We start from the raw sequence: 144,179 nt of genomic DNA on the forward strand, positions 1-144,179 counted from the left end.
GATCTGTGCAGTGAGGCTGTTTCACAGGGTTATTATAAATGTAGACATCATCATGCTCACTGGAAACTCCAACTCTTAAACGTGTTGTTCAGCATGACACAGTTCAGCAAGGATCACCCAGATACCCATAATCCTCTTCCTCCTCCTCCTCTTTTTCTTCTTTTGGTGCAGTATTGAGATTAAAGTAAGGATCTTGCACTCTGGTTAGCTATTTGGCTTAAGGCTGATACGCTATCACTTAAGCCACATCTCCACTGCTGCTTTTTGCCAGTACATGGAGACAAGAGTCTCTTGGATTTGTGTGCCTAGGCTGGATTCAACTGGAGATCTTTACATATCAGCCTCCTGAGTAGATAGGATTTAAATATCAATCTTCATTCTTTAACTCCTTACCACATAATGCTTTTGTGCCTTTTAACTACTTCTGTATTGAAGGCATACTCATGATTCTATACTGTGATTCAATTATAAAAGGAAGGGTGGCTTCAGGACAAATTATGACTGAAAGCGGTTATTGACAAAGGAACAATTGTAGTATTAGGGCATAGCATAATCTGCCAAAGAAAGTCAACTAGCAAAAGAAAAAACAAAGCCAGATCCAGGTGGCTTGCATCTGGAATCCTAGCTACACAGAAGGCTGAGATTTGAGGATCATGGTTTGAAGCCAGCCTGGGCCAAAAAGTCTGTGAGACTCTTCTCTCCAATTAATCCCTAAAACCTAGAATTGAGCTATGGCTCAAGTAGTAGAGCACTAGTCTTGGGCAAAATTGCTCAGTGTTAGTGCCCAGACCCTGAGTTCAAGCCCTAGGACCAGCACCAAAACAAACCAAGAAAACAAAAAAGCAAAATCATAAGGTTCACAGAATTCAATGGTTGTTTTTTTTTTTAAGAAATGAATGCTAGCCACCTGTTTCCACATTTTAAAGAGGGAAAAACAATAGATCAATGCAAGGGTGATTGTTAAGAATGAGTAGCCTGATGATACTAAGAAATAATAATAATAAAAAACCCCCTCTAACCTGGAGACACTTTGTACCTCTCACCAGAGCAACAAGAATCCAACGCTGGAATTGCCACCAGCCTAACCAAAGCAGGTTTTAGAGAAGCTGTGTTACATAGTGGGCTGTCCCCAGGCCTCTCTTTCAGCACAGTACTGTCTTGGAATCAGCTAAGTGACAACTGGCATGCTCATCTGGAACACAATGTCCACTACAAGTCTTCAGACTCTGGGATTTTGATGGATTTCTTGCGTAGGGATTCCAAGGAAAAGGCGGTTGGGGAAACAGGTCTTGATTCTGGAATATGCTCCATTCTGTACTTTTCAATGTATGGTTCAGCCACTTCCCAAACCTGGAGAGCAAGGATAGAACAGAGTTGAGAGGGCCACAACCTTGTTTTCCTGTCCTATCAAACATGGACTTCACCCTAAGCGAAAACATCCTCTTCATCTGATTAAACACATAGTGACAGTTTGCTTGTACTTATTGGAAGCTACTTGACACATGATGTGTGTCAATTAGTTTCTGGGTGCATTAAAGGCTTTTTAAAAATACAAAGTTCACGGAGGTGGGGATGTGGTACAGTGGCAGAGCACTTGTGTAGAACTCACAAGCTTTAGGATCAATCTCAAAAAAAAATAGTGTGGAAGCTGGGGTGGTAGTGCATGGATATAATCCCTGCTATTGGGTAGGTTTAAGGCAGAAGGATTGTAACTTTGAGGCCTGCCTGGACAACTCAGTGAGACTCTGTCTCAGAATAAATATTTTCCAATAGGATAAGGATGCTGTGGTACAGTGTTTGCCGACTGCCACAGTCCAAATCTGTTCTAAGGTATTGTTTTCCCTTTCAAAGCAAAAGAAGCAAATGCACAAGAAACAGAACCTAGAAGATTCGGTATGCACAGAGTTAAGGATGCTTGGTTCAAGGGTCTGATATGATGGTGTGCTTTCTAAAGCAAGCCTTGAATGATAAAGGGCAACATGCTGGATTTCCCCAGGGCTTGATTTCCATGCCATAAGCGCTCTGTACTTATGAATGCTTGCCTCTTGCTGCTGAAGCGTGACCTGTGGTCTAGCCCTGTAAATCCTGCCTGGGATGAATCACAATCTCAGCATCCTTCCCCCCCGCAGCCATTTACCCTATCCCAGATCTACCGAATCCAAAGCTGCATTCTCTCAAGGTGGCCAGGAGAGTTACAAACACATTACACCTGAGGAACGTGCCCTGGACTCCTGGTTTTGTTTTGCTTTTGTATTTTCCCCACCTCTACCCATCAATCTCTTTTATTGAAGGCTTAATAAAAAAATAATAGTAAAATCCTCTCAAATTAAGTTTTTAGGATTAAAGTTGCTTTTTTTTTCTGTTGGCCCCTGCCACCCAGGGAGATCTTTCTTTCTCTCGGGACTTACCTCCGAGACTGTATGTTTTGACCAGCTAGCTCCTCCCACACCTTTCTATTAGCCCCAGAGTTGGCAGCAGATAAGTACCTTTTCTTCAACTGAGAGGTTAAGATCAAAGAGAAAATTGTTTCCCTTGAGCAGAGCAACATTCCTCAGAAGGCTGAGATCTGAGGATCATGGGTCAAAGTCAGCCCGGGCAGGAGAGTCTGTGAGACTTTTATCTCCAGTTAATGAGCAAAAATGTGGGAAGTAGAGCTGTTGCTCAAGTAATAGAGCACTAGCCCTGAGCAAAAAAGCTCAGGGCCAGTGCCAGGGGTGGGGAGGGGGGAATCAAGTGATTCTAGACAACATGATATAAATTATTTGAAAGGTTTAAGGTGCATGTGTGCGCATGTGTGCATGCACACACACAATACAAAAGATATTTTATCTTTTCATAGCATATAATATGCACTGTATATATAATGAACCGGCATACTAAGCACTCGTATCATTCAGTTAACTCTATGCTCATAAAATCAGAAGAAAGCCCATACCTCCCCCAGCCATATAGGGGACAGGCTACAGCAGAATATTAGGTGGACTCAAGGTCCTTTGGAGTAAAAATGCCTGGTAATTCCTTGTCCCCAGGTCTATGCAGGCATACACTTTGTGGTGGTACTGTGCTAATGTCACTAGGAGAAAGTACTTGTGAAAGAATGAGGCCATCTTGCAGAGAAGGAATCTGAGAAGCTTTCATTCATTTTCTCTCCAGGAATGCCTATTCCTAAATTCCAGCTACAACTCACTTCAACTTCCAACCCCTATCTAGGCAGTTAGACTTCTTAGTCACGTTGCTTTTGTACCTTTGTGTTTACTTCCAAGGACCCAGAAGGCAATAGACTATGGCAGCATTTCTTCACCCGATTCCCACTTTGATTTCCTATAATAACCCCAATCTAAGAATTAAGCAAGTAGCCATCTTGCCTTCTGCTCAAGTAGCAGCCTGTGTGCCGCCTCAATGTCCGGGGCCATGAAGCGATCTTTAATCCAGGGCCTACGAAGAAAGTATATCAATCATTCAGGTGAACACTGAGCTCTGTCAAGGTTCTTGGTTCTGATATGGTGTGACACCCAGGGACCTGTTGACTTTACCTTACAACAGAGCGCACCAGGTCGTAGACCTTCTCCAGTGGAGTGGTTGTTTTCAGGGGGCGTAGAAACTCTATGCCCTGGCAGGCTGCGAGAAGCTCGATGGCCAGCACTAAAACAAAAATGACAAGGCAGTAGTTGATTGAAGTCTGACTTCATGCTTGAGGAACAGAAAGCACACAAAGTTGCAGCTCTCGTTCACCAACCAACGGATCGCTAGTTCTCTATTGGTAGAAGAAAGACGCCTTGGTATCCTGGCGGCTCTTTGGATCTGTCTTTAATGGTAAGAAAGAGAAAATGGAGACATTTACCCTGGAAAGAATAACAAGCTCCCTAACCATCCTAGGAAGCTGTTCTTTAGGCTACCCTAGCAAAATCTTCCAGTTCCTCCCATTCAGATCCTCCAATCAAAGTTTGTTGGCAGGTTTGTAAATATGAGTAAGGAAGGAAGTCAGCTCAGTTCTGAAGCCCCAGCCCTCTTAACTAAGGTACTTTCTTGCTCATAATTTCCAACTCTGTGTACATGAAGTGAGGGCATTCCAGATCCACAATGGATTCTTCATCCTCTCCTCCTGTGACTTTCTATACTCACCAGAATTCATAATGTGCTTCACAGATTGAAAGACAAGACATCAAATAATTTTACACTTGATTTGAGTTCACCATGTATGTGGTTTAATCAACTTTAAGCTTCTAAAGTATTTCCTTGGAAGCTGGGTGCTGGCGGCTCACTCCTGTAATTCTAGCTACTCATGAGGCTGAGATCTGAGGACTGTGATTCAAAGCCAGCCAGGGCAGGAGTCCGTGAAACTCATATCTCCAATAAACTACCAGAAAACTTGAAGTGGCGTTGTAGCTCAAGTGGTAGAGTGCTAGCCTTGAGCTGAAGAGCTGAGAGCACTCAGGCCCAGAGTTCAAGCCCCATGACACCCCTCTTCCCCCCCCCCCACAAATTTCCTTGGCAAATAATGGAATCCAGAGTGGTTCAATCTTATCTTAAAAATTCTTTTTTTTATAATCTTAAAAATTCTTAATTGCTTAGTATCAAATGTAGAGAAATGTCCATTTTAATAGTCAAGTATATTGCAAGGTATGGTACATTTAATAAAAGTTTTTTTTTAAAGCAAAGGAAGACTATCTAGGTTGCTCTATGGGGAAACAACAGTTGACAAGGTACTAAGTTCTAGAATTTCAGTTCTAGTGGATTTAATGACATGAAATGGTCATTACAGAATTAGTTCCATGGTAATCAGACATCCTTGCTCATTCATTGGCTCATTCCAACTTTAAATGAGGGCAGGTCTCTCAAGCCAAAGGGAATATCAGGTCTAAAAACAACTCACAATTTACATAAAGGTAGAAATAGGAAACAGTTACTTACCTAAAACTAAAGTTGGGCAGGAGTTTGTAAGGGAGAAAAGATTTTTTTTTCACCTACAGCCACTTAGATGATTGTAGTAAATCATAATAAATTGGCAGATTAACTACCTCATTGGCCAACTTCAGGGGCACTATCATATCTGACTCAAATCACACTCTTAAGTTACAGAAATTACATTCTGAGACAGCTGGGACAGGGGCACATAGAAAACGGTCCTGTACATGGAGTTGTAATGAGGCATAAGATGGGGACAGGGGTGGGGTGGGGTGGAGAGACTTGAACCCATTACCTGGGATTAAACCCCAGCACTGGTATTAAAGCTTTCTGGTACATTACATTACAGGAACCTGTGCTTTGGGTATCTGATCTACAAAATGGAACAACAGTCCATACATTCTGGGGTAATGGTGCAGATTAAAGGAGTTATAAGGTTGCCCACAGAGAATTCTCAATGTGTTAGTAATATGTTGCAACCTCAAAAGAGGGCAATCTGACAGATTATGCCAGAGACAGAAAAGACTGAGAGGTAAATATCTACAAGAGAAATATTAAATCCCCAGGTTACCACATCTGTGACCGTTTGCTCTCCATAGCCAGCAGTTTCCCCTAAACTCCCTAAACTCATTTACTGGGACTCAAAAACTGCACACTTCATTATTATGAATACAAAGTGTGCACTGCATTTTTATTTAGCTGGATGCTTTTTCTGTGGCTTTTATTTTGAACTAAGCTGATACCTTGTGGCCTAATAGCCACTTCAACCATCCAAGATTTTTGTTTTGTTTTGTTTTTGTTTTGCTTTTTGGTGGTAATGGGGCTTGAACTCAGGGCCCTTACACTTGCAGTGCAGGTGCTCTACCACTTAAGCCAAGCTCCCAGTCTCTAAGATATTTTTTAATGCATTGAAAATATCCAAAGAATCATGGAAACATCTTCCCCCCTTACATAATTAATTCTTTTCATCTTAACAGCGTAACTCACACGAAATAACCATGCTGAACAAATAAATAACGTTACAACGTAGATATAGTGCAAATATATGTTTGACTCAGATACACTGCAAATATATTCCCAAGTTCTAAAATTTGGATTCTACTTATTTTTATCTTCTTAGGGGGCTAATTTATACCTGTGTTTCTCCCGAGCTTTTGGGTATCTGTTGTTGGATGTCCTCTTGTGAGGATCTTCAACTCAATTTATTTTGTGCCACTGTCTTCCTTTTCCTTGCAAAATTAGTACTCTGTGTGGCGTGTGTGTGTGTGTGTGTGTGTGTGTGTGTGTGTGTGTGTGTGTGTGTGTGTGTGTTGTTCAAGCCTTTACCTAAGACTTCCCTTTGGAAATGCCTTTCTGGTCCCTCCATACTAGATCTGACTTAGTTATATTCTCTTCTACTTCATTCCTTAAAATTTTATCAAGTGCTATAGAGTTACCAAGTTGTCATACAACCTCTGCTTCTCTGTCTAGACTTTAGTGTCCATGAAAACAGAAGCCAAGCACCTCTGATCTCATTCCCTGTTCAATCCACTGGGATCAAATGGTAGATGCCCTTCTGCCCCAGCTTGGTGGATTAAGTCTCATGAAGCTCCCATATTCATTACCAATACTATAAACAATCACTAGTTGCTAGGATAAACAGGTTCTTCATCTTATACTTTATAGCTACTGGATTCCAAGATTTAAATATCTGTAACCAAAGCAAAAGTGGGTAATGAATATGGCAATTGTTTTTAATCGTTTGTTGCCAACTGCACTCTCCTGATATAAATGAAGAGAACAACACGTCATGAATCAGATCTATCTATCATCTTGATGTACAAACATTTGTCACACAAACATTTGATCAACAAGTTTGTGCCAGGTCCTGTTCATATGTTTCAGGCCCATTGAAAGTTGTGATTAAGACAGATAAGATCCCTGACTTTATGTTGGGGCATCTGTGGCTCTCATCTATAATCTGAACTACACGGGAGGCTGAGATCTAATGATAACTGTTGAAAACCAGCTTGGGCAGAAAAGTCTGTGAAACTCTTATCTCCAATAAACTGCCCAAAAGCCAAATGTGGAGCTGTGGCTCAAGTGGTAGAGCACTAACCTTGAGTATAAAAGCTCAGTATCTAGGCCCTGAATTCACACCCTAGACCAGTAAAACTTCTAGGTCAGCAAAGCTCAGGAGCTTCCCGGGGAAAGGAGTGGGAAGACCTTGTAGTTACATAGAGAAGATACATGCTATACCGAGAGCAGGTGGCTCACGCCTGTAATCTTAATTACTCAGGAGGCTGAGCTCTGAGGATTGTGGCTCAAAGCCTTCCCAGGCAGGAAACTCCATGAGACTCCAATCTCCAATTAACCACCAGGAAACAAAAGTGGTGCTGTGGCTCAAAGTGGTAGAGTGCTAACCTTGAGTAAAAAAGCTCAGGAAGAGTTTCCAGGCCTTGAGTTCTAAATTGATTGTGGTGATCATAACATAATTCTGTGAACATATGAAAATCACCAGACTATACAATTTAAATGAATGTTAGCCTCATATGATGGTGCATGCTTGTAATTTCAGTATTTGAGAGGTGGAGGCAGGAGGACTGAGAATTCAGTTAGAGCCAGGGCTGCAAAACAAGTCCTCATCTCAAAACAAATAAACAAAAAACAACCAAGTGAATTGTATCTTGAAATAGCTGCTTCAAAGCAAAGAAATGACATATTTCTCTTAAAATGGTGATATTCTTCATTCCGCAATATTTATGCATTGTTCTTAGACATACTCAGAAACCCAGAGGACCATGTTTAAAGGAAGTCAAGTTCTCTTTCCTTCAAGACAAAAACAAAACAAAAAAACAAACAAACAAAAAAAACACAAGCAACAAAGAAGTCAAAGGGAAAGGGAATTAGTGCAACTCTCTTCGAAAAAAAAATGCTTTTGTCAAACAGTTGAATCTACATCTTATCAAGTCCATCGTCCATTTCAATCTATGAGAAATACTCAGAACAAAATATAAATTAAAAGTGACACAAGAAAGGCAGATGCTGATGGCTCAAGCCTGTAATCCTAGCTAATCAATTGAGGTTCTCAGGAATGGTAGTTTGAAGCTAATCCAGGAAGAAAAATGTGAGACTCCGTCTCCAAAAAAAAGTAGCAAAAAGCATAGCTGGAGGTATGGTAGTAGAGCACTTGTTGAGCAAATAAAGGAGCAAGCTGATCAGGGGAAAAAAAAGAAGTGACAGGAAGAACTTATTATTCCAGAATGTCAGTTTGCTTATAAAACCAAAAAAAAAAACTTTGATTTTCAACTAGTCAAATAGTTTCAGTTTGAACCTTGCTGACTTTCTTTTTGGCTGGGGAGAAGAAACTTGGCCATTTACGTCCTTGCTCCTTAGGAGTGTAGAACTCCTAGGACTTGGGTCAACAATATGGCATTACCTGGGGGGGAGAGGGAGGAAAAAAAGTCTGGGACTGTTCTAAATGAAAAGCATCATTATAATCAAAGCATCATTATAATCAAATTTTGAAAAGAGGCTTCAAGATGGGTGCTTATGGCTCATAGATTCTTAGCTGCTCAGGATTCTGAGATCTGAGGATCCCAATTCAAAGCCAGCCTGAGCAAAAAAGTCTCTGAGACTTTTATCTTCAATTAACTAGCAAAAATCTGGAAGTGGAGATGTGATTCAAGTGTAAAAGCCAAGAAAGAGCTGGAGGCTCAGATTTCAAGTTGTGGAAATAATGCACTCAGGCACATGTGTGTGTCACACACACACACACACACACACACACACACACACACACACACAGTTAAGTTTGAATCCTGATTTGACCCAACCCACTGCAAAGGACTCAATGTGGAATTTTGTTGGGTGTAGTAATGGAGCCCTGTTAAAAAAGAAAACACAAGTATTGAAGACAGAAAAGTAGGTAGGGGCTATTGGGAATTTGATTCAAATAATTTGGAGGGAATAAAAGGTGAATTAGGATGAGGTGTAGGAGGTTGCTGGTACCCTCCTCCCCAATTCTCAGTGTGTTTTGAAAAAACAATTTTCATTAAAAAAGTAAAAGGGCGGGGGGAAGCCAGCCAAGTGTGCCAGTTTAGCTTTTCATAATCCCCAATTCTTAGTCCTCAGCAAGCATCCGAAAGGCCTGGCAGACTTGCTCTGCTCCCCTCCCTAAGGTTTCTAGCTCAGACTTGGGAGGAGGCCCAAGAACCTGTCTTTTGAATGAGAATCCCAGAAATGGGGTGAGACAGGAAGGTCCTCCATCCCTGCCTCACTGGCTTTACCTTGTTCCGCGTGCTCCACCACTCTGAGGGCCTTCCTGGCTGCCCATCCTCCCATGGAGACGTGGTCCTCGGTGGCAGCGCTGGTGGAGAGCGAGTCCACGGACGAGGGGTGGCACAGAGCCTTGCTCTCTGAAACTACAGGAGACCATAGCAAGTTAGGGAGCCCTGGGGGCTGGATGAGCATTTCTAGCTTCTTTCTGTCCAGGAGCTCTGGACTGGACCCAAGCCCCTTTTCCTTTGGGGAAAAGGAAGCAGGTTGATCTCCTTCCCTCTCTGTCCCCTAAGTAAGAAGGGCTGCAACGTTCTATGAGCTCTGACATCAACCAGGGCTGAGGATCTGAAGTCTTCTGATTACACACGGGAGACATTAGACACATTCAGCATGCTGGGGGAGATTGGGAAAGAGAAGCCATCCTGGATGTGCAGCCGGTAGTCAGGAACAACTTGCTTACGTAGGCGAAATGGTGGGATTTGAATTCAGGTGTGACATTGGAGGACTGAGGCCAGAGCTAGAGTCAGCAAGATTTAGCAATTCACACTGTCCAGCACAAGTAGGCGTTTCATGTTTAAGCAAGGGCTTGTGATCATGACCAGAGATCTTACACCGAGACCTCTCGGATTTGACTATGTATATCAATGTCTCAGACATCTTCTTATACTGCCTTACTGATCTTGAGGTGGGGCCTGAGAGCCCATCCTTCTAATTAGCACTCAGGTGATATCATATTGTTGGTTGAAGACTTTAAGTAGCAAGGACTCTAGAATGACAAGTTCTTTCTCCTCTGCTTCAGAAGACTGCAAGGTTCACACTCAAAAGTCTTTTCTCCTCTTCCATCGACCTTGGGTTCAGTTTGGTACTTTTCTGTGCCATCCAGGACTCAGGTTGAAACTAGGGTGATCAGGTGGTTGTGGGTAGTCCAGTATTTGATAAATTCTGGCATTATAAGTCCCAAGTTCTGTGGTCCTAAGCTGAGGGTTATAATAACCAGCACCCTGTAGAGTAAGATGGCTCTTTCTCTGTTGAAGAAACATCTTAATAAATAAACAACTGGGCAAGCAGAATATACTGGACCAGAAAAGAAAGTGAATATCAAGTGGTTCTCTGGTAATTCTTTGAGTTGGGGGTCTAGTGAGATGTTAAGGTGAGAAAAGGTATAAGAATAATATTATTAATAATAATCAGTACCTATTGAGTGCTCATGATGTACTAGGCACAGTTCCAAAGGATGTATTGATTTTATTTAATCCCCCAAATAGCCCCAGTAGATAAATTTACCATCATCATTTTACACAGGGGTTAACTGAGCATCAATAGGATTAAGAAACTTCATATGGAAATGTCAAAATGAAACTCCTTAATTTGTTCAATTAATATACGCTAAGTGAAAAACAAGCAGGGACCTGATGTGATAGTGTTAGTCAATAGCAGAACTGGATTCAAATCCAGCCCGATGCTTTCAATTAACCACCTGCCATGCTGTCCTGCCTTTTGAGGAAGGATCGTTGAAGAAAATGTAGGATGCCTAGATGAATTTGGATTTCTGAGAGAAAAAAAAATCTACCTAAGTCATTTTCTAGTAATTTTTATTGTCCCAGATAATTCAAATGTAACTGGCTTCCTGTATTTTTCCTTATTAAGCTTGGCAACACTGTTATAAGACCAAGTACTGATTATAGTGAGCGCCTCAGTCACTGACGTGAGAGTATAGGTTTGGGAGCCAAATTGTCTGAGTTTGAATTCAGTTCTACATCTGACTGGTTGTGCAATATTAAGTAAATCAATGGCTTTCACAGGTCAAGTATTCTTCTGTAAGTCAAGATAGAATAGCACCTCTCTCCTGGTATCTGTTGTCATGATTAGGTGAGTAAGCACAAGCCATACTCTTTCTTTGTGTCTGACACTGTTCTGATCCTTACTTATGTATCCCTGGAAACTCTGATTCAGAAATCAGCTATGGTGAACTGCATATTGCTATTTATTGACTCATATTGGGGTTTGAACTTGTGAGGTAAGTTATCATTTGAGCCACATCCCTAACCCTTTTTCCTTTCGTTATTTAATTTTCTTCACACAGTCTCATGTTTTGTGCTCAGATTTTCCTACTTACACTTCTTGGGATTACAAATGTGTACCAAGCCCAGATTGTTCTGTAAGACAGATCTTGCTAACTCCCACTCTAACCCCTGAGCGTTGAATAATTCCCTTATCTCTACTTTCTATGCATGACCAGCCACACCTGGTTAGCATATTGCTTCTCATAAACATTTTTCATATGTTGCAATAACATCTTTTTTTTTTTTACTTATAGGTATATTTATCAGAATGTCTTCAAAGTTTAATTGTTCAGGCTGGTTCATAAGCATTTTTGTTTTTTCCCTTTTAATAACTTTCACATTGAGTTAATTGAGTTAGGAAAACAAACTATAAAGATGAAGTCCACACACAGCTGGGTGGTCTGTGTGTGTAATCCAGCCTGGGCAGGAAAGTCCGTGAAGCCTCATCTCCAATTAATCAGAGAAATGCTTAACTGGAGGGATGGCCCAAGCAGTAAAGTGTCAGAGACAGGAACAAGAATGCTAAGTGAATGCTTTGAGTTCAGGCTCTAGTACTGGCACAAAAAAGAAAGAAAGAAAGAAAGAGAGAGAGAGAGAGAGAGAGAAGGAAAAGAAAGGATGAAGTCCCTATACATCGTTAAATTGCTTTCCAAAGAACCATTGTCCATTTACAACCTCATAATTGTATTGTAATTTTTCACTATTGTTGAGGGTTTTTTTCCTCCCCCCTGAAACATGTTAAAAGGGTCATCCTGCTCCATTAGTACTGACGGAGGTAAGAGGGTAAAAATAAAAGTGGAGATCTCATTCAAAGTCAAAACCAGACCGGCCTTTAGCTAGACAGCCTTGTGTTGTGGGAGGAGGGAGAGGCTCTTACCGAGGGCCGCTGCTGTGCAGTGGGCTATCATAAACCCAGAGTTGAGGCCGCCTTCAGCCACCAGGAAGGCTGGCAGCTCACTGAGGGAAGGATTACAGAGCCTTTCGATTCTTCTCTCACTAATTGCAGCTAGCTCATGGACACCAATGGCCAAGTAGTCCAGGGCCTGAAAGAATGCTTCAGTTTAGTTGGCCTATCTTGGATTATGCATTCAGGACCAAGCACATTTTTGAAAAGCTTACTTTGGCTGGGTATTCACCATGGAAGTTTCCTCCAGAAATAGTTTCTCCTCTACTGGCGAAGACCATCTTTCAAAACAGGTTAAGGCTTACTGGCCACTTCAAGTGTTGGCCCTGCCCCACCTGCTTGTTTTGCATAGTGAAGTGGCATTCCTTGTACAGACATGGGGAGGGAAAGGGATGGGTCTTTCCCTAAGTAGTCGTCGGCATAAAGAAGCCCAAAGTAAAAAACAAAATTAAAAATTAAAGGTAAATATATACACCCAAATGGAGACTGATGGAGCACGGAACATGAATTACTGTTTACTCTTCAGATTAGTGATCCCCAAGTACCTTAACTATACTAACCTGGTGATTAGCACCGGAACTCCCAAGTACCGGAACATCTGTTTGAAGGCAAGTTTTGTTGCTTCATTGGGCACTCTGAGTTTGTGCTCCAAAGAAGAATTTGTCAAATAGAAGATGGTGTCTGGTGAATAGCCATTATAATGTCAGGGAATAAGCAATGCTGGGAACATTTTCAGAGTCTGCTCAGTGATCCTGTACAGCATTCAAGGATAGATGAGGGCTGGGAAGGTGGCTCAGTGGTAGAGCGCTTGCCTTGCATGCCTGAGGCCCTGGGTTTGATTCCTCAGCACCACATAAGCAAAAAGAAAAAAGCCGGAAGTGGTGCTGTGGCTCAAGTGGTAGAGTGCTAGCCTTGAGCTGAAGAGCTGAGGGACAGCGCCCAGGCCCAGAGTTCAGGCCCCACGAACAGACCCCCCCCACAAAAAAAAAGGATAAATGAAAGTCACCAAGTTCTCACAAGTTCATTTAAGTAGGAGGCAAATTTAGACTCACTGAGATAATTTTAGACTCAATGATAATCCTCGTCTATCTTAACCTTTACTTAAACCAGCAGGCACCCAGGCAAAGGCAGTAACGGAACCTTCTTCCTGGTTCCAAAAAAATGCTAGTTTTAATTTATTGGTCTAAAGAAGAATTGACTTTCTATAGCCATGGATTTTACATTCATGGCTTCAACCAATGTGAGTTTGAAAACATTCAAGAAAAAAATGTGTCTGTACTGGACATTAAATTCCTTAAGTAATATAGTATAATAACTACTTCCATAGCATTTGTAATATATTAGGTATGACAAGCAATCTAGAGATGACTTAAAGTGTATGGGAAGAAGTGCACAGATTACCTGCAAATACTATAGCATTAAGGAATCAAATTCTCCATCCTTATGAAATGGAAGCATTCATGCTATGCTTTGTACAAATAGGGAAATGCTGACTGGAGTCGAGTTCATGTCAGAAATAAAACTTTGGATGAGGAAGATCTCTCTAAACACTTTTGTAAGCATTGGAATGTTGCAGGGAGGCTGCATAAATAGAGGCCAACCCACCAGGCTTCCTTCAGTCCCATTTGTGACTCTACTGCCAACCTTAGCAGTGGGTCAGTGTCTTCTTGAATCTCTTCAACCAATTCGGGAGATGCCTCTTTTAATCTTCCATGGGTCACTTTTGAAAACATAACATACTGGATTCAGAACCACAGAGCTGGTTCACAGGTCTGCTTATCAAGAGAGTTACTTAGCCTAGGCTTCAAAGACTAATTCATGGAAAAACAGAACTGAGATGCTAAGAAAAAAAAAAAAGATTACCTTGCCAAATCCTAATGTGACCAGCTAGAATTGCATCACTGCAAGTGAGTAGACATTCAAAGGATACAGGATTATCTGTTGCACTGTTCAGTTCTGTGGTAATGATGTCCTTCACAAATGCTATTGTGTCATTCACCACCCCATGGACCTAAAACACAGCCCAAACAAAGATATATGACTAATTGAGTCTGGTAAAGATGACAACATTCTTAGCAGATAACATCTTCAGTCTTTCTCCAGAAATTGCTTTGCAATTAGGACCACAAAGAGTATATTTAACTCATTTAAGAATACAAAGATAATTTCAATGAATTTCCTAGATTCTCATTAACACAAATTTGAATAAATTCATTATAATCTGAATTAGATTGGAATTAGATTAGAACAGGACTTGCTATTTTAGATAGATAGATAGATACGTGGGTGGATAGATATGTAGATAGAAAGAAGCATAGACAGATATAATATATCCTCTCCAATTTTCTGTCATACTCTAGGTTAGAAGCTGGCGTACGTTGATACTTTGTTCCTTGGGATACCTTTTGGGAAGGGTGTGATACTGCACTTGATCTTAGGACCTTGTGCTCTCATTTATCTTTCTTACTCACTGTTGTTTTACCACTTAAGCCATACCTCCACCCAGCTTTTTGCTGGCTAAATGGAGATAAAGTCTTTCCAATTTTTCTGCCCAGCTGACTTTGAATGTTGATCCTCATATTTCGGCTCCCTGAGTAGCTAGGATTCCATGCACAAACTATACCAGTACCTGGCCTTGGGATAGCTTTTAATCTTTCCATCAGTCCACATAATCAAATAGTATACAAAATGGATGCCGAACATCAATTCAGCTTGCCTACATTTTAAAAAAAATTTTGGGTGTTGGTCCTGGGGCTTGAACTTAGGGCCTGGACACTATCTCTGAGTATTTTTTGCTTAAGGCTACTCTCTCCCACTTGAGCCACAGCTCCACTTCTAGCTTTTTGGTGGTTAATTGGAGATGACCATTTCATGGGTTTTCCTGCCTGGGCTTGCTTCAAACTATGATTCTCAGATTTCAGCCTCTTGAGTAGCTAGGATCATAGGCATGACCCACCAGCATCCAGCTTACCTGCATTTTTATATGAATTAAGCCTCACAGGTTAGCTGATAGTAATTTATATCTGATAAAAGTGCAGGCATAGATAGACACCAGAATTTTGAAAGATAGAATGAGACTGTCCTGGAATATCCCTGATGGCTGGCTCTGTTTTATCAATAGGGATAACTAGCAGGACTCTCAACCCTAGCCTTTGCAATAAACCAACATAGAGAGTTGTCTGTGGGACCCTATAGGAGGTTAAGCAAACCAATTCAAAAGAAAAGAAATAATTTGGCATATAGAGTAGAAAGTTTTTAATAACTGAAGGAGTAGAGGTACCTAATTTTAATACAGGCATGAAAGAAAACTGGATTATAATTGGCCATATCATGATTTTCTAACACTTTCCATATATATATATATATATATATATATATATGTACATACACACATGTATATGTATATATGAGGAAAGTGTTAAAATATATATGTGTATATATGTTAAAATATATATGTTTCCCCTCTGAACTTGGCAAAGAACTGCTGTTGTTGGTTTTCTTATTCCCTGTTTTTACCTGGGGACAGCAGCGTAAGGTGTACGCATCCTGAACACGATCGCAGAACCTGTGGCTCTCTGTGGAACAGTGGGAAGATAACATGGAACAAATTACCAACCTTCCCACAGAACACAGAACCAAATGAATTCACTCATATAAACATGGTCAGACCTGCAATTTCTGATGGGTGATGATCTGAGTCCAAGAGCGACCGGAACCGAAAAGCAACTTCAATCTGCCCACGCTGAGGGCGGACGGCATGAATGTCTAGCATTGAGGGAAGAAAGGTCTCAGAAATCCTGATATTAAGGTGAACTACTGTTAGAAGACCAGCCAAGATTCTGACACAGGCTTCAAAAGTCTCAGGGGCCCCTAATCCACCACTCAGAATTGAAACATAATTCCTTCTTGACTATATTCTTTCTACTTCAATTAGCTGAGTGCATACTGTGTGTTTCATACACTAGGACTTGAACTTGAGACATCAAACTTACCCTTGAAGGAACTGGACTGAGGCTAGCTCAGATAGTGACCTAATTAAATTCATTTTTGAAATAGCTTTCTACCCTACTTCTTACAGTACTGGGTCTTAATAAGCTACCTCTATAGTTTCCTTCCCCCCCCCCCCTTTCCTAATCAGGACAATTCTAATCTTACTCTAGGTACCAAGTCCTGCAAAGAGACTTCTAAAACAGTACTGTACTTGACAGGACCAGATTGAGAAGTGATCTGTAGCAGGTCATCCGCTTCTCAAGGTCAGTGGATGTCTGTCATATGGTTGTTGGCAGAATAAAGTGTGGCAGAACTTGATAGATGTAGCTGTACTGGTACTGGGCAAGCCATGGATTCCCAGGTTGTCTCTTTCTTCTCCACCACCTACCCCCGCCACCACCACTCCTGTGCCTAAGGATCTCAATCGACTGCTCACCAACTCTGGATGAATGGACAAATGCACAGAAGCCCCGTGCTGACCTGTATCGAAGGCTTTGGTGGTGCCCTTCAGCACCTCAAGGGTCAGGGCTGCCACAATGTCAGCCTGCCGGGCAATGGCACTGGCTCTCTCCACAGCTTCACAGCCCAAAGAGGTGATCATCTGTGTCCCATTGATTAGTGCCAGGCCCTTTGGGAAGAGAGAGAAAAGTTGTCTACCGTATTTATTGTAATTAACCTACCTACAAGTGGATTTCATGCCTTTTGCTTTTGTAAGAGAAAAAGCAGCCATTCAGCGGAACTAGGGCTAGCCTGTTTTCTCAAGTACAGGGAAGTGGGCGCACGTGAGGAGCAATGCTCTGATAATGGAGTTACTAATACAGATCTGGAAAATGCATGTCTTGAAGAATGTCTCTGTTCTCAGGGCAGCCATGTAACTGGAGAGCAGCTTACACAGGCAATCTTTAATTACTCCACTTCCTTTCTTCTTTATTTTCTCCCCACTATACACAAGACATTCTAAAACAATCTGGTCAATACTTTGTGGTGTGGGGCTTTTTATTTTTATTTTATTGCTGGTACTGGACTTAAACTCTGCCTGGGCACTGTCCCTTAGCATTTTTTACTCAATGCTGATGCTCTACCACTTGAGCCATGGCTCTACTTCTGTCTTTCTGCTCGCTAATTGGAGATGAAAATCTCACAGACTTTTCTGTCCAAACTGGCTTCAAGCCACAGTCCTCAGATCTCAGCCTTTTGAATAGCTTGGATTATAGACATGAACCACCAGCTGACTGGAACATCTTAGTGGCCCTCGGCGGAGAATAGCTTGCTGCGCTCCTCAGAGAACTGGATTTGAAGGTTCAGTTCCTAAGAGAGCCTCCAAGCATTTGTGCCATGAAGAATCTTTGAAATGCTCATGGAAAGGGCCTTTGTTCAGTGAGCAACTTTCTATAAACATTTAAGTCACTTTTGTGTCAAGAATGTAGTAAGACTGTTAAGAATGAAAATAGTACATGAATAAAGACTTCAAAATGTACCAAAATTTTCTTGAATTTCTTTACCTCTTTTGGTTTTAAAACAACTGGTTTCAACCCATGAGCTTCTAGGACCTGTAGAATGATTTTTTAAACAAAATATAAAAATTAGTATCAAATGTTATACTAACCCATTTCTGATTCCTGTGTCATTTAATTAAAGATTTTCTAAGCCAAATGGCCATCTTATAAAAGATTAGAACCACATACATTGATTCTGATCATTTTCTAAAGTCAGAAAGCATATTTAGTTTTCAAATAATGCTTGGGCTTAATCCAGGGCTCGTCTTCTACAGAATCAATCTCAGTTTTGAGTTCCTTTACATTCAGTTTCCACTTTCGTGACTCACCTCTCTGATTGCTAGTTCTTGACACACCTGTGGCTAGATTAAGGCTAGGTTCCTAGCTGACTCTAGAGCTTGACTTAGAAAAGTCATCCACCCTGGTATCTGCTTTTTCTATCACTGGCAGAACTGTGGACCAAGGCTTTCAGGGCAAATGGGCACACCAACAAAAAGGGTAGGGGCTACAGAAACCCCTCAACTGGGTTGAGTGAGAATCCTGAGGGGAAAGAGGCAGTAGAGTCTTCTTCTGAAACAAAAGAGGTTTAAATGAAAAAGAGACTCTATATTAAGGTTCCTCTAGCAAAGAAGGAAAGAGGAGTTACAGTAAGAGAAAGACAGAACGAGTCCCTCTTCACTATGTCCATTTCTCAGGGGGATTTAAGTAACTATCACTTACCAGTTTGTCTTTGGGGTGTTAGGGTGAGGCTGAGGGTGGGAGGAAGGGAGACAGAGGAATCCTATGTTGCAAGACTGAGGGTGAAGGAGGTGTGTTGGGCACAAATAGGAAAATAATCACATAAGCTGCTCAGAGATCGTGAAGGGATTTGGGGGGAGGACAGGGTCAGGAAAAGGCCCAAAGGAGCAAGCAGCACAACTAGAGGACTTTTCAGAAGGAAAGAAAAGCAAGGCAAGAAGAATGTGCTCACTCTGGGCTCTCTGCCCAGCCATCAGCAACCCCCAGATTCTATACTGGAGAGCTGTGGACAGGCAAAGACAACTCTTCGCCACATTAAGTCTGCACTTCATGCTGAGGACAATGGGAAACATTTCAGAACACGCCTGGATTTGCCATTGACTCAGGTCAGGCTGAATGCTGTGTGAAGGTGGTTGGGAAAACACTGTCGATAGAGAAATGATCAAAATCAGGCTGCAGGACAGAAAGATGATCAGGGAGGCTGTCCCTCTAGAAGATGACCTAGTCCTTGAACTTTTTCTCCTCCTTGGCCCTCTGCCTCTTTCACTTCCATTAGGGGTCCTCTAGCACGTAATTCTGATACTTTATGTGATGCTTTGGGACCGGGAATTTGGAGGTTAAAGAAAAACATTAAAACTTTATCACAACATTTCTGATTAGCTACCAGGGAAGAGCATGAAGAAGCTGCTTTTCAGAGAAGACAGAGAGAATGCTAGGAACCACAGCTCTGCACAGGTTAAGACCAGTTCCTAAATCCAATTTGGACAGTGTGAAACCCCTCCCCCAACATGCCCACTGGCAGTTGATAGGTGCCAGATCAATTCCTGGGATTCACACTCCCAGTCGTACCTTTGCACTGAGGTGATACAAAAATCCTGGAGGTTGGTAGTCAAGTATATGCAAGATGATCACCTTGCCTAGTTTGACTTCCAAGCTCCAGTTGTCTCATTTCTAGCTTAAGGATAGGAGTGGCTCCCTCATTGGGATGTTATAACTATTCAGAGACATAACGCATGCACTAATATGTGGGGCCCAGCCTAGGAACGTCACCATCATCTGATCAAGTGGTTATGAAAGTCTTACATATTTCGCATCAGCCCAGCCACTCTTTGGGGACCACATCTTCCCTTCTCCAATTAACCCAAGCGCAAGATGAGCGAGCGGGGCAAGGTCTCCACTGGCACCAACAGTTCCTTTCTCTGGAACGTACGACAGGCAGGAGGCTACGGGAGAAGTAGAAGTAGGTACCAATTACCTCTAGACTACTTATGTCAGTGTGGTTACTTGCTTTGAGTATGAACACTTTCTCCCTCTCCCTCCCTCCTACCAGCAATAGCACCATTCTGTGCTGTAAATACCCGAGGCAGGACAATTCCTAAAGCACATTATTGTTTAAAAGTTCCAGCTGAGCTCCATGGGTAGAAAGAGAGAGGAATGGATGGAGAAGGGGAAAGAGGAAGGAAGGAAGGAAGGAGGGAAGGAAGGAAGGAAGGAAGGAAGGAAGGAAGGAAGGAAGAAAGAAAGGAAGGAAGGAAGAAAGAAAGGAAGGAAGGAAAGAAGCAAGCAACCAAACAAGCAGGAAGAATAAGGAAAGGAAAGAAAGGAGAGAGGGAGGAAAGAAGGATGGAAGTGAGGGAAGGAGAGAGGAAAGGAAGAATGGAAAGGAGGGTGAGAGGGACAAAGGTATGAAACAAGCAAGCAAGTATGGAAGGAAGGAATGGAAGGATGGAGGGAAGGAAGGAGGAACAAATTAAGAAAAAAGGAGGACCTCTCCCTCCAAGTAGCAAAGACTGTAATCTGATCAATACTTCCATTTCTAGAAATTCTAGCTATGTACTTCAAAGCCATAATCAGGACCCAGCTGATGCTCATTACAGCCTTGTTTAGAAGAACATACAGTTAGAAATTATCTAGATATGGAATTAAGGGTCATTTGTGCAACCAAATCATATGATTTTGTCATTAGCAAATGTCTGAAAACAGGTAAATATTGACCATTTAAAAGTAACGTGAGATGGGCTGGGAGGGTGGCTCAGTGGTACAGTGTTTGCCTCACACCCATGAGGCCCTGGGTTTGATTCCTCAGCACCACATAAGCAGAAAAAGCTGGAAGTGGAGCTGCGGCTCAAGTGGTAGAGCGCTCGCCTTGAGCTGAAGAGCTGAGGGACAGCGCCCAGGCCCAGAGTTCAAGCCCCACGACTGACCAAAATAATAATAATAATAATGTGAAATACTTGAGAAGAACATGGCGCACTGAAGTGTTAACACCAGTTCTCTGGGGGTGGTGAGTTCATAGGCAATTTGGTCTCACTATTATTGTTTGTTTGTTTGCCTGTCATTCAGTTAGTCACTTATCACCACTTTTAAGTGACTATGAACTGTTTTATTGAATTTCCCCTGAAAAGTTACCAAAAAAATGTTTCTAAAATGAAATCAGACTCCTGATAGTGATGTTTTTCCCAACTGTTAAGTAGTGTTAATAGATTGGGCATGGTGGTGCACACCTTGTAAGAACCAGCTCTTGGAAGGTGGACAGGAAGACTGAAAGTTTGAGGCCAGTCTGGGGTATATAGTAAGACCCTATCAATAATAGTAATAGTAGTAGTAGTAGTAGTAGTAGTGATGATGTTGATGATGATGATGATGATGATGGTTTGAGTAGTATAAAGCAGCTTCATCTATGCACAGGCCAGCTTCCAGACCACAGTTTACTTTGGGGTATTCTCAGCATAATAGGGAATATAGACTCACCATCAAAGCACAGGGGAGTTCAAGGTTGGAGTTGTACTGTCTGGGATTTAAGGCTTATAGAAGGACAGACTGGGTTGGATGTGCAGCACAGCTCTATCAAGACTGTAGGCTTATATTCAAACTTCACTGGTTGGCCAATCACATGTATGAGTCACGTATGTGCCTATAGCATCTGGAGTGTGTGTGTGTGTGTGAGTGCGAGTGCACATGTGCATGTGTGTTACCAGTCATGGGACTTGAACTCAGGGCCTGGTTGCTGTCCCTGAGTTTTTCAGCTCAAGGCTAGCCCTCTACCACTTTGGACCACAGCACCACTTTTAGTTTTCTGGTGGTTAATTGGAGATAAGGGTCTCACTGAGTTTCCTGTCTGGGCTGGCTTCAAACCACAATCCTCAGAGCTCAGCCTCTTGAGTAGCTAGGATTACAGGCATGAGCCACTGGTGCTCAGTATAATGTGTGTCTTGTCTATGCTGCTGCAAGGCCCTGCTTCTCTTCCCACTCCTTTACCCATGAAGCTCCTGAGCTAGAAGTTTTATCCTTATCTTTGAGAAACAAACAGTGCTTCCCAACCCTTGTCAATCTCTCCTCTTCTAAGAAGAAAGCTCCAGAGTTGAGTTGTATAATGTCCCACCACAAGAATGATTTTATAATTAAGCAAATAATTAACCTCATTATACATTCCACTTTTGTAAGAATTTGGATTTCAGGGTGTGAGTCTAGCTGGTCTATCAGCTAGCAGGCAGCCAGACATACAAAACTAGGCTTCAATATAGATGCCACCCAGCAATCCTTTCATTCTCTACCTACTATGGGGCAATTTCCCTAATCATTTATGGATATCACTGAATGGAAGGTTGTCGAGGCCTGAATTTAAGAGCAGGCTTAAGAAGGGCTCAGTCTAATTTTCCTTTCTACTGTTTTATTTTTTATTTTTTTTGTCCACGTGGTGCTGGTATTTGAAATCAGAGCCTCATGCTTGTTTGTTATGCCACATACTCAGGCCTTTTTTGCTTTAGTTATTTTTCCAGATAGGACCTCAGTTCCAGATATCCTACTACTAACCTCCAATGCCAGCCCCAACTATGATCTTCTAACTATGCCTCCCACTTAGCTGAGACCACACAAGTATACCACCACACTCATCATTTTTGGTGATCTAAAATCTCACTAACATTTTGCTCAGGCCTGCCTCAAACTTTGAACCTCATGATCTCTGCCTCTTGGTTATCTGGAATTACAAGTGTGTACTCATTCTACTCTTAGAGATGCCAAATGTTAAAGTGAGGGTACTATAGGCTAGGCTAACATTCCAAGAAATACTATCTCTGCCTCTCACACCCTCAAACCTTCTTCTAGCTTGTCCTCGCCAAGCCCATTTTCCACTCATCTCAATTAATCTGTCTTCATATCTCAGCTGATATCTTAACATCCACAATGTCACTCAAGTCTACCTTGTAGAATGTACCCAGGCTCCAGGAAAAGTCAGCCTAGGAATCCATTGTCTTACCATTAAATACATCAATGACTTGTTTGAGGGTCTCCAGCGAAATGCCACTGTAACCTTTGGCTAAGACATTGATCCTTAAAGCCAAGAGCATCCGGCACCTCTCAGGGCTGAGTGGTTTTCCAACACCTACAAAACACAATTCATATTTTTTTCTCCAAGAAAACCAAGTATTTTACTACCTTTTGGCTTTGTCCACCCCTCAACTCTTCTCCCAGTACAGCCCAATCTCTAAGTGGCTTTCTACAGTTGCTTCGATCACTCTCCCTGCTACTTGTCTTGCTTCTCCAAAGGCTTGTCCAGACAAAGGTAAGGCCCAGGATTCCCTTCTCCATGCCCCGTCCCTTGAATTCTTCAGTGAACCCCCTACCTTCCAGAAAACCTTTATAATAGTGAAGAGACTCCTCTGGGTTTAATGGGGCCTGCACCTTGACAGATTTTCCCACTCATCTGGCTAACCCTCAATAATTCTCCCCATACTTTCTTCTCTGAATGCGCCACTATCTCTACAGGATGGGATACATGCTTCTATGCCAACCTCACCCCTCCACCTGGAAAGGTGGTCCCGCCTGATGCCATCTGCTGCCTTTTGGCCCCAGCACTCAGTTTCTGGAATGCACTTGGCACAATGACTCATTGTAATATGCTTTTTCATGCAATCAAACAAAATCTGTTGAATCAGTTACCTGAAGAATGGGAACGAACTAGGTTGACCTGAAGCTCCCTGGAAGAAAAAGATACACATCTTACTTAGTAACCTCTGGTTAAAAAAAAAAATCCCCTAGCTCGGGAGAGGAGAAGCATAATTAAATCTTTGGGCAGCCAGCCAATCTGTTTTCATTTCCAATTCAGATATAAGTGAACCCAAGCCTTGCCCTAGTTATCTGTTCACTGGGCACAGGCCAATGACTTGCCTTGTTGAATAAAATCTCAAAGATAGAGAGCTCTGGGACTTGAGTGTATGTGTGTTTGAAACTTACTGTAGCTTATTGACAGGAATTACGGTTCTGGCAAATTTCCCAAAACCTGTAGTAATACCATATACAACTAGAATAAAACAAACAGATATTCCATAATTAGATGTGGCAGATTGCATTTGTCTATAAAAGAATTAGATGGCACCAAGAGTACAAGATACCTGTCTGTTCTTTGATGATGCTATTTATGACTTCTCTGGACTGCTGTACCTTCTTTTCAGCAGTTGAAGTGAGCTGGGAAAATGGTCATCAGAAGTGAGCACATGAAAGACTTCCATATCGGGTGAAAAATGGCCACAGGGCATCCTTCCTTCCCTCTCTCTCCCAATACCTTTATTTTGTAGTGTCCCTTTCCCAAGTTGACCAGGTCTGTGGTGGTCAAACTGTCCCCATCTAAGGCGATAAACTGCACAAGAGGAGAGAATCCCAGTGAGTATGGGGGGCTTCACTGCTCTACTTAATCCAGAAGAATCAAAGTTGACACTTGATTTTACTATGGTTGTAAAATAATACTGTGCTAACAAAAACAGACAGCTTGCTGAAGAGACTATACAAGGAAAAGTTAGAGATGTAGACACTCCATGCCTTTCCCAGCTCCTTTCTCTATGACCCAGGACGAGGCCCTGTCCTAGAGGATAGAGTTTACTCTGAGTGTTGCTGGCTTTCCTCCTCCACTTCCTCCTTAAATGAGAAATGTGACTTTGTTTTCCCCACAAAAAGGAAATGATTTGCTACGTACCTTTTCCGGCTCTTTATATTTGCTGTATCTGATGTCAGGTAAAGGAAAATTCTGGAAGTGTGGGAAAGCCCCAGTCTTAGCCCCGCAAAGGTGGGTAGAACCCTTGGAACTGACCAAAAAGACAGCAGGAAAGGATACAGATAAACTCCTTCTGGTTGTGAGGGAATGAAGTCAGGGGACATTGCATCTCCTTCTATGACTGAAACAAGAAGGCAGGAGACAGCTCTTAGAAATCACAACGTAGAGCTCCACATGTGGATTGTGCTGCTAGATCATCTATCCATTGCCCTTGAATTGTATGGAAATGGCTGCTTCATAATGACTTCCTGTGCTTCCCCATGCCTCAGCATCTTCACACTGGACTCTCAGGCAGAGATGTAGCCAGGCGCTGGTGATTCATACCTGTAATCCTAGCTACTCAAGAGGCTGAGATTTGAGATTACAGTTTGAAGGTAGGAAAGTCTGTGAAAGTCTTATTTCCAATTAACCACCCTCCCCCAAAAAAGCCACGAGTGGACCTATGGCAAAAGTGCTAGAGTGTTTGAGTGCCAGCCTTGAGTGAAAAAGCTAAGTAAGGGGCAATGCCCAGACCCTGAGTTCAAGTCCCAGTACTGGTACTCGTGTGCACACATACACACCACACACACACACACACACACACGCTCGCATGCGTGCACACACGCACACACACACGGAACCATAGACATGAGTTTAACTGGAAGCTTAAGACCTAGTCCCCACCTGCACCTCCACCTCCACTTTGCAATGTTGTCTTTTAAGTCTGAATTCCTGACACCTCTGGGCTGCTGGAAGGATACATTTTTCTTCACAGTGCCTGGGTGATAGCAAAGGGATCCAAACCTGCAATCATGGGTTTCAGTTTGGACCTTGTCACCTACAGCTGCCTGGCTTTGGGAAGTCACCACCTCTGGGTCGGTTGCTCCCTTTGGTGTGAGGACTTGGTCGCTGAGGCTTGACCCAAGGCAAGCACACCTAGCCTCATCTTTTCTCCTGAAACGAGGGTGACCTGCCCAACTCCCTCCAGGCCTGACGGACAAATCTGCGCCACCCCACCCCAGTTTGCCCCCACTTCCTGGCAGCCACTCACCCACTTCCACGAACTCATTGTCCTCCAGCGCTACCTCCAGCAGATCCTCGTTGTCCAGCAAGCCTAGACCTTTGCACCTGCGCACGAGGAAGCGCACGGCGTCCACCGACTTGAAGCCACCGTTGTCCGGCTTGTTCTTCATGTAGCGCCGCACGGCCTCGCGGCCCAGCCAGCCCACTGTGAGCTGGGCATCCTGGCAGGGCACAGCCAGCCATTCTCCGCGCACGTGCACTGTGTACCTGGGCATGGCTCTTCTGTAGGCGACCCCGCTGTCAACCAGGTGCCTGCACCTCCCAGAACACAGTCCCAGGAAGGAAGAGTTTTTATCCAGAGGTGACTTTTCTGGGTGTGTGTGTGAGGGGCGGGGAGGGGGGAAGAGGTTAGGAGCACGAGGATGGACTTTTCAAAACACACCCCTTCTGTCTCCTTTACTCATTCATGCGCTGGACAAATATTTATGGAGGTTTCATGGGGGTGGGGGTGGGGATGTCCTTTTGGCTTTTTCCAGTTGGGCTAGAAGAGGCACACACACACACACACACACACACACACACACACACACACACACACACACACACACACAGAGGTGAGTCACCTGTTTACCTGCAATGCAGTCCTACCTGGAGTCTCACATCTGCAAGGCTCAGCCCTTGCTGGTATCTGCGGTTAGCCCCCTCTGGCTAGGGCCCCCTGCCCCTATTCTCCTCCATGGAAGGCAGCTTTATAAACACTCTGTCCCGGTGACTTTATTGAGAATTACTCAATTGTAAAATACACCCTGGCTAGCCAACTGTGACACCCAGGAGTGGGAGTTTGGCAATTTTCATTCATTTGTTTATTTCACAACCATGTATTGAGCAACTGTTCCCTGCCACCCCAGAAGTGCTGTTAAAGCTCTTGATCCACAAAGGAAGACTGCAAAGGCCAGAGATCATTTTTCCCAACTCAAGGTCATCTGGACCAATGAACTACCAGGGCTTAAAGGATCATTCTTTATTGTTCTTGAGTAAGAAGAGTTATTCGCTTGTTTCTGCATTCAAAGGTGAATGGGATAGCCAACCACTTCAGTAATTTGTAGACAGCCCCTGATACTGGTCCTATGATTTACCAGCTGTTTGACCTTTGGGAAAATTAGTTGACTTTTTTTGGGGGGGTGGGTAGTAGTGGGGCCTGAACTCTGGGCCTGGGCGCTGTCCCTCAGCTCTTCAGCTCAAGGCTAGTGCTCTACCACTTGAGCCACAGTGCCACTTCCAGAATTTTTCTTTTTGCTTATGTGGTGTTAAGGAATCAAACCCAGGGCCTCATGCATGCAAGGCAAGCACTCTACCACTGAGCTACCTTCCCACCCCTAGTTGACTTTTCTAGGCCTCAGTTTCCTCATTGGTAAAACGGAGCTAATGATAACAGCTATTGCAAAGCGCTTCAGGGAGGACAAAATGAATTCACATATGGGAAGCCTTGGCTTCCCCAGCAAGTTGGAAATGCTCTGGAAGTATTTGGGATCGATATCATCAGGACTTTAACACTTTATCACCTCTGGTTTGTGCATATTCTTTCATCATGGTACCTGGATATCCCTAATGCAATTATTCTTTTCCACCACAGATAGCTTCCTGAACCCAATTCATTGCCCGTAGCATGAAGGAACTCTGCGTAGTATGGGAGAAGTTCTCAAAGAAATGCATGTACTCTTTTCACTAAGCACTTTAGCATTAAGCTAGTTTTTAGAAATTGGATTATTACAATAGAAAATCCTGAAAAGTCTCTATTACACCAGACCTCATTAGAAATAGAGACAGACAGTCACCCCACATCCACACCCAGAGGCTCTGTCTACTTCATGCAATCTAATTGAAATTTGCAACCCTAGACATATGCCTACGTGTGTAGGGAAACACACAACCTGGGTCCTCATAAGAAGCTGCAATTTCTGTTTCCTTGAACAGAAGTCTACTGCAGAAAGTCCAGTGATCCATGCATGTCTCCACCCTTTGACCTCAGTGAGTCTCCACACCTCTCCTCAATACACACCCATCCATTTTTTTTTTTTTTGGTCAATTGTAGGGCTTGAACTATTGGCCTGGGTGCTGTCCCTGAGCTCTTCAGCTCAAGGCTAGCGCTCTACTACTTGAGCCACAGTACCACTTCCGGTTTTCTGAGTGGTTTATTGGAGATAAGAGTCTCATGGACTTTCCTTTTCGAGCTGGCTTTGAACCATGATCCTCAGATCTCAGCCTCCTGAGTAGCTAGGTACAGGCGTGAGCTGCCGGCACCCGGCATACACCCCATCCAAGTTTGAGGTAAGCCTATCTCCCACATCTCTGGAAAACTGAAGCCCTCAGATGTGAACTACCTTCACTCCGCCATCCTCCATCTATTCATTCAACAAATCACTATGGGATGATTACCTGTTATGTGCCAAACTCCATCTGAGGCGCCAGCGATGAAGTTAAGACAGTCTCTGCCTTTATGATGCTTCCTGTGTAGCACGATGGATACAGACTTAAAAGACTACAATGTCCAACTACCCCCTAGGCCAGGAAGGGACCTCAAACCACAAGATGACCCAGCTGACAAACCTCAGCTGAGCCCTGTTAAACTGTGAAGTTGAATTTAAGTGATCGAACTCACCTAATGCTATTTGAGGACTCTACACGCAGGCCCTAGACATTGTGGAGATTTACTAATACGATTCTTTCGGTCATATAGTTCCCAACTTCCTTTTCTTGGCTAGATAATTCTTGTTCTTGAAATCTCAATTTGTGTCTTTTCCAAACAGCAGTCCCTAAACCTTTCAGTTGACAGCTTTAGTAAGCCTCACCCTTCTTTTAGAATTATCTACAAATTGCTTATCTTTGTTTGGTAATCATGCGTTCAGCTTTAGCTGACAGTCAGATACTCACTGTATGCTTATTAGCTGAACAGTAAACTCTTCGGCACCCGCCCTAGGTAAACCTAGACAGGATGTTGGTCTCTAGCGCCCTCTACTCTCAATAGTGCCCTCCTACATGACTCAGTACCACCTATTAAATGGCATTAGTTTGTCCTATAAGCTCACAGGGCAGAAGCTTTAAATAACATTATTTTGGTATGTGGATTTGCACTAGTCACGTAGGACATCCTTCTATGTACCAGGGTTTGTTGAACTCTTATCCTGGTAATCTTGGGAAAGAAGGCAAATGAAACCCGAGCCTTGAAAAACAGAATCACATTGCAACACAATGTCCAAAAGAATAGAGCTGCAAGGAGAGAGGGAGCAAGAAGACTCAGGATTCCAGGAATAGGGAGGAGTTGGTTCCTCTGATATCTACCGTATCTCTGGCTGTTCACATCTATCTAAAACAGGAACTATATGAATGACTATATTGATAATGATACCACCCACCCAGACTTCAATTCCCACAAAACTCCTGTTTGTTCATTTGGCAAAGGTGTAACCAATCTGGGTCTGAGTCTCACCTGAGAACTGCCAGGTAGAGATGGAGGGTGTGCAGGCTGGACACGGACTAGAGACACAGAGGACACAAGAGCTGGCGGCTCGGTAGCCCACTTCTGTCAAGTCCACACTTTCTTCTGAGATCCCCACCTCCCCCAGTCCTTATATTCTTTAAATAATCTTCCTCTTCTCTTGTTGTTTTGGGCTACACTGGTTCCCAAACTGTGGGCCGAAGCTTCCTGGGGCATCACACTGCATGCACCCGAGTGCTTTGTTGTACTTGTCTTTTATTTGGTGTTTTTATATGCTATGTGCTCCTTGTGTGTGAAAAGGAGGCGATGAGGCAGACTTGCTGAGGAACTGATGAAAGGCACTGAGGTTCAGTGTGGCCATCTAAACCATGAAGAACAAACCAGGGCAAATCCAGCCGATCAGCAGGCTCCACCCAGGACTGCAGAGCAGAAGGCTCCCGCTTGTGTGGGCATGTTGTAGGGCTTGAACTCAGGGCCTGGGCGCTGTCCCCGAGGTTTTATACTCAAGGCTAGTGCTCTACCACTTTGAGTCACAGGGCAATTTTGGGTTTTGGGTGATTGATTGAAGATTAAAAGTCTTATGGACTTTCCTGCCTGGTCTGGCTTTGAACTGCAATACTCAGATCTCAGCCTCCTAAGTAAATAGGATTACAGGTGTGAGCAACCAGTGCCCGATAGTGTAGGTACTTTGGAAGGGAGTCCGTCCCATTCAGTAGGTGGATAGTAAAGCCAACTAAGTGTTCATTTAGAAGGTTACTTTGAAAGCAAAATGCTAATCATACTAAAATTTTGATTTGCAGCAGATCTGGATAAATTTCAATAAAACATAAGGGAAATAATATGTTTATATTCTTTGTGAACATACTGAGAGACAATTAAGTTAATTGAAACATTTAAACTGGGCTTGATGGCATATGCCTGTAATTCAAGTACTCAGAAGGCTAAGGTAAATTTGCAAATTTGCAGGGAATGTGGGCTCATAGTTAGACTCTATCTCCAAAAAAAAAAAGTTTTTAGATATGCAGATCAAGATTTTTAAAGTTTACTACAATTTACTTAACAAAGAATATACCACTATTTGAAAAGGTAGACAAATATCATAAAAAGCCAAAACTAAAGATACTTTTAATTATAATGTAAGGCAAAGTTTCATATTTCTTCATGACTTTATTTAAAAATAAAAAAACAATGAAGTTTCTGAAGCCATCAACAGATAGGTTCTTAATCGACATTTAAGTCTCTCCCCACCAGCATCGCAGTCACGGGATGCATACTGGCTTTGTGCTCTTGGTAGGTACGAATAGCTTGATCGTGGGATTTGTCAAAGGCAGCAAGATCCCTGCCAATGGGAGGAAAAGAAGAAAAGAAGAAGGAAAGAAGGAAAAGAGAAACAGAAAGGGGGAGAGAGAGATGGAAGGGATTGGAGAACAAGAACATAAGTCAATACTTGAGATCAAATTTAAAATAACAGCATAGGAGATAGCTAAGTATCAGACAAAGCATATATCCCAGCCAATCAGGTGCTCTGTATCAATCTCTGTATGAGCCCTTCAACTAGTGTGTCACAGATATTTTAGGCACTGCAGCACCACTTCTGGCTTTTTTCTTTTCTTTTCTTTTTTTTTTTTTTTTGCCAGTCGTGGACCTGAACTCTGGGCCTAGGCGCTGTCCCTCAGCTCTTCAGCTCAAGGCGAGCACTAGACCGCTTGAGCCCACAGTGCCACTTCCGGCTTTTTCTGTTTATGTGGTGCTGAGGAATTGAACCCAGGGCCTCATGCATGCAAGGCAAACACTCTACCACTGAGCCACCTTCCCAACCCTGGCTTTTTTCTGTTTATGTGATACATGGAAGAATTGAACCCAGGGCTTCATGCATGCTAGGCAAGCACTGTACCACTAAGCCATACTCCCAGTCCCATTGTAAAGTACCTTAACAGCAAATATGTGTAAGAGGTATCTTCCCATTTTTTTTGTATAAGTAAGAAGATTTGTCTTACTTGAATAAGGGTCGTGTGAACTTCATTCTTCCTTGTTCAGTTGCCATTTTGAGAGCCAAAGGAATCGCTTCCTCCCACTTCGATTGAATGCAGAGTCGTAACCATCTGAAAGGAGAATTTTAGGAGGTGTGGAAGAAAACCAAGAGAAAGGAAATGAGTATCACTATCAAGATGAAAAAATCCATTGTGGTGGTTTTGTACTTTACTATGAGAATTTTGAATGTGGACATATACAGTTTAACAACTGGAGAAGAGAAGGAAGAGGAGTTTTGTTCTTGAAAAAGATCATACTAAAAGATCATATTAAGTTTTAAAAGTTTGGGATTATGGAGGTGCTCATGGGCCTTATGAATTTATGCAATTTCAGAAACTAAACTTTGGTTCAAACCTTAAGCTACCAATTTGAAGTAAGAAAAATTAAGATATAACAGAAGCAAAAGTTTCTAACTGTTCTCATTTCAGATTCGATATGTCTGGTTGTGAAAAGGCCTATTTACAATTGTATCCTTCATTCTAATTTTTTTTTTTTCAGTCAAGAAAGCTTAAACCCAAACTAACAAAAGATCAATATTACCATCTTACGGACAATGCAAGTATTCACTAAACAGACTTCGATGATTTATGTAAACGTAGTAAACTTGACAAGGGTTTCTCACACTCTGCTTTCCCTTTCTCCACCTTTTAAGCTATCGTTCTGCTTTCTTCCACAGAGACAAGTTAAAATGATGTACCTGAATCGTATTTCAGAATTGTTAATGGCATTGAAGTTGTACACCTCTTGCATTCGCTTTATGTGCCCCAATGGAAGAGGTGCCTAAGAGCAAAATAAAGAAGTATAATGTATCATTTCAACAGGATTCCTTGGAAGAAAGGAGCTGGAGAGAAATTCTTAGCCAAATTAAAATCCTATGTATTTTATAATATAGAAATGTAAGATAAAATAAACAAATGTATTCTAAAGTAAGTCTTTTGCAAACGTATTCTGGATAAAGATGTTCTATTGGGAACAGTAATTACCTTTTAAGGTACTACAAAAGAATTAAAGGAGAATTGCTCTCCTCACATGTTTTCGATACTACCTTCCAGACACTTTGCAGAGTATTTCAAGTTCTGCCTACACCTTCTATATAGCTTAAATGTATCCCAGTTTCAGATTAAATCACTGTTCCTCAATGTCATCAATGATTGTCCCTGGCTTTATCATTGTACATTTCCTCTGAAATCTCTTATAGGACCCTTTGAAGCCTGATGAATAATATGAACTTTCTCCAGGGGGCAAACTGCATTTACAATATTAATACAAACTTCTGTGTACCATTTGAGGGGGCTCATGATCCTCCTGTGTTCATGTCAGCCCACACTACAGGGAGGAACAGGCATGGATGAAGGAAGGAAAGGAGAGGAGTTCAGTTTGGACAGGTAGAGTTTGAGATGTCTGCAGAGATTCCACCAGGGAGACGGTACCTCTCCTCTCCAGCCACAGGCTCCTTACCTTACAGGACTCTCACTCCGTGCGTGTAACCATCTCTGCTCTCACTAGCTGCTAGTGTACACTCAACATTATTGAGTGTATCTGCTCTGGGGAGGACTCATTCACATCCAAGTCCACTATAGCAGGCCAACTGGTTACCTGGCTTTCTCCAGGCGTTGACATACCTAAGCCCCAGTCATCCCTTTAGATCTTCTCTCTTCCTAAATCCAGAAATTTAGGAACTTGTAGACTGATGCCTTCTTACTAAAATGAGGTCCCCATTGCCGCAAAATCCTATGCTTTATTTTGGCATTAATTCCAAAGGAATTTCCAAAGGAAATTCTGCTTAAAATCTTCTCTATCCCCCCTTGAGGTCTTTAAGCTGAAGAGTGTTCCCTTTACTGTAAAACTTAAAGAGCCAGTCATTATTTCCCTCCCGTGCTGTCTTGTGCATTCTCTTATTACTGCATTTGAACTTAAAATCTGTCTGGACTTTTTCCTGTTCAGCCCCAAACACGGTCAACTACAAAGCCCTATGCTTTCACTCTGTGCAAACTTGCTCATCAGGCCTAGGCTTGCCTTCCTCTCCTGTGCACTCCCTCACCACCCTCCTCCCACCCCCAACTGAAGCCATCACATCACCTGTAGTTTGAATGAGCCATGACCCACAGATTCATCAGATGATTCCCTTCTTTCTAACCAGAAAAAGATCTAAACTTCTTGCATAGCATTCAAGGTGAATCATGGCTGGGACTCACAGTCTTTCTAGCGATCCCGTCATTGTTCTCCGACACAGCCTGGCTGTGCACTCAAGGCTGGCTCATTCCATGCCCACCACTTCCTCAACTTACTCCTGATAATAGCAATCCGGCCTCAGCAATGCAGCCTTACTCTTCCATCCCCGCCCTAAGGACTCCAGTTGGGAGGAAGTTCTTTTATTAAGTAGTTTTCCAAATGATACCTAAAGTACAATCCCTTTATTGATAAATTTCACATATTATTTCCTAGTAGATTATGGGCTTTTTGAGAATAAAATTCATTCTTTATAATCCAACATAATGCTAAATATAATAGGTACTGATTAAAAAATTTTTAAAAGAATGAACTGTCTAAATTACTTTTTCCATGAGTTCCTACACTAAGATTTTCCTAAAGTTGGGTACCAGACACATACTGTGATATTGTGCCAGAGTTCATTTCCATTGGGTTGAGCTAGTACTTACTCTCTGGAGCATTTGCGCTAAAAACTCGTTTAACTGATGAGAGGAGAGATCTTTCAGATCTGCAGCATTGAATGAACTTAAATCTTCTTCTTTGGCCTGAAATAAACATTACCTAGTTATTTCTGTTCATGTACCAGTTAATAGCTAATATGACATAAAAGCAAAAATGAAGAAGATGACAGAAATACATGCATGAATAACATCATTATATAAAATAAACTTGGGCTGGGAAGGTGGTTCAGTGGTAGAGTGCTTGCTTTGCATGCATGAGGCCCTGGGTTCGATTCCTCAGCACCACTCAAGCAGTAAAAGTCAGAAATGGTGTTGTGGCTTAATTGGTAGAGCACTAGCCTTCAGCTGAAGAGCTAAGGGACATCACCCAGGCCCAGAGTTCAGCCTCCATGACCAACAAAATAAATAAATAAATAAAAAATAAACTTAAGGATGAGGTAGTTTATGTAATTTGAGATTACTATTATCTAAAAAGCTGCTGACTGCTAAAATAAAGCTATGTTACTAAGAAAAAGATGATTAATAGCACAAATGAAGGAACTGCCACTTTTACTTTTTTCACATAATTTGTAGCATTCAAAGTATAGTGATTCCCAAAGCAAAGAAACACAAAAGCATGGCTAACTTTATGAGATAATTAAAAAAATACATAAAGCCACATTTTTAATAGACTAAACGAGAGGAGGGAGACAATCCCATATGTTTTCTATGTACATATTCTTCTGCATTTTGTTACTATTTAAGAAAACTAATTGAGAACTAATGTAAGAAGAGGAATGCACAACATTGCATGTTCCCTCTGACACTGAGCTAATCATCTACTTTAGCTGCTGGGCCCAAAGGAACATCTGAGCCAAAGAAGGTAGCTTTACCTAGTACCAGGCAAGGGGGAATATATTGTTTAAACTAAACAGAGGGTTATAACAGATTCATGTTGTTAAAAGACTCTATTTCTTCTTTTTTTTTAATGTCATTTATTGTATGTATCTTTTCATCTTTTTTTTTTGGGGGGGGCGGGGGGGGGGGTCTGGTCGTGGGGCCTGAACTCTGGGCCTGGGCACTGTCCCTCAGCTCTTCAGCTCAAGGCTAGTGCTCTACCACTTGAGCCACAGCGCCACTTCCGGCTTTTTTCTTTTTGCTTATGTGGTGCTGAGGAATCAAACCCAGGGCCTCATGCATGCAAGGCAAGCACTCTACCACTGAGCCACCTTCCCAGCCCCAAGACTCTATTTTTGATAGACAAATCACATACTTTTCCCCTTGATACACTTGTAAACTACACAAACAACATTCAAGATGCAGGTAGAAGAGCAAGGCATTATCTGTGGTAAACTAGGTTACCAGGTTTCTGTTCATGGATAGGAATAATTAAGTCTAAGTTAGTTAGAAGAGCACACAATTAAATCCCAATTCTTCATAGGGTGGGTATGAGGCAGCTGACCTCTTTCTACTTCATTTGCATCATTCTCATGCTTCTCATTACCTACTGCTCCTATTAAGGCTACTTATTATGTCTGCTTTCTTAATTACACTATAGACAATCCAAAGGTTAGGCCATTTCTGTGCTATTCATTGTGGGAGGCAGATCATTTTGTATGCAGAACTATGCCAAGAAATATTGCATATTTCAAAGAGCAGCATCAAAATTTGCTGTAATAATTGAAGTAAAATTATTGCGATTTTTGTTCTCACTTTCCATTAAAGAATCACTCAGAGCTGGGTACTGGTGGCTCATACATATAATCCTAGCTACTTGGGAGGCTGAGATCTGAGGATCAAGGTTCAAAGCCAGCCCATGCAGGAAAAGTCCATGAGACTCTTGTCTTCAATTAACCACCAGAAAACCAGAAGTGGAGCTGTGACATAAAGTGGTAGAGTGCTAGCCTTGAGCAAAAAGGACTCAGGGACAGTGCCAGTGCCCAGGCCAGAGTTTGAGCCCCATAACTGACAACAACAAAAAGAATTATCCAGGGTATATATCTTCAGTCTGCTTCCTTTAAGGAAGTCTTGTAGAAATGAACAAAGCTAGCAATAAGCAAGTCCTAGGGCTTTCTATCCTTAATAGCTGTCATTAGCACTCACCCAAGATTTAGATTCATCTGGTTTGGTTTTAATAAACACCAAATCACTGCTATATTTGATTGCATATTGTACATATACAAATATTATATTGTACAAGTAATGAGGAAAAGAAAACAGGTAGAAAGAAAATATTTTCTCTACTTTTTTTTTCTTTCTTATTGGTCATGGAGCTTGAACTCTGGGCCTGGGCACTGTCCCTGAGCTCTTCAGCTCAAGGTGAGCACTCTATCACTTGAGCCACAGTACCACTTTGGGTTTTCTGGTGGTTAATTGGAGATAAGAGTTTCATGGATGTTCCCGCCCAGGCTGCCTTTGAACCACAGTCTTCAGATCTCAGCCTCCTGAGTAGCTAGGATTACAGTGTGAGCCACTGGAACCTGGCTTATCCCTACTTTTTATTTAAGAGTTGAAAAAAAACAAAAACAAAAACAAGAAAAGGCAGAATTAATGCCATCAGCATCTATTTTTCCCCTCCTCATAAAACTTGATTTTATATACTGAGGGTGAAGACAGTATCACATTGGACACACTTAACTTGTAGACAGCCTTTTCGGATAAAATTGTTTATGACATAAAGACACCCCATGAGTGGAGTCGTATGGGCCTAATTCACTAAGGAATCAAATATCGCACATTACTACTCACAGTAATCCATCTTTGGCTTAAGGCAATACAGGCATTTGTCAGAGTCATGTCATAACTGCAAAGATGAAAGAAATTAAAAATCAAAGTCTATAAATAAGCACATGTTTTCATATAAGTACAATAGGTAAAGCTATCGAATGTACTTGCATTTCAAAATGTCTTTTAAATAAAGAGCTTCTGAAGAAATAGATATAGGAAACCTTTTACCTGACTTCAATATTGTGGCCTCATTTAAAAACTCACAAGTCCAAGGATAGCCATGAGAACAAACCCAGGCCGTCCTTCAGAGGTGCCAACCACTCACCACAAGGTGATCCCAATGTTCAGCGAACAGATGACAAAGGGAACAGGACCTGAGCACACTGAGTGTTCATTTTCTGGCAGGAACAGCTCTCTGAACCTAGGGCAAGACACCTGAGCTAACTAACCCTAATTTGCCTCTTCTGAAGACAGGAATCGTAACACTTTTGGGATGACTAATATAACACTTATAAATGAAAAGTACAGCAGCCTGGACATGACAATATCATCTAGTGCAGAAAGTTAAAAATTACTTGTAATAGATTAACTAATTCATTACAAGTATGTTTATAAAGGAACATCTAAGAATGCTGCTCTCATGGCTATCTAGTAACAGCTTAAGGAAGGAATAAAATCCATCCAGATATTTTGAAGGTTAGGATTTAGGAATGAGAGAGTGAATGAGTGGCCAGTAAGTACTTACTTGGGTTTGACAGGAGGCAGGCCAGGAGAATAGAGCCAGGCATTCCAATCAACTTGGTTAAGAACATCGACCTGAAAACAGGAACAACACCCAAAAGGTGAATGATCTTGCAAACTTGTAAGAGTCCTCAAGCCTACAATTCTGTCTACTCTATTAAGTCAAGGTAATTTCTAATGCTTTTTTTTTCTTTTGTGGTAGTAGTAAGGCTTACACTTTTCTGGATAGGCTGGCTTTAAACCATAATCCTCCAGATCTCAGCCTTCTAAGTAGCTAGAGTATAGATATGAGCCACAAGTGCTCAGCTTTTCTGTTTTTATTATTATTTTTTAACTGACAAACATTATTATTGAATTTATGGGGCACAATGTGATATTTTGTTATATGTATATAACATGGAGTGAGTAAACATAGCTAATTAACATCTCTCTCTCTCTCTCTCTATATATATATATATCACAACACCTAAGTCTCTTCTAAAATAAATTTATACTCATTACTAGTGTTCTGTTAGGTAATATAGAAAAATTAAGACCTAAAGCAAAAAATCCTGAATAAATACTTCCATTAAGTCAAGTTAGCCTAACAGCCAATAAATAAAGATATTTTGAGCATTACAAATAAGAAAATGTTTAAAATCCAACCTTATCTTTAAAGTGGGAATATAGGAAATTCTTCCAGTCATCAGTGGTTATGCTCTTGTAGGAAAATTTCTCAACATAAGCCTTTAAGAATCCTAGGAAAACCTCTACGAGAGAAAATTTTAAAAGAAAGAAGAAAAAGAAATCAATTCACAGAAAGGTAATTATTTGACCTTTAGTTGTGGTTCATATCGGACTATTAGCTATAGAGAATAAAGAACAATCCAAAGAACAAGGAAACCAATGATGAGGGCTTTGGAAGAATGTTCAAGAAAGGAAGATAGACTAAAGCTGAACTTTAAAGAGTGTATGTAATTTGGAGGAAGAGAGATGAGAAATCCTATTTACAGGTGAGGAGATGACACAATGAAGATACAGAAGAAGAACACACAATGTAAATTCGACAAGACATTACCTCATAGAACTAGAAAGGAAGAAAATGAGATCAGACAGGCAGAATGGATCCAAGGGAAGGAAGGCCTTCAAAGTCAACAAACGAGAGCACTTCCATGCCATAAGTAAGAGAAAGTCATGACGACATAAAGTGAGATGGTATGAAGGCATTAAAAAGTATGACACACACTTCAGACTGGAGGTATGGCTGGAGGTAGTGCACTAGTTATGAACAAGAAAGCCCACCAGAGCATGAGGCTCTGAGTTCAAACCCCAGTACTGAAAAGAAACAAAAGATACTAAAGTGAAACTATTGTGGTTTCTTTCTGAAGCTTGTAATTGTTAAAAAAAATAAAATAAAATAAGGTGTGGACTGGATTTATGTGTACTGACCTAGAAATGTGAATATTCAGTGAAAACACAAACAACAACAAACAAAACCGGATGCAGAACAAATATATTATACTGTAATAGTATCCTCTTAAGCGTGCGAGGGAGATTCCAAGACTCTTAAAGGATGCCGAAACCAGACTGCACTGAACTCTAAGTGGACTACATATTTATCTACATATAATACTTATGATAAAATTTAAGTCATGAAATTAGCAATGGCAAGGACTAACACCTAAAAAACAACATAGAGCAACCATTACACTATAGTAAAAGTTTTGAGAATGTGATATTTCTCTGCCTCAGCATTCTGAGAGTATTTCTCAGTAGCCATACTGCTTATCAAATCAACTGTGGTATTATCACAGTGTTTCTGTTCAAGTAATTCTTGCTTTACATATTCATGGCCCCAAAACAGAAGCAAAATGAGGCTGGTAATTCAGATATGCCAAAGAGGAGCCGTAAATGAAAGGATGGAAGTACTTGACTTAACAAAGGAAGAAAAAAAAACTGTAGGCTGAGATTGTTAAGATCTTCAGTGAGAGTGAATCTTCTACCTGTGAAATTTTAAGAAAGGGAAAAGAAACCTGTACCAGTTATTCTGTGTGCTGACAGCTGGAACTCAAATTGAGGAAAGCGGATAAGAGCAGATGACTAGACATACACTTGTGTTCATCTCCACTTAGAAAACATACGTAACAATACTTGTTAGCCCTGGGGAATTGACCAGGGACTGACAGCCTCTCATATATTACTCTTGTGAACTGCTAAAACCTCGAAATGGTTTCAATGAGTATGTATTATTTCCTGATTATTAAAACACTAATGAGATTTTTCTTTTCACAAAGTCAAACAGCATTATACCTCTCAAGAATTATTTTAAGAGCAGAAGTAAAATTAGCAAACAAGAGATTTCTCTGGCAGAATGAATTAGAAGGATAAAATGAGCAAAGCAACAATTTAGAATTCATCTCTATTCTTCCTATTACCCTCAAAAAGAAAACAAAATTAGAAAATGCAAAGTACTTACCTGGGCCTCCAAGGAGTTGTTCGAGGTAAAAAAGCAAAGCAAAGCCCTTCTCATAGGGAACTGAAGAATAGGCTACATCAGGATCCACATCCTTCAGATCAACCACAAGTTTGGTGAAAGGATGTGTCTCCCCAAATGTTTTTATCTACAAGACACAAAGTAAGATATATGCTCACAAATGAAGATGGGTACCACCATGCCAGGAATCTAGTAAGAAGTATTACTTCAGTCAGGGGCATGACTTTGGAAGAATCCAGAATGGCTAACTCTCACCCAATAATTAGGCTTTATTCTTATCAAGGAATCATGAGAACTGATCAACTGCATCATTAGAAAAATGATTCAAAACTTGTTCAGCAATTTCAGTTGTTGTCAGGAGAGCCTTTGAAAATTGCTATGTATACTAAATAAAATTCAACCAAATAACCACATGTATTAATAGCAAAGACCTGGCTAATTCTCACTGTCCCAATCTGGACCAGGTCTTGAGTGACAGGTGCCAAAGAGTACTACATATCATCTGCTAACTCACCTATACCTCTAAAAGTGATTTCCTCATTGCTTGTTAGTGAAGATACTTTATGATCTAAATTTTATAACAACCATACAACTTTGGATGAGCGTGTGTGTGTGTGTGTGTGTGTGTGTGTGTGTGTGTGTGTGTGTGTGTGTGTGTGTGTACCATCCATTAGCTTTTTCACTCAAGACTGGTATTCTACCACCTGAGTCACATCTTCCCTTCCAGCTTTGTGGGTAGTTAAATGGAGATAAGAGTCTCATGGACTTTCCTGCCCAGGCTGGCTTTGAACCACAATCCTTAGATCTTAGGCTTCTGAGTAGCAGAATTACAGGAATGAGCCCAATTTACAGCCAGAGGCTGGTGGCTCATTCCTGTAATCTTAGCTACTCAGGAGGTTGTGATCTGAGGATTGCAGTTAGAAGCCAGCCCAGGCAGAAAAGCGTATGAGACTCTTATATCTCCAACTAAACACCCGAAAACTGGAAGTGGCACTGTGGCTCAAAATGGTAGAGTGCTAGCCTTGAACAAAAGAGCTCAGGAAAAGCACTCAGGCTCCGAGTTCAAGCCTCATGACCAACAACAACAAAGAAATTCCAGTTTATGGAATTTGAGATGCTGAAACAGGGAGACCGAGAGTCCAAAGCCAACCTGGGCTACAAAGCAAGACCTTGCTTCAAACAAATGAACAAAGAAATAAAGAGAGAAAATCCTAATGTATTTTACCGAATTCTGTAGCTCTCCCCATCCTCCCAGAGCATGGAAATGTCTGAACTTCTCACCAAAGAGTCGTCCACAAATGTGGCGCTCCAAATACACAGTATGTCCTTCATTTAACCTGAAAGAAATAAGAAGCACTTCACAGCTGAGAGGCAAGGCATTAAAAATATTATATATATATATTACATATGTAACATATAATGCATATTAAATAAGAATATGTATTACATATGTAATATACGTATGTTATATAGGCTTTCCTGTGGGGGGCAGCAATTGTAAGGCATGACTACAGCAGTCTCAGTCCCCTGCCTAAGTGACTTTCAAACAAACAACTAAGCAGTAGGAAATCCAGCCCAGCAGATGGCAGTAGAGACAAGTAAATATAGTTCCAGTTTTAGATGTCCATGTATTAAATGTGACCATGAAGCCAGGCATGGTGGTTCACATGTGTCATCTTGGGAGGCTGAGGCAAGAGCGTTTCCAAAGTTTGAGAGTCCAGCCGGAACTACATAGGAAGACTCCATCTCAGTAAAATAGAATGAGCTCTCTATGCTCTTTTCTAGCTCTTTCTCAGCTCTTTCCTTCTCTTCTCTTTCCCAGCTCTCTTTTCTTTCCTAGCTCTCTCTTTCCCACCTCTTTCCCAGCTCTCTCTTCTCTTTTCTAGCTCGTTTCTAGCTCTTTCCTCTCTTTCCCAGCTCTCTCTCTTTCCCAGGCCTTTCCCAGCCGCGTGGAGTGCCAACCTTGCCTGGTCCCAGCAGGTCTACTGAATAAACCTACCCCTTACCTGAATACCACGTGCGTGCTGCTGGTCTTACTCGGCTACCTTTTTTTAAAAAACCTAACATAAATGGTGCCGTGACTCGGATAAAGGGCTTAAAGTCAGGATAGCTGGGATTCCTCTCTGTTTTTTTTTCCTCTTTCTGTTTGTTCTTCCCTTTTTGCTCTGAGGAATACCCACAGTTCTGACAGCCTTTTGCGAACCTGTCTGTCTTGCTGCGGACACAGCGCATTGATACCATTGCTGCCTTCACATCCATGTCCACACCACTTCTCTACTCTGGTGAGTGCAACTACTCTCTACGGCTCTCTGTTGCTCAGTCTCTGTCCAGACGTGGCGCCACGCCAGAGAGCTCCTACAGCCTTTAGCTGAAAGGCCGGTCACCTCTGAAGCCAAGGATGCTTGGCTTTGGGGGCTTGGCCGTTTCTCTCTAGAGGGCTCTGGGGGAAGTTGGGACGCCGCTTCTGCCTGGTCAGCTCTCCTTCACTCACCAGACTGACTCTTCTACTCATTTAATGGGGTGCTGCGAATCACGCCTGAGCCGTGAAACCCTTTTGAAATGCCTCCTGCCTTCCCTGGAAAGCCAGAGTGCCCAATTTTATGCCATTCTCAGAAGTACACAGTTTTTGCTACTGCAATGGTAACACACAGAAGTGTGTTTAATTTCAGGCTCTCTTTGCTCTCTCTCCGCCATTCATGTCCAACTTTCTATCCTTTTTTCTACAACTTTTTGGCTTGTGCCTTGAAGAGTGTGACGCAGTCTGGGTCCTGGGGACCCCCCCCCCCCTCTAGGTTCCCTCTCAAAGGCTAGCCAATGTAGGCTTGATCTATTTGTTCAGGGTTTCTTTGCATTTTTTCAGAAATTCACCATCTTGAATTCGCCATCTTAGCCACATGGTGAGTTAAGGGTTTGGCCCCATCTGACGCTTAAACTTCCACTAAGTTTACTACTCCATCCATCTATTCTAAGGTGCCTTGCTAACAAGTTGCTCTTTTCACAGGCCCTGGTAAGTGAGGCCCAACCATCTGATGTGCTTTGTTAGCAAAGATGTCTACACATTGTTGTCAAAATTTTAGGTTTTGAGTTTTGCCTTTTTTGTTTTGTGTTATGTATTCTGGTACTAACTACGTGACTCTAAAATATTGGGCATATCTGTGCTAAGATTCTCACATCTAAGAAGTTTTGTCATTCCAGAATATTTGTTGGTCAATTCTTGATAAGAACCAGGTAAACTCTACTTATTCTACTTGATCTCCTTGTTGCTTTAATTGGAAATAATAAAGGGCTTTTGTGTCAAAGATTGTAGTTCAAAGCCAGCCCAGGTTAAAAAATCCCTAAGACTCCATCTCCCAACTAACCTGCAAAGAGCCAGGCTAGAAGCATGGTTCAAGACTCTTTTCTCGAACCAGCAAACACTGCAAGTGGTACTGTAACTCAAAGTAGTTCAGTGCTGGCCTTGAGCAGAAGTGCTCAGGTACAGTGCCCAGGCCTTGAGTTCAAACCTTGAATACCAACTGGGACAAGCCATCCCAGCAACGAGCACCTAGACTCAGCCAGTCTGGGGAACAAGGGAACATGGAGAGGAGTAAGAGGAGATGATGTCACATCAGCTACTTTGTGCCTGCCCTTTCAAAATTAACCAGACCCGGGAGGTCAGTAGAAGCAAGAAGCCTGCCCATCCAATGTCTATACCTGTCTACCTACTAACTGAACAGGAATTTATATTCTTGCCTTTGTCACCTGACTTCTCTACCTAGTTGCCAGATGTCATAGGTAGCTAGGGATATTTCTACCAACAATTTCAGCCCCCAGTCCTTCCTCTTGCCACTTATTTGCTCTCTAGTATTTTTTTTTTCCAGCCCCTCAATGTTCATGAGACTTTCTCCAGACTTCATCTAAGGACTCAACGCCACCAAGGGACAGCTGCTGCTCACTGCCTTCTCTGGGAAGGGACCAAATTCCAGCCTTTTACCCCTATTGTCGACGCCCCTTGTCAGCAGGAAGTAGCCAGAGAGAATCCGCGCCCTATTTCATGATTATTAAAAGGCTGGATATAAGGTCCTCTCCTGGATGGCGAGCAGACTCCACCCTCCTCACAGCACCTTCTCCCAGTACCTGTGTTACCTAGGCAACTGAGACACCTGGAAGAGGTCACATCTGCATCCGCTGAGGTCACATCTGAATTTGATGTGGCCGCACCTTTCTCCGCCCATACCCTAGATAAGGCCTAGCCCAGGCCCAGACACTCTCTCTTCGCTCTTTTCTAGCTCTTTCTCAGCTCTTTCCTTCTCTTCTCTTTCCCAGCTCTCTTCTCTTTCCTAGCTCTCTCTTTCCCATCTCTCTTTCCCAGCTCTCTCTTCTCTTTTCTAGCTCGTTTCTAGCTCTTTTCTCTCTTTCCCAGCTCTCTCCCTTTCCCAGGCCTTTCCCAGCCACGTGGAGTGCCAACCTGGCCTGGTCCCAACAGGTCTACTGAATAAACCTACCCCTTACCTGAGAATAAATTAATTAATTAATTAATTAAATAAAATAGAATGCGACTATGTCAGGAACTATAAGAAGCATAAACCAACACCTAGACTGAATCTAACACAGAATTTAAAAAACAAGCAAGCAGAAACAAGCTGTCTACTCAGATGACTATAACAAAGAAAAACAATATTCACACCAAAAACAATTAGTGGTGGGAGGCAGGGAAAGAGATCAATCATAACAACTAACACGCAAATAATTTTTTTTTAATCATACCAAAAGTGGTCCCAAGTTTTGTTGGTCACTAGATTTCCTGTCCAACTATGAGATATTTCATGTGCAATAACCTAAAGGAAAGATGGGTAAAATTTATTACCTCAACCTAAAAGGTGTTACTTAAACACTTGATAGCTCTTGAATTTAAAAAAAAAGAAACATACTTAGATTGGGGGAAAAAATAATTTAATCAAAGACCAAAGAATTATGGCATACAAACAAAAACATCAGAAAATATTTGATTAAATAGGTAGATTACTCCTTTCAAAATACATTATAAACATATGATAAAATCAAACCACAAAATTTCTTATGTCTGTTAAGTTGTTCGCATAAATGATATCTTATAAGGAGAAGCGCCAAGTTATCTTTTTTGTTTGTTTATGATGATACTGGAGTTTGAACTCAAGACTTGGGTGCTGTACTTTAGCTTTTCACTCAAGGCTGGCATTCTACCACTTGAGCCACAGAGCTCTACTTCTGACTTTTTAGTGGTTAATTGGAGGTAAAAAATCTCATGGACTTTCCCACTATGCTGGTTTTTAATTCTGATCCTCATATCTCAGCCTCCTGAGTAGCTAGGATTACAGGGATGAGCCATTGGCACCTGGCTTCCAAGTTATCATTTAGAAGCATATCTTCAATACAACAATACGATGGGTATTGTAAAATTGTTTACTTAAAACTTCTTGGGGATTGGGGCTGGGAAGATGGCTCAGTGGTAGAGTGCTTGCCTTGCATGCATGATGCCCTGGGTTCAATTCCTCAGCACCACATAAGCAAAACGAAAAAAGCCGGAAGTGGTGCTGTGGCTCAAGTGGTAGAGCCTTGAGCTGAGGAGCTGAGGGACAGCACCCAAGCCCAGAGTTCAGGCCCCACAACCGGACCCCCCCCAAAAAACAACAACAACAACAAAAACTTCTTGTGGGTAAACTGTTAAGAAATTTTAACTTACATTTGAGAGTGACTTGTCACCTGCCTATAAAAAAAGAGAAAGAGAGAAAGAAAACCCTTAGTATGTCAGCAGATAAATGACAGACTACAGATGAAAGACTACCTCCCTCCCTATTAAATATAGTAGCATTGGTGGCCCATTGGGTTTCAACTATGGCACTTCACAAAGCTCAAAAGAGACAGATATTAAGAAAACAAAGCAAAACAAAACAAAAAATACAAGTATGAAAAAGTTTATTTATTGTAAAAATGTTGTACGGAGGGGTTACAGTTACATGAATAGGGTAACGAGTACCTTTGGTAGTGAACATTGTTACCTCCTCCTTTGTTTCCCCTACCATCACTTCCCTCCCAACCTCCCCTTACTTATTTATTTTTGACACTGTTTTAAGTTCAAGGCTTTACACTTGCTAGCCAAGTGCTCCACAACTTGAGTTATTCACCTACTTTGTTTGCTTTTTCAGATTATTTCTTAGACAGGGTCTTCCACTTTCTTCCCCTAGGGCTGGCCTTGGATTGCAATCCTTCTACCTATGCTTCTTGTAGAGCTGGGATTACAGGAATGTGCCACTGTACCTGACCAACATTATTCTTTTTCCCTAATCCTAGGAAGTTTTCCTAATACTCGGAGGGCCAATACTCTTGTCTCTAACTTCAAAAAACATTTTCCCCTAATTCCATTTTGTATATCTACACCTATTACTTTCTCTCCTTATTACCCACAATATAGCAAAGTTGGTAGAATTCAATATGTCCTGTGGTACATTTTACTTTATTTACTTAGTTGCTAATCCATTTTACTTGATTGATTCTGGTAGGGATTCAAGGTAGCTTGCAAAGCATATAAAATACAGCAATACACATTGGCCTCATCCTTTCTCATACATGGTGCACTGAGTTTGGTACCTATATATCAATTGAAAAATGTAGTTGCTTTGTGTGAATATATAATTCATCAATGGATTATTATTACCCAGTGTCCCTACTCTTAACACCCCAAAACACCCTCAGCAAAATATCCTTTTTCACCAAATGGCCAGATCATTTTCCTTGAAAAATGAAATGTTGGTCTCCACAACTAGTAATAAAATTAGAAACAAAGGTTCTATAAACATGGGAAAGTACTTTATAAATATTACTAAGCGTCTAAATTTCTTTCTACTGGGGCTTATTTTTGAGAATACCTCTATTGCAAATGAAAAACAAAACAAAACAAAAAAACCAAGTATACACTTACCAGCAGAGTAGGAGTTACAAAAGTAAGGCAAGGATTCTCCATGCCACCATAAGGGAAAGATGGCGGCAGGACCAATAGGTCATACTGCCCCCATACATATGGGCCGCCCAGATCTTCTGCGATTTTGAGCATAGATTCAGTCTGAAAAATGAATGCATATATATACATATTTATTTACTTTATACTTTTTCACAATAATTTCTTAAAGCATATATTACTGTGAAGTAAGTCAAGAATGACTCCTAACTTATATACTTATTTTTTAAAGGATGCTTATTTTAAATGAAAATGATAATAAGATAGGAACTGCAAATTTACATAAGGTATACTTGATTTTTCACCCCATTACTCCGACCATCACTTGTTACCCTCAAAATCTTAAATCTACAGTCTACCAACACTGTTAGAAAAGATAACTCTAGGACCAACCTCAGAAAATTCATAAGCAGACTTTTCCACTTGCTCTTTTTCAGACCAAACCAAAGTTCTTGGGCCTATTTGCCTGCAAAATTGAAAAGTTTAATAAAAAAGCAAATCATGGCAAACTACTCATGAATTCCTAGGACAGACTTAACAAATGTCTTATACCCAAACTTGTACTAAGTAGGACTGGATTTACCGTGTGCCCGCGGGGTTCAATGGTGTGAGATGCAAAGCTGGGGAGATGCAGCTCACTAGGAAGGCACAATATCTGGGTCAAAGGAAAATTAAGACAAGTGCTCCCTTGGAAGTGGTGCTGTGGCTCAAGTGGTAGAGCGCTTGCCTTGAGCTGCAGAGCTGAGGGACAGTGCCCAGGCTCAGAGTTCAAGCCCCATGACCAACAAAAAAAAAAAAAGAAAGAAAGGAAGAAAGAAAGAAAAGAAAAAAACAAGTGCTCCTAAAGGTTAGCTTACTGGCCTTGTTTGGTAAGACCTCCAGGGTTATGGGTTCCCCTTTCAAACTCACAATTGCAGAAAGTCACAGCTTGAAATAGATTCATTATCCCAGAAGAGGAATAAAGAAACATTTGTCTATGCACTTAAAATGTTTGATACTTGCATATAAGAAGCATAGACAATTCAGGCACCATGGCACATGTTGTAATCCTAGCTTCTTAGGATGCTAAGATCCAGTGGATCAAGATTCAAAGCCAGCCTGTGTAGAAAACTCTCCAAGACTCCATCCCAAAATAACCAGAAAGAACTTAGGCTGGAGGATGCCAGCCAATCAAATGTGAAGCGCTGAGCTCAAACCCTGTACCAGTAAAACAAACAAACAAGCAAAAAACACTCAAAAGAGAGAAAACAAAGGAAATTCCTTTACATGCTACAACACAGATGAATCCTGTGGATTCATTATGCATTATGAAATAAGCCAGTCACCAAAGACAAACACTGTATGCCTCTACTTATGAAGTTTCGAAATAGCCAAATTAATAGGAACAGAAAGTAGAACAGTGGTTACTAAATACTGGGGGGAAGAGGAGTTGTTTAATGGGTATGGAGTTTCAGTTCTGCAGATCTGTTTCACAACAGTGTGGATATATTTAAGACCACTGACTGGCACACTTAAAAAAGTGGTTATCATGGTAAATTATAATGAAAAACCACTTGTAATTTTTAAAAAGGGCAAAATTGGGGCTGGGAAGGTGGCTCAGTGGTAGAATGCTTGCCTTGCATGCATGAGGCCCTGGGTTCGATTCCTCAGCACCACATAAGCAAAAAGAAAAAAGCCGGAAGTGGCACTGTGGCTCAAGTGGTAGAGTGCTAGCTTGAGCTGAAGAGCTGAGGGACAGCGCCCAGGCCCAGAGTTCAGGCCTCACAAACGGAACCAAAAAAAAAAAAAAAAAAAATTAAATAAATAAAAATAAAAAAATAGTAAAAAGGACAAAGTTGAAGAATGGTAAGTATATCACTTACATATGCTAGAACTCTAAAACATCTTCGACCTGGGGGTATAGCTCAATGGTAGAGCATTTGCCTAGCAAGCACAAGGTCTGTGTTAAACAAAAAAACACGCTTTTCATCCAAATTTCATGTTAAAATTTTTATGTGGTATCAACCCTAAGCAAGATTTTTGCCTTGGTAGTCAGTAGTCTCCAGAATAATTCTTCTGAAATTTAATGTGCATATAAGTATCTGCAGAACTCATTAAAATATAAATTTAGATTTAGTAGACTTGGTAGAGGGCCCAAGACTTGGCATTCCTAACAAACTCCCAGGTTAGGCCCAAACTACTGGTGTGCAGATCACATTATGAGTAGTAATGGAAAACAGTGCCATCCAATATAAATTTAATAAGAGCCACACATAAATGCAAGTTTTTGTACCTGAAATTGTAGCCACATTAAAAAAATTACTTTTAATAATATTCACTTGACCAATAGATCTAAAATGCTATTTTAACACATTACTAATGAAATACTATTTCCATTCAATCTTTAGAAATCCACCTTGCATTTTGCACATCTCAGTTTAGGTGGGTTACATTTCCAGAGCTCAGCAGCCATGTGAAGCCAATTAGTGTAACTGGTCATTAAACAGCACAGGACTAGTCACACGGGGTCAAAGTAATAAGCCCTAGGCTTGGGCCTACCTGAGGCATTTCCAATCTGTATGATTGAGCATGTTACTAAAACTCACTGAACACCAGTTTCTTCTTGATAAAATAGGAATAGATAAGCATACCTACTCCACCGAGTTGAGGATTCAGTGAGATAAATGCACACAACAGAAAAATAGCTTCTTGGTGTCAGCTGCTGTGTCAATCATTATTTATTGAGTACTTCCGATAGGCCAGGAGCTTTACATGTGCTAGGTCCATTCATCCTCAGAAAAACATACTATTTGTTTTCCAGGTGAAGGAAGTAAAACCCAAATAGGGAGTGCATTACCTAAAGATGTTGCTAGAGATTATTGTAGCTGGAACCTGCCTCTAGATTTGCCTGATTTCACTACCATGTCCACATTTCTAGTAATTAAAGAATGTAAACATTCTTGATTTCTGGTTGTTTACAAATAAGAACACTCTAGTTAGTGGCAATACTCTAACAAAAACATCTTACATTTCTGTACTATTTATAGGCTCCCAAGTGCCTTAACATTTGTTTCCATTTGTTTTACATACCTACCCTAATGGTGTTGAAAGGGGGATTTGTAATTTCAAGGATGAAGAAATAGAGATTGTAGGAAGTCACTTGTTCAAGCTTACTCTAGAATCAAGACTTCAAAGTAAAGCAAACATGCTCATTCTGTAACACTCAAGAAATCTAACAGACAACTGGCAAAGATTGTTTTTAATTTAAAAATTAATTTGCTGCCTTTGTTTCATTATTATATTGGAATTTTTCTAGAGCTGTCAGCTTGGTATCTTGAGAAATGATTCACCCACCAATCCTATCAGAGGTGCAATATAGCCTACAGTTTGACTTTTTTCACAACCCCCAAATTTGTTCAAAAGTTTACCTGCTTTCTAAAGCTCCAACAACTAAAGCAATCAGGTAGCAGGGTATTGGAACCTAAAGAGAAAAACACACATACCACATATATTATTTTCTCATAACGGTGCAGAGTCACACGACTCATATTTACAATTAAAACTAATTTCCTTGGGGCTGGGAAGGTGGCTCAGTGGTAGAGCGCTTGCCTTGTGCCTGAGGTCCTGGGTTCGATTCCTCAGCACCACATAAGCAAAAAGAAAGAAGCCAGAAGTGGCGCTGTGGCTCAAGTGGTAGAGCGCTAGCCGTGAGCTGAAGAGCTGAGGAACAGCGCCCAGGCCCAGAGTTCAGGCCCCACGACTGGACCCCCCCCCAAAAAAACAAAAAACAAAAAAAAACAAATTTCCTTTTGAATTTCCTTTGATTACTTCCCTTTTGTACTTCTCAAATGGGTCTCAATTTAAAGAGGACAAATAGTTCAAAACTATGATGCAAAACATCTGCAACCCTCTAATTGCCTCTCATTCTACACAGCAGGAAAGCTTCTGCCACAGGAAAGGCATTACTGTAACCTAAAAGCTACACTCCGTATTTCTCCAAAAGTATCCTGTAAGAAAGCAACGTTGCTTTGTCTTTATGGGAGGTTTTCTCAACTTTTGAAGCATTTTCCAAATGCTAAATTCCTTAACATTTAAAATCACCAAGAAGTGGATGCCAAATTTATGACCGTTTGAAATCTGAGATGTCAAGATGGGAGCAAAATTGTCCATTATGAGATTATTAGTAAAACAAAGACAAAGTTTTACTCACCCACATATGGACACATGTGCATTCTGTTCATTAAAGGTCAAATATTCAAGTCGAATTACTGGCTACAAACGAATTTTAAAACAATGCTTTTCTGCCCTAAGTTATAAACACTAAATCACTCACTTGTCCACATGGCTACAGGGCTAATGAAGAAATGACCTAAAAGAATATGAAGCCTGCCCTGCTACTGACTAGAGTGAGAGAAATGGAATCTGGGGACTCTCTGTTTTGCCTATTCAACAACTTTCTTTCTTCAGTACTCTCAGTAAATGGAACACAAAGAAAATGAAACAAAGAAAACAAAAAAGAAGAGCTGTTTAAAACAAAACAAAACAAAACACCCCTGAAATACCAAGAGCTAGTGTGCTGTCTGGATGGGTACAGCTATTTGTAGCTTGCCATCAACTGAAACAAAATCTGGACACTATGACCTTACTTTTTGATTAAATTTGTATATTTTCCTGCTTGGATCTTCTGGGTCAGGTGCATCTCCATCTCGAATAGCACTCATAAGTGCCACCAGTTCTTTAGGGACAGACACCTAATCAAGAAGAAAAATCACTTCCAGTTATAAATAAAAAGGTCCATGCATCTTAAACTACAATGATAAAATAATCCCCTTAACTATTCTTGATCACCTATATAATAGAATATGAACACAAAACCTATCAGTAAAATTTGCCATAGATAAAGCTGGTTTCTTTTACAGTGAATATCAAGCAAGGTGCTGGTGGCTCATACCTGTAATCCTAGTCAGGAGGCTGAGATCTGAGGATCGAAGTTCAAAGCCAGCCCAAGCAGGAAAGTCTATGAGTCTCTTGTCTCCAATTAAAAACCAAAAAGCCGAAAGTGAAGCTGTGGCTCAAGGGGAGAACTCTAGCCCTGATCAAAAAAGCTCAGGCCCTGAGTTAAAGCGCCAGACACACACACACACACACACACACACACACACACACACACACACACACACACACACACACACACACACACACACACACACACACACACACACACACACACACACACACACACACACACACACACACACACACACACACACACACACACACACACACACACACACACACACACACACCAAGGCCAGTCCAGCAAAAAATGAGACACTACATCTCAACCAACAAAGAGCTGGGTGCAATGGTTCACACTTGGCAACCACAGCTACAGAGAAGCCTAATTCAGGGATAAAAGTGTGACCCTACCTCAGAAATAACCAAAATAAAAGGGCTGGAGGATGTGGATTAAGGGGGAAGGCACCTGCCTAGCAAGCTGAAAGCCAAGCATTCAAATCCTCAGTACCACCAATATAAAACAAAACCTGGACAAACAGTAACAACTGAAACAAAGCCAGAAAATGGCCTTAAGTTCTTGGTTTTAGATCTAGAATTCTGAAGTCCTTTTTAAAAATATAAATGGGTTTCATTTCCTTCTTTCATATTTATAATGTTAAAACTGCCTTTGAAGTGGATGTTTAATGTCCTCACTTTTTTAAAAACACATTTCAGGTAGAATTCCATGAAACTATTTCTAGTTCTAAAACTAAAACTATCATCTCTTCTTAACATGCCTGCCATATTTACTTATTATTCGATACAGTTAACAATCTGTGACATTTACCTCTGCACTGTAAGTTAATTTCACAGAAGGAGTGTCCTGGCAAGGAAGAATTGCTCGGCAGTGAATGGCCTGAGAGAGGGCACAAGAAAAAGAAATTGTGAGTCCCTTTCCTAAAAAATTGAGTCATGAAGAAATCATTAAGACATTCTTTCCAAAACTAAATACAGATTTCCTCTTATAATCTACAGTCACCCTTCACATTTCAGTGAAGCAGTAAGAAACTTGTTAGGCAATGTTGCTGCTCTGAACTCTGCCTAACAGTAGCACCCAGTAAGCACTAGGAACTAGAGTGAGCTCCAGGCTCTCAGAATCCCTGAGGAAGATGGGCAATGCACTGACATAAAGCTATGGACCACCGCGTACTCCATCCAACCTGGAGAGTCGCTAGGAACACCAGCTTTCTGAATGATCTAGAAAGACCTACAATGAAGAAACCTGTTTAATTCATCACACGTATTTTAGCATGAAACCTGTTTTTCTCTGGTGAGGTAAAATCTAATGTAATCTCAGTGTTCTCAGGAAAATAGCTTGAGAAATGTTCTTGTCGTGACATTTCAATCTTGCAGCAAAGCTTGAAAGTAAAAATGAGGATGGGAGGGAGGAAATAGACACTCTCATTATTCATTGTTTAAAAATTATTAATGTAAATTAGTTGCACAAAAGGGCTGCATTGTGCTATTTATCCCATGCATATAATGTATTGGGATCAAATTTTCCCTCTCTCCTTCCATCATATAATCATTCTTATAAGATGTGATATTAGTTCTATGTTCTCACATCAATTTGTCATAAACACAGATTCCACCAAAAAGAACAGCCACAATTTCATAAGCCAAACTATTTATAAATAAGTCATCCCTAAGAGACAACAAAGCCCAGCTTTGTTGAGACAGTCTACTGCACTAAAGCAGGTCTGACACTAACATCATCAGCACCAGTCTCTGTGAAAAATCCTAGCCTTCCTTAAAATTCTTAGACTTCAGCTCCTTTCTTCAGATCTAGAGGATTCCCCAAAGACATAGGCTCCCAGATATCTACTGGATGAAATAAGCAGGACAACAAGAACCATGTCGATCTCTCCAAATTAGGGTTCTCAGTTCATGACTCCTGTGTTCTTTATTGATCTATGTTGTAGGTAGGTGATTGGGCAGTGTCAAAGGCATTGTTACATGTATTTTATTGCAAAGACTGAGGCAAATAAATTTGTATAACCAACATATTCATCAAAAAGAATCCCGTCTGTTTACTTGCTGTCAACTGCAAAAATTATTTAGCTGAAATTTATTTCCCCATATTTCAATAACTGATACCAATAAAAAAATAGAATAATATACTTAAATTTTACATTCTTAGGACTCACAAATATTATATTCCCCGTTAACTTTAGCCTACAGATATTCCAGAGAAATACTGAGTGAAAATCAGCTACTGGTAGAGAACAATGTATATATTCTTGCCCAGAACATTTTACATCTTCCAGATTACTGAACTAAGTTTTCTTAGATTGAAAAGATATTCTAAGTGACCACACAAAGTAAATGTGTTTATAAACCATGCTTTATTATTTCTAATCTTTAACTTCCATTTAAACCTAACATGATAGTTATCACATAACAATATTTAAATGATTAAATATGCCTGGTAATATAGTCATTTTACTAAGTTGACAGAACTATATCTTTCTTTTTTCAGAAGAGTTTGACACTTACTATTCCTTATGAGAGGCTGTCTCTAATTGTATGGTTTTTTGTTATTGGTTTTGAAATGAAAACAGAAGTAATTTGAATAATACCATTTGGGTTTTTTTGTTTTTTCCTTCAGTCATAAGGCTTGAACTCAGGGCCTAGGCACCGTCCCTGAGCTCTTCTGCTCAAGGCAAGCGCTCTATCTATTACTTTAAGCCACAGAGCCACTTCTGGTTTTCTGGTGGTTAATTGGAGATAAGAGTCTCAATGACTTTCTTGCCCAGGCTGGCTTTGAACCAACAATCCTCAGATCTCAGCTTCCTGAGTAGCTAGGATTACAGGTATGAGCCACTGGCACCCAGAGAACAGTATCATTTTAAAGTATACTTAATGTATTAAATAATATCTCTACATAAGTAAGCGTGTAAGAGAAATCTGAAAAGCTTATACTCCAAACTCAATGAGCAATGCTGTCTGAGGAGGTTTAGGGATTTGATCTTTCACTTTCCTCTTTTTTTTTTTTAAACTGCAAATCAGTACATATTATTCCTGTTGTACTAAATTTTTCCTTGCACTTTATGGTCATTTACTGATCTTTACTCTATGGCAAGTTCTATGCTAGGTACCAGGGTGTCAATGAGAACCTAAATACTCCAATGAAGGTGTACGATTACCAAATTAAAGGGGACTTATTTTTGAATACAATATATGAATGTATTAAGAGCAAGAAGTATATGTGAAGTTTTATAGAATATAGTTTTATACCGCTTTATAGAATAAATGAAAATAGTATGTTACACAAGATTCACATGAGGGGAAGACCCCCCATAAAACCCCCATGTGATAGTGGTTTTCTTTATGCATCCCTCTTACCTGGCACTGACTAAAGAGATATGGGTGTTTCTTCCCAGAAGTCTGTTCAGGAGTAAGCCACTGAAGAGCAGATGATTTTGGGGATGTCTCAAAAGAAATTTCTATAACAACCTCTTGATTCCTATATGAAATGAACATATCAATAGAGTATAATTCCAGCTACCTAATATTCAATTCATAATACAAACACTGAATAATATAAGCAATACCATATGAGATCTCAGTACCAATTGAGTGAGCTCTAAGGAAGCATAGATCAACAGATTACTTCAATGTGCCTTTTGCTTTCCAATCCGCATGCTAGCCTGTGGGTCTTGTTCGCTCTATTGCTCTACTATGCTAGTGAAGAGCAACCAGTGTTCACTGTGATGTTGATTAACCTTTTTCTTTTTCTTTTTCCCCCATTTCTTTGGCGGTACTGGAGATTAAATCTAGGGCTTCATGCTTTCTGGATAAGTACTTAACCACTTGAACTATGCCCCCAGTCCATTTGATTTTATTGTTTTTAAGAGAGGAGCTTGTTAACTTTGTTTGGGCTAACCTCAAACTTGCAATCCTACAATTAGTCTTTTACGACAGGGGGAAGTGGAAGAAATAATTTTGGAACTTCTATTACCATGGTGGTGGGTGCCAGCGCGTGGGATAGCAGAGTGCTGACGTGCAAAATGTTCCTAACCAAGAGGAAACATATTTAGAAACCAAGAAGAAGTATTCAGAAATTTGTAGAGTTAATTTTATGTCTGTTATATCTAACAATAAGAAAACAATATATGCTTGTATTTAATCTCTTCTTATTAGCAATTCATACTTACGGTATTTTACAAAAGTATTTGTGTATGATGGACTGGCAAAAGCAAAAACTGGTCCTTACCCCAGTTACTCTCAAAAGTACTGAGAATAAGGAAGTGGCAAAAATTCTGAAGACTAGCAGCCTGGCTTGTGAGAAGCAAAGTACTGGGCGCCCCTATACCACAGTTTCTTCATGTGAAAAATGGGGATAATGGTGTTGAGTGTTTCTTCCCTCTCTCCCTCCCTCCCTTCCTTTTTTGAGACAGGCTCTTGTTATGGAGTCTGGGTTGCCCTAAACTTGTAGTATAGCCCACTCTGGCCTCAAAATAGCAATCCTCCTGCCTTCACCACCCAAATGCTGGCCTGTACCACCAGCACACCCCTCCTTTTCCTCAAAAGAGAAGAGAATTCGTGAAAACCCTGTCTACTTAAAAGTGGCATCAGAGCACCCTTATGCAGGCCTCTGCCCCTCTTCAGTGTATCAGGGGATATGATGATTTTGGCTGCAGAATCACAATTTTTCTTGAATAAATAACTATTTCTCTGAGAGTTCTTCATCTGAACCTGGTTACTATAAGGATTGAAGAATATATCTAACTACTTATCCCAACATTGGATCCAGTTAACACTCCTATGATTAGCACTATGATTATTATTCCATTAACAACAGCAGCTGGCCTCTGGGGCAAAGGAGAAGGTGCAGCTTGTAAACACGTCTCAGGTTCCTCCTGAAATACCTCCTTCATCATGGAAGATAGCAGTAAAATGATGAGTAACCAAAGAAGTCACAGTTACCCCAAGTTCTATTCTTTTTTTTTTTTTTCTTTTTTGCCTGTTATGGGGCTTGCACTCAGGGCCTGGGCACCATCTCTGAGCTTCTTTGGCTCAAGGCTAGTGCTCTACCACTTGAACCACAGTGCCACTTCAGGCTTTTTTCTGTTTATGCGATACTGAGGAATCAAACCCAGGGCTTCATGCATGCTAGGCAAGCACTCTACCACTGAGCCACATTCCCAGCCCCCAAGTTCCATTCTTAAATGTTTTCTTTAGTATCTTAAGTATATTTCACTTTTACTGTAAATCTAATCAGATCAGAGAACATGCCAATTACTACATTTCTCCATTATTCAAGTATAAAAGGGGAAGACAGCATTCATACTTGCTCAGCGCGATAGGAAGTGAGATTTCCATCGGTGATCCTTTGTAACTTTGTCTTTCTCCAAGGGTGTATTTGACTTCTTGCCCATTGATCACCACTTTTTCTATTGTAAGGTCTTTTGTATCTAAAACCTAAAATCAAATGAGTATATTAAATAATAAGAAAACAGTTCTATATACTGGAAAAAAATAGTATTAGGTATGGGTTAGCTACAAGGATTACAGAACTAGCTGGGTACAGAGAGAGATTACAGGAATGAAAGGAGTTAAAATGGTAGTCAAGGACTCGTGGCTTCCTAAAACATTTTGTGTTCTAAGATTTGAATATATACTGGGATAGTTATACAAGTATTAGACTCTAAGTAAAAGTCAATCTATATTAAAATGTCTTTCATTCTGTCTGCTAAACATGCTCTTCAGTTATAACTTAAAATCTGACTTGGGCTGGGAAGGTGGCTCAGTGGTAGAGTGCTTGCCTTGCATGCATGAGGCCCTGGGTTCGATTCCTCAGTACCACATAAGCAGAAAAAGCTGGAACTGGTGCTGTGGCTCAAGGGACAGAGCACCAGCCTTGAGCTGAAGAGCTGAGGGACAGTAGCCAGGCCCAGAGTTCAGGCCCCACAACCAACAAAAAAAAAAAAATTAAAATCTGACTCATCAATACATCTCACCATATATTTCTTCCTAGAATTTATATAATCCAACTCTGATAGTGTATTGTCATGTAAGTATACACACTTAGTATACTCTTAAGATATACTTTCCTCAAATTTTTATCGAAAAATTAAAACAAGCTTTGGCACTTGTGAAGCAAATAAGCAGAGTGGGTATTACCATCATTATGTATCTGGATAAAGTTGAACCTTGTAAGGCAGCTGGTACCGAATGGCCCAGGAGAGGAGATCATATGTACCTGCCATGGCCACTTAAGGATGACTGCTTTGGGCAGGAAGGAGTGGCATCCAATGTCTGAGTAGTTTAAACCCAATAATCCTCTTAAAATCGGACTCTTTCATTACCCCATCACTAATGTCTTATTCTAGAATATTCAGTTTTCCTATGCCACCCATTTCCAATCTAAACAACATTCATTCAGTGTTACTTAATGATTCTTCCCTGTTCTCTTTCCCTCTCTCTGTCTGTCTGTCTGTCTGTCTCTCTGTCTGTCTAGTGCTGGTACTGACTCAAATCAGGGCTTGGGACTCCTGCATGGCTTGGCTTTTTGCCTCAGGGCCAGTGCTCTTCCACTTCTAATCCAACACTGCTAGTTAACTGGAGCTGACTTCAAACCAAGATTTGCAGACCTAAACCTGAGTGGCTAGGATTATAGGCATGAGCCATGGACACCAAGCCTCTCTCCTTCCTTTTTGAAACCTTGAGGGCAGTATCTTCTATGGCTGCAACTTTTACTTCCTCATCATTACTTTTCCTTCCCTTTAATGTGACTTGTAGCTACTTTGCTATTCAAAATGCATTCTCCCAGGGTCTACAAGATAGCATAGCTCTGCTGTGCAATAACCTTGGACTTGTGAATTTGAACCTTGAACTTATCAACTTGAATTTGTGAGCTGTGCTACTTGGCTGAATCCCCTTTACACATAAATGGTTCTCCTATTTGTCTAATGCTTCTTCCTTCCTCATCTGTTCTCCAGTTGGTCCTTTGATTTTCTAACCATATTCTCCACTCCCTAGCTCATACCATGCCCTCATATTCAGCTAATATCAGTAAAGATATCTATTTCTCTCTCTTTTTCTCTTTCGTTCCCTCCCTGCTTTTCTCCCCATCTCCCCTTTCTTTCTTTTTGGTTTTCGGAGATAGGGTCTTACCTTGTGACCTGGGCTGGCTTCTAGCCTCAGCCTCTAGAATGTTGGGATAATAAGCACGGTCCAACTCTACTAGTGTATTTCTGAAATGGTATCCCTGCCCATAGTGGTTAGCTGGACATCTGTTCAACCTTTCCATGGGTTGTATAACCTCATAGTCAATAGGCTATAGAAAAACCAAAGTCACCATTATGACTCCTAAGTTCACTTCCTTTTTTGATTTCCAGATTCTGCTACTGGAATGCCTCAAAGTACCAAAGATTTGATTGAAACAATCAACCCACAAGTTGGTTTCACTTCCCAGCTCTAAGCCATTATGTTTGTTCTTCTACCATTACCCTGGGTTTAAAAGCCTGGACAGTTAGAATTCTGCTCTAGCTCATCTCCCTACCTCTATCATCTTCTTTTTCTCTCTCTCTCTGATCTGGCCTGGAACAGTATTAGGATTTAGAAAAAATACACACACACACACACACACACACACACACACACACACACACACACAGAGTATTAGGATTTAGAAAAAATACACACACACACACACACACACACACACACGTAATAACAGCCATTTCCTGGTCACTTCTCTTTTGTATTAGTAATCCATGGATGACAAGCTCACAAAAAGTCACAAGGGCAATCACTGAATTCTATTCTCATCTCTCTGGAGCCCACAATTTTTGTTTGGAAAAGAAATTTCATCCTATCTTAATTTTCTTTGTTGTTTCTTAATTTTTCTTTTCTTCTCTAAGAGCAGCAAAATTTGCTATGAGTATCCCTTGCTTCACACCTACTGGACAAGTATTTCTTTCAGGTTACTTTCTTCTGGGGTTACTTTCCTCAGCTATTACTCTAATTAGAACTGGCTTATCTTCCCACACGTACAAATTCTTTCATAATTGAACACTTATCTTGAATATCTAATTTGTTTTCAGAATATACTTTGAACATCTATGATTTTAACAACTCATTCTCATATAGACCTTAAAACCACAAAGACAAATTCATTAGGTCATTTCCTTGTAGAACATATTCTATTTTCTGTATTGTCTAAACTTCATACCTGTTCAGAATCAGAAGAGCCAATTATTGTAATGATGATTTTTTGTCACTCCAACTTCAAATCCATTTGTTACTAGTCCTCCACTCTCCCCAACACTTACTGTACTGAATTAGAATGACTGTTTTCTCCATTACACTAAGGATGCATAGACAGAAAATGTTAACTTACACTGGCATTCCAAGGCAAAAAGTTTAGCACAGTACCTGGAAAATACTAGATGTCAATTAATACAGGAAGCAAGTTCTGAATGAAAAGAAAATAGGAATGAAATTTTTAAGCTATATATCTCAAACTGTCCTCAGCCCTCATTTCCAAGAAATATAGTCCAAGATACGTACAGATGATTCTAAGAAACAGCCTTGCTTATGGTAGGAAGTTATTTTGGATATACTCTAGGATATCTCACAATATCTCCTTTGAACAACATTCTAAAAAAGGTTGTACTTCTATTCAGCCAGCTGCCTGGTCAGTTGCCATGGTCAGATGTCATCGAGTATATAATGGATTGATTCCCTTTTTGTGTACACTGCTAGAAAGTTCCATGTCAGCTCTGCAGCAAACTTCTTTATACTATCTTTATTCTCTCTTCCCCTAAATTCCTTAATTATCTTATTATACTGTATATGCAATTGTAAGCAATCTCAAAATCTTACTGGAACAAAGCAGGGTTTGAAAGAAAAAGTGCTTATTCCTGGGTACAATGTGTCTGTTAGTTCTACTCCTTATCTACAGTCAGCAGTGTTGGAAAAAAAAAAACTCACAGCATGCATGATGGAACTAAAACTAAAACCAAAAACCAAGAAACACACCTTGCTCTGACTTCTAGCTCAGCCATTTTACTATCTAGTCAATGCTAGGCACCTGCTGCTTCCCTGTGTCTCATCATGACCATGACCCTAAGACCATATGCCTTCTCTGAGCCACCAACAGAAAGAACAGCTAAGCCAAACCGGAATTTCAAGAAAAGGCACAAATGCTTTCAAGTTGTCATCAATTCTGAATATTAACCTTCAGTGTAAATACCAAAACTTGAAAAGGATTATAGAAAGCTAGGAATTATTCCTTTTAGAGGTTTCTTCAGGCTTCCCAGCTCCACAACTTGAAAAATGGGGTGGAAAACCTGATGTCTTCCCCCTACCCCACACCTCCCACTCCCCCAGGTCTTCTGCTGGTGGTGATGGGCATGATACCTTAGCACCAGGGAGCTAAGAGCACTATCATCAGTGTAATCCATACTACGTTTGCAGGGCACTGCTTTCTAATGCAATGGATCTATTAATTAAACTTCTGAATGTCTCTATTGGCCACGTGCTATATTAAGAATCTGGGATATAATAAGACATGAGACATCTTCAAGACTCTCTAGTAGAGGAAAGAAACTAAATTCAAATAAATATAAACAAGACTATGCTTTTGATGAGTCATAAATAAGCAAACAAGTATAAACATACAAATCACTCTCCTTGCATAAAAATTGACATAATTCCAGCTAACTTACTAAAAAGACATGCCAATCGAACATCCTAATTTAAAGGTCTTAGTTTTGTGAAGATCTGAAGAATGTTAAAACAATGGGTAAGATTCGGGTATTCTTTTCAAAATTTCAACCCCCTGACACTTCCTAACATGGTACAGAAGTTTTGTGTTTGTTGTTTTACTTTTACAAAACAGTGAACAGTGCAATGTCACATTATGCACTGATAAACTAGCAACATTTTTGTTTTAACAAAAAGAGAGAAGATTGCCTTGAAACAGAACCTGCTGGAGAACTTCAGCCCTGCTGGAGAAATCTGTCAAGGCAATAAAAGATAGTATCCTACTCCCAAGCCCAAAGTTCAAGCTACCAAGGAAGAACTGTCTTCTTGCTTACAATGCTTTTTTTTTTTTTTAAGTACATTTTTAATAACTGCAAATCAATACAAGAATAAGAGAGCTAAGTGCTTTATGAGTTCATATTAATAGGCTTAAAATAGATAGTATACAAATAGGAAAAAGACAGACAAAAACATCCAATTGTTACCTGCACTTGGGTAATTCTGCCCAGTTATTTGACCCCACTGATTTCCTTCCTCAATAACTGATCACAGTGCTTATTTAGCTGTGCTTCCATCCATACTACCTCAACACACGGTGAGACACACAGTATGCTTTCCTGTCCGGCCTGGGAGGCTGAACACAGTTGGTCTTTTCATGTCCATCTTATTTCTAAAGAACAGGTGTGACACGAGTCAGGTAAAATCACTGAATATAATTCCATGATTCTAAACAAACTGTATGCAAATGATCAGAAGTACTACTCGCTAGAAGCGCCATAATTACTTGCTCTTTGGAACTGTACAGTCATTCCTAGAAAGCTTGACTGTCCCACCAGTCCTTAAATTACAAGGAAGCGATAAGAAAGGGCAGAAAGAACCTTGAGAAATCACTACACCTAGACTTCAGAGAGCAGACACTGGAAACTTCAAAGCCGGGTTGAGAGAAAGGTCTGGGGCTTGCAAATGACCGCAGGGAAGATCTAGGGAGCCAGGCACAGGACTGGACCCACAGGTCCGTATCCCACAGACTTGTGGGTTGGAATAAGGGCTCCTGGGTGGGAAGAGAGCTATCAGGATCCACCGGATGTGGGATGAGGAAGGTGGGCTGGAAGAAGCGTGGGGCCTGAGGAGGGGGTGTTGGGAGTTGTAGCCCAGGAAATGGGGGGGGGGGGGGCAGATGGCGCTGCCTACTAGGATTGGGGGGGGGGTGAGGGACTTTTGCTAATTTGAAACCTGAGCCCTGCGTGAGGGATGGGGCGCTAGGACGTGCCCAGGCACTGGGGAGGGGGCTTCCGGGAGGGCCGGGTGGAAGGGACGCGGAGGCGCTAAGCGGGGTTGAAGAGGGGATGGAGAGAGGGGGATGGAGAGAGGGGGACGGGGGGTGGGGGGCAAGGAGAGATGAGTGGGGGCGGGAGCGGAGGTGCAAAGCCCGCGGAGCAGCGGCCCCGGGCGCGGGCCGGGAAGGGAGATGGGGTCACTGGAGGCCCAGGAGGGAAGGGGACACTGGACAGCCCCCCCCCCCCCCCGTACCAGGCTGCGCAGATTGTCCTCCCGAGACTGGACGGTGAGCGCCGCGGTCCCGGCCAGCACCCGACGAGCGAAGTCGACGCTGCAGCGGAGGTGCAGGTGCTTGGTCTGACAGACCGAGGCGGGAGAGGCCAGAGAACACGAATCCACGACCGCAGGCATGGCTCTGAGAGACCCGATGCACGGAGACACGAACCCCGGCACTCGGCGGCCCGACTCCCACTGCAGGACTGAGAGACAGAGAGAAGGGGCAAAGAGAAGCGGCCTCGCGATGCACGCCGGGAAGAGAAGTTTCTTAGAGCCGAGGAGCGCGAGCAGACGGGAGGACCGAACTACTAATCCCGTGATGCAGCGCGAGCGGGTGAGCGCAAGGACAGCTGGGAGTGTGAGTTGGAGAGCCCGGGGAGGGACACGGGGAGGGGGCCGCCGGGAGGGGAGTAGGGCTCGGTTAAAGAAGGGGTGGGATGAGGGAACGGTGCAAAGTGCTGCGGGGTGGGCAACACAGCATTTTCATTCTCATTCCATTTGATGGAGGAGAAAATTACCTGCTAACAAAAGAAGCCAAGCCTATTGGCCGCTGTCAATGCGGCAGGGGCGGGAGGGTGAAATAGGATAAAAGCTGTATCAGAAAGCTTCCCCGTGTGCAATTCCTCGTTAGTATAGTGGTGAGTATCCCCGCCTGTCACGCGGGAGACCGGGGTTCGATTCCCCGACGGGGAGGCATTGGATCTTTTTTCATTTTTCATTCCAAGAAGATTGTTGTTGACTTGGTAGCAAACAAGCTGCTTTCTGTCCGTTGTAAGTATCTTCTGCGAACATTTTCTAGCCCGGGAAATCCAAAACAGAGTCATTCAATCGTTCTTATTTGAGGAATTCTAGCAAAGAATGCTGTGATAGAGCTGTGCACTGACCCTGTGGCAATGTGGAGCTGGGATTTTAGCTCAGCTGTAAGATCCTCCAGGCAGAAGCTGGGAGAATTTAAGAATACCTTCTTTTCGGCGGAGCCTCATAGTAGGAACTGGGAAAATTGAGTGAGATAGGTTTCAAAGAACAAAATGTATGCATGGGCACAACGTTGAAGAATTGTTAACGCGGGGCAGTGGCAAGAATGGACAGGTGGATATTATCGAGAAAGCACGGTTTTTGTTCAGAGAATTAAAAAGATCAGGAAAAGAAAGAGAATTAGGGAAGTATTAAAATAGTACAGGGGGAGGAGTGGGAGAGAAGGAGGGGGAGAAACAGAGGGAGGGATCTTAGGAAGTGAATTCACAGATTGAGAGGAGCCTACCAAGACTCTTAGGGTTTTGTTTTTTGTTTTATGCCAGTCATAGCCTCAGAAGACTATATGGAGAAGACAGAAGGGAAGACGTTAAGTTCCATTTTGGACATACAGAGTTTGAGAAACTATGGAAGTCAAAACAAAGATGACCCTCAGTCACTTGGACTTTCCAATCTCTAGCTCTGGAAATATGCCAGGTAGATATGAAAATGTTCCATAATGTGGATTGACAGCGAGTAAGCATAAGCCAAGAAGAGTGATCCAAGAAGAGCCAAGAAAGTAAGTTGGAATTTGGAAAAACAGAGTTTAATGTATATACAAAGGGGTAGACGAAGCAAAAAGTACTAAATCAACTACAAAGAGCCAACCAACAATGTCAAATGCAGCCCAGCCATCAATCCAAGAAGTGAACATTCGCCTTTGGATTTGGTGGTAAGGTGGGGATGAGGAAATCCACAGGTTTGTGGACCTTTGCAGAGTTCTGTGGTTTGGTTGAAGTGAGAACCAGAGTAGCAGACTAAGCAGTGAAAGCAAGGAGAAGGAACATAAGTCACTCTTTCAAGACCCTTGGCCAATGTGAGAGGGGAAGATAAAGAAACAGAAGAAAGGCAGCATTGAGAAAGTGGTTTTTACATTTTGAGAGTGAGAGAAACTGTGACATTTTAAAAAATAGAGGTGAAAGAGTTTCTTAAGAAAAGGGAATTGAAGATTTGAGAAATGTGGGAGGGTTTATGGACTGAGCATGCTGATATAGAACAATTCTCTATCAAATGTGGTCTAACATGGGATGGAAGTGTGGCTCAAGTGTAGAGCACCAGTCATGATTTGTTTGAAACCTTGAGTTTAGCTCTGAGTATCTTTATACACTAAATGCTGTTCTAACAATTAAATGCAGCCCCAGCAACAGGAAAAGATGCTAGTTGTCTATATTCCCTGCCAAACCAAAAGAAAACAGAAACATTAAATACCTCACACGCGCATACGTTTTAATTTCATAGAGTCCATCCACCTGTGCTGCAGTCAACATTTGCAAACATTTCCAAGGTCACTAAATCTAAGGTGACAAATATGATATAGTCACGTCAATGTAATCAAATAGTACACAATCAGATTTTATTTCATACTTAGTACAGAGAAATGACAGATTGTTTTAATGAATTTCATTGTTATCATCAATGTACTGTTGATGATCAAGAACCCACAGGGTTTCAATGCCTTTTGTATTCAAGAAAAGATATTCCCCCCCTTAAGTAAAATGGACTCCTCAGTTGATTAATAGGTGTATCAAAAGATAATTACACAATAAGAATCATTTTCTAAGATACCACTCACCCCTCTGCTATACAACATACAAAGTTACCAATTCACACATAAATAGAATGTTTTTATATCCACTGACGATTGGAAATGGTTTAAACAACTAGAATTTCCACTGAATTTTTAAAAATAAGTATGATAGGAGAGTCTATCTACTAAAGGGACTTTTTATGAGGATGAAAGAAATCATCTATGTGAAGCTTCATGAAAGGTCATATTACAATACCATAGAAACAGAAAGTATTGTAGCCTCATCATTCCTGAGAAAGTTGCTTGATCTGACATCATCTCTGGATAATTGAGATACCTGTGTCTCACAGGGTTGTTGAATTATACCATGAGGTGAAGTACTTAGCACTTCTCTTGACACAGAATAAGCTGTTAGCTAGTATTAGTATTACTGCTGGCTTTTATTTTTTTTCTATTTTGACCATTTTAGTGGTTTCCCTCCCCCCCACCCCCCACCACCATACACACCTTTTCTTTATTAGCAAGAGCAAAGGAAAGAAGAAACAATCAATGTTTATTCACCAGAGCAGGTCACACCAAATTAGGCTCACATTAGACCCACAACAACATTAACCAGGACTGTATGTTTTTAAATGCACTTTACAGAAACTTTTCTTAAAAGGGGTATAAGACCTTCACCTTGTTTTACCCTCTTGCTTTGAATCCTCAGTGTAATTTGCAAGTATTATAGCTATTAAGTGCATTCTATTGTTCTGTGCTGCCTAGAGGAGAGTGGTGGAAAGCCTTGCCTTACCTAATAGATAATTTACATTCTTAATTCCCAGAAGCAGCAATGACCTAAAACAGCATGGTGTTAGGATCAAAGCTAAGGCCCTAGGTACACTATATGTGAAGTCTATTCTTTGGGAAGGGTCAGGAATGACATAGTGGGAACTATGGCATTTGAAGCAGGACTTGAAAAGTCAGCAGATTTTCATAGGAAAAATGGGAGAACTGAGCATGGGGAATGAGGAATGGGGAATGAACACAGCTGGAATCAAGTCATGGGGCCAGCACAGCAGAGATGGGTTTGGGAAAGAACACTTCTACTAGTTAATCCAAAGCCCTTACACATGGTTCACGGATACACCTTTCTTATTTCACCATTCGGCTTTCTACTGCATGTGCTTTCTGCCTCATCTCACAGAACTGCCTAACATGCTTTGGACCAAGTTATTTAAGTCACTCACTCAGCTTTCATATTCCATATAATGAACACCACCCATGCAGTATAAATCCCTCAACCTATTTCTACATATTGGTCAACAGGAATGTTTATTGTCCCACTGTAACAGAAACACGGGAGACTTTTGGTGCCCATGAAGCCCTTTAGGACCTCCTTCTTGCTTCATCCTTCTCCCCTTCTGCCTGCTCCTTCAGGCTGTCCCAGCTCATGGGTAAGCTTCCTCCTTTAGGTACTCTCTTAGCTCTCCAGGAATGCTGTGATCCTCTTCCCTGCCCCTAAATTTGGCCTGGAAATGCCCATTCTGGCAACTTCAGATGGTAATGAGAGGATATGTGGTGTAGGCATGGAAATGAACAGAACAGGTAGGAGGGCACATGAGTGGAAAGCCCTATTTGCTTTGAGAAGGCTGCAAGAAGATGTTGAGGATCTTAAAAAGATACTCAGGATGGGGCCTGTTGCTGTTAAACAGAAACTCTTGCCCCACAGCTTCTCTGAAATAAAAGTGTTTACTGAGCAGTTACAGATGTTAGCAAGGCCAAGGCAAGTTGCCTAACTTCCAGTAGCAGAGCTAAGCAGCAGTAGGAAATGCCTATTATAGAAGCCAAGAGAATTTTTATAATGAAGGTTGGGGAGGAAACTGAGTTTGATATGGGAGGGAAGTCCACAGGCTGCGATGTTGCTTCTGGACTGGCTTTGGTTAAACATCTGGGAAAATACCATGCCCAAAGCAATCAGTGGTACCTGAAGCTCAGAGCCAGGGACTTCAAGTTGAGGTTATAGCTACAGGCAGGAGTATGGAACCGTTTTTTATGACACAATAGGTGTGGTAATTTCCCTTATCTTTTCCTGGCCCCCTCCAGCCTTTGTAATAAAATGTAGGGCATTTCAAAGTTGGTTTTATGGTAAAGGTGATGGACAGAAGGGTTACAGTTACATAAGTAAGGTCAGGAGTACATTTCTTTTTGAACAGTGTTACCCCCCTCTTCGTTTTCTTCCACTTCCACCTGATGCCCCTCCCTCCAAGTTGTAAAGTTCACTTCCAACATAGTGTCTAGTGAGTATCACTGTTGCATTGGTTCACCTTTGTCCCCCTGTTCCTGTGATTCCCCCTTCCCTTGCCCAAAGCTGACAAACTTACATACAAGATGAAGGGCACAGAAATCAAACACAATGATAACAGGGAATGAACCAAAGGAATCAAAAGAAACTTAGAAACGAACGCAAAAGTTTTTCATATATTGCCCTTTAGAAAGGTTTCTTTCTGGGAGCATAGACAAGCTCAGGGGAAGGGTATGGAGGGGGAAATTTGGATGAGAAGAAAGAAACTAAGATTTCAAGTTGAGCTCTCCTAGTGTCCTTTTTTGTGGTTTCTGTTGCTTTACGCGTTTTGAGAGTTGTTCTAATACTTGCCAAGGAAAACAGAGCAGTAGGAACCATTCCGAGGTGAAGGATGGTGGTGTCGCTCACTCATTGGTCGCACAGGTAAACCTTGACTCTTTTGGCTTGCAAGAGATGAGTTCAGACAAGACTAGAAGCATAATGCAAACAATGTGTACGGCAGGGGAGCAGTGGGCCTTGGTAGCTCTCCAGAGCCCCAGGCTTTGTTTGACTGGGCTTTTATTCAGATCAGAGTTAAGTCTTTTGAGAGAGTTCTGATGGTCAGTTGACAGGTATAGCTTATGTACCACATGTGCGTCTGCAAGGGCCCATCACAGGGAATGGCTAGTCTCCAACTGAGCTGCTAGGCACCATGGAGCCAAGAGGTCACTGCAGAGTCGTCTCTTACTCCTCATACTGGTACACTAACTGGGGTTCTACTTGCCTGCCAGGACATGGCACCAGTTCATCTGGCCCCAGGAATTTTATCAGCATCCTTATTTAAATGGTCATTTGATGAAACATTTGCTAACCCCAGGTGTTTCCTTTTTTTTGGGGGGGGGGTCCGGTCGTGAGGCCTGAACTCTGGGCCTGGGCGCTGTCCCTCAGCTCTTCAGCTCAAGGCTAGCGCTCTACCACTTGAGCCACAGCGCCACATCTGGCTTTTTTCTTATGTGGTGCTGAGGAATCGAACCCAGGGCCTCGAGCATGCAAGGCAAGTGCTCTACCACTGAGCCTCCTTCCCAGCCCCCCAGGTGTTTCTTGAAGATCAGTAAAAGTACTTCTTGTGGGCAGATCTACGTATTGGCAAGGTAACTATGCCCATTGCCCTGGCAACCAGGGACCTAATATTTGCTTCCTGCCTCAGGAGTCAACAGATATATTGGTAAGATGTGGCCAAATATAGCTTGATTTATGAGGCACAGCTGCTAGGACTTCTGGGAAAATTAGATACAGAGTAGAAAAGAAAGAGAGGAGTCACAGATGATGCAGACCTTTAGGCCTGAGAAACAAAGAGAATGTAGTTTGATTAACCAAGATAGGAGCCAGATGTTGTAGAAAAAGGGAAGTAGGGTGGAAAAAAAGTAAGTCGGGAGTTCCATCTTGTATATAGCAAGTTTGTGGCATCTCTTCACCTGTGAGGGGAGATACTAAGTCAGCAGTTAGATACATGAGTATTGCTAACTGAAGGGAGCTGAAGACACCATAGCCACATTCAAAAGCTTGCAGCGCCCGGTGTGTGGATCAAAGGAGGGTGTGCTTTCCTAGCATGTGGGGTGCATCATGACTTCCATTTGCAAGGTTAAACTGGGAAGGACAAAGAGGACCAAATGCACAGGTATCTCCCGTACTTCTCAAAGACACAGAAGTGTGATTTCCCCACATGCTCTCAGGCAAACCATTTGGGAATGGCCCACAAAGGGAGGGCCTCAGTTCTTGCTACCTGGTAACCCCACTCTATTGGACAATTTAACCCCAAATCCCAATGGATTTAATGTACACAGCCCTTATCCAACTGCCTGCCTCACTGAAGCCTAATTCTACTTTGCTAATACATCACTGTGTGCTATCTTCTTACCCTTCATGGTCCTTTTGCTGCACCAGAGGAGTGTCCCAGTCTTAAGACATTTCACCCAAAGAACTGAAAGACATTTGGAAACATTTTTTGTTTTTTTTGGGGGGGGTCCGGTCGTGGGGCCTGAACTCTGGGCCTGGGCACTGTCCCTCAGCTCTTCAGCTCAAGGCTAGTGCTCTACCACTTGAGCCACAGCGCCACTTCCAGCTTTTTTCTTTTTTGCTTATGTGGTGCTGAGGAATCGATCCCAGGGCCTCAAGCATGCAAGGAAAGTGCTCTACCACTGAGCCACCTTCCCAGCCCTTGGAAACATTTTTTGGTTGTTTCTTTTTTTTCTTCTTCATAAAGAAGGAAACAAAGTCTTCAGTGGAGAATGAGCTAAAGCACTGGAAATTCCAGGGGAGAAGAGAAGATATGAAGTAGCGATCAAGGAGAAAAGGAGGCTGAGTGGATTATTTGGGTGGACAGGTACCTCTAAAAGTCCAGTGAAGGGTCTTGGCTATAGATTTAACGAGCCAAGCCACCATGATTGGATGAACTTTGTCTAGTCAGGTATGGTTGCCTGAGCATAGTTTGGCCCCATGGAGTGTGCAAATTGGGGAAGAAGAAAACACTGGAGTTATGAGAGACAGTGAAGAAATAGAGTCAAAAGGTAGCTAGAGTCAGGATTAATGATCTGGAGAGATAAGGGAGTCCAAGTGTGAAAAATGCTCAGTTAAATGACTGTTACTGTTTCCCGTAAAAGAGGAAAATATATTAAAGTTTCAGATATACCTACATAAAATATTTCTGGAAGGACTCTCAAGAGCCCTTGTGTTAGGGATGCTGGCACATGCTTATAATCCCAGATACATGGTGTAAGAAAAGAAAAGACAGAATCAACAGTCTAACAGGCGTTTATTTTATTTTGTTTAGTTTTTGTCTGTCATGGGGCTTGAACTCTGGGCCTGGGCGCTGTCCCTCATCTCTTCAGCTCAGGGTGAGCGCTCTACCACTTGAGCCACAGCACCACTTCCTCTAACAGGTTTTACTCAGGCTGAAAACCTGGGAAGGGCTACCAAGTCTCTCTCAGCCTGGCTGAAGAAGATATGGTGCACCCCCCTTCCCCAAAAACTTGGGGTCTTTTTTATTAGCTAGAAAAAGTGAAGTCAGATGGACATGGGGTGAGATGGGGGTTGGGTGGAGGGGCGATCTTGTCTTGAGTAGAGGGTTTCAGGGTTTCAACAGCTTCTGTGTCCACCATGGGCACTGGATGTGGCCTTCCAAGACCACTGGGTGCATTTGTCCAGGGGGAAGGGGAGGGGAGATGGCTTAGCTGGGTGGGTAGCCAGCATGGTTCTAAGTTAAGGCTGCAGGGGGTGGGAAGAGAGGTGAGTTGTTTCTGTTTAAGTTGTTTTCCATTACAGGGGAGGTAAAGTTAGGAGGACTGTGGCCTGGGCTAGTCCTGGGCCAAAGGTCTAGACCCTGTCTTAAAACGAACTGAAGAATGTACACTTATACAACCACTTTGGAAAGCAGTCTGGAGGGTCCTCAGAAAGCTAAAGATGGACGTCCCTTAAGACCCAGTCATACCACTTCTAGGCATCTACCCTGAACAACAGGAACCAATATACAAGGACACGTGCACCTCCATGTTTATTGCAGCACCATTCACAATAGCTAGGATATGGAAACAACCCAGATGCCCCACCACAGATGAATGGATCCAAAAATTGTGTTATCTATACATAATGGAATATTATGCAGCCATTAGAAATGACAAAATAATGGCATTTGCAGGGAAATGGATGGAGCTAGAAGAAATCATGTTGAGCGAGGTAAGCCAAGAACAAAGAGACAAATGGTACATGGTCTCCCTGATAAGTGGATGTTAAATCCAAAATGTTAGGTATACGACAAAATTAACAGTACTTAAGAAACAAAGAACTTCCACTCATATGGTCGAACCACTACTAAGTATCCCCATGCTGCTGATCACATGTATGGTGTATATGTGTACACCGATATATGTTATAGACCATGATAGACAATTTGCTCCAGGAAAGTTAGAATGTGTTTGTGACTTTAAATGAGCATCATCTGGTCGAATCACTACTAAATAACCACATGCTGCTGGTCACATGTGTGGTATATATGTGTACACCGGAGGAAAACCAGGAAGACGACACAGAACTAGAGGGAATCAGGGAAAAACATATAACAGCAGGACCCATTAGCTGCACAGGACATTGACCAAAATGAACTAAGCAACTTAATGGCAGTGATGGGAGGGAACAAATGGGAAAGAGAAACTGCTGATGCTATGGAAAACAAAAGAAATGTACATATCACCCAATGTGGAAGAAATAACTGTATCGCAAAGCTCAAAGAACTCATAAATGTTATAGACCATGATAGACAAATTGCTCCAGGAAAGTTAGAATGTGTTTGTGACTTTAACTGAGCATCACTATCCCACAATACTGTGAAATTTGAGAAATTATGTAATCACTTAATCACAATTTTAAAAAAAGGAATGGGAGTGTGGCTCAAATGGTAGACCACTCAGCACAAGGTCCTAAATTCAAACCCCAGTGCTACAAAACAAAGAAAAAAGAAAAAAAAAAAAAAAAACCACAGGAAACTCACAGGATCATTTGCTTGTGGGATAGAGAAGTAGAATAGCTCAAGAAGTCAAATTTTGATGTAAGTGAATATAGGTTCTTGTTCAAAACATTTATTTTTAAAAGTTATTTATGTGACATGAAAAAAAAAATTAAAGGTCACCCAAACCCAGAAACACAAAGCTCAAAGGCAAACACAACAGGTCTGTCTGTGCTTTCCTGTTTATGTTAGGCTTTCCCCAGTGGGTGGAGGGTGGAGGTTTCAGCCAGCTCTGCAGCCTCCACTTCAGGTGGCTCCTCAAACTCTACACCAGGGGGCTGAACTCAAGTCGCCGAAGCCTTCTCTGCTCTTCCTTAATTAAGCCCGCAGGCCTCTGTGCTCCACCCTCCCTCCCAGCCTCTGCCAGGCCAGCCTCCTCCTCCTCAGGCCTCCCTCCCTTCAATGTGGCTGCAGCCTTCTAGAATCTGCCCCTATGGAGACAGGAATGGGGGATCCTTTACTTCCCCCATGGGTAAGGAAGTGGAAGAAGTTATTTCAGCCACCATTTTTGTGTTTCATTTAAAAATAGTCAAGGCAGCCCTGAGCCAGTGCTCTGTTTGTCCATTTCTGCTTGTGCTGCCTCTTGCAAGAATTATATATATATATATATTTGAACAAAGAGAATTATATATATATATGTGTATATATGTATATATAAAAAATATATTTTTTTGGCCAGTCCTGGGGCTTGAACTCAGGGCCAGGGTACTGTTCCTGAACTTCTTTTGCTCAAGGCTAGTACTCTCCCACTTGAGCCACAGCGCCACTTCTGGCTTTCTCTGTTTATGTGGAACTGAGTGTTTCATGCATGCTAGGCAAGCACTGTGCCAGTAAGCCATATTCCCAGTCCCAGAATTCTGTATTTATTTGTTTGTTTGTTTTTTCTTTTTTTATTTTATAAAAGTCGAGTAAGAACAGCACCATGCACGTGGTATTCAGGTAAGGGGTAGGTTTATTCAGTAGACCTGCTGGGACCAGGCAAGGTTGGCACTCCACATGGCTGGGAAACAGAGAGAGCTGGGAAAGGGAGAGAAAAGAGCTAGAAAAGAGCAGAGAGAGAGAGAGCTAGAAAAGAGAAGGGAGCTGGGAAAGAGAAGAGAAGGAAAGAGCTGAGAAAGAGCTAGAAAAGAGCAGAGAGAATTCTGTATTTATATTCACACCTCCCGTCTGTGCTTTATGTCAAGACAAAGGCATTGGCCACTATGGGGGTGGGGGTCAAAAGTGAAAAATGCAGAAGACTAAGTTCTGCCAATTTTGCAAAACAGCATATGTGCGTGACCTCCATGCCCCCACCCAGGTCCCATTCCACTGTCCCATCCCACAGTCAATACCAAGCAAGATCTGGAGAATCTCTCCAGCCACCTGGGTCTTTGTCCCCACAGATCTGCCTTTTGTTTCTCTCTGCTTGTGCCCACGGAGAGAGTGACTGGAACACAATAGATCGTCAGGCTGTTCTGGGTTGGAGTTGGAGACACTGGTCACTTGACCTTTATTTCCCCATATAGTTTCCTGGAGGATCAGCAACATCAGAACCTTCTAGAAGCCTCACAGGAAATACAGACCACAGAAAGCTAGAATCTGCATTTTAATAAGATCTCTAGATTGTGTGTGTGTGTGTGTGTGTGTGTGTGTGTGTGTGTGTGTGTGTGTGTGTGATTTAACACTCCTGATAGATTCAAAGGATACTGTTAGGATTGGAGAAAATTCAGCACAAAAGTTAGGCATTTCAGGATTCCCTCTTTTGGGGTCCACTTTTCTGAATTCCACCCCTCATATCAGTACCCCATAAATACACTAATGTTATCCCAACAAAGCAGTCCCCCTACAAGAAGAAGCATTCTTAATCCCAGCTATAGCTTCCTTGTGAGTTTGTTGGATAGATGAGTGTTCAAACTTGCAAAAGGATAGATGAAGAGATTTCCTTTTATCCAATGCCTGGTGGCTCGGTGTTGACACTGGCAGAGACAGCCACTCTTGAGCCCTTTCCTGCCTTCTTCAACCACCAGGCAATCTTTTTTTTGTAGCACCCAATGCCTTGGCTACCCTCTTACTAATGGTAAATACCTCAAGACATTTTCACTGACGCACATTATTTGACCTACTCTATTTCCTGTTGTAACAAAATACCGGATGCTGGATAATTCTAAAGAAGGAAACTTTAGGCAAGGTGCTGGCTCACACATGTAATCCTAACAACTCAGGAGGCTGAGCTCTGGAGGGTAGGCAGTTCAAGGCCAATCAGGCAGAAAAGTCTGCAAGACTCCACCTCCAAAATAGGCTGCAGGCATGTGGCTTAAGTGATAGAATGCCAGCTGAGCAAGCTTGAGGTGATGAATTCAAACCCCGGTACCATAGTTTATTTTACAAGAGACTAGGAAATTCAAGAGCATGATGCCAGCCTGATGTAAGAGAGCCCTTTTATTGTACCAAGCATAGCATGCCAAGACAGGCCAAGACAGATCAAACATACCAACCGAGGTCTCTCTTCCTCTTCTTAGGAAGCCATTCACAAATACCTTCTTGGAAGATCCACCTTCTCTTCCTCTTCTTAGGAAGCCATTCACGAATACCTTCTTGGAAGATCCACCTTCAAGACTTCATTTAATCCTGGTTAACTCCCACAGACTCCACTCCCAAATACCATTAACATATGAATTGAAGGATTACATTTCCAACACATAAACTTTTGAGGGATCCCCTCAAACTATGAAAGGCACATATAATCAGTGTATGTAGCTCTCTGAACTTTCTTTTTTTTTTTTTTTTGTTGGTCATGGGGCTTGAACTCTGGGCCTGAACGCTGTCCCTCAGTTCTTCAGCTCAGGGCTAGTGCTCTACCACTTGAACTACAGCACCACTTCCGGTTTTCTGGTAGTTTATTGGAGATAAGAGTTTCACGGACTTTCCTGCTCAGGCTGGCTTTGAGCCATGATCCTCAGATCTCAGCCTCCTGAGTAGCTAGGATTATAGGCGCGAGCCACCGGCGCCCGGCTTTCTCTGAACTTTCAATTGAGCACATCAGCTTAGAAAAATATATTACCATCACTGCTCACTGTGCTCCAAGTTCTCTTCCAGTCTCTGTAAGTCCCATCCTTAGGCCTGTGGATTTGCATATTACCTTAACCTGTTTTGCTGTTTATATTTTTCTCTTTATGGAGATGGAAACATGACATGTATTGTCACAATGGCACAAAGGCTCCTTTGCTTTAATATTATGTTTTGTTCATTGTGTTTTGGACACTATGTTGAGGAGTTCTTCCATACTGCTGTGTGTAACTCTAGGCTGTGCATTTTCACTACTATATAGTATTCCATGGGTAGATATGCCACAATTTCTTTATCCATTTGCTAGGGTGAAAGTTAGGGTGATTTCTGGTTCTGAATTAATATGAATGGTAGTTCTGTGGACATTTTAGTCAGGGTCTGTTGGTGAAGGCATTGTAGCCAGATTTTGCTGTGCTGCTTTGAAATCTGGACAGCAGAACCCATGTGTAAGGCCCCATTCCCATGGCTGCCCACACACAAAGTCCTTCATTGTAGCAACTTGGCTCTGTACGTGTGGTTTTCCTACATATCAGCCAGCCTCCCATTTTGTATAGTGAGAAGGGTTGACCTGGGCTGGGAGGGAAGCTGTTTTTCAAGTTCTAAGAAAAAATAATTAAAAAGCCTTTGCAGGCTGTAAGCTGTTCTGTATCTAACTCTTCCTGGATGTTCCTTTGTGATTTTCTTTCTTTTCTGGCTGTGCTGATCACAAGCTCAGCTATGTTGTATGGGGTTTTGTTTCTGCTCAGTGAGTGATTCACACTTGTTCATGGTTTTCCTATTAAATAGCCAGTGATATTTCATCATAGCAGAAACATATACCTTTTGTTCCAAGGGCCTAAAGCCGGATTTGACTACGGTTTGACACATGTCTGCAGGATTTTTATTTTCAGTAGTCATTTCTCTGTCTCATGTGCATTGGCTTGAAACCCAATTTCTACTGTTTAACCCAGAGCAGGCTCTTTCTACTTGCTCATGAGTTATGTTTCTGTGAAGCCCAAAGAGCTTCCTCCTCATTGCTCTTTTCCTACACAGTTCCATGTTGGAAGAGCTACTACTCAGTAATTTCTTCCCAAAGTCCCCTCTGACCTGGGACAGAGTTGAGAAAATCTAGGAGACACTCAGTCGGCCTACTCTTCTCTGTCTCCTAGTGGTATCTCTGATCTCTCTGTCTCTCTGTCTCTGTCTCTCTCTCTCTGTCTCTCTGTCTCTCTCTCTCTCTGTCTCTCTCAGATTGACAGATGGTAACTGTCCATAGTTATGAGATACAAAGTGGTACTGTGAGTTTTTACTAGAAGATAGAATGACCAAAGCAAGTCATTCATCACCTCCATCAATTAATGTTTTCTGTGTCAAAAATATTTGTGATCTCCTTTCTCAGTGACAGAAATGTAATAGAAGGAGGAGGAAGAAGAGGAAGAGAAGGGGGAGGAAAAGTGGGGAAGAAGAGAGAAGATGAAGGGGGCACAGGTAGGGGAGAGAAGGGGGAAGAGAAAAGAGGGAAGAAAGAAGGTAGGACAGGGAAGGGAAGGAAGGAGATGACCAAACGTATTTCCCATCTAACAGGCGCTTTGTAACTGTTTTGAGCCATGGACTTTCATCTACCTCCGGCGGTGGCCTCACCTTCCTTCCTAGCTTTCTAGCTGCTTTCCCTCAGCCTCCAGAGCAGTTTCTCCTCGGCCAGACACCAGGCCCCACTCAGGTCATGGTCCTGGGACATTCTTGTACCACTTTCTCTTACCTCTGTTCCTTGATCTATTCTCCAGAAGCATTTTTCCAGTGTATTTCCTTTCCTTTGGCCCTTAACCACACACACACACACACACACACACACACACACACACACACACACACGTCGTCAACACTTATTACATAGATTAGTATACTTGCTGAAGCTCAGTTGTTAACCTCCAATTAATACTCACAGAGCTTTCAGGCTGTGAACATTTTTGAGTTGTCCAAGGCACACAGTTTCAGCTGACGTCGAACAAGCAGACTCTGCCTTTTGTTTTCATGTCTTTTTTTGTATCTTTGGCTTTTTGTTGGTGATTTCATGTCTGAAATTCCCCAGCTAAGGGTGGAGGTGCTAGTGAGTGCCACTGAGATGCAAGAAGGCTGTGGCATGCTTTGGGGAGCTCATCTGTGTGTGAGATGAGCGGGGTTCAGGCATGAGCTAGGATGTCCATCTGTGAGTTCAACATTAATGAATCAATTGTGTGTTATATAGAGTGAATAAGAAACAAATATAAAACAAGATTCTGGGTGAAGAACCTATTGTATTTCCCCTTGGAGGTATGGTCCAGGATCCGTGACTTTGCTATTTACTGCATCTTTGAGGAATATAAACTTCTGTGGATAATGGGAACATCGCAGTCTTGTTTGGGCTAGCCTGTACCTCAAACCCTTCCACCAAATTCCCAAACTGCCTCTGATTATTTATGTATTTATTATGGCAGCAACTACCCCTGAGTTTCTGATTCTGATCAGGGCCTCAGAAACAAAAGAAGGGACCGCAGAGGGAGCCCCCGCCATCTTCTAGGAGCATACATAAACAGTCATAAGCAGAGTGTTGCCAAGAATTTGGAAGGAAGGGCTAGCTATCCTAATGAAATCTTAGATGAAAACGAGGGACATGTTACTAAACAATAAATAAAAGTCTTGTTGTAAAGTGGAAAAGAATTTGCTGAATTGTGTGCATATTCCAGTATTTTGTAGAAAACAGGACTTGCTAGCTACAAACTTAGATGGGTAGCTGAAATAGTTTCTTTTTTTTTTTTTACTTCATTATTGCAATTATTTATTTGCCTTCATTGATTTCCAGGGTTTTTGAAAGCACAGATCTAATCATGTCTTTTTTTTTTTTTTACTGTAAAGGTGATGTACAGAAGGGTTACAGTTATATAAGGTAATGAGTGCATTTCTTTTTGAACAGTGTTACTCCCTCCCTCATTTTCTCCTGCTTTCCCCCTCCCTGACTTCCCTTCATCTTAAGTTGTAGAGTTCATTTCCAACGTAGTGTCTAGTGAGTATCACTGTTGCATTGGTTCACCTTTCGTCCCCCCATTTCTGTGATTCCCCTTCTCTTGCACAAATCAGATAAACATATACAAGACAAGGGGTACAGAAATCAAAACCAGTAACAACAGGGCATAAACCAAGGGTGGGGGGGAGAAAGACAAAAGAAATAACTGCAAGCAGTATATTTTAAAAACCTCTTGTTTCCATTTTTTGGAGTTATCATTTTGATAAGCTTCATTTTATATGCTCATATGCACCTAGCTATTGAGCTATTATGAGCTGAAGCAATTTCTAAGTGCAACATTGAAGGAGCAGTTTGGTTCCTGACAAGGACAATAAAATGTGACAAGAGAGAAATGAATTAAAGACATTGTTAAAGAGACAAGTAAAAAGGAACTAGAACTTAAAGACAGAAAATTCTCAGCCCATCTACAATGAATCCACCAAGAGTGTGGCTGACTTCCCATTTCATAAAGAGATTAATATATGTGTGTCATATCCCTGTTCACCCCCCCCTTTTTTTTTACTGGTCCTGGGACTTGAACTCAGGACCAGACACTGTTCCTGAGCATTTTTACTCAAGGCTAGTGCTTTACCACTTGAGCCACAGCTCCACTTTTGGCTTTTTGGTGGTGGTTGATTGGAGACGGGTTGGCTTTGAACCTTGATTCTCAGATCTGAGCCTGCCGAGTCTCTAGGATTACAGATGTGAGCCACTGGCATGGAGCCTGATCAGCCTTCTTCAGAGGGATAGGGATGGGACGGTAGCTCCATAGCAAGCTAAGACTAAAGTAAATGGGAGCAACAGGATGAGGTCACGTTGTTAACATTAGCTATCCTTCAAGAAAGGGATAGAAACAGCCTATGCGCAGTTTAAGGATCACCAAGGCTGCTACCTGATCTTGGGATCACCGCTGCCTCCATCTCAGTTCCGAAGGAGGGGACTGCTACCTGGCAGAGCCATGCAGAAGGGCCTTCATGGAGTGTGTGCCGTGTTCACTTCCCCAGAGCATCCAGTAAGCCAAAGAGGATTTCTCTCCAGCTTTAAGGTCTAATGGAGTTTCCAACTCATTGAGGTGAGACCCAGAGTTGAGTGTTGATGTATGAATGAGATCAGGCTTTTGCAGGAGAGATGTGTCTTGCATACAAGAAAGACAGGAATTTGGGAGGAACGGCAGGGCATCATGGACTAAATTTTCGTTTAGTTCTCCTACTTCAGTATGTTGAAAGCTCTCTCTCTCGCTCTCCCAAATGGTGATATGAAGTGCCAAGGCCTTTTAGAGCTGGTTAAGTTTAGATGAGGTCCTGAGGGCAAAAAGGTAAGGAAGTATTTAGAGTACTGGAAATAGGAATAAAAATAAGAACTGAAAGATGAACTCAAAAGAATAACAGGTTTTATTTGGAATGAAAACCTGGGATGGGCAACCAAGTTCCCTTCAGTTTGACCGAGGAAAAAGCGGGTGTCCCTTACAGTAATGTCTTTTCTTATTAGGCAGAAAAAGTGAAGTGAAGCAAGGTAGATGGCAGCAGGTGTGATGGAGGTGGGGGGGGGGGGCAGTGTCATGGTGAGCAGGTTTCTTGAACATCTGTGTCCACCAGGCACATCCACACCAAGCCTGGGGCTTGAACTCAGAGCCTGGGCGCTATATCCCTGAGCTTCTTTTGCTTAAGGCTAGCATCCTACCACTTGATCCACAGCACCACTGGAAAGATAGTTTTGATTCTCTCAGAATATGGAGCCTTGAACGTGACAGGTCACCACTTCTACCATTTTCTTGGGTTACACAGGCCAGCCCTAATCCAACTGGAGGTGAGCCAGGAGTACCGGGAGGTGGAAATCCTTGGGGTGTTCTTGAAGTCTGGCTACTCCGTGAGTTAGTTATTATTATTGTTGTTGTTTTTCTTGATTCCTATTTTAGGAAGAAGAAAGTAAGGTTCAATAAATCAATCCAAGTGTCTCAACTTGGAAAAGGCAGAGCTGGGGCACAAATCCAATAAGTGGCCCCAGAGCCATACTCCTGCATTGCACAACCCAGTACCCTAATCTTACCCCAGACCCCTCTATTTTCCCTTCTAACTTCCTCTCTTCCCCCATTGCATGAAACATTGCAAATGAGATTGTTTCTTTTTTCCGTAGACCATTTTGAAAGTCATTGTTACTTAAGGGTAGAGGTTGGAGGGTTTCCAAAGAATAAAATATACGGAGAACATCTGGCCAGTCCCTCACTACATAACCCAATTAAGACAGTGTCGTACACAGACTAGGAATAACAGGACCACAGACCCAGTTTCAGAGCCTGGCATTTACAAACTGAACACAAGGCAGAGCAGGTCCTGTGCACATTCTGTTACCTTCTCCACCTGCATAATTGTTTGGGTGAGTGTGTGGTTTCATGAGATCCAGTGCACTAAATTATGCAAGACTGCTAAAATAAGTCTGCAAGATTTGTCCTTAGGAAATGAAAGCCTGAAAGAGAAATTTCATTTCCTATAAAATGTGGAACTGTAGAATAATAGTTTAATGAAAGTATGACTGGATAGAGGGCAATTTATATGTAAGGAGGAACGAATGTATTTATGATACATGATGTTACTCATATAGATGATCACTAGGAGGTAAAATTTTGTGGTTCTTCTGATCTGTGTGTGTGTGTGTGTGTGTGTGTGTGTGTGTGTGTGTGTGTGTGTGTGTGTGTGTTCATGGCACCAAATAATTGGAGGTGAAAACATCTTTTTTCAGAGTTTTATTGAACATGTATTATACATTGTCTTGCTTTTAACATTGTTATTTCAATGAATAATGAGTAGACTGAGGGGGAAGGTGAATACAGCTATGCAAGCCTCTCTGTGTGACAGAATGAGAGTTGTATAGGCAAATGGCCTCTGGAATTAATTCTGACACCATCCACACTCTCCCTGCCAATGCAAGTGGTATTCACCTGAGGAAAAACGCAGAATGAATGAAGACTAGCTTTGTGATCCTCCTTCTCTGCCTTCTTCTTCTGTTTTCTCAGTGACTGAAGCCTTCTGCCAGGAGGTGGAAACTTTAAACCACATTACAGTGAAGCATTCATTGGTGACCATACTTATTTTACTTTTTGTGTCTATTTAATGTTTTTCAATACTTCCTATGTCCCAGGCCTATTCTAAGTGTTTTAAATATATTGGAACATTTCACTTAGGCCTAATGAGAACCCTGGGAGATAAGTACTATTGCCCCTCTTATTTCCTTCTTTCCTTTATGCCTGACTGCCTGCCTGCATTCCTTCCTTCCTTCCTTCCTTCCTTCCTTTCTTTCTTCCTTCCCCCTTCCTTCCTTTCTTCCTCTTCTTCCTCCTTCCTCTCTCTCTTTCTCTAGTTCTACTTCTTTCTCTCTGACTGGGTCTCTTTATGTATTCCAGGCTGGCCTTTTAACTCAAGATCCTCCTGGCAATGCTCAGACATGTACCACTAGGCCCAGCCTACTATTCCCGATTCATTGGGTGAGAGAGGCCTGTACACAGCGCAGTTAAATAACCAGCCAAGACTGAATGGCTAATACATTTCAGAATTCAAATGCAATTCAAACCAGTTACTCTGATTCCAGAGCCTAGCTTTTAATCTGGATTTTTGCCTGGCATGAAAAGTTCATACTTTTTTGTTATTTTGTTATGCCTTCCTTCATCTTCTCTCCCCTTCCCCTGCCTACTTCACTCTCAAGTCAATTCTACTTAGACCCTTGTGTGATGTGTTCTCAAAGTCTTGCTTATACTGTGGAGACATGAACTATTTTTTTTTCTAGGAGAGGGCTGGAGGATTTCTTTATACTCTTAAGTTCACAAAACAAACTCTCACATAAACAAACTGGAACCTAATTTAGGAATATATTTTTGTAACATAACTAAATTCAGCCAATCACAGCCAGCGAGCAGAATAGGCCAGGCTCAGAGAAGGCAGGTGCTTCTTCTACACTAAGCCAAAAAAACAAACAACAAACCTTTCTGCTGCACTGCTGAATGGAACTCTCTGAGTCTCTTATGATCTAAGTGCTGCCCAGTTGATGAATCATTCTTTGCTCTCATAAATCCAATTCCATTTAAGTTATCCAAAGTTTTTCTTTTAACGCTGGCTTCTAGCCTCCTTTTCTGGCCACAGAGCAGGGAGCTGTAACCCTGCTGCAGGCAGCTACGTGGTTCATGTAAAGTCAATCAGGACACCCGGAAGCTACAGTCCGGAAGTAATCAAGTGACTGGTGACTGTCTAATTATGGAGAATCCTGAAAATGGGTGGGAGAAAGAAGTATGAGTTTCCTCTGTCAGCCGGGAGCTGTTAGCAGTCTTGTCTTCACATGCTACCTGAGGATGGAGCCAACATGAACAGAGCCAGGCAGCAAAGAGAGTGAGAAAATATGCTAGTAACCGTCTTTCATGCTCTGGATTATGTGTTCCCTAAGTTCAAGACCTGTTCTCATATTTTATTCACTCAAAAATTTTAGCTTATGCCAATTTGAGTTGTCTATAGTTTTCAAACAAAGAGATATATGATAGATAAATAAATTTCATTACATGTCTATTCATTATATGTCTACCAATGTGTCTCCCTATATAAAATTAAAAAAAAATTTTTTGTCAGTCATGGGGCTTGAATTCAGGGCCTAGGCGCTGTCCCTGAGCTCTTTTGCTCAAGGCTAGCACTCTACCTCTTTGAGCCACAGCACCACTTCTGGTTTTTGAGTAGTTTATGAGAAATAAGTGTCTCCTGGGGGCTTTCCCCTCCAAGCTGTCTTTGAACCTTGAACCTCAGTTCTCAGCCTCTTCAGTAGCTAGGATCAAAGGTATGAGCCACTGGCACCCAGCTTTTAAATAAAATTAACTGGATGATGTTTTGCAGGGCATCCCTACAGAGAGGAAAATAAACTTGGTTGATTCAAGACATAATCACAGGACTCAGTCAGATTGAAGGGTGAAATTGAAAGGAAAGGGACAGATGCCAAAGAAAGACAGATTTAATAAGTCAGTGATGTAGAGTGTGTAGACTAATCATTGAAATGTACTGTTACCCCCAATCCATATATTATCTCTGTGTGTTTTACTAATAAGTTTCTCTTTAGTAGCCAGTCTAACAAAATTTTATTGTACCAGATGGTTATTACCCACTTATATCATCCATCTCTGCCAGTTCATCACACATAGAAAAGTTAATGCTAGAGAATGGGAGGTTCACATATAAACATATAAGCAAAATGATCACATACACATACACAGAGAGCTTTATTCACTATGTGTTCATAAGGCTGGGGCGCAGAGTTTAGAGGCCCATTTAACTCAGCTTGTAGTGAAGGCTGATTCCCAGGACAGCTACAGTAAAGGCCTTGAATGAAATAGAGTCTAGCAGATAAACTTCTGCTTGCCTTCTCTAAACACCAGCCAAGAGGAGGCTCCTAAAGAGGACCATATGCCTCCAGTGACCAGCACCAGGATTCAGTGGAGGGAAGAACAGAGTTGATCCTTCTTAGCTCCCTAGCATCTCCCATTTAAAACAATATAGCCAATTTCTACTTTAGCTCCACATTTCTCCTCTCAGTCTGTCCTTGAGATAGGTTGGGAGGAACGGACACCATTTGTTTTACTGTGGGATTCTTGCAGTTCTGCTCTCCTACTGACTGACCCTGCAGACTCCAAGAACAAGATGGCGCCTGGTTAGGCCATCAAGGCAACCGTCCCTTTCCCACGGAGGCCCTGAGTTCCTCTCCACGGCCTCAGGTAGTCATGCAGAGCCCTCCCCCCACTCCCCCGCCCAGGCTTCACAGCCTGCTCCCAGGACACTTGCACTGTGAGCAATGCGCTGATTGGACCCCAGAGAGGAACCCTGGAATGGGTACTCAGTCAGAAGGTCTGAAAGACTGGTGCAGAGCTTGTGTAGGCTGTAGGGAGTCTCTGATTGGATCTGGAGAATGATATGGCCCCAAGATTGTCCAATGACCTCGAGTCACATAGCTCTCTCTCTGTTGCACTTCGTGAACCGCAGCACAATCCACCCCAGGCAAGTTACCCTGGGAAGAACTCCCATCTAGCAGGGACTCTGCTTATTTTTTTTTCTTAATAAAACAAAAAACAAAAAACCTTTGGTATTATGCTTCTCTTAATTCGTCGGAGGATTCATGTTTTCAAAACCAAGGAGACAAAGAACCTGATTGAGGTGTAGAAGTTTTTCAGTATCAATCCCAGACTGGACCAGGCCTAGCCCGACCTCATTCTCCAGGACAAGGGCTGTATAACAAGCGAGGGAAAGGAACTGCTGGTGGTGGAATGTTTTATATCCATGCTCATGGGACCCTAATAGCCACATGTAGCTACCAAGTGCTTGAGTTGTGGCTAATGCTCAGAGGAACTGAATTCAAAGGTAATGTTACTAGCTAAACTTGAAACAGTGTTTTGGATTTCAACAAATGGAACAGTGTGGCATGAAAGTCTGTGTTTAAATCTCTCTTCCCATTCCTGCTTGGCCTTCTTATTTCTCTTCTGTCCTTCTCTCTTGCAGAAATGTTCCTGTGGACCATGGACTCTATCTGAGTTTGTTTCTCTATTAACTTTTTTTTTTTTTTTTTTTGTCGGTCGTGGGGCTTGAACTCTGGGCCTGGGTGTTGTCCCTCAGCTCTTCAGCTCAAGGCGAGCGTTCTACCACTTTAGCTACAGCGCCACTTTCTGAGTTTGTTTCTCAACTGAGCAGATGTACAAGGACCCGAGTCAATGTGGCCTGCAGTGACCAAAGAGAAAGATTCTTGACGGTGAATGAAAACCAGAACCTGCAAGGAATCAAATGGTATCCTACCATCTTACATTATAGCCCCTTGAAAATCAGTGACATCTTTGTAAAAAGAAAACTACATAATCCTCAAGGGTGATGAATATATTTGTAATAGAGTCCTAGAACCTTCCCTGGTTCAGGAGCTGACTCGTTAATTTCTCTGTATCTCTATATCTGTTTGTCTCCTTCTTTGTAAAATAGAGGTAATACTTATTCCAGAGGATTGAAAGGATGCTTAGGTAATCTGTCTATGAAAAGCATGGAGAAAAAGCATGTCTATGAAAAAGCATGGAGACTTGGTTCACATGGTAGACTATCTGCTTGGCAAGCACAAGGCCTTGAGTTCAAACCCCAGCACCAGCAAAAAAGAAAAGAATACGAAAGCATGTAGGGGGCTGGGAAGGTGGCTCAGTGGTAGAGCTCTTGCCTTGCATGCCTGAGGCCCTGGGTTCGATTCCTCAACACCACATAAACAAAAAGAAAAAAAAGCCGGAAGTGGCGCTGTGGCTCAAGTGGTAGAGTGCTAGCCTTGAGCTGAAGAGCTGAGGGACAGTGCCCAGGCCCAGAGTTCAGGCCCCACGACCGGACCCAAAAACAACAACAAAAAAAAACAAAAAAACAAGAAAGCGTGTAGGATGAAGCTCAGTATGTAGTAAGCTTACATGCCCAATACTGCCTTCTTTACCTGTCACAACGCATTGCACAGAACAAGCACTCAATAGATGTTTAGATGAACAAAAGAACCAATGACTGTATGAAGAATATTGCCACCAGGTGGCAATAGAGCCCCACATGTAAGGACTGACCAAAACACTGAACTCCTTTATTGAAGCACAGATGAGCTTGTGGGGGGACTTGAACTGCGATCCTCCTACCTCAGCCTCCTGAGTTACCAGATTATAAGTGTGCACCACCATGCCTGACTCCCTTCAACCTTTGTATGGATGTTCCAAGACTAATTTAATTGTTGGTTCACTGAACAACTCTGGGGGCACCGTTCACATCAAAGTCAGCGTTAGATTCATAGTTACTGTGGCGATGCTGAGAGAAATGGCAGTAACCTGCCTAGAGGAAAGAGGCTTTCTGAGTCACACATGGGTGCTGGCCCCTTCCATTTCCCTCCGTCGTCATCCTTTTCTCCTCTCCATTATTCATATTCTTCAACTTTTCTCCTTCCTTATTATCCTCTTCAAGCTAAACCCACTCTATGTCCATAAAGAGATGATTTTACTCAACCATCACGTATTTTTCTTTAGTACCTTTGGTGGGCCTGCCGCTCTGTGGGTGCCAGTGATTATTATTTATGTCTTTTGCTTCCATAGCTCTTTAAAAAAAAAAAAACCCACATGCAATTGGATCATAGGGTCTAAATGGAAATGCAGTTGTCCATGCATGCAAAAGGCTGGCTAATTAGCAAAAGCTATAGGTGTTTACCATGGGACACTGACCCCCATTTTGGGCAAAGTAGCAAGGGAAAATTCTTTACTCCATGTTCATATAGTAATAGTTACCCATTTCAGAACCATTTGACAGAGCAGGGAAAGGGAATTTATCTTTCACTTCCTCAGAAATCAGTTTCTATGTTCAAGCTAAATCTCATCTACCATTTCCTGCCAACATTCGTACTATGTCAGGTTTACCTTTGTCTGTTCCATCTCCGCCCTCAAGGAATTTAAGAAATCCATTACCTTCCATTTCTCCAGATTTAAGTGAAACATTGTATGGAATGAATCCTACAACATAGTGTTATTTTGGGCCTTTTTCCCCCCCGCCCCCCCCTAGAACATTCCAACTGTCCTCAATCTACTATGGCTGCATGCAAAATGTAAAGGTTACATAAGTGGAAGCATCTGAATTCTAAAAAGTAAACTCAAGAAAGAAAAGAAAACTGATAGAATACCTCAAGCTAAGTGGAAGAAAAGAATTAATTTTGCTCAATGATTTTTTAGAACTTGTTAGATTGTCATTTGTTATTACTTTCTGTGTCCACTTCATCAGCCCAAACAACTAAACCAAGTTCTAAGCAAATCAAATCTATTTTTAAAATAGATGTATTCAATGAACTCAATAACTTAAATATATGTTAAACTCAAATAGGGGTGAACTTCACCCCTATTTGCCATGGTTTGGATATCAATTAAAGTTTGGTGTTTTCCAGCTACTGGAAGAAAGCCCTTGGGAAGAAAATGTGAACTATCCATTCAAGAAGCCTAATGCTTGGAAAACACTCTCAGTTTACCTGTAAACCAATTACTTCAATAATGAAAAAAAAATCTCAATGTTCCTGACTTCACTGACATTTCTATAGGATTTTGTAAACAACAAAAGCATTTCCTCTTCTGGGTCAGAATATTCTTCTTCTCACCATGTAGAACCATTTCCTCAGTTCTTCATTCAGGAAACAGCTTGTGCAGCCACCAAACTACAGCTTGCCATCTCCCTACCGCCCAGCCAACTAGGCATTGGTAGGAGTTGGAGGGCTGTATAGGATCAGAGGATATGTTTTTGGTATCAGACTCTCCAGAATGCTCGTATCTAGAACTGAGCTTGGCACATAGTACATACACAACAAGTGTTTATTGAGTGAAAAAACCACTTTAGACTCTAAATACAGTACTTTTTTGCTATAAGACTTAAAGAGGATTACATGTTAGGTGTTGGGCTAAGGAATGCATCTCACGCAATCCTTGGAATAGCTCTAAGACGTGGATAATCATATTAGCTTCGTAGAACAGAAAAATGACACAGTAGTGTAGTGACACAGTGCTAATAAGCCACGAAGGCAAAGGATTTTGTACTTTGCTTGGTTACTGTCAGAAGGTAGACCACCTAGAACACTTGGGTTCCAGACACATTCATGAGTGTTAAGAAAACGAGCGAATTTGTACATTGAGGATAATCTGGCAGAACAACCATTTAATAACATGTCTGATGTTTGGCTTATTGTTGTGTCATTGTATGTAGCTGATGGTGTCACCTGCCCTGACAGCATCACCTTGGTGGTCCTTGTAGAATGGCTTTGCCCTGGCATCTCTGTTTTCCAAATATTGACTCAGGGAAGGAGCATATTCATCCAGCTTCAGGGTAAGATCCTGATTGAGCCGAGTCTATAGGTCTCAACTGAAGGAGATCTGGCAATGTCTGGAGATATTTGTAGTGGTCACATGAGGCAGGAGGATTGCATTACTAGGGGTAGAGGCCAGTGATGCTGCCAGATGTTCTATAATGCTCCAGACAGTCCCTGGAAACAAAATAGTCACGGACAGAGGTGGGGAACTATGGTCTAAGTCCATCATGATGGTCTCATTGCCCAAGCGGTTAGTAGCTTCCATCTGATCGTGGTTAGTAATTCTGACCAGCGAGCTATGAACAGAAATCGACTAGGAGAATGTGACACAGAGTGTTCATTTCCTCCCCTTGTCATCTTCCCTGTCTTGCAGTAGATGTATACCTCCAGGATTGCTTTGGCACATGCCCAACTACAGACGACAGTTCTCAGACTCCCCTACTGCAGGGTTTGGCCAATGAGATGTGAGAACAACGATGAGGCTAATGTTCAGATCCTATTTTTTTAATGGGAAGGATTGCTTATTCTTTACTTTCTCTACTATTCCTGTGTGTGTGTGTGTGTGTGTGTGTGTGTGTGTGTGTGTGTGAAGCAGGAGGCAATATTAATAATCCAACTTTAAGTAGGGAAATAAGACAGGAGGACATACATTGGGATGGCACTTGTGAAGAAAATGAACTTCCTTCTTTGAGATATCCAGTTTTAGTCTTTTTGTTTTTAAAATTTGATCTGTACTCTGATACAGGAAAGCATTTTTTTCTGTGATCACACACACACACACACACACACACACACACACACACACAGATTGTCCAACCAAAGGGTTATGTGTGTTTCTATGGGATGTCTGGAACAATAACTGCTATTTTGTAACCATGAGGGGAGATGGTCTGAGCATCAAGGTTGACTTGTCAAAGGAGAAAATTTACAAAAGCTCAAAACTTTCTTGACATTGTTGACCTGTTGAATTGGCTTTCTATCAACCTCATCTGAGGAAATTTTGTTAAACAAGACAATACATTTTCCAATATAAGCTATTTGAGAGGGCCACCCCCGCCCTAACTGATAGCCATACCCTAACTGATCATTTTGGATGTACTCAAGCATAAAGAAATGACACCACACGTCAGCACTTAACATATGTCCAGCCTGTTTCCTAATTCTTATTGTTTTTCTCCCTACTTTTTACCCATCTCCACCAAGTTAGTCTGCATTTGAGGGTTTCACTCTGTTTCCATTGATATGTTTAGGAATTTGAGTTTGTTAGAAAAACACTATCCCCACTTGCAGGAATGAAGGTGAATGGCGCATGGGTAGCTGCTGGTCCCTCTACTGCTTCCTTCCTTGTGACCCTCTGAAGGATTACATTGAGCAGGTGTAGTGAAGTTGAACCAGAGACTCGATTTCCAAAAAGTCAGGCATCATCAAGCTTCCAGGAAAATGGCGTGGGCTGTGATCTGCAGGGGGAGGGGAGGTCTGGCTAGTTCCATTTGCATGTTGATGGCGCCCCCTAGTGTTCAGTGCCATGCCTCGCTGAACCACAGGAGGTAACCAAGATTAAAGAGTGCTCACGCCCAATCTTAAACCAATTTCTTCATCTCCACTGCTTCCACGAAAGCCTCACCCTTAACCCTAATCAGGTATGCTGTCTGGCCGCACCTTAAAGCCTCTAAGCTCACAGGGACTGGTTTGTGCAGCGAGCAAACTCCTTAGCTGTTGTGAAAACTTCAGTCCAGTGAAACTGTTCTGTAACTTAAAATGCAAGCCAAGCCCACTCCCTGGAAGGGATAGCTCTCCTCTTTGCTCCCTTTTTGAAGATAGAGGCCTTGGCTCTCTGCTACTTCATCAGTGTGCCCACTGCTTACGGGCCAGGCACAGGTGGATCTTTCTTCACTTCCTGGCTGCAGCTGGCTCCTACTTGTGGAATCATCTTGAATTGTTTCCCAGACCAGCCAATTTATCTTTTCCCACACTTCCTGAAGCATCTCAGGGAAGCAAGATCATAAGCAGTCTACACTATCTCACTTGGAAGCTCTGGGACTCTAAATGTTCACCGTGGAGCAGAAGCTCATTTGCACATAATTCATAAAGAACCCCCCCCCCACACACACACACACATACATCAGAGCCAAAACAAGGATCAAGGTAAGAGTATTCAGCATTCAAAAACAGATTACAGAGGGATACATACTTTCAAACAGGACTTACTTTTAAAATACAAGGTTTCTACAAAGGAAACATGGTAACTCTATTTTTCTGACACGCTTCCCTAGGATGCAGACACAGATCCTCATTTGTAGATTTTTTTTAATATAAAAACCTTACAAAGCTATATATAAAAAAAAGATTGTACTTGTTATCTGTTTAACGGAGTATCTGGATTAACAAGGGGGAAGGTTACAGTAGTGGATCCTCCATGCCTCAGACCTGGGACACCCTAACCCTCCAGGCTGACCAGAGAATCTCTTTCTGCTCTATTCATGAAAATACCAGCTGGGCCCCTGGACCCAGACATTACACCTTCAGACATTCCTGCTTGATGCCCAGTTAAGATGTATCTATTCAGGTCATCTGTTCACATGCTGTATCTTCACTGATGATGGAGCAAAAGCCTTGTAGCTCCCATCAGGAGCACAGGAATGATGAAGAGATGTATAGAGGTTAAAAGTGAACCCATGGCTCACGCCTATACTCCTAACTGCTCAGGAGGCTGAGAGCTGAGGATCACAGTTTGAAGCCAGCCTGGGTAGAAAAGTCTATGAGACTTATCTCCAATTAACTACCAAAAAAACCAGAAGTGGGGCAGTGGCTCAAAGTGGCAGATCACTAACCTTGAGCCAAAAGCTTAGGGTCAGCATCTAGGCCTTGAGCTCAAGCCTCTGCGCGCGCGCGCGCGCACACACACACACACACACACACACACACACACACACACACACAAAGTATTTGTGGGTAGACAGCATGTAGGAGGAAGGACAGGTACTTGTGTTTTTCCACATTTCTGGTTGTATCACTCCTTTATTGGATCCTGTGGTGAGTCCCTAGGGAAACAAAAAAAGGAGGAGACTCAGTTCCTTTTATTTTGTTTGGTTGTGAGGGCTGAACTCTGGGCCTGGGCGTTGTCCCTCAGCTCTTCAGCTCAAGGTGAGTGCCCTACCACTTGAACCACAGCACCACTTCTGGCTTTTTTCTGCTTATGTGGTGCTGAAGAATCAAACCCAGGGTCTAGTGCATGCAAGGAAGCACTCTACCACTGAGCCCATTTCCAAGTCCTTAGTTCCTTTTGGTGGGAGAGTAGTCACACAGTGAACCCCATTGTGGACAATAGGCAGGTGACAGGAGCAGCTCATGTTCTCAGGGCTGTTGTACTCCCATGCGTTCATTCAAGTGGAGCACCTGGCACATTGGACATAATACCCAAGGATCAGCTATTACCCATTCCTCATCCCCTCCCCTCCTCTGTCGGCCTATGCCGGCATCATTCATACAAGTTTCTCAATGAAGGACCATTACTTGGTGCCAGGTGGCAGCTCCAGTTGTCTCCAGCCAATCTTCCTTTTGGTTTGCTCTTTTTCCTGCATCATTTACTAAAAGTCAGCTCAGCGATTGATTCACAGAAGTTGCACAAAGTAGGTGGGGTGTGACCCTTGCAAGCTTGTGCCCAGCTAAGACGCTTCTGGTTTTATAGTGATCTGGGGAGTTCTGTCAGCAGCAGAAGAATAGAGGAGGCGGGAACCCATGGGGACAGAAAAGAAAACGGCTAGCCAGGCACTGGTGGCTCACGCCTGTAATCCTAACTGCTCAGGAGGCTGAGATCTGGGGATCGTGGTTCAACACCCTCTGGGGCAGGAAAGTCTGAGACGCTTATCTCCAATTAACCACCAGAAAACTTAAGTGATGCTGTGGGTTCAAAATGGTAGAGCATTAGCTATGAGCAGAAAAGCTCAGGGGACAGCACCCAGGCCCTGAGTTCAAGCCCCATGACTGACAAAAAGAAAAGGAAAATGCTGCAAGAAGCTGCAGGAAGTAGAACATCTCCAAGATGGTTGGTTCTTCTGGAGAAGAGAAAGTCTTTGAAGGAAACTTCTTCTAGAAGACAGGAAATGGTCTAGGAGAGAGAAAGGCACCTCCCCAAAGTGATTCATGATTTCCTCTAAACCCAGAAACTCATGGCCCAGTGGGCAGAGTTTGGGTGCCTCTTCTCTTACTGTGTTTCCCAAGCATGTTTCTATAAGAAGCGTCAACTCTTCACACCATGCCCTCTTGTGCTCAGATGACTTCTGTGCCCGTTCAGAGCTTGCCAGCTCCAGCTGCTGTCCCTAGCAAATCCTGTCCCAAAGTGCACCCCCCCCCCCTTTCAGAGGACCGTGGACCCTGCTCACTCACACACCTGGCTTCCAGGAGCGATTTATTTGCATAACTTTCCGTTTTACCAATCACCGAGAGTTGTGCTTGTGCGTTGGCCTCGCTCAGAAGCTCCTCCTCCATTTCCTCATTGCTCTCTCTTCTTCCTCCTAAGGGTAAGCACCCTACTTTTGAAGTCATCATTGCCATGCTGCTGGGGTCTGGTTGCTCACTGAGTGGGGGGTTTTCTTTACAGTGGGGGAGGATAATGAAAGCGTTACAAACCTGAATCCCTGTGACAGAGATACAGTGTTACGAATGTGTTAAATGCCTCTAAGTTATCTATTTGAAGATGGTTAGTTTTATGTGATGGGAATTCCACCCCCTTCCCTCTCCCCTCAAGAAAAAAAAATGGAATTGCTTTTCCCCAGCGAATATTGGCCCAGATCTCAGACAAACAGGTTCAGGACAATGAGGTGAGTGAAGGAATGAGGAAATTCTAGGGGGAACTACTGAGGTTTGCTTTCCTTCTCCCAGTCCCTGGCTAAGACCAGGCGAACAGCAAAGAAGGAATCAGGGGCACTGGGCAGATGCTTTTCAACAGTGTACACAGTGAGTTGAGTTGGCGCTTCCTCCAGGGGGCAGCAGGCTACCATTGAGCTAAAGCCACCTGAAGCCTAATGACTATAGAGTAAGTGACGCTTCTGTCCATGTAAAATCCCTTTGGCTGGGTTGATGACAACCCAGTCCCGGGGCAGGACTTGCTGAAGGTTCTCAGTGTATGCCTTATCTCATAGGCACACAATGCTACTGTCTGCTTAACAGCCCCTATAGCCCCTACAAGAGTTGGAAGGCTAATTAGAAAGAAAAGAAGTGTTCTGCCTCCTGTAAAGCTTCTGGAAGAAGCTGTAGGATTGTTAGAGAAAAATACAAGATGTTCTGTTATTTGAATTTCAGGTACAGAATAAGTACCTTTATAAATTTATTTTTTTCAGTTATTATAAAAGTGATATTCAGAGGGGTTACAGTTACAAAAGTGAGGCAATGAGTACATTTCTTTTTGGACAATGTCCTTTGCACTCTCCTAGTTTTTTTCCTCTTGTCCCCTCCTACAAGTTGTATAGTTCATTTTCAGTGTAGGGTCTAGTGAGTAGCACTGCTGCATTTGTTCACCCCTCCTCCCTTTATTTCTGTTTCCCCCTTACCCTCCCAAATGAATAAACAAGATAAAACACAGCAAACAAAAACTACAACAAAGGAAAAAAACCCACTTCTTTCCATTTCCTGGAGAACTATTATTGCATATGATCAGAGGCACATAGGCATTGCAGAACAAATAATTTTAAAATTAAAGTATTTATAAATGCAAGTAAAGCAATTATTTTGCTTCGACCTCCCAGGTTCTGGAATTATAGATGTGCACCACCACTACATCTGGTTCAATCTATCTTTAATGTGATAAAAGAGTATATTTTTGTGGCATACCACATAATATTTTTGAAATAAGCAGAATTTGTGCATGGGAGTGGCTAAGTCAAAATAACTAACAAATATATAGTCTCATGTATTGATCATTTTGTGGTAAAACACTATGATTTTTTTCCTAGTACAAAGTATGTTGTGATTATCTCTAGTCATGGCGTTGTACAATTCTTCTCTTAAACGTTTTCCTCTGGTCTACCTGAAATTTTGTCTCCTTTGACCAACAGTTCCATAAATTCAGCCTCTGGTAACAACCCTTCTACTCTGATGATGATGATGATGATGATGATGATGATGATGATGATGATGATGTTTCCACACATTATTATTATTCCACTGTGGTATTAGTCTTTCTGCGACTGGCTTATTTCACTTAATGTAATGCCCTTTATGTTCATCTATGTCACAAATGATTGGATTTCCTTATTATGAATACTGAGTCATTTTTTCACTGGATGTATGTGCCACATTTTTTTTTATCCAGCCATCCACTGTTTGCATTTCTTAGCTAATTGTGAGCAATGCTCTAGTGAGCACAGCAGTAGACATTTCCCCATCTGGATTCCATCTCTTTGGCATATGGGCCAGGCAATGGGATTGCCAGGTTCTAGGTCTTTTAGCCTGCCTGTGTTTGACATTGGGTAAATGATAAAGAGGAGACCTGTATTTGTTTATAGTTCTGGAGGCTAAAAGTCTAAGATCCAGGGGCTGGTATCTAGTCTCTGTTGAGTACCTCTCTCTGTTTCCAACATGGCACCCAGGTGTTCAGTCCTTGTGTATTGAAAGCAGCCCTTACCTGACCAAAGGTCCACCTCGTACCTTGAGATGTTGTTCTGCTTTGCTAGGAAATCCCTCTGCTATCATCTCACTCTCCACGGCTCTGTGGCTACATCTGGGACAGCAACCTCATCTTTACCCCCGAAGAACCAAAGGCCATCTGAAACACCCTAAATTTTAGTTACAAACTCTGTTGATTTGCAACCCCTGGATGATGACGGGCAAGGATGGTTAAGGAAGAGCTTCCTTCCAAAACATGACGCCTGCCATTTGGCCTGGCCTCCGTGCTTCACTTGCTTCAAGATGTGAAGGAAGAAAATGGAGAGGCTATTGACCGTGGTGACAAGAACCACACCGAGCCCATCTACCCAAGAATGTAGAAACAAATCCCCGCGGGTCTGGGATGACAGTCTTGTTGTCCACATCCTAGTGGAGGCAGTCTCCCGAGCTCCTGAGACACACAAGGCATTGGCTTCTGCTCAAAAAAACCAACTCCCTGCCGACAGTGTTCCTACCACCCATCTCTGACCACCCTTCCTGGAAAATATGAGGGAGATGGTGGTGTCTGCCAACCCCAACAGCACCTGGCCTTGGGAGCAGACCTGGATGCTGGCCCGGAAGCAGCCCTGGCCTCATGCACAGACAGCTTGTGGGGACGTGCATGAGGCTGTACATCCTTCTTCTCACAGCCTTCACTTCCTGAGGAGCTGTGGAGTCACCTTTGTTGGCTTGGGTCTCTTTGACCTTGGATGACCTGGGAAATGGAGGCCAGTGGGTGACACTGGGAGGCTGAGCTCTGTGATATGCCACCATCCGGCATGGAATGGGACACATTGTCCCTGAGGAGGGAGGGTCACTTCCTACAGCCACCCAGCCTCAGCACAGACTTTCCAGGGCAACAAGATGCACCCCCCACACACACACAACCCACCTATCTGTTAAAAATATATACCTCATGCTGTGGACCACTTGCTATCGGAAGGATTCTGAACTTGACTGAAGAGCTAGCACACAAGTCATTGTCCACTACTCTAGGAAGTCTTACATCTTTCCAAATAGCTGAGTTTGAAAGATTTGAGGGGAGGGCATGGGTGACACAGAAGCATACTTTCAGAGGAATGCTTACTAAACATTGTTTGTACTGAAACACAGAATGCTGGAAGCTGCGAACTTTCAAAATGGCACCCTCAAACTAATTTTTACTAATTCAGAAGCCTGGGTGTGGTGAGACATATCTATAATCCCCACACTCAGGAGGCTGAGGCAGAAGGGCCACAAGTTTAGGGATCTTCCTCAACTACATATGGGGCCATCTCAACGAACAAACCCTATCAATACAAGAAACCCTATAAATACAACACATCCTTCTCAAACCATCCATTTCAAACCAGGAGTGATAATAGCATAGTTGCCTCTTCAGATACAATACCTGTTCATATCTTCCAGATCACAAAAGATCAAGAAAATGTTATTTCGCTTTCCTTAGTATGGTCCTTAACAAGAATTTTGATAGACCCAGAGGAAGAGCTGGAATTTCCACTCACACACTGCATTCAGCTTACTGATGTGACATCAGAGGGATGCTAAGGTCCTTTCTGTAGTTGCCACAGCCAAGTGTCTTCTTATCTTGAGGTTCTCTTATACATTAGTCTTATGTGCAGGAAACTTCAGATCTTAGTTTTATTTTCTATCTATCTGTCTGTCTGTCTGTCTGTCTATCTATCTATCTATCTATCTATCTATCTATCTATCTATCTGTCTATCATCTACTGACTATGCCCAGGCTAGCCTTGAATTCTGATCTCTCTAAGCTGTGTCTCTTGACTATCTGAAATGACAGACATGAGCCACCACTATGCCTGGCAGAGATAACATTTTTAGTCATGGTTGAACGGGTAATTTGCTTCAAACACTGCAGTGTAAGAGAGAAGTAGGAAAGGATACAGATGAAACAAGACGGATCAGACATTGGTGATCCGTCCTGCTGGGTCCCAGGCCCTCGGAGGTTCATTATACTTTCCTACGTTTGCATTTACTTGAACCTTCTGTGTGAAGAGTTTTAAAGAAAATAGATGAGATGAGATGTGGGGCCATGGTTTCTTTTTGTACAGTGTATCCTGTCCAAGGGTGGCAGGCCGAGGGGCCAGTAGAGGCTGAAATTTATAGCATAGTTTCTTCCAAAGGTACATGCATTTTCATAGGCTGATGAAGCCATTCATTTCTGTCTTTCCTCTGTCCTCCCATTGTAATTGGCATACAGGGAGGTTTTAAAATGCCTTTTTGTTGTTGTTGTTGTTGTTGGTGGTGGTGGTGGTGGTCATGGGGCTTGAACTCTGGTCCTGGGCGCTGTCCCTGAGCTCCTCAGCTCAAGGCAAGTACTCTACCACTTGAGCCACAGCGCCACTTCCTGTTTTCTGGTGGTTTATTGGAGATAAGAGTCTCACGGACTTTCCTGCGCCAGGCTGGCTTAGAACCACCGAGATCCTCAGATCTCAGCCTCCTGAGTAGCTAGGATTACAGGTGTGAGCCACCAGTACCTGGCTTAAAATGCCTTTGCCTAACAAAGTAGCAATCGGATGTCAGCGCTGTCTGTTACAGGCTGAGTAATGGCCCACCAAACATGTCCTTCTAATTCCTGATGCCTGTGAGTATCATTGCGCATAACAAAAGGAACTTGCAGGTGTGATTCAATTTGGGATCCAGGAATTAGGAGAACTGTCTTTAATTCTCTGATTTGGGCTCAATGTAATCATAAAAGTTTTTACATGTGAAAAGAGGGAGCACGGGAGGGCAGAGAGGAAGAGGTGCTGCTAACAAGAGCAGAGGTTGGAGCACTGAGATGATGGCTTGAAAGATGGAGGAAGAGGCCGTGAACTAACTAATGCTGTTTCCACAGTCTCCACAACCCTGCTTATGGCTTTGCAATGCCATTCTTCCCTAGAGAGCCACAAGGCCCACTGCCTTGTTCCCTCGTTTTGCTCAACTGTTCTTTTCTCAGAGCAGCCTGGTCCCTAACCACCATCTTAAAGCTAGCAACCTCCCTCTATTCCCCTCAGAGCCCCAGCCTTCTGGGGCATATACAATTATTACATATCAATCAAACTGTAATAATTAAGATTCAGGGAGTGTTTCTCCCCAAGTAGCACTCCGTATGGCCTCCACAGACCTAGTTTTCTCCAGATCACTTAGTTATGTACAAGGTTTTTCTCCCACTTCTTTCTTTGCTCCAGGCTAATGCTCTATTACTTGAGCCACAGTGCCACTTCTAGCTTTTTTTTTTAATTGGAGACAAGATTCTTATAGATTTTTTTGCCCTGGTTGGCTTCGAACTGTGATCCTCAGATCTCAGCTTCCTGAGTAGCTAGATTACAGGCATAATCTACCAGGACCCAACACGTGAAGTTATTTATGCAATGTTGTCTTGGGTCTTTTCCATGAATTTGGAGGTTTTTCCTGTTTGTCCCCAGTAGTATGTCCATTATATAAATGGGTACCCTGACATAAAATATGTGTTCAATGAATACTTGTTGAATGAGTGAGAACAGCAAATGAAAGATACTTGTGGAGTTATTGGATGGGTGAGTAAATTGCAATTGTGCCATTACAGGTGCACCATGGTGTTGTCTTTCCCACTAAACTCCTCATCAGGTAAGAATATTGTAATTTAAAAATGCTCTTAATACACCTAACCCGATGAACCTCATAGCTCATCCCAGCTGACCTTGAACAGGCTCAGAACACTCATGAGGACTGCAGGAAAAAAATCACCCATCACAAAGCCCATTTTATAAAACAGTATTCGTGATGACTGAGCACAAAGTGAACGATTTGGTGCGGACACAGACATACTTCTGCTCTGTTGTGAAGTCAGAAACTTACCATAAGTTGATCGGGGATCGTTTGTGCTTGGAACTCAACTCTGCTCTTCTTCAGTCAAAACTTGTCCTCTCCCCCATGCTATAGTCCCACTGGATCCATTCTTCATCCTCCAGACTGTAGCTAGACTTAGCTTCACATCTGGATTATAGATTCAATCTCCCAACCTCCAAATAAGATCATATTGTGACTGATCCCTGGCAACACCAGTCTTGTTCTCTCTCCTGCTTTCTGCTCCACTTCCCTGACCCTCTACCTTCCCAAACACTTCTCGAATACATCTATCAAAATCCTTCAGAGTCAGGTTCAAAATTCATTCTCCTTCAAGGTAGCTGTGACCACCACCAGAAGGCCACTTTCTGGTTCCTACGACCAGATAAATCATTCCTAACTTGTATGGCCTTCATTAAGTCTTTTGCTATATTAGGAAATCTTGCCAGATGATGGTGGCTCACGCCTGTAATCCTAGCAACTCAGGAGGCTCACGATTCGAAGCCAGCCCTGGGCAGGAAAGTCCATAAAACTCTTATCTCCAATTAGTCAGAAAAACCAGGAAGTAGTGCTGTGGCTCAAGTGATAGAGTAATAGCCTTGAGCACCAAGGAGCTCAGAAACAGCACCTAAGCCCAGGGTTCGAGCCCAAGACTGGCCAAAAAGAAAAAGAAAGAAAGAAAAGAAAGACAATTCTGCCATTTTGTATCACCCGCTTATATGGTGGCAACACTATTGGTGACAAACTGGTGAGATCTGTGGATTCATAGAGCATATTCTATTTATATAACACGATCATATAAAATACCTAGGATATAACTAAGGGGTCCAGAAAAAAACCAGTTACACAGAAGCAATCGTACATACATATGGGAAGATTGGGACTGGGAGGGAAGGACAGGGAGGCTGCTAGTTTGAAGAGGGCAGTCAGGGACCAGGCTGTGCTGAGAAAAGAATAGTTGAGCAAAACCCTGAGGGAACAAGGCAGTGGTCTCCATCCGCTCTCTAGAGAACAGTGTTCATTGCGAAGCCCTCAGGGAGAGCTGTGCTGGGTCTGGAAGCTGCAGAGAAGCCAGGCATGGCTGAAGCAGCAGCCTGAGTATAAGTAAGTGCATGATGATTCGCGTAGGGGTCAGAGAAGGCAGCCCATATTGAAGGGAGACAGGAAAGATGGGCAGTTCCCCCATGGTGGGTCTTTCTGAAAGTCCTAGAGATTTGTTTTTGTCAGTTGTGGGGCCTGGGCGCTGTCCCTCTGCTCTTCAGCTCAAGGCTAGCACTCTACCACTTGAGCCACAGCGCCACTTCCAGCTTTTTCTGCTTATGTGGTGCTGAGGAATCAAACCCAGGGCCTCATGCATGCAAGACAAGCACTCTACCACTGAGCCACCTTCCCAGCCCTAGAGATTTTTTTCTTTAAGTACTTAATTCTCTCTCTCTCTCTCTCTCTCTCTTTCACCCCCACCCCCCCAAAGCTCATGCCAAGCACACGTTCTACCACAAAGCTACACCCTCAGTCCCTGAATGCTTATGTGTAAAGTACACATTTTATTGTTCCTTTTTTTTATTTCAGCTTTATATTTTCACGCATTCATTATAGGATTACTTCTTCTAAACTTTTCATGCGAAGGAGGTCATTTCTGGCTCGTTCTGGGAGTATTTCACCAGACTGCTCCTGACAGGAGCTTGAGGTCTCACAGGGCTGAGAGTTGTAGAGAGAGATCCCAAAGATGATTGCAAGGACAGTGGATTTGACCCTGTTGGCGGAAAGATGTGAGCAGAGTTGAGCAGAGGAATTCCCTGAGCAGACTGAGGGTTTAAGCAGACCCTGCTGGCTGCTTTATGGAGGACAGACTGGAAACAAAGGCAGAGGCCAGGGGACCAGGGTCAAAGATGGAAGTGGCATGGATCAGGCTGGTAGGAGTTGAGGGAGTGAGAAATGGTCTTCTCCTAAAAGATAAGTTGAAGGTGGAGCCTCTAGGATTTTCCAAAGGATTCATCACAAGTAGTGAGAAAGTAATAGAGAATGATCGCTTGAAAACAACAACAGCGACACAACTGAGCAATGAAGAATGCAGGTACTGTCTACCGAGCTAAGAAGACTGTAAGTAGAGTAGGTTTGGGGGAAGGGGAGACACTGGAATTTACTGGCAGTATTTTAGGCATCAGGAACTCTCAGAGGTCTGAGGGAGTATAAAGAGTCCATCAGGCCTGAGAACAAGGCCAGCAAGGACCAGGTTTGTTGACATGTAGGATTCCTGCTAGACTGTGACCCTCCACAGTCAGTGAGCATGGAATGGGGTCTTGGCAGGGACGTTGGACTCTTGGCAGTTCTTCGGCAGGGACTGTCACAGATATTATTAACAATATTTAATGTCTGTTTCTTTGCTTCTTTGGGGCCTGCAGAAAACTGCACTTCTCGGTATTCAGCCATTAAGTAGAGCCATGTAGTTAGTTCTGTAGAAGGAAGTGTGAAGGAATGTAATGTGTGACAGTGAAGAGGTAACAGGCTAGAACAGGTAAGTCCTTGTTGGTCCAATCTTTTGACTCTTCTTTGAAGTGATATGGGAGACCCTGGTGGCTTTCGAGCTGAGGAGTAACATGGTCTGACTTACAATTTAAAAGCTTATACCTGCTTCTGCGTAGGTACGAGACCATAGGAGAACAAGTTGGGGGAAGAAGGCCATTGTACTGTCCTGCTGGAAGATGATGCTAGAGTGTTCCCATGGATAAGTGAGAACGGTTAGATACTAGACATGTTTTCTGTCGGAGTGAATAAAACTTGGTTTAATTTTTGTCGTTGTTGTTGCTGTTAGGGTCTCATGCTTACTAGGCAAGCCCTCTACCACTTGAGCTCTACCTCTAGCCCTTTTGTATTGGTTATCAGATAGAGTCTTTATTTGTCCTCAGACTAGCCAGAGCTTCCGTTCTCCTACTGGGCTTCTAGCTTCTCCCAAACAGGCCACCTCACACAGTCACTGATTGGAATGGACTCTCAAACTTTTATGCCTGGACTGGCCTCAGACCATGAGCCCCCTATTTCTGCCTCCTAAGTAGCTAGGATGACAGGTTTGAGCCACCTCACTGGGCCTGATCTCATTATTTCTAATTGAGTGGTTAAGCGAACGAAGTTGCCATTTACTTTATTGCTTTATGGAACCATAGTTAGATTGTCCTTTTTTATAATGACCCCAGAAGATTCTATGTTAGAAGCCAAAGGCGCAAGGCACTGAGATTTGACAAAGTATTATATCCAGATCTAGGGGCAGGTTCTCACTGGCTTCAACCAATCACTGCCTGGTCACTTCACTGCTGCAGTGATTGCTTTGGGAGAGGCCCGAGTCTTTCATTTAATAAGTGGGGAAGAGATTCTTGCTTTTGCTAGAGATGAACAGGGAAGTATGTTCTCTGGGATTTCTAATAGCGTTCCTGCTCTTCTGGGGAGAGCTAGCCTTAGGATGAACTTGACATCATGGAAAGCAGAGGAGGAGAGATTAAAAGCAAGCCAGGTCTTTTGTGACATAGTTGAGTCCCAACATCCATCCTCACCTGAAATCTATCCAAAGAGAATTCAGTCGTATGAGCCAATCCACTCTTCTTTATTACTTACGCCAGTCTGGGCTCTGTGTTTTCATTTAATTGTCGCCAAGCACATCCTGACTGATAAAAGACGCTCTTGTGTAAATGCTGTCCACAGTTCTCAGGCAGCATGCTCTTACCACCTCTGATCTCAGAGCAAGAGGAAACAGTCACCCCAGAAAATCTGCAAACCATTTGGGGCTGAGCACTGGTGAGTTACATCATCCTCTGGGAGGAAAGGCCACCTTCTAAGCATGTGCTATCCAAAATCCTGGAGGGAATGGATCCCAGGAACTGTCAGAGCCGCACACATCAGCTGGCATCTGACCATCTCGGCTGCTTCCCCAGCAACGAGAGCCAGAGTTGTTAAAGCCAAGGGTCATTGGCAACTTGTTCCTAGACACAATTCCTATGCACTGATTCTGCCTGCAGAGTCTCTAAGAACACCAGCATTCAACTTCAGCATTGGCTTTTTTGAGTCCTTTGCCCACTTTTGCTCCTTACAGGATAGTTCTGGTTCCATATGTGCAGGAGAAGCTATGGAAATCAGACTGCCTGGGCCTGCCTCCTAACTCGGTCAGGACTGGTAAGCCCAAAAGGGGTTGTGGGACTGAGATCAGCTGGCAGATAGAAGTGCTGCCCCTCAATGCCAACAGTTCCTCAGCACAGGTAGCCCCTTGAAACCTTAGGGGATTGTTGGCCTCTTAGAGCCTGTTCTCCTCCGTTTTCTTAGTGGTTAAGAATATCAACAGTCTGCAAATAAATTGTTGTTATTTGAGCCTAATATCCTCTACCTACAGACCACACATGTTGCTTAACTTCCCCGTGTCTCAGTTTCCCTCTCTGTAAGGAGAGGATAAAAAGGTATCCATTGCTGGCTGTGGTGGTGGTTCATGCCAATGAGCCTAGCTGGCTCCAAGCCAGCTCAAGCCTCTATGTGAAAATAAACTAAAAGCAAAAGAGCCTTGGGGGCATGGCTCAAGTGATAGAATACTTGACTAGCAAGCAGGAGGCCTTGAATTTAACCCTGTAGCAAAGCAGATGGGATGGAAAGAAGGATGGAAGGGAGGAAGGAAGGAATGAGGGAAGACAGGAAGAGAGGAAGGAAGAAAGAAGGAAGGAGAAAAGATAAAAGCCAAGAAAGAAATATCTGCTACAGCTACTAAGAGGATAAATGAGATACTCCACCTAGTCCTAGGACAATGCGGGCACCGTCTTTTTTGTTTTTTATGAGAACATGTTATAGACCAATTGCTTAACCAACAGAAAGTTATTTCCCACCATTCTGGAGTCTGGGAAGTCCCTGATCAAGGTACCAGCCCATTGTCTGGTAAGGACTGGCTTCCTAGTGTAGATGGCCATGTCTTCCTTGTATGGTGGAAAGCAGACAACGTGGTGCTGCTATCACAGGAGGACTCCATCACCTCTCAAGGTCACTGTCTCCAAATACCATCACACCCGGGAGTAGGTCTCAAGAATGAATCTGGTGGAGAGGAACCACAAACGGTTCAGTCTGTAACAGGTACTTGAAAAGTACAGAATGGTGCTAAGGAGCAACACTGTGGAGATGCCACAGGCAAACTGGAGTTGGGAGACAGGAAGAGAAATGCATTCTCAACGTGGTGTGCTGTTTAAGATCAGACAGGAAAGGGGATGGTCAGGTGCCTTTCAGGGCGGCTCAATCTTTGCTCTCCAGCCAGGGTGGAGTCTGAGCGGGAGCCGGATGGAGAGACGGAAGGGGAAGTGCAGCCAGCCCCTTCCTGTGGCCACTGGCCTTTGCTGGGGTGGCCCGTGGGCCTTTTGCTTTTTCTTTTTGTGATGCTGCGCAATGCTTTTTCTAATGGTAATAAGCATTTCTCCCTTTTAATGTTGCTTCATGTTTTCAGATCCCCTCACCTCCTTCCTTCCCCTGAGTCTCACAACAGATTCAGGGAGAAACTACAGTGTGTGCCATTTTACAGACAAGGTAGAGTCAGGCTGGAATTATTCTTCAGTTTAGGTAAGATTCCCACACATGCCATACGATGGATTCTTTTTCTCTCCTTCGTTACCTTATTTTCACAGTTCAAAAAAGAAAAAAAAAAGATGGCAAATTCCCTTCTCCTTTTCATGTGCATGGTCCTAGGGCTTCAATTCAGGGCTTGGGTGTTTTCCCGTAGCCTCTTCTGTTTTTTGGTGCTCTACTACTTGAACCACATCACCACTCCTGGCTTTACTTTCCCCCTTGGTTCATTGGAGATAAGAGTCTCCTGGACTTTTCTGCCTTTGCTTGTTTTGAGCCACAATCCTCAGGTCTCAACCTCCTGAGTAGCTAAGAGTACAGGATGTCTGGCTCTCCTTGTTTTAATAATATATAACTCATACAGGACATCAACACTCACCAAACAGTTTCAAGAGCTTCTTGTGTATTAAGTCATTTACTTTTCACTGCAAGCCAGCTAACTAGCTATGATCACTTTCCTCCTTTTATGAGCAACTATACTAAGGCCAAGTGACCTGCCATCAATAGGTTAGAACTCAAGAAGTTGACTTCCACATCTCCATTTACACTAGTTAATGTGTTCCTGGTAGAATTTTAATAACATCAGCAAAGCACAGCCATGTTAAAAAAAAAAAAAGGTACAGGGGGTATTCTTGGTTGTTGTTTTTCTTTTCTTTCCTTTTTGTCTTGCTTGTTTATCTGTCTTTGGGAGGGTAAGGAGGGGGCATATATGGAGGGATGAAGAGTGAGCAGATGTAGCAGTGGTACTCACTCACCACTATGTTGAAACGAACTATACCACTTGTGAGTAGAGATGGGAGGGGAAAAACTGGTAGAGAGCGAGGGAAGGAATGGCACTGTCCAAAAAGCAAACTCATTACCTGACTTCTGTAACTGTAACCCCTCTGGACATCACTTTTATAGAAACAATAGAAATTCTAATCGTAATAATGGCAATTATAATACTCAGCTATCACTATTACTTACAGCTGGAGGTTATGAATGGCTTCGAATTAAGTATGGGATAGAGTGAGAGGAAGGAACATATATCAAAATGACCAAGGAGCATTTAAAATATGTGTATGCTTGAGAGCTTTCCCTAGGAGAAAGCACAGGTCTGAGGATTCAAGGGGAAGATCACAGACATTTGTGAGATACTCACGAACAGCTTCTGCTTTGCCTTTCTCTTCTCACTTGTCCCATCACTATTCTGGTGGAATGCCAGATTCTCCATATTACCATACATAAATATACTCTTGCCAATGACAAATCAATAACTAATGCATAGTAGTTAAAAAATGCAAAGCAAGCAGATGCTGATATATAATACGATTACATTTTATTGTGTTTTTTTTCTTATCTTTTGAATCAGGGCTCACTATATTGTCCAGACTGGCTTAGAGCTCACTAGCCTTTCTCCTGAGTAGTGCTGAGATTATAGGAATATACTACCATGCCTGGCTTATGGTAAAATTCTTAATAGCTTGGGTTTCTTTTTTTTTTTTCATTTTTGTCAGTCATGGGACCTGAACTCTGGGCCTGAGCACTGTCCCTCAGCTCTTCAGCTCAAGGCTAGCCCTCTACTACTTGAGCCACAGTGCCACTTCTGGCTTTTTCTGCTTATGTGGTGCTGAGGAATCGAACCCAGGGCCTCACGCATGCGAGGCAAGCACCCTACCACTGAGACACCTTCCCAGCCCCAGGCTTGGGTTTCTTACTCCATCTCAAGACACATTAGCCAGGTGTCTAGGTTGGAACCTGATGGGCCTCTAACTACTCCCGGCCTTTGCTGTTTGGAATCAACAGTGTGCCTCGGTGATAGAGCACCAGCCTTAAACAGAAAAGCCAAGTAAGAGTGCAAGGCTCTGAGTTTAAGCCCCAGGACCAGCACAAAGAGGAAGGAAGGGGTGGGAGGGAGGGAAGGAGGGAAATCCTCCTTTGAGTTTGTGGCAATTTAGTGAGTTGGAATGGCCAAATTATGGCCCAGCCATTTTCCCCAAGAATGTTGTGTCCAGAGACAACCCTGTGCCAGGGTGCTAGGAACCTTCTCGGGCTCCTTATGTTCTTGCTCAGTGCTACAGTGCATGATGGGTAGAAGAGGCTGGAGCAAGCCTGGAAGGTGTTGGAGTTCAGGAGGCAGTGGGCGCTCCAGCCACAGCAAGGGCCCTTCACATTGGCTGTCACCATTGTTCCCGCCCCCTGCCCGTCACTGTCTACAAGCTGTGGAGCCTTGTCCATGCCCCTTGGCCTCTTTCCACTCAAGTTCCTCAACTACCAGTGAGGCCGCGATGGCGCTGACGTCCCAGCCACCCCGAGGGCTTCCTCGGGCCACCCATGGGACCTGCTCAGGGAAGGGTCGCAGACCTCTAAAGATCCAGAGACTAAATACTTTCGGCTATGTGGGCCATAGAGTCTCTGCCACCGTAGTGTAAAAGTAGTGCTGGGGGCTGGGAAGGTGGCTCAGTGGTAGAGTGCTTGCCTTGCATGCATGAGGCCCTGGGTTTGAGTCCTCAGCACCATATATGCAGAAGTGGTGCTGTGGCTCAAGTGGTAGGGTGCTCGCCTTGAGCTGAAGAGCTGAGGGACAGCGCCTAGGCCCAGAGTTCAAGCACCATGACCGACCAAAAAACAAATTAGTGCTATGGTTTGGCTATTAGTGTCTCCCTCCACCCCAAATATGGAGTCCCTTATCTCAAGGTGATAATATGGGTGGTGGAGTTTTAGTGCATGTGGCTAGGGCCCTCGTGAATGTAATTAGTGCCCTGATAAAAGGGATCTGTGGGAGCTGTCCGGTCCCTTCCATCATGTGAGGACATAGGAGGAAGGTGTTGTCTACAGTCTCAGAAGCCCTTATGAGCTAATCTACTGGTGCCTTGGCCTTCCACTTCACAGCTTGCGGAGCTATAAGAAGTAAATTTTTTTTTTTGTCAGTCACAGGATTTATACTCGGCTGTCCCTGAGCTCTTCAGCTCAAGGCTAGTGCTCTACCACTTTGAACCATAGCTCCACTTTGGATTTTCTTGTGGTTAAACGGAGATAAAGTCTCACAGACTTTCCTGCCCAGGCTGGCTTTGAACAGTGATCCTCAGATCTCAGCCTCCTGAATAGCTAGGATTACAAGTGTGAGGCACTGGCACCCAGCAAAGAACCAAATTTTTGTTGTTTGTAAGCCACTTGGTAGATGGCATTCATCTTTTATTATTATAAAGATGATGTACAGAGGAGTTACAGTTACATAAGGTAATAAGTACATTTCTTTTCAGACGTCACCCATACCCTCTCTCTCCCAGTTTTTCCCTCCCATCCCACCCACAAGTTGTATAGTTCATTTTCAACATAGTGTCTGGTGAGTACCACTGCTGCAGCTGTTCATCTTTTGTCCCTCCATTTCTGTACCCCCTTACCCTCTCAAAGACAGATAAATGAACACACAAGACAAAAAGAAAACAACAACAACAAAGAAAAAAATATCTCTTGTTTTCATTTCCTGGGGCAAATGGCATTTTGTTATAATAACTCAAAGAGCCTAAGATAAGTAGGCACAGACAGTACAAAGAGTGAAGGTGGACATACACCAGTGAGATTTTATTTATGGGCACTGAAATTTGAATTTCAAATACTTTCTGTGTGTCACGGAGCAGTCTCAGTCTTTTCTGCAATCATTTGAAACTGATAAAAACAAAACACAAAACATTCTTAGCTCCTGGACTGTACTTACAAAGCAGGTGCAGGGCTAGATTTGGTCTCCAGGCTCTCATTTGCTGACCCTTGGTTTACAGCATTGCCTGGTATACAGGAAGAGCTTAACAAGTCAGAGAGAAGCAGCATGAGGTTGGGAGATGAGGCGGGGCTTATGAAGTCCTGGGATACGTGGATGAAAGACTTGTGTCACTGAAAGAGATTGGGGTTGAGGATCCAACATCTACTGAGCACTGCTGGCACAGCCCACACATCCTCCCACTGGGTCCTCACCCCGTAGCTCCGTCTTACATGAGTTCACAGAGATGAGCTAGTTTTAGCAGAATACCTAGCAGTTAAGTGGCAGAGTCCAGTTATCAACGTTATACCATCTTTCGCTGATCAAGGATATTGTTCTCAAGTTTATGATATCCAAAGCACTCTATCAGATTTACACAGTGGAATAAAAAAGATTTAGCTTTTACCTCATGGGGTTTAGAGTATATTAGGAAACCAGACACTGAGTGAGCAACTCATAGTCAGGGTGACAACTCCCACAGGAGAACCCATGGAGGGGCTCAGGGTTTATAGTTCTAGTTATGCTTGAGACATTAGAGAAAGCTTCCTGGAAGAAGCCACAGCTGAACAGAGACTGGAGGTCAATTAGGAAGGACAAGGGTCAGTCAGGCAATGAGATAATAACATTAACCTGCAATTCTTTGCCCACTTAACCAGCTTACCAGCTGGTGCCCCTACAACTTGGAAGTCTGAGCTGTGATTCCTTGCCTTTGGTGGTCTGCTACCCTCCGTAGGAGAGCCTCTATCTTTGATCCTTAGCAGCTCTTTTCCTCCATCTTCTCATCTCCTCGAGTGCTCGGATTCTTGCCCCACAGCTCCCAGAAGGCAGACTTTAACTCCTTCTCTGTTTCATGCTTTCCTTACTTGAAGTATTCCACAAGAGGAGCTAGGTAAACTTCACTCTAGATTTTGATGGGGGGGGGCGGTGTTCCAGGGAGGGGTCCCTTACTGGAGCACTGGATTTCCGCCCTCTCTTGGCCCCCCACTTCCTCCCTAGAGCTGCAAACAAAATCCTTCCTTTGTCTGGCTAGGAGTGTCCCACCCACCTCTGGCCAGAACGTGTTTACTACTTGCATTTTGAGGTTATTTCCTCCACAAAGATAAGCTACTAAGAGAAATTTGGATAAATACAAAAAAAAAAAGTTCTTATTACACATCGATTGCTTCTTCTGATACTCCATGCAAATCCTTGGAGTTGGACTTTTGGATGCAGCCATCATGACTGTATCCATAACCCACACAACAGACTTGGGAGCTAAAGGGAGGACTGTCTGAACCCCAGACCTCCTTGCTTAGCCCGTCTCTGTTCTTGCTATTCGGATCGAGTCTAGGGTAGTTAGGGATATGGGACAGCCTGGGAGGGAGAATTGAAGGAAGAATGTCATCAGCATCTGGGTCCATGGGAAAAAAACAAACAAAAAACAACACTTCACTAGAGACACTAGTTTCACCTCCACAATCTGAAAGTAAATGTTTTTATTTTTAAGGTAAGGTCATACTATGGAGCTCAGGCTGGTCTATGATTCCTGTCTTGGCCTCTCAAGGTCTGGGATTACAAGCATGAACCACCATATCCAGCTTTTATGTATATGGACACATATAACATATACATAATACATACACATAGTCTTTTATATATACATTATACATAATGTGTATACATATGTTACATATACACATATAAACATATGTGTATACATAATATGTGTGTATGTGTATATATGCATATATATGAGAGATATATTAGGGGGACAGTGTTGGCCTTCAAACTCATGAACTTGCTCAAGCTACAGAAATGTTCTATTATAGAACTGCATCTACAGTCCTTCTACGGGTAACTTTTTAAAACTTTTTCTTCCAGAGATAATTTTGGGCAAGCTTGGCTAAGTCACCAACATTTCCCCCCTCCACCGCCCCCCCCCCCCCCCCCCCCCCCCCGCCCCAGCCTTCTTCAAACAGACAAGACTTTAAGAGGAACACAGTTGCCATCAAAGTCAGGGGTATGGTGCACGTTTTGGGAAAGGACCTGGGGCCTATCAGATCACACCAGCTTGGAGTTGAGTTCCACTTCTCAGCCCAAGAACATTCTGGAAAGCAGCAGTACAACTCTTTAATAGCTGAGCAGTCTCTAAGGAGACAGGGAGAAGAGGAAATAGAAAGTGAGGAGAGAGAAACAGAGAGACAGAGAGAGAGAGGAGATATTCTGGATTCAAAGAAGGCAATTTTTGATTCAAAATGGATTCTGCTGTTGAAATCTAAAAGTTACAAAGTTCTCACAGGCTAAGGTTTGGGGTTGGCTTTTTAGAGGCTTGCTTCTCAATCAGAGGAGTGAAGTTGCTGGGAAGGAAATGTCTCCAACTACATACACATGGAGGCCTTGTTTCCAGCCTAGGATTTGGGGACATTGTCCCTAGCAGTCTGGCAAGTTCTGATCCTCTACGTGTGGGTGTGTGAACGCCTGAGCTAATGTGCACCCAGAGGAAGGCCAAAGAACTGCAAAGAACAGGAGAGCCCCACCTTCAGGAAGCCATGAGCAGAGAGCAGCAAAAATCTGCTTCCTCTTCCTCTCTCTAGCCCTGAAGGTCACTGTGGGCTGACAAACCCTCCCCCACGCCTGGGAGCAGCTCAACCTCCCTCACCCCACGCCTGCCCTCCTCAACCCCCTCCACTGTCACAGTAGCCCTATAACCCACCTCTCCACCAGTCTTTGTGCGTGGCTCATGAAGACGAGAGAAAACCAAAAGCCAAGGTCTCAGTGGTTGTTGCTGGCTTGACCCCAGACTATTCTGCTTGTCACAGTGGGCAGCCCTGGATGAGGGAAATCCTCTTTAGCATTCAAGTAAAGATTGCTTGGAAGACTGTCTGTTCCATCATTATAAATAGCTGGACAGCTGTTGGCTGAATCTCCAGAGTGAGAGAATGAAGGAAGGATTGAGCTGAATGGAGCGTGTTTAACAGGCAAAGGTGTAGGAATAGCTTTAGCCAGGTGTCTTTGTGGCAATGTGAGTGACCGGGTGAGTGACACCTTCGTGTGAGCAGTGGGAACAGTCTGTGGGGTCAGGCTGTTCAGGGGCCTCTCTGCCTGGCTAGGTAGGGTGCGTGCGAACTATCCTGTAGGCAGCATGACTCTGTAATGAAAGCATCCTTTGCCTCTTATTGATTAAGACATGGTGCAGTTGAACTTGATCTTGGTATTTAGGGATCTATAGTTCTGTTCTTTTTTTTCTTTTTCTCCTTCCTTCTCTCCCTCTTTTCCTTCTTTTTTCCCTAACCCACTTTCTCTCCCTGTATTTTTCAAATTCTACGATTTTGTCTTGTTCGTGAAGTTAGTAGCTAATTACCAGGTTCTAAGAATCTTCACAGAAAAGAGAATTTTCCTCCTCCTCTTTTTTCTCCTTCTCCTCCTCTCCCTCCTCCTCTCTCCTCTTTCTCTCCCTCCTCCTCAGCCTCCTCATTCCTTCTCTTTCTCCCCCTCCTCTTCCACCTCTTCCTCCTCCTCCTTCTTAGTGAGATTAACCAGCAAATTATGCTCTATGCAAAATGCAGTGTCTAACATCTCACTTTTGAGCTTGTCTGATCCTGCCAGATACTTGATTTATGCTGTTAGGGCTGCCACAGAAGACTGCATATGGGGCTCTAATTTGAGATGCATGGATCCTATACTTCCCAATCTGTGGTTCCTGATTAGGGTTGAACTTTGCCCCTCAGGAGACATTTCCAGTTGTCACAATCCCAGTTGGAGAGGTGCTACTGGCATCTAGTTTATATTTTAGGTCTAGTATCCACCTATGGCCAACATGTGACCTTTGTCCTTCTGAGCCTGGCTTACTTCACTTAATATGACAGTTTCCAGATCCATTCATTTCCTTACATTTTAACGAGCAAGTGCAGTCTACTTATTTTTAACTAGCCCCGCCCCCCATATTAGTAATCAGTATTTTGCCCCTAGTGAGATATTAATTCAGCCCAAACTCACCAGAAGCCTCCCTCCCCCACCCCTTGTCCAGTTGCAGACTCCTCTTGGGGAGTTGCTGATGTACCTGATGCATTCACCAGTATCAGTTCTGAAGTCTGTCAGTAGGACCTGAAGTCAAGCTGGCTTTCAACCCTGCCTACTAAAAGCATCGAGGACCCCTTCAAGTTTTGATTTCTGATGTTTGTCTTGGAAAGAAGGAGTCATCAGCCATTTCTACAAAAGTGAGTTTATAATCAGTTGTTACACAACTGATTACAACTAATTTCAGCTAGTTACACTATAAGTTTATTTATTTATTTATTTTGAGACAAGATCTCACTATATAATCAAGGCTGGCCTTGGATTTAAATCCTCCTGCTATACCTCCTATGTACAGATGTATGTGACCACACCCTGCTTATGAATTTAATTTTATTTATTTTTTGTTGTTGTCGTTAGTCGTTGGGCTTGAACTCTGGGCCTGGGTGCTGTCCCTCAGCTCTTCAGCTCAAGGATAGCGCTCTACCAATTGAGCCACAACACTACTTCCGGTTTTCTGGTGGTTTATTGGAGATCAGAGTCTCATGGACCTTCCTGCCTGGGCTGACTTTGGACAGCGATCCTCAGATCTCAGCCTCCTGAGTAGCTAGGATTACAGGTGTGAGCCACCAGTGCTCAGCTACTTTTATTAGTTTTATCAGTGTAACTGAAGTATTCAAGAATTTTCCCTTTGTAGCCAGCTAATTAATGCAGAAGTTAAGAGCCAAAACCTGGACTTTGAGGGCCAACATTGTAGGTTCAGAATAATAATTCCAATATTATTTTGTTTGACTTCATGAGAATGACTTGGTACCTCAGTTTCCCTGTGTTTTAAATGGGAGTGATAAAATATGGAATGTTTGCTGTGGGAGTTAAGTACACTAATAACAGAAATTACTAAGGACAATGTCTGAACCTGGTGGAGGCTGTTGTACTGTGACTGAAAAACAAATAGATGGACTTTATCAATGCAGTTGAAAACCTTGAACGCTGTTTCAGTCTGAGTAAAACGAATCCTTAAGCAAAGTTTCCCATTAAGATTTTCTCTATTAATGACACAAGATTTGGGAAAGTGAAACTTAAAGGTAAAACCAGGGCTCTCCATTTGTTACTCCAATAAATCAACCATTCCTTTTTTTGAAGACCTGGAAATAATCTTTTTTTTTTTTTTTTTTAAATAGCATAGTTGTTGCCTGGGAAATTAGAAAACCCACAAAAGGCCAAACTAATGTTCAAGGAGCTTTAATGTCTACTAGTTTCCTGGGGCTTTTGAGAGGACTGTGAGTGTGCAGGGAGGAGGGGGTGTCCTACAGTGGGTGTGGTCCTGAGCTCATGGCTCCTCCCACTCTCAGCTGAAGTTTAGCCGCTCTTCCTTAGATGAGTTAACTCTATTGATAGTTTTCAAACTAAGATTATAGTTTCTGGGGAGAGGGGCTTTGATCTAATAAACATTCAAAATACCTTGTTTTTTGGACTGGGAAGGTAGCTTGGTGGTAGAGCGCTTGCCTTGCATGCATGAGGTCCTGGGTTCGATTCCTCAGCACTACATAAGCAAAAAGAAAAAAGCTGGAAGTGGCGCTGTGGCTCAAGTGGTAGAGTGCTAGCCTTGAGCTGAAGAGCTGAGGGACAGCGCCCAGGCCCAGAGTTCAGGCCCCACAACCGGACCCCCCCCCCCCAAAAAAAAAAGCAAAAAAAACAAAAGCAAAATACCTTGTTTTAGTTGAATGATTTTCTTTTAGTTTTTGGAACCCCCTAAGGATCATGTGTTTTTGGTTTTTCTTTGTAATAAAGTCTCTGTGTAAGTGCAGGCTGGCCTCAAACTCTCCATTTTCCCGAGTGCTAGGATCATAGGAGTGCACCCCATGTCCAGCTTCTCATATATCCTTTAACCAAAGCTCATAGTATGAAACTCCTTATTGGACAGTCATAAAAGAGTTGGCCTGTGAATTCTAATGGTAGGCTCTGTGGCAGACCCCAATGCCAGACTAGAAAGGACTCTCTTATCACACAAGTGGCTGGCACACTCAGGAGGCAGTACTTCCTGAAGGAATGAGGATTATAACTGCCCTGAGTAGCACTTGCCAGTGTGAAGCCATAGACAGAGCTTGTTGATTCTTTGATTTGGTTTGATGCTAACTTCCCATCAAATCCTCAACTTTTTGTTCTCAAGTGCAATGTGGATAAACTTTTCCCATAAAGGTATAGAGAGCAGGCTGGGCGAGCGCCTATGGCTCACGCCTGTAATCCTTGCTACTCAGGAGGCTGAGATCTGAAGATCGAAGTTCAGCCCAGGCAGGAAAGTCCCTGAGACTCTTATCTCCAATAAAAACCACTAGAAAACCAGAAGTGGCACCGTGGCTCAAGCAGTAGAGCACTCACCTTGAGCTGAAGAGCACAGCGACAGCACCCAAGCCCAGAGTTCAAGCCCCACAACCAACCAAAAAAACAGAAAAAGGTATAGAGAGCAAACGTATTAGGCTTTGCAGTCTCTATTGCAGCTACTCAGCTTTGCCATTTTAATTGGAGTTAAGAATCTCACAGACTTACCATCCAGGACTGGCTTCAAACTACAATCCACAGACCTCAACCTCCTGAGTAGCTAGGATTATAAGCATAGCTACCAGCGCCCAGCAAGTTTTATTATTTTTATTTTTTTATGGAATAGGGATTGCACATAGGGCCTCATTCTGGGTAGGCAGGTGTTCTGACACTTGAGCCTCACCCATAGACCTCATCAACTAGTCCTAATGGCTCCAGAGAACACAAGAAGGATGGAGGGAAGCGGGGGGAATGTGGCTTCCAGATGTCATGGGCATGGCCATGTTCCAATAAAACTTTATACAAAAACAGGTGATAAGTTAGACGTGGCCTGCAGGTAGTAGTTTACAGGAATACTTCTCAAACTCTGGGACTATGAGATTATTGCTCAATAGATGATTATTCTCTGCTTAATAGATGTTGGGTTCAGTCATGTGACTTGCTTTGGTGAAAGGGCTTGTGGGATTGCAGTTCTCTGCACTTCATCATTCAATGAATGGGATGCTAGCACACATGGGACTGGAAGAGGCTTTCAGTGTGCTTAGAGAGTTAGGCTTGCCCTTATGTGCCTTGAGCATTATAACGAGAAGACCTCCCACCAAGATGAACACACATGGAAAAGACAGAGCTAGTGGCTTTATAAGAAGACTAGAGACCCAAGCTGGCGTACTGGCTCTGTCTCAGCATGTAGGGCCTTTACCATGTTAGGTTCAGCAGGAAGGCCCTCACCAGATGTGACCCTTGATCTTCAGAACCTTGAGACAAATAAACTCGTATTGTTTATATTACTCCTTCCTTGGTATTCTGCTAGGCCAGCAGGAACTGTTGAAGCCAGAGTTATATTATGAACACCAAAACTAAAAGCTAAACTGTCACTCAAGAGTCTTGAAGCATCAAATTGTTGTCATTGGACTGTGTGGTTAGGACTTGCCGTCTCTTGGTGCTCTGCTCTGAGCTTTGGTGGTGAAGAATCCCATAGACAACCAGAATAAGCCAGGCATTCCTTCCTTCCCATTCACCCGCTTCTTCAGCTTTTTGGTAGTTAATTGGAAATAATCTCACAGACTTTCCATCCAAGGCTGGCTTGAAACTACAATCCACAAATCTCAGGCTCCAGAGTGTCCAGGATTACAGGCATGAGCCACCAGTGCCCAGAAAGTTTTATTATTTTTATTTTTTGTGGTATGGTGATTGCACTCAGAACCTCATTCGGGCTAGGCAGAGCCTCACCCCTGGACCTCTAGTGCTAATGGCCCCAAGAAAGATGAGGGGGGTAGGAATGTGGCTTCCAGATGACATTCACTGCTCTCAATGCAAGCAGAGTCAAACCAACACAGCTGAGATTCTGAGAAAGGCCAAAAGTCAAAGATGATTTTTTTTTTTACTTTTTAGTCTCAATTAGACAGGACAAAGTGCACGTTCATGGTATCTAGAAAGAGAACTGCAAACGACTGGAAGGAAGCACACAGCCCAACATCATCACTTCTTGAAGACAAGTCATTAATACTCAGTCAACACACTGCCAATGACCTGACCATCAGCTGATTTGCCACGGGTCTGGCTTCCTTTTCTAGCAGCTGATTAATGACATCACCCAGACAGTGCCACTCAGCTTGGCCAGTCCATCTTCATCTGAAAAATCAATACAGAGAGAGAAAGGCAATATTCACCAAAGTAGGTGTCCACAGTTCTCTAGGGGAACATCAGCATTGAGGATCATGCAGTTTGCCCAATCTTGGAGAGGCTTCTGCAGAAAGAAAAAAGAGTAAAAAGCAACAAGTTTAGGTCTGAAATGAATATTTGCAAATTCTCAAATGCTGACAGATACCACACACACCACAATAAATCCATTCAAATAACACAGTATTTTCTTTACTAATTAACAACCTGAAACTCTTGAAAATTCTCTCTGCCATTTCCTCTCTATACTTTTCACCTCTCCCTATGACAACACTGTGATGAAGTACTTATTTATAGAGTATAGAAAGATACTCCCAATTCTTCCCTTGCATGGTTTTTATTATTTCTTCTTTCAGTTCATGTTGGTGGTTTAGAAAAGCTTCCTGTGGCTCAGAACTTTTAAGAGCAATGTATATGCTTCTTCCTTAAGTGTCTTTATGGCAGAAAAGAAAGAAATGGACTCCTTGCAAAAAGTATAGCCAGGAGCCACTTTGCTCCTCCTCGTTAGGGTGTGCTTCTGGTTTGATTGGTTGAGCGGTGGACGTAGGATCTTTGGAGTCTCCTGATTGGATCCCCCATCTTGACTGAGTCATTTCTCGCCTTGGTGAGTGATGCACTTTTCTAAGTCATTCCCCTCATGCATTTTGCTGAATTATCCTTCTCACCCTCCCTGTGTCAGTGCTGAGTCATTCTCCCCACCCTTCCTGTTGTTGGATCTGATCCTGGCTACCATCCTATACCTAACTGGGAGGCCTAACTTTCCCTCATCATGTTCCCACTAGTCCTAGAGTGGCCAGGGAACCTGACGGTAGTACTCTCTAAGCAGTGACTAGAATGATAGCTCATTTAAATCCTTCTTGTTAGGATCAATGTTGGAATGTTGGAATGTTCCAGCAGGGTCCACTGGCAGGTAGATGCTAGGTAAACGCTTAGCTCTAGGATTGGTTCCATGCTTCCTATGATGGGCTCTGCAGCCCTGGGGGGGGGGACTCTTGGAGCCTCAGAAGGAGCCAAAGCTTTCAAGGAGGCCCTCCTTGAAAGTTCAACGCTATTCATCTCTCAGCAAATCCTCCTTTCCAAACCCTCATTGTCATGAGCTGACCGTAGCCAACAGAGAGGGGACAATTACAACCCATTTCAACGTTGCCCACAGCATGAGGACACAGAGACTATGCTCTGGTGAGAGAGAAGGGATGCAATTGCATTTACCATTTTATTGTTATTTCAGTGTCTTTCCTCTCTCTCTCTTTTTCTCTCCCTCTTCCTGTCTTTCTCTTTGCAAATCAATGTACAGACATACAATGATATAATACTTCAGATACTACCTAGAAAATGTACATAAGTCAAGATTAGTACTTGCCATTATGGAACTCCAGAGAAGCAGACAATTTTGATTAAATGCCTTGAATACACGCAGGTCAAGAGTAACCTAGAATGATTCCAACACAAGTTATTCAGCATCACTGCCAATAAGTAAAAGGGAACTCACTCTGATGGTAGTAGCTAATATGTATGTGGTGCTTGGTATGGGCCAGGTACCACTGCGAAGTTGTAAGTAGTCCTCACAGGCTCCCAATGAAAGAGGACCATATATTACCCTATTCGACACTCAGTTACCCAGTTGGACACCTGGACTCTGAGTCATGAAGTATTTTTCCCCTGGTCATTCAGTGGGTCTGTGCTGTTTGCTACATCATGAGGGGCTCATTTTCACTCACTTTGTATCCTCTCTAGCTCCCTGCATATGAAAAGACACACTAAGTTCAATACACTGCACAGCACTGTGTGTGGGGTGAGATTTTTTTGTAACCAGTTCTGCAGTGGTCTTCATTAAGTCCCTGTTAATAAGTCTCTCAGTGTGAGTGCATGTGTTGTGTGCATTGTATCTCTCTATCTGCTAGCCTATCTGGAACAACATATATATTTTCTATTGAATGACTAAAACCTAACCTAAAGGTTGTGGTGTCACAAATGGTAATATCTTGTTAGGAAAGCAATATGATTAAGGTTACAAAGGTTAAGATAATAGTAGCTTAAGCTGATGGACATTTGTATTTCTTTTTTTTTAATAAGATTTTTATTGAGAAAATACTGTACAGAGGGGAATGTTTGTATTTGTCCAACAATAGTCAAAGCATAAAGAGTCCAAGGCTACTCTGATGTCTCCACAACAATGAAAATCCAAGTTTCCTCCATCTTGATTCCCCATTACCCTCAATAACAGTCTTCTTCCTTCCTGCAGAACAAGGAAAAGGATGAGATGAAAGATGGTATCTTTTCCTTTTGAGGTCATGGCTCCAAAGTGGTACCAATTGCTTCTGCCTGACTCTCTTTGACTTCCATCTGTCAGAACTTCCTCATTACCTCACCTAAGTGCAAGAAAGGCCAGAAAGTACAATCTCAATTGGGGACCATCTTGGGTCTGGTGGAGACTCAGGTTGTATTAGCAAAGGAAAATGTGAAGATTGGCTGTTAGGGGACAAGCAGCTACACTACCCAAGAGACAGAAAACAGTTACAAGGACCTGCCATAGAGTTCTTCTTTGGTAACTTTTATTTACTTTTGAATGTGCACCATGTTTTTAGTCCTATCAGTGATTTTTTTTTTTTTAACAGTTTTAAGCACTTTTGAAGAACTCCAGGGTACTAGTGGTTACTGGTGCTCATGCTGTAGGAGCTTGTTGCCCCTACAGCACTAGACAATGATTCCAATGAATGGAGTTCTTTTCTGTCCACAAATCAATAAATTCACTTCAAAGTGGGATGGATTTATTTCTGTACAATGCTATAAACAGGAGGATCGCATTTCCTTTTCCAGCTTCCCGCCAGCCATGCTTAAATTCAAATGTTTGGCTTCAACACTAGGAGAATAGACTCTTGGTACAAAGAGCACACCCCTAGAGCAAATTGAAAGGCTGGCACCATTTCTTCAGTTTGTTTACTCTGGTCTGAATGACAGGGTTCAAATGACATCAGGTATATGTCAGCCAGCTCATAAAACAGCACTATTCTAACAGTCCAGCCCCTACAAAGCCAACTGGATGACCACCAGCACGACAGAATTTATAGGTTCATTTCTAGGCTAGCTGGAGTAAAATGAATACTATAAAATTACAAGCCATGTCAACATGACCCTAAAGCCACCAGTCACTTTGATGAACCAATAGATGAAAATACATGAAATGGATCAAAACAGCTTATATCGGCCATACCCTGAAACAACTGATTTTCCATCCCTCAGCTAATTAGCTAGTTCTTGTGAATACACAGGCAGAGTAAATTTTATGAAATGGGAAGGTACAAGAAGTCATTACATCTAGTCTCTTGTCTGTGGTTAGGTCAATACTTAGTATATTTTTAGCAAACCTGAGTAACAGAAGTTGAGCTGCCTTTCTCTGAAGTCCATTTCAGTCAGGTCCAGTCTGGTCCAATTAGGAATGCTTTCATATTCACAACCACCCTTACACTGCAATCTCAGCCCATTTCCTATAATTTGCTCCTTCATTGAGATGGAGAGCAGCTGTGGCCATTTTTCTCCTGGTGATCATCTTTCTGACATTCAGAGATAGTGGATACAGTCTTCGTGTTTCCACGTTAACCAACCCAAACTCCTTTTGCCTGTCTCAGAATATCTTTTTTATTTCCCAGCTATTATTATGGCTTTCCAATGGACCTCTCCGTATCTTTTTTTTTCTTTCCAAAGCTCAACATTGAACAGTTGAAAATAGCCTTGTTCAGTCTGAGGAAAGCTAAAAGACCCCACCTCAGTCTTCCCACCTTCCATTCTGCACCACAGACCATGCTAAATGTGAGTCCTTCATAGCCTTGGGGTCAGTTCCATGACCCTTCCTTCTCACCACATTTTCCCCAATAAAGATTTCATTTTGCTTTTGGAAAACTACTCCTCTTGTTTGTCCAAAAGATTTATGACATTATTTCCATCCTCTAATGCGTTACTATGATCATCAAGCTTGAGGTCTTCCGGGACCAAGACACAAATTCTGAAAGAAATAACTAATTCAGCATCAGATAAAGGTTGTTAATAGTCCTAAACCAATAGTTGGCCAATCTACTTTTCTCCTCTAACTGTTCATGGGAACTACTGCACACAGGCAGCTGGGTTTTCTTGACCTCGTGCCTTCACATACTGTGGAAGGAATACCAGAGACCCAGATTTGGGCCAAGTCAGGGGATCTTAATCTTGGCTTGTTGAAATGTAAAGCTTATTGTGCTTCACTACAGGTAGCTATCCTGTGCCTTTTAAGATGGACAGACTGACAACTTATAATTCCTGATCATTCTTTCTTATAGGATGTAGATCCTATCTTGTAGGGACTCTGTTGTCTTCATTTTATTTATTTACTTTTTTGGGTGGTGCTGGGGATTGTTTGTTTGTTGTTTTTTTTTGGTCCAGTTGTGGGGCCTGAACTCTGGGCCTGGGTGCTGTCCTCAGCTCTTCAGCTCAAGGCTAGCACTCTACCACTTGAGCCACAGCACCACTTCTGGCTTTTTTCTTTTTGCTTATGTGGTGCTGAGGAATCGAACCCAGGGCCTCATGCGTGCAAGGCAAGCGCTCTACCACTGAGCCACATTCCCGGGTGGTGCTGGGGATTGAACCCAGGGCCTCACACATGCTCTATAAGCACTCTACCACTGAGCTACATCTTCATCCCTTGTTGTTGTTTGTTTCTTTTTAAAGACAGGCTTTCACTATATATCCTAGACAGGTCTTCAACTCACTACATAGCCCAGGGTAGACTTGAACTTGTGATCTTCCTGCCTCATTCCCTCTAGTGCTGGGATTCCAGGCATGCACCACCACTCCTGGCTAAGAAATGTGTCTTTAAATAAAATCTAATATTAGTTCACAGAGGCGACTGAGTGGGAAACCCCAATGGAGAATCCCTACCAGGGCACTGACAATTTCTGGGTTGACATTATTTGTATAGATGGCAGATCCCTTGTATGTCTTTAAAAAGCTGTTCTTCCCCCTGCCCCTGCCTCTGGTGTTTCACTTCCCCTTGCCTTGTCTCTACTTTATCATCTTTATCCCGCTGTTACTGTCTCTTCTTGTACCATCTTTATACCTGGACCCACTTCGCCCTTGGAGCACAGCACGTTGGCCTGCTAGAATCTTCATAATCCTTTGTCCACCGTTGCCAGCAGCAGGGGGGTTAGTCATTCAAGGCACTTTCCCATGTGCTGTCATATTTCATTCCTGCCACATCTGCAAAGAAGCCTGGGAGGGGGGATCATTGAGATGATGATAATGGGGCACCGGAAGGCTCTCGGCTGTCCAGCTGGTAAATATCTAGGAAAGGCCTATAAGTAGGGTTAAGCCTGCTGGCCTCTTCCCTAGAGCTTTCTCAAGGAGACATCTGCTTTCCCTTTCTTTCTTGGGGTGCATGTCAAGCCCTTCTGTAGCTTGATACTAGCATTGCCTGGAGCCCCTTCCTCCAGAGCTTCTTCTTATCCACCTGGTCTCCCTGGTCCATCTCACTGGCCTGAAGGGAAAATGGGAAGAGCTGTCACATGTGAGCTACACCGCCCTGCACGCAAGGAAGGCATGCGAAGATTTTACATATGGCATGGAAAGGCCATCCTGTTCACTCACACCCTTTGTCCCTCCCATTTTGTTCCCATTGGACTTTTCTTGCCAAGATCCTGAGCTTATAGAAGTGTGATTTCCTGCAGATCATTTTTTTTTATCTTGCTGATTTCTCTCCTTCCTTCCTCAGCTCCCTGAATGTTATCATTTCTGTGGTCATTTCCACCAAAGATCTGGGGTACTTGTCTTCCAAAATGGGAGAGACGTGGTTATGTTTAGAATCTGAGAAGTACTAGGGAGAGAGGAAAAAGGTAAAGATAGAGGAGACAGAAAGAGCAAAGTCCAAGAAGAGAATAAAAGATGGTTTCCAAGTATAGGAGCAAAGGCCCTATGAGATGAAAGAATTAAGCTAGCTGTGATGAAAGCCAGTGGGAGGCAGGGAAGAGGAAGCTAGTGGGGTGTTCACCTAAGTAGGAAGCTTAGTGAGGCTGGGTATTGGTCAGGCTTTGGTGGCTCAGCATCACGTGGTAGCCCACTGGGAGAAGCAGGTTGCAGGTTTGGAGGGCAGGTGTGAAGAGTGATCATGAAGGAGCAGACCACACAGAAAGGAATGATGACCAGTGGAATCCACGCTGGACGGGAAAAAAGTAAGGATACATGGATTGAGTCTTCACCAAGAAAGCAGAAAGGCTAAACATTTGAAGGCTTAAGGTGAGTTCAAGATTTCTGATTTTCATAGAGTGGGTAAAGTCTTGTTCCCATGCCATATCTCAAGAAAATGTCTTGAATGACCTGAAAATGTCTTGAATGACCCAAAATGTACTTTGCTCCATTTCCTGCCTCCTCTGCCCCCACCACTGACTTTACCAGCTTCAAATACGTTGCCTCCTTTCTTCAATGTCTTGCATATTTCTAGTCTACTTTCAAACAATTGCTAGTCCGCTGTTTCTCCACCTTTTCCAACACTGATTCCACCTTTGCACCCTGGTATGTCCCAGCCGCCCAGGTGAATGGCTTTTATCCAGCTGGTCTTGCCCTTGGGGGAAGGGGATAAGTTTCACAGACATGAAATCTCCTCATAAGCGTCAACCATTGGGATGGAGGGGGAGACTGGAGAGCAAGGTCTCAATGAATGTGGGGAGATAATGGCATCATTCCCCCCACTTATATTACAATCCCTACAGGAACGAGGCAAGGACATAAACAATCCAGTGTAACATGCTAGAGACCAGTGGAGAAACGTGTTCACTCAGTGTGAAGCAAGAACCTCTCAGCTCCAAATCATTTCCCTATAGGGATAGGGGCTCACTGATGCCAGAGCCTTTTCTCATTCAGGAAAACCCAGAAATCTACATGAATCTCCCGATTTTCAGGTGAGACTTGAAAGTGGAACTTGTTGGCCAAACCATCATTCACGGTTGGATTCTGTCCAAATCTTGCTAGTTTATCTGAGTAGACACATGATCATGGCAGAGGGGCACTAGGGAAAAGTTTGTTTTCTGGGCTACAAGTGGGGTAGGAGGACTGGGGCTGCATAGGCCAGGGAAAAGACTGACTATGGTGTTTTCATTCACCCACTTTGACTCAATCTTTATTTTATTTTACTTTATTTTTCGCTGGTCCTGGGGCTTGAACTTAGGGCCTGGGCTCTGTCCCTGAGCCTCTCTGTGCTCAAGGCTAGTGCTCTACCACTTGAGCCATAGCACCATTTCTGGCTTTTTCTGTGTATGTGGTACTGAAGAATCAAACCCAGCACTTCATGCATGCTAGGCAAGCACTCCACCACGAAGCCACACTCCCAGCCCTTAGACTGAAACTTTAACAAGACATGTTAAGTTTTGAGCTATGCCCTCCTCCTCTTATTTTATTTAATATATTTAATAGTAATTTTTAGTCCATTGGAAACATCAGATATAGATAGATAGATAGATAGATAGATAGATAGACAGACTTGGATGATGCTATTTTGGAAAATTGAAAGATAAACTACTAAAGGAAGGAACACTGCTCTAGAAGATTGCTCCTTTGAGTCAGGGCTGTATATGTAGCTGTAGTATGTTGGGGGTTCCATGGGCAGGGTTCCATAGGCTGGGAGGACCAGGAGGAGGGACAGCAGAGAGAGTGAAATGGAAAGCACTAACCATGTCCTAACATTGCTGATGATGCCCTCTAGGGAGGATGTCCATGACCTCAGAAGTTGGTAGAGCTGACAAATGGGAAGGTCATCATTGTGTGTTGCTGGGTGAAAAGGTAGATCACAAGGAAATATTACACATGGATCTCTTTTGTAAAACAAACAAACAACTATTTATATGACAACACAGTTGACCTCTTTCTTCCATTCAGGATTTTGCTTTCTACAGTTTCACTTATCCTAGTCAGAGTCAGAAAACCCTACATGGACATTTCCAGAAATAAATAATTTGGAAATAAATAATTCCACCATTCTGAGCAATGTGGTGAAGTCTTACATTATTTCCATCAGTTCTGCCCCCAAATACAAATCCTCCCTCTGTCCAGTGTATCCACGGTGTATATGCTATCTGCCTAGCATTAGATCAGCTGTCTCAGTGCTTGTGTCCAATAAACCCTTATGTGGTAGTCTAAGGCTCTAACACAGTGTCTGTCCTTTGCCTCTTTTTACCCTATCATGTAAGGATAATCACTTCATGAGTATAGTACAATAAAGCCATTTTGAGAGAAAATATCTTTTTATTACAGTATATTGTTATAATTGTTTTCCTTCATTATTATTCCACTACTGTGCCTAATTTACAAACTTTCTCACACATGGGTATGCATTATAGGGAAATCATTTTATTTATGCATATATTCTGGACCATTGATATATGGTTCATTTTCTCCTGAAGATTTTGAAATCCACTATGGGTTTTGGAAATGTCTCCCCCCCCACACACAGTTAAAGGGGGACTGGAAGAATTGGAAGATTGGAAGAATATATGTAAAATATGCAAGGTGGTTATTACTAAGTTGAGGGCTGTGAATGGAATTACAAATGATGGTAACATGGTTACCACATACACAGTATGTGCAGACTGTTTAATGGTATTGTAGAAGCAAAGCTATCATTCTTTTTACCGACTTTTCTGAGCACTTTGTATATACTAATTTATATGTATTCAGTATGCATGCATCCAGTTTTCTCCTCCTTCCCTCTCCCTCACTTCCTCCCTCTCTTTCTCTCCTTTCCTCTTCCTCCCTTCTTCACTCTTTTTTCTTTCTCTCTCTCTTTCTTTCTTCCTGTCTCTCTCTCTTTCTTTCTTCCTCTGTCTCTGTCTCTGTCTCTGACTCTGTCTCTGTCTGTCTGTCTGTCTCTCTTTCCTGTGCTAGTAGCAGGGCCTGGATTCATGGTTTGCTTGCTCATGGCTGATGCTCTGCGCTTGCATCATACTGCTAGTCCAAGGTTCAGAGAGAGAGTCTCCCAGGCATTTGTTTTCCCTTGGGCTGGCTTCAAACCATGATCCCTTGATCTCAGCCTCCTGAATAACTAAGATTATTTGTGTGCCAATATATGGTGTGTCTCAGTGCCAAGCTTCTGAGGACTTTAATGACCCACTTTATGCCACATGGTAAATGGCACAAATCTTTCTGGAATTTTTTTTTGTCAGTCACAGGGCTTAAACTTGGGGCCTGGTGCTATCCCTGAGCTCTTTTGCTTAAGGCTAGTACTCTACCTCTTTGAACCACAGCTCCATCTCTGGTTTTCTGGTCATTAATTGGAGATGAGAGTCTCAGGGACTTTACTGCCCCAGCTGGCTTTGAACCAACAATCCTCAGATCTCAGTTTGTTGCTTTGTATAAAGAGAAGAATTGTCCCCATATATGATCATGTATTTGAAAATCTGTGGCATATACTGTCTTGCTTTTCAGGTGGATGTATGAAGCTTCAAAATTTTTCACCTGAATCTGACCTAACACAAGCTATACACTTCCTGAGAGTGCATTCTAGAAGACTCTATTTGCTTTCTTCTGCCTGATAGTCTAGCCTCCATTCTTTATTTTCACTTCTTTCCCAGTCATTCATTCTGCACACTTCTTATTATGCATATTAGGTGTGTTGACTGACTCCTACTTCTTTTTTTTGGGGGGGGGGTCTGGTCATGGGGCCTGAACTCTGGGCCTGGGCGCTGTCCTTCAGCTCTTCAGCTCAAGGCTAGCACTCTACCACTTGAGCCACAGAGCCACTTCTAGCTTTTTTTTTTCCTGCTTATGTGGTGCTGAGGAATCAAACCCGGGGCCTCATGCATGCAAGGCAAGCCTCTACCACTGAGCCACCTTCCCGGCCCTCCTACTTCTTTTATTCTGTTTTACCCCAATATTTACTTTTTATTAAAAATAAGAATAGGTAAAGATTGTGTTTCTGCTATATATCAGGCATTACATTAAGCACTCTTCAGGTCATATTGTGTTTAATTCTCACAACACTCTTACCAATCAGGTGTTCACATCAGCCTTCAGATGGTAACTGTGAAGCTTAGAGAGGTTACATCACCTAGCCTCTGAATTAACTTATGTCACGTGGAACAAGTATACTGTAGAGCCAGGATTTGAATCCCAGTCGGCCTGACTTCAGACCTTTTGTATTGTACTAACACCACCCTCCACTGCTAGCTCTACTCACTGGCCAACCTAGTAAGGGAATGAACAAGACTCCTTTGTTCTGGTCCTCAGAGTCAGCATTGACATCCGTGAGGCATAAGGCTACCTCCTTCCCTTGTCGGGCTCTATTACTTTTGGCTGAACACCATGGCAACCTGGAATAACCTAGGCCCCTCTGGCCCACATTCTTGGCATGCTTGCCAGACCACGATGTCTCACACTGATTATTATGTCACTGCCCTGTCCTGAGTGGAAAAGTCGGGATTGCTCTCTTCACATTTATGTGCAAAATCTTTTCAGTTGCTCAGTCTATCAACGTAAGTTTTCCTTTTTTCTTTCTTTCCCTTTCATTCCATTCTAATAACTTCTCAGGGCTCTTCCTGAGCTTGCTTTCCTTTGTTGGCTTGGAAAACCCACAGTTGCCTTTGTCTTGACTCTGTCAGTTCGCTTGGCCCACCAGCCCGTGCCTCAATCCATTCTTCCCTTTCTTTGGGACACGGGACCCTTTTATTTGCTGCCACATAGCTATTGGGGAATTGGAAATATTCTTCCCGAACAACTTTCCAGAGGACACAAAAGATATGCCTACTTCTTTCTACTCAAAAACTTAATGTTTTTTTTTTTTTTCTGGTGAATTGGTCTAGTAAAGACCATTTATCCTATTGGCAAACCTGGAATGGTAGACAATTCATATTCTGAATAAATCCATGGACTCAGAAATGGATAATCAGAGATACTCTCCAGAGAGAGAGAGAGAGAGAGAGAGGACAGCCTATTTCCACACACACACACACACACAAAGCCTCCAGCTTTCTGTTCTTCTCTGATAAGAAGTTTATAATCTCACACAGTCTCCTTTCAATAGAGGAACAATTCTTCTTCATTACACTGTCCTAGATCCTAAAGTCCCACCTCTAAACCAAGAACAACTTGAAACAGTGGGAAGAACAACAAAGTTGTAGGCCCAGAGCTACTGCTTAGTGGTGTGTTTTGTGCCACCAACAAATCTTCTGAGCCTGAATTCCTTTCTGTGTTAAATGTTAGTGATAGTCCTGTGTTGCAAGGTCAAGTTAATTTAGACAGAATCAACGACAGTGTTGATGTAACATTACTGCAGTTCCCTCAGATTTCCAATCTTGAAGGCCAATGCAATAAAACCTTCCAGACTGAAACCCTTACTTCCAGGAGGAACATTAAAATGCTTAGGTGGTTTGATTTCAGGATTGAAGAAATGATCATGGCAAATTAAAAAAAAATCTCTCCATATGCTTCTCAGGGAAGAAAATGCTTCCAAAAGCCCTAAGTAGATTTTGACTTATTTTTCATAGCTCAGACCTGGGTGACATGCCATCTCTAGTCCAACCGTAAGTCAAAGAGTAAGAGCTTCCATTATGATCCATGCCTGGATCTCTGACTGCAGCCCAAATGGCTTCTGGGTTTAACAATGGGCAGTGTCAGTCACAACGAAGTAACCCGAATGCTGGCTTCTAGAAAACAAGGAATTTGGGTTAAGTGGAAGCACACATTCTTCAAATGTAAAGTAGATATATGTTTTATTCATGAACTAGAAAATAAGAAACAAATGCATGAAAAGATGTCCTACGATTTAGTAGGAAGGGAGTACATAGATCACATCTGCAGGCCCTGAGCTTGTCTGTCTCCTTTGAACAGTTGAGACTTTTAAGTAGGTGAAACCCTCTGAGGTGGAATCTGCAGAGACAAGTAAACTGACCCCTGGTGACATGTTCTATTGAGAATCCTCTAGAGAGCAGAATTGCCTCATCCTACTGTCAGGTCTCTAAGAGGAGTGATCACTATGGTGGAATGCAAGTGTCTGCCAGTAGCCATTTCTTTGAAAACCTTCCCTCCCTTACTTCATCCCTCCATCCATCCATCCCTCCCTCCCTACTTCCATCCTTCCTTCCTTCCTGGCTCTGCTTTGCAGACAATCCCAAAGGCTACAAAATCACAGTCTCTGGAGTTAGCTCAAGAGACTTATTTAGACCAACTGATTCTCTCTTCTAGGCATGTGAGCCTGGAACAGAAACAGAGGGACAAATGTAGTTAGACATTTCTGCTATGAATATTCCCTGTCTGCAATCATTCCCAGGGCTTAAAATCTTAGCTCTTCCTTTCTATTCTTTTATTCACCCCATGAATGTTTTTGAGCATGACACATAGCTGAGGACTGTCCTAAGTTCTAGAAATAGAGCCAGAAACAAGAATAACGTTTCTTGCCCCAAGCAGTATGCAGTCCAATGAGGAAGATGGATGACAAACAAGTAAACAAGGCAGTTACAGACCACACAAATGCTGTGAAAGAAGTAAGCTGGTGTGGTAAAGGGAAGCTGGAAAGACCACATCAGGTAGAGTGGCCAAGGAGAACCGCCAGGAGCTAGCCAAGATCCTTTCAGGGATCATCCCTTCTTGCTCTATGGAGATGGGATACATTTCTGTTGCTTGAAACCCAGTCCTCTTAACAGACTCCTGGAACAAATTCATTAGGCCTCTGGATCATGAGCCTGTCTTCTTCTTCTGAATTGATAAGCTCAAATAATCTCTTGATAACTAATTAGATTTACCAAGAAATAAAGCTGAGATTGTATTAACATGCATGGGCCATCCATCTAGGGACAGGTATTCTGGAGAGCAGATGAATGTTTCTTGCTTCTGCTTGCTAATGAAAGAGCTTTCCGGTACAAATCTGACCTGTTCGCATCTGGGCTCTATGAGTCAGTTCTCTCAGGACCTGATGTCATTCCTGGATGCGATGATGGCTACAGATAGACTCAGCCGAGAGGCCAGAGCTTGTACTAGGATGTAGTCAGGTACCATACATAGCTCATGACATCTGGCTTGGGGAATCTACACATCTTATCCACCATCTTTTAATGCTGGAGGTTAATTCTGAGGTTTTCTAAGCCTTGTGGTATTAATAGGCCTGAAGTAGTGAGGTGATCAGGGGCTGGCCAGGGGTCAGGTAAATCACTGTATTTGGTACCTGTCTTAAATTCAGGTTGATAACATAGATACAGCCTGGGTCACAAAGCTGCATGGTTTCATTTGGGGCCCTGGCAATGAATCCCAAACTACAATCATGGAACGCCATATAACCAAACTTAAAAAAACTGTTGCATGCATGGTAGCCAAGGTCTAGCACAAGGTGGGAAATGGATGAGAAAAATTATTTGAGGCCAAATGATAAAGAACAAACAACTGGATGAAGGGTGTGAATGTAGTTTTAGTCTCGTTTACTGCTAGCTGGTAGCAGAGCATGGACTTAGACATGCAACCCTGGGCTACAAGGCCACAGTGTGTAAAGCCACAAGGAGGAGATGCTATTTCTCAAGGTCCTACTGAGAAAAATCAGTGGAAATGAAAGAAATAGACCAAGGGTGATGTAAAGGGAAGTTGATGGGTTGGAGGATAAATGACTGGGTCAGAATAGAAATAATCATCATGAATTTGTCAGGGGCAGTGGCTCATGCTTGTAATCAGGAAGCTGACAGTTGAAGGATTGAGGTTCAAAGCCAACTCTGGGCAGAAAAATCTACGGGACTCCCTCTCCAATTAACCAGCAAAATGCTGGAATGGAGACGTAGCTCAAGTGGTAGGGCACCACCATCTGTGAGCAAGAAAGCTAAAGGAGGCCTTGAGTTCAATCCTTACTACTGGTGCACAAGTGCTTGTGCATGTACACACACACACACACACACACACACACACACACACACACACACACACCACAGAAATGGCAGGAGAGAGTAGATAACAGTGAAAAATGGACAGAGGGTAAATGAAGACAAGGTGGGAAATAGAAGATATGTGCAGAAAGTACATTGCTCTCACTCAGAAAGGCAGAAATCTATTTTCAGTGTTTCTTCTCCATGTCTCTCTTAGAAAGACTTGCCTTACTTAGTATGTCTTAGTATGTCTGCATCCCTCCCAATAGTTTGGGTGTAATGGGGAGCGCGTCTTATGGACCTCTGGGTCTTCATCAATAGCCTTCCAAAAGACTTGCTTCCACCTTCCAAAAGTCTTTTGGGCAAATGTGGAAGGTATATCTTAGATGCATATCAAACCTCCTCCTGCTATTTTTCTTTATCGTTCTTCCTCCTTACCTTCCTTTTTAGTTTCCCAGGTCAGAAGGGCAGAACTTCCTGTCTGAATTTTAAAGCCTCTGTCGCCTTGATTTTGTTCCTGGCTCAATGGAGATGAATTCTGAGTTGAAGACAAACAATTGTGCCTTGTGAACAGTCACAGCATGCTGAAAAGATTCCGGGTGCTTTTTTGAAAACCTGTCTAGGGACAATTCCCAGTGGGGGAGGAAGGGAGATTCAGCTCCATCCAACCGCTCTAAAAATCTCATTTTCGAGGTCAATTTATAAAAGACAACAAGTATCTAATAAAATGGGAAAACAAAGATTGCAAAAGGAAAAAAAAAACAGCATATCCCCCAAAGATCCCAAAAGAATTTTTTTTTAATTAGAAAGATGGCTCACATACACTATTAGCCATGGCTGGCAATTTGCACCCATAATTATGGGCTCTGATAAATGGTGAAAACTGAGGCTTAAGAGGTTTCTGAGTAAACGGAGGTAGGGATGTGTAGGTATACTGCATGCTTAGCCTCCTACATGTGACTTGAGTAAGAAACACCTTCTATGTTTACTCTCCTGATTCTGTGGAAAAGCAGAGATCCCGAATCTGAATCTAGGATGGTGTTTGCCTCTCCAAATGTCAGGAAATGCTCACACGATGTTAGCCACACTGAGATAAACATTTCCTGGATACTGTAGTTCTCTCTTTGTTGTTCCTGCCCAAAACAGACCCAAAATACTGTAGTCATCATTAACAGCCAATGGTTATAGAGCACCTATTGCATGCCATCCAATGGGAGCTAGCCATGCAGTGTAAATTACTTTTTTTTTTTACAGGTCATTTAATATTGGGGGGATTCAATTTTCACCTCCTTTCACCTCTGATGTGAAGTGTACACAAGCGGATATATATGAGTTTTCTTTGTAGACTCCATATGCTTTAGCAATGGTGTCAGGACAGTGCTGTATCACGCTGCCGCCCAGCATGCTGCCCTTTTTATGCATGCCTCCATCATGTTTACCACAACCAGTGTTGTGGTAAACTTCCACAAGGGGTTACACCAGCCAGAGTAGCCCCAAAGCTGTCCACCCCAACCTGAGCACCTAGTAGCTGAGCTAGTAGCTGAGATGCTAGGAGATTCAACCAAGATAATACCTTCTTCAAAGAGGATTGATTTTCAGTGGGAAGAGAAGCCATGTTTAAAGAGGTAAAATATAAAATCATTAGAGCTGAACTGAGTGCTCGTGTTGGGAGCAAATGGAGGGAATGTGTAAGCAGTGTCCCCATGGGACTGGGGGGCATTTCTTTCAGCACAGACAGCATGACAGGCACTAGAGATGGTAGGAACAAACCTTGTCACCTATTTAAAGAGAAAGCAGAGAAATATTGTAGAAAAGAAATTCACAACTCTCTATTCCTTTGAATGAAACTCATCACACATTGGAAAATAGAATTCACATTTAAAAAAGTGTTTTGCCATCCCTCTGTGCCTTAAAAATTATTTTGATGCCAGGAAGACACTAACTAGTATAATTGCCAAAGCCAGACACTGGGCTTTGAGTCCCTGTTCTCTATTTTCTGGCTATTCCCGCTCTCCCATCTCTTGAATCTCAGGTTCAGCATCTGTGAAATGGGGAAATAATATTTACATTGCAAAGTTCTTAGGCTATGAGAAGAACCATATGAAGAACTCAGCTGTGACTAGTAAGTGCTTGGTAAGTAACAACTATTACCAGCTTTGATCCATCCCCTCCCGCTAGAGGCCCAATGAGCTCTGGCTGATTTTTAAGTTCATGTTGTCCATAGTTCAGGCCAGGTTTGGTAGGATAGCACACAAGCTTTTTCTCTACTTGATTAATGCCTGGGCATATTTTAAAAAGGCAAGAATAAAGCATTAAAGGTTTGATTTAAATTATATAATGCTCTGATTTCTATAAACACGAAATTATAACCAAACTCTTGAATACTCTTGAATTTAGAAAACAAAACAAGAACCTCTGCAGAGCTAGGATGGCTCAGAATCACAGCAAGAATGTGAGAGATGGGGTCTGGACCAACACAAGGAAACTACCTCCCTGCTGCCAACTCTTTTGCACTTGATACCCAATCTCTACACACACTTTTGTTTGTAGAGCATTCCATGATGCCACTTGGCTTCCATAAGCATCCCCGACAAATCATTTAGGAATTAAGTCCATCCATACTCTTTCCTAATGATCCTAAGATAATTACAGTGCAAACACAGACCCAACATTGGAAATACCACCCTGTTTATAGGATTCATGATCTTAAGCAATCTCAGGACAGGCTAATAGTAACTATGTTATGTAACTAAGGCTATGTCTGAAATGTATATACAAAACTCACCCCATTTTGGAATTATCTCAGCAAACTCTTATACATTTAAGAACTACAGACCTTCCTTTAAGAACACTAATGTGGGGCTGGGAAGGTGGCTCAGTGGTAGAGTGCTTGCCTTGCGTGCATGAGGCCCTGGGTTCGATTCCTCAGCACCACATAAGCAAAAAAAGGAAAAAGCCGGGAGTGGCGCTGTGGCTCAAGTGGTAGAGAGCTAGCCTTGAGCTGAAGAGCTGAGGGATAGCACCCACGCCCAGAGTTCAAGCCCCACAACCGGACCCCCCCCCCCAAAAAAAAGAACACTAATGTGCTAGGTGTATGACTTTTACTATCAGGCAGTGTGGGTCAAATTTGGCTTTACTATGGGGTACATTTTGGATTGTGGAGGAATTCACTCATTCAGTCATTCAATAAATACATCATGAGCTCCTTCTATGTTCCTGGCATTTTTCTAGACATGGCAAATAGAACTGGATATAAGCAAAACAAGATGACTGCTTTCTGGGGTCATATATTCTAGAATCTAGTAAGACAGATCACTTCAACTGCTCCCCACCCCAAGCTTCTGTATCTATGAGGCAGGAATAACAATTGGCCCAACTGGAGGGCTGCTGGAGAGGGCTTGATGGAAGGAAGGATGCTTGGAAGGAATGCTGAACTGACCTGTTTCCCTGCAGCTCTATTCTCCATCCTTCTTACCCTGGCCAAGACCTGGCATGTTTATCTGTGCAGAGATGGCGGGACCCAAGCTTACTCACCCTCCAGCTTTTATTGGGCTCAACCATTAAGCCATTCATGATAGACATCAAAGGTAGCAGCATGGGAATAGGAACCACTTCCTCTGGCTCCTATCTTACTAGACTTCTGGAAGGCAAAGACTACTTAACCTGGTACAAAGTCACAGTTCCTGAGACTTGACCATCTCCTGCAGCTTCAGCACCTACCAGAAACTCTTTTGATCAGAAGGTGTCAGCTGCGGCTAGGTCCGCATGCCCTCCCCATATCTTCCTGATTGCCTTTCACCATCCCCACATCTTTGCAAATAGTCTCCTTAATCTCTCTCTAGTGACTCCTCTTGAATGGATCACGATTTTTCTGCTGGGCTTCTGCTTCTGAGTCACACACAAAGCAGGAATTTCATCTCACAAACTTAAACGTACAAGGAGGGTCAGGCAGCCAGCTTCTGTGAAGCAGAATTAAATTCTCCTTCACTCTCTCCTTGCATTGGAGGGTGGCAGGAAAAGCCCAAACCCATTCTCCTCTGTGGGGTTTCATTAGAATGTAGAACTGTACTCTTTCATGTTCAGCAATTCTTGGCTACCTGCAGCTTCCTCCTTGTCCAGGGCCATCTCTCTGCAGGTCAGGTGCATCACACCATACAACAGGGCCTCCTCCATTAGGGACACATGGAAAAGGTGTATGAGATGATATGGCAGGCACAGAGATTCCAGGCCTGTCACTGAGGTCCTTGGGCAGGGAGGTTCATACAATATGTGCACATTCAGAATACACACACATGCGCTCTCTCTCTCGCTCTCTCTCTTTCTCTCTCTCTCTCTCTCTCGTCTCAACATCAGTTAGGCTGGTGCTCATAAAGACTCTGGAAAGATCTACCCGGTTGAACGGAACCTACTGTATAGTACATGTGTATCAGTTTAGGCTGCTATAACAAAGCAGCACAGACTGCAGGGCTTAAACGATGGAAATGTATTTTCTCACAGCTCTGAAAGCAGAAAGGCTAAGCTCAAGGTGCAAGCAGGGTTGGCCATTTCTGGAGCCTCCCTCCCTCCAGGTATGCACTGGTGGCCTCTGTGCTGTCTTGTGGCACAAATAACACCAGTGACATCTGTGTCTACCACAGCCCTGATGTCCCTGTGTGGCCAAATTTCCTCTGATAAGGAAGTTCTCCTGGGTAGATCTTTCAAAAAATGTTTATGAGCAGCAGCCCTAACTGGTGTTGAGACTCCCGAGAGAGAGAGAGAGAGAGAGAGAGAGAGAGAGAGAGAGAACGCATGTGCATGTGTGTGATGTTGAGACTCCTTTGAGTGTGTGTGTGTGTGTGTGTGTGTGTGTGTGCGCATGTGTGTGAATTCTGAATGTGCACATATTGTATGAACCTCCCTGCCCAAGTACCTCCCTCAGTGACAGGCCTGGAATCTGTGCCTGCCATATCATCTCATACACCTTTTCCATGTGTCCCTAATGGAGGAGGCCCTGTTGTATGGTGTGATCCACCTGACCTGCAGAGAGATGGGCCTGGACAAGAGCCTCCCTAATGGCTTAATTTTTAATGTAAACTACCTCTTAAAAGGCTTTACCTCCAAAATCAGAGATTCTAAGATACTATAAGTTAGGAACTTCTGACATAGACATTTTGGAGAACCCAATTGAGCGCTTATGTATAACCTACTAACTTAATAAGTTAATTTACAGGCTGGGAAGGTGGCTCAGTGGTAGAGTACTTGCCTTGCATGCCTGAGGCCCTGGGTTCGATTCCTCAGCACCACATAAGCAAAAAGAAAAAAGCCGGAAGTGGCGCTGTGGCTCAAGTGGTAGAGCGCTAGCCTTGAGCTGAAGAGCTGAGGGACAAGCGCCCAGGCCCAGAGTTCAGGCCCCATGACCGGACCCAAAAAAAGAAGACAGAAGAAAAAAAAAATAAGTTAATTTACATTGAGGAAGAAGGCAATTTTTTTTTTCCTAATTAGCACAAAGAGATCATATGGGTAGTGGTGGCCCAGCTGGTGGTCTCTTGAAACTCAGCGATTCTCTGGCTTCTGTGTCAGGTGTGGATAGAACCCTTACAAGGGCTAAGGAATTTAGTACCTGGATCCAGTCTCATGCTAGACTTTAAAGGTTTTCCCCCAACTCCTGTTGAAGGGGAATCTCAAGCATCATTTTGGGTGTGTGTGTGGGGGGGGGGGTTAAGATAATGAGGGCTCTGCATTCGCAAGTGGGCTGACAGCACTGTTATAAAATGAACCCAGCCCCTCACGGTTTTCTCTCACACATTTGTTTGCTGTTCTGTCTTCCCACAATGGGCTGAAAGAGTCTGAAGTCCTCATTAGATGCTAGTTCCAGGCCCCTGGAGTCCTAGCCTCCAGAACTGGAAGCAATTTCCCTTAGAAATGGCCCAGTCTCAGCTGGGCAGTGGTGGCTCAGGCTGGGCATTTGGTGGCTCATGCTGTAATCCTAACTACTCAAGAGGTTGAGCTCTGAGGATTGCCATTCAAAGCCAGCCCAAGCAGGAAAGTCTGTGAGACTCTTATCCCCAACAAACCATGAAACATAGCTGGAGGTGGAACGATGGCACAAGTGGTAGAGCGCTAGTTTTGAGCAAACAGAAGCTCAGGGACAGCACTTAGGCCCTGAGTTCAAGTACCAGGACTGGCGTGTGCGTGTGCAATACACACACACACATATACACACAATGACCCAGTCTCAGGTATCCTGGTATAGCAGAAGAAACCAGGTTATATCACTGATACCATTCCCCTTTTTGAAATCTCACCAGAAACACAGAGCCTTTCTTCTCTCATTACATCCTGCATGAATCTACCCAAAGCCTTTCTGACCTTTGCCCTCACCTCAATGGAGGACTTGCTGTATTTTTCCTTTTTTCTTCTTTTACCTCCCTCTCCTTTCCTTTCTCCTTCACCATGAGACCCAGCATAATCTAGACTGCTAGACTAGCTTTTGTTCAAAACCAAGTAGATAATTTGCTTTCAGTCAACTTTAGCTTTCAGTCTGTAAAACCCTTTCCTAATACATGCTAGATTACCTCCCACCAATACCCATGAGCAAGTCGACTTCTCAATGAATTAACCTGCCAGACACAGAGAGCTTTAATACATGGTGCCAGGCAGCCCAAGGACTCAGTAATGGGGACCTCACTGCAATTACTTGTGTGTCAAGAAGTTAATTCAGTCTATGAGCACCAAGACTCTGGGTGAAATCACAGTGTCCCACGGAACTTTCTGCCATGAAAGAAATGTCCTCTCCCCTCTCCCCCTTTCCCTTTCTCTTCTCTCCTGTCCCCTCTCTTTCCCCCACTCCCCCTGATCCTGGGCTTGAACTCTGGGCCTGGGTACTGCCCCTGAGCTTTTTTGCTCAAGGCTAGCATTCTACCACTTGAGCCACAGCTCCACTTCTGGTTTTCTGATGGTTAATTAAGAGATAAGAATCTCAAGGGCTTTCCTGCCTGGGCTGGCTTCAAACCACATTCCTCAGTTCTTAACCTCCTAAGTAGCTAAGATTACAGGTGTGAGCCATTTTCTCTATCATCCAACAGGATAGCTAATTGTCAGCCAGGACAATTGAACACTTGCAATGTGGTGAATGAAATTGAGAAATAGCATTTAAATTTTGATTTAACTTTAATTCACCTCATTAAATTGAAATGCAGCAATGCAAGATTACTTGATAATTCAGATCTGTAATTTTCTTTTGGTATTTTTTGGGGAATTTTTTTTGATAGCAGCTGGCAATAGAGATTGAACATTTTTTATTCTAAACAATATGGCAGTTCCCACTTAATCCTACCCTTGGCCTGGGCCCAGACTTCACCCTTTCAATTTCTACAAGGCAAAACTCAAAACAAAAGCCAACAACAACATTTAGAAGAACATTTAGAATTTCTAAAAAATAGATTCCCCGTTCATTCTGCATAGGAGAAACTTCATGGAGTGATGCCACCCTCTTGTGACTTTAGTTTGCAGAAACAAATTTTATGTGGCTGCTTAAACATATATATCAAAGTAGAATTAAAGTTAACATTGTTTTTGTGCATTGGTGCAGATCTTTGTGGCTTCTTCTTCACCATCCACCCCCCTCCCCCGCCGCCGCCCCCTAGTCCTCTGACATATCTAGTCAGCCTGGGAACTACATATTCTATGCCATGTCCCAGCTGCCAAGATCTATGGAAATCCTCTGAGCACAATTATCATTTTTTTATTATATGCCTTAATGGTGTGCCCACTAGAACTGTGTACTTTGGCACAACCAGGCCTCCAGGCTCCTGTCACCTTCTTACTGCAACTGGAATTGGCATCACAGCTCCTGGAAAATGGGCACCTCTCAGCTTTACATTCTCCATGAATTGCCTCGTTCTGTGGAGGAACAGGGCTTGCCTCAGATGCCCGCAGACATAACAGACAGGCTGCTTTTCCCCGTCAGACTTTTCTCAGGGGCTGGAAGAGGGCCACAAATCTCCTTCCTTGAGCTTGCTGGGATTTTTTTCTCTCCTCATGCTCTGCCCTTTCCAAATTATATAATTTCTATGGAGCCACGTGTGTTTTCTCTCTCATTCACACACCTTCACAAATATTCTCAAGTAACATGTGTGGGTTTTAAAGGTATACTGGGTAAACACGGAGGGTGGATGAGATCTGATGGCCTCTCTGTTTTGTATATTCCTCTGACTCTCCATTTCTCACAGGATCTAGTTCAAGCTCACCCATGCTAATCAATGAGGTCCTTTGTGGTCTGGGTCCTGCTGAGCTTGACAACCCATCTTCTCTGCCTGTTCGACAGCTCCAGCAATACCGAGAAGCTTGCAGTCCCTCCAATAACCATGCTGTTTTATTCCTCTGTGTATTTTATTTGCCAAAGAGCCCTTCTGTCCTAAATCCACTTTGGGTCTGTTTCTCTCTGACGCTCAGGCCATCAGGCACGTATGCTGAGTAACTTTCTTTTCTTTTCTCTCTCTAAGAGTTACTCTCTCTGCCTATGTCCTTTTGATAGCCTCTATCTCACACGTTTCTTGTGCCTCATCTATCTTCCTGATGTATTTTGTCTCATTGTCTATCTTTCTCTCATCTTCCTCCGTCCCTGTGATTGTTAAGAGGTAGAGCTATGTCTTTTCCATCAGAACTTCCAGAACCAATCATAACACTGGGCTCATAACAGCCAATTAGAACACGTTGTTGAAATAAATTGCAAGGAAGATAGAAAAATTTGATACACGAAAGCTGGACATTTCTCACATTACCTATTCTCTTCTCACCAAAGTTTTGTTGAACTGACCTGACTATACTTGACTTTGGAGGTAATTAAGATCTGTACATTTAAAGAGAACCACATTGATTACCTAAGAAATAACCTTATGCTAAAGCTCAACAAATGAAACAAAGAGTAGCAAAGGAGGAAAGAAGACAGGTAAATACATGAAGAAATATTTATTCAGGACTTATTTTGTGAGCTCATACGCCAAAGGACATCCTGAATTAGCCCATATCTCTCCATTCAGTTATGCTTAGCTGGTCAGATCCTATTCTTGTTCCCCTGGACATTTTCTCCTGTTTCTACCCTGTTTTTGTCCCCTCAAAATTCAAAAGTTGAAGCTATAATTCCAGTGGAATAGTTTTAGAAAGTACAGCCGTTGAGAGGTAGATAGATATAGGTTACATCATAAGTATGGAGCCCCTCATGTGTCTATATAAGAAAAGGAAGACATACCTCAGCTCATTTTCATACTGAACCAAAAGAAGAAGTCATGACAGCATTCAGCAAGATGGTGGCCTACCCCAAACCCGAAAGAGAACCCTCACCAAGAACCGAGTCATCAGTCTACCAGCGTCTGATCTTGGATCACCCAGCCATCACAGTTATTCTATAGCCACCAGAGCTGCCTGAGACCTACCCTCCTACAGTGGATCCCTCACCCTGATGCCACAGTTAATTTTTATAGCAGTCACATCAAGCCATATTGCCATAAACTTCCCCCACTGAATTCTTACCACATCTGAAAATCACCAAGCCTTCTTTTCTGCCTACAAAGACCTTGTGGTCCAGTTGCCACCCTCTTTCTAGAATTTTGTCTTAATACTCTCTCTCTCCCTCTCTCTCTCTCTCTCTCTCTCACACACACACACCAGGAACATCATTGTCTTTTAGCCTCTCATAAGCTAAGACCTTCTATGTCATTGACCAAGTGACCATCCTGCAGTCTTCTAGATGTCTACAGCTTCCACGATGCCTCCTCACTGAGACCTTCCTTTGCCAGTGTCTGAAGTCACTCATTAGTCACTGCTGGTCATGCCACCTGTTTTGTTTTCTTCACAGCACATTTGAGAACCTGATAGACTCCTCCCTTGCTAACCTGGTATTTATTTATTCTCTGTTCATTCTTCATTGAGAATAGAAACAAGACCCGTTTTGTCCACCACTTTATACGTGGCCCCTAGAATAGGATTGGCTTACACAGTTCCCAGAAATGATTAGTTGAATGGCTAGATGTGCTTGGCAGTGGTGGACCATGTTCACAAATAGTATTTTTATGCAATCATGTCCAGATAGGTTTCTTGCAATAATTAGTAGCGGGAGGGGGGGGGGCAGACTGTCAATGATTTCCAGAATTTTGACATACCTACGGTGAGTTCATTCATGATTCGTTTCTTTGAAGTAGAAATGAATCAGTGTGTGACTTCATACTGAAGCCCACATCAAAGTGTTTATGGATGAATGAAAGGGCAGCAAAATTTAACACAGCCTTAAAAAATGGAAGACGTAATACAAGGTAGTGAATGATGACAGCACCTCATGCAGTCCACACTTCCATTCTCTGGCCTCCCCACCTGTGACCCACTGATCAACTGTATTAAGGGTTACCCAACTGCCTTCCTACCACTTAAAGTTGGATGGAATTTCCAAGACTTTAAGCTTCTCTCAATCAAAGTTTACCAGAAAGGTTAAGTTGTGCTTTTAGGAGAATAATACTGTGCTATCCACCTTGGAAAGTGGTTATAAAAGTCAGACTCTGAATGGCTCTGTGGGGAAATGAAAAACTGCAAGGCATCATGCATTGTTCCTTGTCACCATAAATCCCAGCCAGATCCACTTCCTGTAGATTCAGAGAATGGCAAAATATTAGAAACTATTAACTCAAATCTTTTTACCTGATGTGTCTCTCTCTGTGTATGTGTATTGCTTTTTGCAGAGGAGAAAACAGATTAGGTGAGGTTAAATGTCCTGCCCACAGTCACATAGTTCTTGAGTTGTAGAGTCTGGGCTCAGACTTAGGTCTCTGATTAAAAGTCTGGTGCTCTTTCTAAAGCTGCAGAAAATTGCAGATTTCAAAGAACAATACTCACCTAACCTTCCTCTTCTGCTAAAGTTGTAGATGAAGGCTTTCAAATCTCAGATTTTCACTTTATCACTTCTATTAGCACAGTAACTTTTACCTTACTTGTGGGGGGCATCATTTGCTTTTTAGGAGGCAGATTTTCGCAAAATTAAGGGCAAGGAAACAGTCCCATAATGATTTAAACACAAGTGTCCATAGCATGGTGCTGATGGAGAGTTTCTCTGAATCAGTGAAGCTGCATAACGCATGAATAAGAAATTAACATTTCTGGAGCTGGGTGCTGGTAGCTAACACCTGCAATCCTAGCTACTCAGGTGGTTGAGATCTGAGGATCATGGTTCAAAGCCTAATGGGGCTGAAAAGTCCATGAGATTCTTATCTCCACTTAACCACCAGAAAACCAGAAGTGGAACTACGGCTCAAAGTGGTAGAGCACTAGCCTTGAGCAGAAAAGCTCAGGGACAGTGCCCAGGCCCTGAGTTCAAGCCCCATGATTGACAAAAACAAAAAACATTTCTGTTTTCAAAATGTCTTCTGAAGATATATGAGTGTGTGTGTACGTGTGTGTATGTGTGTTTGTGTGTGTGTGTTTGTAGATAGATAGTAAAAAAAAAATCTAGAACATTCTTCTCTTCTAAAACCTTAAGGCTAACCTAAGGTTAAGCCTTAACCTTAATTTTAGCCAGTCTTCAACTCAAAGAGATGGTGCCACAGTGAAAGTTCAAATGGTACTCTTAATATACTTGATCAGAAAACCTTACATAAAAGTTAGTCTTGTCATTTGGTCAGGGACCTGCTTTGTTTCTGTTACTAGATTGCTTATGTTGTCATGCAGAATGCTTTTGATGTTTGTTCTTCACATTGTTTTAAAGCTTCTGGATAATTTCACCATTTAAAAAAAAAATCCTGCCGGACTCCAATGGCTCACATCTATAATCCTAGCTACACAGGAGGCTGAGATCTGAGGATTGCAGTTCAAAGCCAGCATGGACAGGAAAGTCTGTGAGACTCTTATCTCCAATTAACCACCAGAAAACGGGAAGTGGCACTGCGGTTCAAGCGGTGGAGCACTCACCTTGAGCAGAAGAGTGTACGGACAGCGCCCAAACCCAGAGATCAAGCCCAACGACTGCCAAAAAGCAAACAAACAAACAAAAAATCCCTTCCCTTTAGCATGTATTTTTACCCCCAGGTAGTGGCACACTGCCATTGTGAAAAGCATACAAAAATCCCTGTACCTTTACATACAGTTAATACTTCAAGCTGGATAGAATTTTTCATCACATTAGGGTCCATGATGATGATTGTCATGATAATCATTCTTGCACTTTTGCAATGACTTTCATCTGAGACTATAACACTTTATAAACATGTATTAAACCTCCCAAGGCCTCTGGAAAGTGGAGAAGAGGAAGGTACAATCATGAGAATTAACAATATGCCCAGTTTGTGACATGAAGCAGGAGTGATATTGCCACTTGATGTTTTCCATTTTCATCTTTACAGTGCAGACAAGATCAGAGAACGCTGGCACTAAAGAATGATCTCATTTTTCTACACCCTTTCATCTCCAGTTGAATGCTTGTAGCCCTCTGGATTCCTCTTTAGCCTGCAGGAGAAGCCTGCAGGCTCCATCTTTTACCCTTCTCCCTAGTGATGAGGAGGGCCAGCTTCTCTGGAGTGGTCTAACCATACCAGCCATATGGCAGGAAAGCAGTGGAGAAGGGATGATCTCATACAAATAAAAAGAGGGATTCCAGCCAGCCGCTGGCCTAATCTGGTTTTGTTACAGGATCCTGAGCATCCCTAATCTGAAAAATCCAAAATGCTCTAGAATCCTCAAGTTTTTAAATATCAATGTGTTAGTTTTTTGAGATCAACAAAGGAGAACACTTTCATTTGGGCTCATGGTTTTAGAGGTTTAATCCGTGGTCCCTTGGCTCTGTTGCTTTGGGCCTGTGGCAGCCCAGTATATCATGGGGGGAATGTGTAGTAGAGGAGATATATTCGGCTCACTCTGTACTAAGTCTCACCTCTTAAAGATTCTTATACCTTCCAATAACACCACAGGCTGGCAAACAAGCCCTTATTTTATGGGACTAGGAGGAGCATTTATCTGTAGTATTCCTTGTGTTGACAGTATTGCTTTTGTTCACTGTTTGAGACAGTTGAGCTGTTCCATTGTCTAAGGTACTTTGTCAACCAAACAAAGAAATAGGCATATGACCCAAGTTAGGCCAATCAAAGGTCTGTTCCTAAGAATTTGAATCTTGAATAGAAGAACCAAAAGATTGAGAGAGGTCCCTTGCTTCTTAACAAGAGGAATCCTCAAGATTATACTACTCCTTGACTTTTCTTTGTCTTGGTAATGGGCTGGATTTTTATATTGTATGAGCTACTAATGTATGGATGGAAAGTTGTCTTTCTACCTAGTGGAGCTACTTTGCTTCCTATCAGCATTTTTTTTTCTTAGATTCTTACAAGGGCCAGGCACCATTTGTGTGGATGATGACATTATTATTTTTTTTTTTTTGGTCGGTCATGGGGCTTGAACTCTGGGCATGGGCACTGTCCCTGTGCTCTTCAGCTCAAGGCGAGTGCTCTACCTCAAGAGCCACAGTGCCACTGCTGGTTTTCTAGTGGTTTATTGGAGATAAGAGTCTCATGGACTTTCCTGCCTGGCTGGCTTTGAACCACCATCCTCAGATCTCAGCCTCCTGAGTAGCTAGGATTACAGGCATGAGCCACCGGCACCTGGCTGATGACATTATTTTGTCTTTGTAACAACTTTTCTTTTTTTTTTCCCCCATTTGAAAGGTGGAGATGAACCTTAGAAAAATAAGAAATATCAAAGTTTATATAGCTAGAAAAGCATGGAACTGAGTTTCAAATTCTGCTAGTCAAACTCTGGTCTTTAGCATCTACTCTCAAAATAGGAGGGGATGCTGGAGGACAATTGGAAGAAACTGAGGAAAAATGGTCATTGTTTTCCATAGTAAAATAATTGAATCTGGGGAGATGATCTCTGACACTTAAAGTAGATTTCAAGATCCTGGGATTTGAAGAAAGCCACAGTTATTAGGAAAGCAAGTTATTGTACACATGACTTCATGTCACTAATGCAGTCAAAACAAAATAGCACACGAAGAAATGAGTGCTTATTGGTAGCATATAAATTCAGGATCAGTAATGATGGGGATGGCAAATAAAAACCACAGGTTGCCCACATGTGGCTGAGAGTTCAGAGTACACAAACTTTGTTTCATATGCAAAATATGTATCAGGTTGAAAATACTGTATAAGATGACTATTAGGCTATGTGTATAAAGTGTATTATACTTAGACTTACATCCTATTTGCAAGGTAACTCATATATGATATATTATATAAAATGTATAATAT

General features: G+C 42.6%; 2 protein-coding genes and 1 non-coding gene across 4 annotated transcripts; 1 reads left to right on the forward strand and 2 right to left on the reverse strand.

Annotated features, from left to right (window-relative positions):
- Positions 1-1,051: 1,051 nt before the first annotated feature.
- Hal (histidine ammonia-lyase) lies at positions 1,052-26,120 on the reverse strand. The gene is made up of 21 exons (XM_042693257.1): positions 26,056-26,120; positions 25,436-25,725; positions 24,466-24,526; positions 24,328-24,355; positions 23,920-23,994; positions 23,750-23,822; positions 23,592-23,658; positions 23,298-23,335; positions 22,615-22,740; positions 19,440-19,579; positions 17,625-17,672; positions 16,603-16,750; positions 15,802-15,897; positions 15,649-15,707; positions 14,063-14,143; positions 12,348-12,413; positions 12,106-12,271; positions 9,174-9,308; positions 3,534-3,642; positions 3,366-3,435; positions 1,052-1,350 (listed from the first exon to the last, which is right to left on the reverse strand). The coding sequence occupies exons 2-21, from the start codon at positions 25,680-25,682 to the stop codon at positions 1,210-1,212; spliced, it is 1,974 nt and encodes a 657-aa protein (XP_042549191.1). The 5' UTR covers positions 25,683-25,725; positions 26,056-26,120; the 3' UTR covers positions 1,052-1,209.
- A 3,883-nt stretch (positions 26,121-30,003) lies between these two features.
- Positions 30,004-63,022, reverse strand: Lta4h (leukotriene A4 hydrolase). Of its 2 annotated transcripts, XM_042693185.1 has the most exons (19): positions 62,781-63,021; positions 56,830-56,960; positions 54,882-55,002; positions 52,324-52,392; positions 51,125-51,229; positions 49,907-49,959; positions 46,893-46,965; positions 46,464-46,604; positions 45,228-45,251; positions 44,273-44,343; positions 40,752-40,863; positions 39,509-39,653; positions 37,699-37,802; positions 37,058-37,128; positions 36,334-36,388; positions 33,595-33,690; positions 31,632-31,714; positions 30,901-31,005; positions 30,004-30,242 (listed from the first exon to the last, which is right to left on the reverse strand). In XM_042693185.1, exons 1-19 carry the CDS (start codon positions 62,937-62,939, stop codon positions 30,125-30,127), a joined length of 1,836 nt encoding a protein of 611 aa, XP_042549119.1. In that variant the 5' UTR covers positions 62,940-63,021; the 3' UTR covers positions 30,004-30,124. The 2 variants fall into 2 exon arrangements, with proteins under 2 accessions (XP_042549119.1, XP_042549120.1); XM_042693186.1 differs by lacking the exon at positions 31,632-31,714 and having other exon boundaries at positions 30,152-30,242; positions 62,781-63,022.
- A 403-nt stretch (positions 63,023-63,425) lies between these two features.
- Trnad-guc lies at positions 63,426-63,497 on the forward strand. The gene has a single exon. It is a non-coding gene; the product is annotated as a tRNA-Asp (tRNA).
- The last annotated feature ends 80,682 nt before the right edge of the window (positions 63,498-144,179 follow it).

Source organism: Dipodomys spectabilis, unplaced genomic scaffold, assembly GCF_019054845.1.
Source record: "Dipodomys spectabilis isolate Male_0828 unplaced genomic scaffold, ASM1905484v1 ptg000163l, whole genome shotgun sequence".
NCBI lineage: Eukaryota > Metazoa > Chordata > Mammalia > Rodentia > Heteromyidae > Dipodomys > Dipodomys spectabilis.

Excerpts from the sequence above, each read along its gene's own strand:
- Hal (XM_042693257.1), bottom strand. The coding sequence starts at position 25,682 with ATGCCCAGGTACACAGTGCACGTGCGCGGAGAATGGCTGGCTGTGCCC. Across the intron at positions 17,673-19,439 it reads GCTGGGCTGATGCGAAATAT|GTCCTAGAAGCTCATGGGTT; the intron begins GTAAGACTTTCA and ends ATCATTCTACAG. Across the intron at positions 15,898-16,602 it reads CACCAAAGCCTTCGATACAG|ACATTCATGCCGTCCGCCCT; the intron begins GTCAGCACGGGG and ends CCTCAATGCTAG.
- Lta4h (XM_042693185.1), bottom strand. The coding sequence starts at position 62,939 with ATGCCTGCGGTCGTGGATTCGTGTTCTCTGGCCTCTCCCGCCTCGGTC. Across the intron at positions 45,252-46,463 it reads TTGTAACTCCTACTCTGCTG|GCAGGTGACAAGTCACTCTC; the intron begins GTAAGTGTATAC and ends CTTTTTTTATAG. Across the intron at positions 30,243-30,900 it reads TTCACACGACCCTTATTCAA|GGATCTTGCTGCCTTTGACA; the intron begins GTAAGACAAATC and ends TCCCATTGGCAG.